Genomic DNA, 115,769 nt, shown 5'->3' on the forward strand with positions numbered 1-115,769 from the left:
ATCCATGCCTCTATTTACGACCTGGCGGCTCCTTACGAGAATGACACTTGTTTAACCTGCAGGCCCTTGTTCTTGTCCATTGTGGCAGCAGCGAGCCTCACCTCTGAGTCTTTTGGGATGCTGCTGCAAGCAGCCCCTGGGGACAGATAAAAGATCCAGACTCAGGGGGAAGTCATCATCCATGGAGCTGGGCCGTACCGCCCTGGGGCATGGCTCTTGCCTGAGGTCCTGGGTTCAAATGCCAGCGGAACCCTCCATGACGCAGCCTAAAATTACAGCCCTGGATCTGTGGGTGTGAGGGCAGGGGTATTGCAGGGGAGGAAAGGGCACACGGCTGTGGACTGCAGGGCCTACTCAGGAAGGTGTGGATGTCTGAGCCTGCTTCTCAGTTCACCTCATTAGAATTTACCAGCCTGTGCAGCCTGGCCAATATTACAAGCCAGCCCCACATCTGGTCAATGCCGTGTTTGCAGGGTACTCCAGATTTCTAAAGTGTTTCCATTATTTGTCTGGATTCCCCGAATGACTCAGAGGGAGGCACGTATTCTGCCCGGGAGATTACCCTGGCTGTTTGCTTGCATCATACACTTGCTCCTCTCCCCAGCCACACCCTAGAAGGTTACTGCAATAACCCTCTGCTGACATTAACACACCAGGAGTATTTCACTGCTCTGGCACTCAGCTAGGCTAAAGCAAATCAGAGCAGAGGAAAGAATGGGATGGCACGTCCATGGAATTTTTGCCTTGTTTTTTCATCAAATGTTAATGAATGAACATGGATGTTCAAATGTCTCTGCCCCCTCCCCTTATCCACAAGAGCCCTGGCAATGAGTTCCACAGGTTGACTGTGTGTTGAGTGAAGAAATGCTTCCTTTTAGTTTAAAACAGCTACCTATTGATTTCACTGGGTGACCCCTGGTTCATGTGTTACATGAAGAGGTAAATGACACTTCCTTATTCACTTTCTCCACACCAGTCATGATTGGATATAGCCCTCTCTCTATCCTCTCCCCCCTCAGTCCTGGTCAATGATAGCATCTGCCCCAGAGGTAGCTCCTCAAAAAAGGGCCAGTCATTTTAAGGCAGGAAAGGATCTTTGCCCAGGACTATGAAGTAGCTCTGATTGCACCTTAGTCTGTTTTCCCTTTCAGGCCACTGCCAGTGTCAGTTAAGTGTTTATAAAGCTCTGGCTAGAAATAACACCCTGCTTTAACTTCCTCTCTGACTGGTGGGTTTCCTTCACCTTGATAAGCTTTGTTTCATCCACCCACTTAAATGTAACCTGCACATTTGAAAAACGTGCACTGATGCTTTTGTAAGACTAGCTAAACCTGCAGTTCTGGGCCAAAATGGGCAGAAAGACAAGGGCCAAGACACACTCACATGGCCCAGTGGGCAGAATGAAGATTCGTGCCAAAAACAAACAAACACCAAAAAGTCAGGAAATTCTCCATTTAGTTCCCACCGGTGGCACCGTGGGACGATTTTTTTTTTGTTGGAGGATAATAGGTTCTTAATCAGGCAATAGAGTTTTTGGCACTTGGGCATTTTTCATCACAATTGCATCATGTGAAATTCCACCATTTTGCTTCTGAAGCACAGTGAAGAGTGTGCTCAAAGTGGGCAGGAGCAGCAGCCCATTTAGGGAACACCCCAATTCCTTGAGGTTGCCGTTCTCCAAACACCTGGGAGTGAGGTCCCCTTACAGCTGACCATGCAGCAGACACATTAGAACTCAGCGAAAGGGGATGGAGGAGATCCTGCTTTGTAGGGTTCCACTACCAACCACAAATGCAAGAGCTGGGGGAGGGCAATTGTTATTGTACAGTAGAACCTCAGAGTTGCCAACACCTTGGGAACAGAGGTTGTTCATAACACTGAACAAAACAGTCTGGTTGTTCTTTCAAAAGTTTACAACTGACCATTGAGTTAATACAGCTTGAAACTTTATGACAGAAGAAAAAAAGTCTCAATTTAAATGAAATAATTAAAAATAATTAACTGTCTTAATTTAAATGAAACAAGCACAAACATTATTTTTAGTAGTTTATTTCAGTACTGTATTGCATTTGCTTGCTCTTTTTTTTGGTCTCTGCTTCTGCCTGGTTGCATACTTCTAGTTCCAAATGAGGTGTGTGTGGTTGACCGTTACCTTGAGGTTCTACTGTAATTGAACCCTGGAAAGTTTCTAGTGCGTTACAGAAATAGTCTTGCCACGTGAGATGTTGCAGTTATGACCAGACAGCCGTCCTGGTTTGTTTTGCATTGTACTGTACTCAACCACGCCTTTTAGCTGTACATTCTGCAGGCTAAGGACTTATCTGTTTAACCCACTTAAGCTACTCAGCATTGTGCACACATATAAATAGTGCTGCAAACACCGATTTTGCTGCTAAGCTCAAGCCACAAGGTGGCAGCCCTGGAACAATCTCTATCTGCAGCCAGGCTCTGCAAGCACTTCACTGGACACCTTCCCCTCCAAGGCCTATTTCCTCCACTACAAGCCTCTAAGTGGCGTCTCACTGCTCACAGAGTACAGACTCCACGTTCTCACCACCACATCCACAATATTGTGGGTTATTACACGGCACTAGTTCAGCTTTTCTAGTAAAGTCATTACACCACTGAGGCGGGCACTGGAGTCAGAGTAAAGTTTCTGTAACAGATCATCTTATACAGAGGCTGCTCTCTGGTGTTATGACAGCCCAAACCATTATCCTATTATAATCCGGGACAGGGGTGGAGCATACTGATCATAGCTCAACTACTCTGTTCAGCTCTCACCTTCATTTTAATCTTATTCTCCCAGGCAGGAACCGTTGACTTCGATTCCAAATAGTCACCTCCGCCAGGGATAGAACCCAGGATCTTCAGCCAAAAGACTTGTCTTGCCAGGAGCTAGAGAAGCAACTCTGCTCGCTGGTAGCAGGAGGCGGCTGTATGCTATGAGAACAAGCCACATAAGAAGGGACACAGCACTTGTCAGTGAATCAGTCCTCTAAGTTTACCCACTATTGCCTTCGCTATTAGGCATCACTGTCCTGCAGCTATCGCCTTCCTCTTGCTTACTGTAGTTTTCCTCCTTTAGAGTCTAAATGCCATTGTTCATCAACAAGCACAAGACAGGCCCATCTCATGCACATCTGGGAATGGAAACAAGTCACCCACTCCCTTAGAAATCTGCCTTCCGTACCTGCCTACAACACAAGGCATACCTTACCTGCCTCCGGCAACCGCTTCTCCTTAAGGAGGCCCTCATGCATTTGTTTGCCCCTGCCCTTCTTCCCAGCCTCTGGTCTGCACCTGCCCACCAAATGCTGTTACAGCATCATGGGTGTATCTGATGTATGGAGTAGACCTTTCCTCCATGCTTCCTCCCCCTTGTTCCTTTTTCAGGCTCCTCTTTTCCACGGCCAGTGGCTCCTCACTTACCTGCATGTTCCACTATAGGTCAGGCACACACACCTTAGTGATTTGCTAGGTCAAGTCCTGGAATTCACCCAAGCAGTCTCCCCCCTACTCCCATCACATCTTTACCAGAGGGGAGGGAACTCTGTGACAGCCTGCTCCAAGCTCACCCCACACCAACCCAGGAGCAGTCCCGTGGTCATCTGTTAACCCCTACACCTCTGCCATTTGAGAGAGGCTCTGATGAAGCAACCCCCATGTTTACCGGCCTGGGCCACTTGGGATTGTTTTGGAATGTGCATGGTCTTGTGAAATGGTGATGGACTGCAAAGCAGCTGGTTTATTTTCACAGAGAGTTTAGGGGCTGCTGCCCTCTAATCAGGTCAGTAAACACTGAGATAAGACAGTCCCTCAGGCTTGCTCTGACCCTACCCTGGGAATCCTTTCCAGCAACAGCCCTAGCTGGTCTCATGGGCACCTCCTCCCACCCACCCCCAGCCCTGAGCAGCAGGGATTAGAGCATTTTAATAATCCAGAGACATTAACCCTCAGAGGGTCCAGCCAATCCCTCTCTTCTCCCTCCCCTCGCTAGGTTCCAGAAGGCCACTTGGCCCAGAATGCATCACTACATTGCAAAGTGCCATCATCCAAATGCACCGGAAACCTTTAAACTGCCAATTTCAGCAGGCTTGGAATTTCCCATGCTCTGATGGAGGGAGGGGCTTAAACAGACCCACACCAGTGGCAATTATTCTTACTCTGAAAATAAGGGGCAGGGTATGGCTGCTGGCCTTTATCCTGACCCCAAGCAGGACCACTGCACAGGCAGCACTTTAGCTATGAAAACCACACTAGCAGACATTTCCTGAAGTGCAATTCCCCATGCCCCAGGGTCCTGTCTACACCACAGCATTGTTATGAGCTTGTACACAGCTGACTGCTGCTCCCACTTAACAGGTGTGGGGACACATTCAGGTGCCGGGCTGTGGCCGAGTTTTAATACTGTCCCTTCTGTTGTGAGAGAAGGCCTGCCCACATGTGCCTGCCAAGCCAGGTAAGCCAGTCCCACCTCCGGGCAGGAGGCTATCCCAAAATGCACTGCACCACTAGCTGAGCCAGCACAGCAGCACTGCCCAGATTTTTCCCACAATGCACTAGCGCAGTGGGGCAGCATGTTAGGGCAGTTCATAGAGGGTTGTTCCCGGACAATGGTTGCTAGGTGGAGGTGCTGAAACACGTTCACTCTCAGCAGCCATTGGCAGCTACATGATCACGTCTCTCTCCACAGAGCAGCCGAGGTGCTCAATCAGGGGATTGCTCAGAACCCCCAGGCGGACAGCTTTAGAAGGATTTAGCCATCCAATGAACACACAAAGTCAGGAGGGATTTTTTTTCCCCCAGTAAAGAGCATTTCTCTTGAGCTTGACAGTACAATACCACCTCGATCGCAAACACGGAAATAAAACATCCACAGGGAAAAATCACCACAGAATAAATCTTTTTCCTCTCCCCCTCCTTAAAAAAAAAATCAGTGTGATTGGAAACATCTCATTTCAGAAAATGGAGAGAGTCTATTTAAAAACCTTTACATTATACATTTCAGTATTCAAAACCCTGATCAGTTCGGTCTCCAGGAGTAACCAGCCATCGGAGGAGATTCCTGCTTGCAGTTATCGGTCATTGTGCTTGGTCCAAACAGCCCTCCCCTGCAGGAACAACCCCCCTGGGTATAACATGGCAAGGGAAGCCCTTCTGGTCTCAGGCCTCAGCTACCCTAGGGAGCTAGATCCTTTGAAAGTTTGCTTCCAGTTGGCCTGGGACAAATGGTTCAGTGAGCCATGTTCAGGACACTGGTTTCACGGGATTCACACAAGTGCTTGGTTAAAGTGATTCAACTACAGTGCCCTCTGGGTACCTTCAGACCAGGGGATTTGATGGGGGTGGATCATTGTAGATGGAAGCCCCAGGTCAGAGGTAAAACACAAAAAAAACCCCACCCTAAACAAATAGTAACTCTTGGAAAGAATGTTGTTTGGTTCTTGGCCAAACTGAAGCCTAAGGCTGAGCTATTCAGATATGTCTAGTGATTTTGGGTGCTCAGCTGGAGACATCAGAAAATATATCCAAGCTCCTTTAAGAGCCAAGCATTCAATTAGGCCTCTTTAAGGGGTCTCAAATTAGGCACTCAAAATCCCACGTCACTGCTGAACGTCTTCCCTGCATTGACATGGATTTAAGCTTTCAGTAAAAAGCCAGTGAGAATGAGAGGTGTTCCACAGTGCCCACTCCAAACACATAGGGGCTTGATTTGGGCCGTGGAATGGTCCAACCCCTTACCATGCATGAACCCTAAGCTATTGAGACACACAAAAACATCTTGTCGTTCTCTGAATGTTAACACTGCTCTGGAAACTCGCAAAAGGAGCCATTGTGCTTTTTTCCTTTAGATTACAGTAGAGACAACCAAATTGTGCAATCCAAGTGTGGGGGGAAAAAGGACTCCGCTCCCTAGTGAAACTGGAGACTGGGAAGAAAGTGAGATGCTGGTGGAGATTTGGGCCAGATGCTGGAGAGTTTGCTACCTCTCCTCTCCTCTGCTGGGGGGCTTTTCAGAGATTGCTGAACAGTTCATTTTTCTTGCTCCAGTCCATCTGCGGCGCCCTCTTGCTGGTGCGTTTCTGGTGCGCACGCTCCTTGGCCACAGCCAGGGGAACGTTGAGGTCCAGGAGCGGATCGGGCGTGGAGTTTCGCTTCTCCTCCTTCTCTTGCAAGTCAGACTGCAAAGGTGAACGACAGGCACAGTGAGCGTTCGAGCATTTCACCCTGATCTCACCCACTCGAGCAGATGGTCTGCCTCTATCCCTCACTATCCTAGGCATTCTCCCCTTGCCTCAAGCCCAAGCTATTTCATCAAGCCACCGTTTGCCTACAGTTACCTTCTGAACAGCCCCCGGTATCTAGGAAGGAGCCACATGATCTAGAGAGGTGCTGGGTACGTGCCGCTCTCCTGGTTTCAAGGGGAGTGGCCTGCACTCAGCCCCTTTGGAAATCAGCCCACTTTTATTCAAGAGTCTACAAAGAGACACAGCCTTTTGTGCAAGACTGTTCTTGCATAGGTGATGCTTTGCCAGGCCTGGCCAGAGAAAGGGATGAGCCCACTGCTACACACCAGGGTTCTGCTGTTCCATCAAGGAGAAGTGATGAGTTTCCAAGGCAAAGGTCTCTTCCCATGCACCAGGAAGGGGCTGGCTCCCCAACATCCTCCCACCCTACCAGCCCAGGAGGTAAATCCTAGCCCCCTCCTCACTTCTGTGTCAATCAGCCAGTTGTCCCCAAGGTGCAACCCAAAGCCCTGCGGAGCAGGCAGCTGCCATACCTCGTTGTAGGTCTCTTTGAAAGAGGGGGACACAGCCATTGGCTCGGGGCTCGATGGACTTTCAGACATGGACTCTGGCCGCTGCTCTCTGCTGTCCTCCTGAAAGAAATGAAACCAAGTGAGACCTTGAGCTGCCACCTCCCCCAGCCAGAGGGGCAGGTCATGCAGCCAGCAGACTCCCACTTTTTCTCCAGCCATTCCTACCACCTCTTCCCTCTGTGCAGTGGATCCCCTGTAGCCCACAAAAGCTCATGCCCAAATACATTTGTTAGTCTCTAAGGTGAAACAAGTACTCCTGTTCTTTTTGCTGATATAGACTAACACAGCTTCTACTCTGAAAGCTATAGGAGAGGGAAACTCACACTGAAGTCACATTGAGAAGAAGGTTTCATAATGCCTGCCAGCAGATGGCAGGGCCAGTTCCAAACACTACCCTCTTGAAACAGCCTGTGCCCAAAAAACATCTAGAGATCTACCTTATCTGGGGAGAGGACAACTGCTGTGTACCAGTCAATGGCCAGTAGATTCAGAGGAACCCTGTGCTGGGGGTGCCTTACACAGGCAGGGCCATGGGTGGATCTGAGAGGGCGGGGGCACCCAAGGTCGGGGCAGTGGGCAGTGCAGAGCAGATGAGTCTGTAATTTTTAATGCAGCGCCCCAAATCTCACCTGCAGACTCTGCCAGCTCTCTTGCTTCTCTAAGAAGTTGAGGCACTTGCCCTGCATGACAGGTCAGGGCCCTAGAGTACTCCATCCCTCCTCCTGGCTTTGCATTCCTCAGGGGATCAGAGGGGCTGACAGCTGCTCAGCTCCATTTAGCAGGAGCCAGAGGGAAAGCAGATTGAAACACCAAGGCAGGATTAGCCCAAAACACCAGAACTCCCCTTAACACTGCCCGCCTGCCAGCACAGACTGGAATCTCACTAAAAGCGAGATCCTCTCCAGGAAGGCTCAGGGCCCCACCCTGGATTGCAGGGAACGAAGCGCCTTCCTCGGGAGGGGAGGGAGATGCAAACGACATCTCTCATACGTCCAGAAGGTCTGTGTGACTCCCTGCAGAGCGGAGTGATACTGATGCCAATTAGCTCCTCCCTCAGTGGGACCAGTAAGTGAGGGGTCTGGGAAATCCTTCTTCTGAGCACATAAGCTGCTGACAGGCTGCAGATTAATAAGCATCTTCTGGACAGTCTTCAGTGCTTCCTGTTCAGAGCTGGGCAGGATTAAACACAGCAGCTGTGCTGCTTTAAGCTCTGGCCTTAGTGCTGTATAGGCCAGGGGGGAGAGAGAGGGCACGCGGAGACCCCTTCCCTTCTCCCGCCATCCAGAGCGACTGGCCACATCACAGCTCCAGGGCTAGGGTCTAAGCATTGTTACTCAGTGCCTCAAGGGTACAATAACCATTCTCTGCCCTGGAGAGCTACTCCTACACATTCTTCTTGAAAGCTGTATCATTCAAGCTGCACAGCCCCGCAGTGTGGACATGGTTCTACTGGGCTTCCATAGTTCTAGCTTGTTCCTGTCTGTTCTGCACTTTTATCCTAGTAGAACTGTGTCCACACTAAGAGTCATGCTGCTAGAACCATGTCAGTAGGAAGCCCCTGCCCTAACTGAAACGAATGGGTCCAAACACGGTGCGTAGGCCAGGCCCCAGGCAAACAAGGCCCAGGTGAGCGTGGGTGCAGAGAACACCTGGAGGTTCTTTAGGGCAGGGAGTGCACCAGAGGAGAGCCCACTAAGGTTGTCAAGCCACAGATGCAGCCATCGGCTGGGTGATGGGAGGGAGAAAAGCTACGGTCCTCCTACTGCCCAGACCCAACTTGGCAACAATGCTGATGTTCCCAGCATAACAGCCGTGGGACTTGTATGTTCAGTCCTTCCTGCCCCAGCTTCTACATCTACATGAAACAGCTCATCTAGACTTGGATAAGGATCCAGGTGGAGGAATCCGTCCTTGATCCCTGGCCCCTCTCCAATATCCAGGCTGTCTCCACCCACTGGCACCGCCAGTTAGTCAGTCAGGAAGCCCAATGGAGCAATCCCATTGGCAAGATTTGCCTAGTCCTCACCCATGGCATTGTGCCCTAGTCTGAAACAGCAGCCTGTCTCGTCTCCCCGCCCTCCTTTCCTTGATGTATATTAAGATTTCCCGGCAGGCCCTAACGAGCATACGCCTTCCTTTCTGCACCATGGTTAATGAGGTTTTGTTTTTCCAAACCAGACTGGAAGTAACAAGGCCCTTTGGAGTCCAGCCCCTTCCTAAAGAAAGGGCCATTCTTTTCCCTGGGAAGGGGTGGAGCCAGGCAGAGATGGGCCCATCTTAATGCATTTGGTGACCGACACTGAAGTTCTCCCTTCCTTTGCAAAGGTCAACGCTGCCCTGGAACACAAGCTGGGAATGTGACAGGCTCCAAGAGCCACTCAGTTTTGGGGTGAGGCAGAGTGACGGGGAGGAAGGGGTGCGCGTGCTGCAGTGACAACACAGCAGGCAGCAAACGTGGCATTTAGATGCCATCTATAAAAGTTGAAACTTGGCAGGATCTTTACCTTCTCTACTTCACCGTTGGCAACTGGCTCTGGCAAGGGACCTGGGGGACAAGACACAGACATGCAGTTACAAAGAGCCTGCAAAACCCTCTCTTAACCAGCACCCACTGCCTTTATTCGTCCTTACATCCAGGCACCGGGATCCGGGCATCATTGTAGGGGCTGCTTATCCAGCGGCCTCCCAGCTCTGCCCATGCACTGCACCCCAATGGCACAGAGCTAGGGGTAAGGCAGGCTGTGCCATCCTGCAGACAATGCTTTCGCTTGGCTGGCACTGAGACTGCCTTTGTACTGGCCGAGTCAAGTCAGACCCACATTGCTCCCCATAAAACTACCCCTTTGGAGTGGAGAGGGGATCCGAAAGGCAGAGAAAAGGAATGCCACTGCAGCCTCCCTGTGCCAGATCAGCAGCTGCCCAGCGTGCCACTCCCAGTTACCCAGAAAGATCCAATGGCCATTCACTTCCTTACTGCTGGCATGAGAGAGCAGATCCTGTTGTGATCAGAGGTTAGTCCTGGGGGGCAGGGCGTGTGAAGGAAAACCAGCTCGTATTTACTCCTGATGGCAGCCGAAGATTCCCAGCTCTCAAACTGAGCGACACTTCCCACTACGGGATGGGAGCAAATTCACCCCCTCAAGTGAAGCTGGAAACGGTTCTATAGAACAGCCACAGACCAGGAGGAAGCTAGACATTTAAGCACCTCTGAAGACACCCCAGAATCTTCAAGCACCAGCCACTGCTTAAAGCAGAACCCCATATTATTGTATTCACCCCCCGTGGGCACAGGGCAGACCTTTCATTGCTCCCCCTGGGCACTCAGATCTTTCTGCCTGGAGTAAATCGGCTGGCTCATGCCTCCTGCGGTGTCTCCTCTCCCCTTTACTGTGGGAAGTTCAGTTTCCCAGAGAGAAAAGCAGCGAGAAAGCCCCCAAAGCCAGATTGCTAGGCAACCAAGGAGCCAACATCCACAGGACTGCTGGCTCCCCCCTTCCCCCCATCTCCAGCCATGGACAAAGCTGCCATTTGCCATTGAGAAGATCCAGCCCCTCTATCCACCACTGCACCTCGGACCTGCTGCATCTTCCCTGTCGAAAAAGGAGCATTTTTACAGCAGGATAACGAACGCCAGGAAACCCTAGTGGAGACAAGGCTCTGTAGTTCTCACTGCGATGCAGCGAGGGGACGTGAACCACAAGCAGGGGGCAGAGCACTGACCTCACCTAATGACCTCATGGCAAGGACTTGTCTGCACTAGGATTTTGCAGCAGGATAACCACCACGTGTCAGTTACCTTGTTGTGACCTCCCCACCCAAATGCCCTTTGTGCAGCAAAGACAAGGACACGTCTCCTAGTCCAGGTGCATGAGCAGAAGGTTAAAACCGACCTTCTCAAATAAACACTAAACCATGGCTGAGCCCAATGCTTAGCTGCAGGCTGTAGAAACACTGAGAACAGGGGCTGTGGTGGGGAAACCACATCCCCGCAGTCCCATACAGCCAGAGCCTCCACTGCAGGGTTATGTCCCAAGTTTATGTTACTGGGAACAAGTGACTAGTGCAATGAACCCAAGGAGGTGGCTGCTGAAGCAGACCCAGATGTGTGCCCCTAGAGGCATCTTCCATCTCAGCACTTCCCAACACCCCCCTATGAGACCCACTTCACTGGTGGATACACTACTGGTGCTGAGGCAAAGTGACTTTCCCAAGGCCATGCAACAAGATAGTGGCAGACCCAGGAACAGAATCTATCAGCCCTGGCCCCTGCTCTAGCCATTGGACAGCAGGCTCTGTCAAAGTGTTATTGCATGAAGAACTCAGGTGGCAGGAAAGCTCATGGGAAACGCCCGGAGCAAAAGAAGATAAGACATAACCACCTGCAGCCAGACACCAGGACGGAGGCAAGGAGAGTGGAGGAGGGGATTTTCTTCAAGCCAGCCTAGCCCAGCCTACCCCTCGCTTTAAAGAGATCCTATGCCACAGAAAGCATCACCTTCCTAACCTCCCTCAGATCAGCCCCAGCAAGAATCTCAAGGCTCCCTGGGCAAGGCAGGGAACCCAAGCTGAGCATCCGTCCCGGGTGATGCTATTCTGAGGGGCCACTTAGAACATCTCAGTACAGACTCACCTGCAGGGCCAGGCTATTTTGGTGGGGAAGAAGGAGGTTAACAGGATTAATTAAGAGATTCCAGAGAGTTCCCTGCTCCCCCTGCCAGGAAGCACATAAAGAGTCACAGCATGTGTGACCTAGGAGGTGCCATTCACTTCCTCCCCTCCAACAAAACAAGGACTTGACGGGAGACCAGCCCACTCCACAGGTGGTGGTGAAGGATCAGGAGGTATAAATGGCAGACACCTGTATCTAGCTCCTGAGGTTTCCGGCCGGCTCATTAGACTCATGTTAACGTCTGCTCGGAAAACTGATCTTTTCCCTCAGAGCCAAGCACTGGATTCCACTGCTGTGAACCCCTTAGCTCCGCTGACCCAGGTGGCCATGCAATTCTTCTCCGCTACTAAGCAAGATTTATCTTTCCTCACAGGCTGGGTTTGGATTTGGAGAGTAAATATACCAGGGAGCATGTTTCAAGCTAAACAACCCCGCCCCCCCAGAATTGCTTGTTTTCTTAGGGGGTTTTGAGCCACATTGGACCCAGATCTTCAGAGTCTGGTGGTGGTGGATTTTCTGCTGCAGACCCTACCCGCATACATACACACACAACCAAATCCTGGGTCAGGAGTGGAAAAGAACCTAGTTCTCCAGAACGTGAGCTCAGATCCTCACCAAGTGTTTCCTGCCCTTAACCAAGCAGCTAGCACCCAGCAAAACCCAGCTCTCCTCTGCTAGTTGCTGGCAGACCGAGGGGGACACAGAATTGCCTAATCTGGGCCTAGCCCCTCCTGCCTCTCATACAGCCTGGCCAACTTCCATTCTTGTTTGGCATCCGAGGGTTCCAAGCTGCTAGAGGAAATCCAGCTATTGGAACAAGGAGTCTTTAGGCCCAAGAGAAAGCTCTTGAGGCCAGTCACCAGGGCCCAATTAAAACTGGGCTGCTATTTTGTTTGGTGATTATTAGTTTTGCCAGACGCTGAGGTCCTCCTTGCAGACTCCCCAGTTCTTATGCAGTCAGGGGGTTCAAGCCAAGACCCTCGCATGTTCTAGAAGAGGTGGCTTGTGGCAGGGACAGCTGGGCCCTTAAGCCTCCCCAGTGGTAGAATTACATTTTTTTGGATACAGTTACTGAAGCATCAGTCCAATGTAAATCTTCGCAGGAGGGGAGTGTGTTCTGCTGGTCTCCGGGATAATGGGTGGGCATGGACCATGAGCTAGAGCCGCCAGCCATGCTCTTGACATGGCCTGCACTCTGATCCGAGAGAGACAGAGAGAGAAACTGGGCCCCTCCTCTCATAAACCCCATCAAAGTTTAAACATTTCAGCTATAAAATTCACACAATCCTGGACAGACGCCCGCACAGTTAGGGAGCAGGATGACTGAGTGCAGGGGAACCAGGCAGACAGTGCCAGATCGTTCCCCGCTGGCACATAAAAGATGCCAAGGAAGCCAGCAAGTCCCTTGGCTTGCGAGGTAGTTTCCAGCTTTGCAGGCAGAAAGGCTTTAATCTGGCGACTTTTCTTCCCAGCTTCCCACGGAGCTGGCAAGCAAGAGGAGCTGGTGAACCAGAGTGCACCTTGGAAACTAATTAGGTGCTGTGGATTAGGAAGAGAGGACACAAGCAGTCAGCACCAAGGGCTGCGTAGAGATGCTACAGAGGTCACGTCTCACCAGGACAGATGTCTACCCTCTCTCATTTTGGACAGGAAATGAAACCACCCATAAGCAGGAAGCCTTCTGTTCCAGCCTCCATCTCCCGCATTAAGCCATCTGTTTGCAGAGAACCTTGCAGCCTTGTCTAGGTAAAACCCACCCCTCCCCAGCACCACACGCAAGCCCAGCACCACGGTTGCTACCCTGTCACCTGTCAAGTGCTCCTCCGAGGGAACGACTTTGCACTTCTTGAAGAACTCATCTGTTAAGCTATCCACCACCAGCAGCTTGGTCTCATCTCCCCCAGCTTTGATAGCCGTCACCACGTCAGAGTGCTGCTTCCCTTCCATGCACTGTCCGTTCACCTGCCGGAAGGGAAATGGGCAGAGTTAGAGGAAAGACCATGAAAGAAGGAGATTTGTACTGAATTACAAGGCTGGCTGTGGGTTAGACAGAAATGCTGATACCAGTCAATGCTGACTATTATTCCATCCAGTTGCTACCGGGCTGGTACGGGAACAGGCAGGCTACTGCAGGGCTGTACATCATGAGGCATCCCCCGCCCCCAAGCAATAGACACATTCACTCTTGCCTATGTCAGACTCCTTGTTGTCCAGCAGCTCAGAACAACTGCACCCCGAGCCTGGACAGGTGACAGTCCCCACGTGACAAGGGGAACGGATACTTCACCTATGTTGTGACATTCATCTCTCAGCTCCCGTTGGCCTGTTCCACCCAAATTCTACACTTCAGAAAGACTCTGACCAATTCTCTTATCTGACAGCCACACTTGGGATCCAGGCTGCCCTCAGACAAGTCACCACAAAAATATTCTGGCTGGCCCTATGGGAGGTGGGGAAGCCCTGAGCATTCAGCCCAATTTACAAGTGCATGTAGCAATGATGGAGGAAGAATGGGTTCCAATGACACCTTTGCCAAAACCTGCCCAGGAGGAAGAGCAGGTCTGGAAGAAGAGCTGGCCGTGCCACAGAGATCAGATCTGGGGTCTGACACAAAGATTGGGGCTCGGTAGTCTTGCAAGTTAGTTGCATTTCAGACTCTCTTATGAACATTTCCTGTTTTGCACATGTCTGAGCCTGTCCTAAGCAACCAGTGGACAGCTCCTGAGCATTACCAGCTCTGAGCTGCACTCCTCATTTCTGAATAGGACATTGACTACATTAACTCAGCTGACCCGTGCTCCTTCGTACACAGCTGTGCTGAGGCTGCAGCTGATCAGATCTGCAGCTGATGGCAGGAGCGAGAGTCCAGGCTCTCTAAGTACAGAGGCTTTTCATAAGTCCCATTCCTCTGTATAACAACTTAGGGACACGAAAGAAAGCAACCAAGGCTACGTCCATGCTAGAAAAGGTTTGCCAACATAACTATTCCATCAAACCTACCTTGTCTAGACATAGCGGATACCAGCCAGAGAGTGCTTTTTTGCAACTGTAGCTTGTATCAGTTTGGTGAGCAAAATAACCTATCCAAGCAAAAGCACTCTGATACCAGTATAGCTGCGTCTACACTAGGGCTTTTGCTGGTACAGAAACATCATACATACATAAATCAAATCTCTAACCAACACTGTTGTACCAGCAAAAGTTTCCAGTGTAGACCAGGCTCTAGTCATGAATCATAGAAGATAAGCGTTGGAAGAGACCTCAGGAGGTCATCTAGTCCAACCCCCTGCTCAAAGCAGGACCAACTCCAGCTAAATCACTATGAGACACTGCAGTGCTTTTAGACTGCAATGGAAACCCCAGGAAGGAAAGAAGAGTCGTACGCCGTCGTACGCCAAAAACCTGATCTAGTCCCTTCCTATTGGCCTTACACGGCATTCGGTAATTTCAGACTTGCGGCTCGGTCCACATGCTGTTTCCCAAGCCCAGATGCTCACATGAAATCCACACTTCTCTCCTCCCCCCAGCACCCCACTACTCTACAGCAATGCACACTTGACTGTGGGGAGCAAGGCTAACCCGTAACTTGCCATCTCACAGCCCCTCCCTATACAGGGAGCACGAGGTACTGGGGTTGCTAAAATAGGACAAAAGGATTTGACCAGCTGGAGACAATGGCTTTTTAACAGAACGAACTGACAGCCTCACAGCTGACCCAAGGACAGCAGGTCCCACCATGAACATTTAACCTGTTCTCCAAACGAGCGGCTGGCAGGTTAGGTCATGATGGGGGAGGCGGAAAGGCTGGAGTGACTTGCTAGTGACTGTCCCATCAATGCACTGATGGGATTCCAGCAGGCTGAGTCAGAACAGTGCTGCAGAGACTTTCACCTGGGAACAGCCTGAAGACAGGGGAAGTGGTTTAGAGACCAGGGCCAGGAAGTCTTTGGAGAGCTCTGTACCATTGGGAATGCCCTCCACATCTGGCACTAGGAAGGTGGGGTAGCCTGGAAAAGGGCTTGCTACTGGTTATCCTAGCACGGATGGCAGCCAGAGCTCTGTCACCCTCAAGCCCCTGCAGGTCCCCAGAGCGAGCCTTTCGGGGATTAGCAGAGCAGCCAGCAAAACCTCATTAAAATCAGATTTTCTCTAAGTGTTTAGCGCAAGACTACACAGCAAAGCTGCCAGGAGTGCAGGGCAGCATATGCACACAGGTTGGGCCATAGACCTGTAGCAAGAGCATGAGGCATTGTGTACAAACAGGCTGGGGGACAGCTGCCACCCGGGCTCCTACACACTAACTAAAGAGGCCAGGAAATCGCCTCTGCCATTTCCTGGCATACGTATCAGGGCCTGAACACGCTCAGTGTACTATGCCCTAGAAAACAAAGCTGCCACACAGGATCCACTGCAGATTCATCCTCCTACAGACAGCAGTGAAAGGATTCCTGTTAATGTCCTGGTCCCGGACAGCAACATGTGAGGGAGAGGTGGGTGGGTGTGACCTCCTAGAGACTTTAGTTGTGACTATAGGACGACTGGGCCAGCGTCAGGACTCAAGTCATAGACAGAGCCACACTGCAGAGGCTGATTCTTATCTACTCATTCCTTGATGGATAAAAACAGGCCCCAAGCGAATAGACTGCAAGACTTGAGTTTTCCTTACTTTGCACAGGAAGAGGACGCGCTTCCCATGTTACTAACTCCAGAGGAGAGTCTGGGCCCAGTTCAGATGACTACGCTCATGGGTGCAAGACATGGAATGCAGTATCTCCATCCCCCGGCATCCAACAGAGGCCTCTCCCACGCACTGCCCTCTGCGATCTCGTCAGAGGTTCCCATGCTTCACCACTCATTCTTTCCTCCTCCCCTAGCTGCACTGCCCCCACCTCCTGAACGTACCTCAATGATGCGGTCTTGCGGACGCAGCCCTGAGGATTCAGCCGGCGAGTCTGGATCCACGGCCCGAATGTACTGCCCCGGCTTGGTTTTGTCACTGTGGAGGTTGAATCCGTAGCCGTTAGGGCCCTTCTTCATCAGGCAGAGACGAGGCCGCAGCTCTTTCTGCCAGGAAGGAACGCACATAAAAGCAGTGGTCAGTAGTCACTTACCCTGCCTCCTGCCAACAGCCCACGATCAGAGACTCAGCCCAGGCCTGATTCAGCACCCGTCCGGAAGCAACGTGGTCTCACAGGACTGGGAGCCAACAGCTCTGCATTTCAGTCTTAGCCCTGCCTGTCATGTAGATACACAGCACTGGAAAGTCAGCCTTTGTGTCTCCATCTCCTACAGTCTGTCTATACTGCGATGTAAGCTCAGGGTTTGAACTCGGGCTCAAGCCTAATTCCCCTGCCAGCAACACACAAATTGCCCTAGCTCAGGATTTGGACCCAAGGTCATAGGACCCCACAGGGTTGGAGGGTCCGAGCCTGAATCAAAGCAGGACTCAGGGTTCAAGCCCTATTGCTTTGCAACGTAGACACAGCCCCACTGACTCGTGCTCTGGGAGTCCACCAAAAGCGTTCCATAATCCCACAGGCTGACTTTGTGTCCCCCAGACAGTCAAGTTTTCCCACACTGCACCATCAACTAGGGGCTAAAGCGGCCACATTTTAGGAGGGTGCAAGGAAGTCTGGGATACGGGTGGTTGGACTCGGGCCCATACAGTGCAGATGCTGGAGCCCCAGGCTAGGACCCAGGGTTCAACAACAGGTGTTACAAATGCACGTAGATGATTAAGTCCTAGGTTAAAAAACCCAGGGTCTGCTAACTTGAGCTCTACTACACCTGGGCTTCCCTTGCAGTGTAAACATATCCCTCGTCTGTAAAACAGACCCAGGAGTTTGCTGCGTCACAGAGGAGTTGAGTACTAATTTCTATTAAGTGTCCATAAAGTGCTTTGAAGAAGACATGAAGTGCAGAGTGTATTATATGAACACTCTTTCCTCTCCCAGGGAGGGCACTCTCCCTGCCCTGGCCTGTCCCACAGATGGATGGCAGGACTCATATTTCATTTCCCAGCTGTTTACCTCCAGCTGCAGGACTTAGTGTTGCAATTGCCACATGAGGGTGGAGGAACCCACACACTCACCTGCCTTGAAAGGCAGGCGGCTGCAGTTACTGAAGCCAAGCAGATTATAGAGCATGGAGATTTCTTCAGAGAGGGATTCAAGCACTCCCAGTGCTGCCCAGACGTACTCAGGCCCCAGCTCGGCACTGCTGTTCAAATGGCCAGGCAGGTGAGCATACAGTAAGGTCAGGCCAGAGACTACATCAAAGTGTTCTGTACCCAGGAGCCCCTTCCGATGCCCGGGCTTAGAGGACAGATCCCTCCCTGTTCACACATGCACCCTCTCTTTCATATAAGCACAATCCCCCTTTAGCTGATTTCTTTTCGGGAATCAAGAGGTGTTGAGAGTATCAGAATGAGCCTTAAAGGGGAACAGACTGTGCTGCTGGACTATACACAGATACAAGTTACAGACTCATCTCCCTGGATAGCCTCGCCCCCAGAGAGGCACATCAGCGACTCTCAGGAGCCATTTCTACTGATTCCCACCTTAAACGCCCCGTTGTCCTGCACCTTTCCTCTACCATCAAACCAGATAACAAGGGAGCAGTGTCAGTGGGGCAACTTCCCACCACCCCAGCAACTCGACCCCCCTGGATCAGTTCTTGGCCCTTCCCTCAATGCTAGATGCTTACGTTGAGAAGCAGAGCCTGCCTTTCACCCTGCTCCTCACACCAGGATCTCTCTGAAGGGCTGAAACCCCACAGTGCACCATGACACTAAGAGGCGTTACTCAAACTTTCCCTTCACCGAGAGGCACACAGCAGCTTCTGCACCTGCACCAGCAGCGAGCACAGAGCAGTTGGCCTCACAAGCTTGCCCTGATTCCTGCATGAGCGCTGGAGCCCATTTCCGTCCTCGTGGGGCCTCCGAGTCAGCCAGGTGCAACTTCACCAGGAAACATTCAGTTTCCTGGGAGAATCGGGTTTTAGCATCTAAAACAACAAGGGCTTCTGGCTCAATGCCTGACAGGGCAGACGGATTCTCTGGCTCTACTCTAGCTGCAGGGACATTCTCAGCTTGTCTCTAACGTCGTCCTATCTACGGGCAGATGCTCTGGATAATTCAGCCCACAGTGTGGACTCAATGCTATTTGATGATACCTAAGTAGCCAGGACAGCAAGACACTCACTTCATCTCATCTAGCCAGGAGCTTGCATCCCATCCCATCAAGCAGACCTGGCTAGAAAGAGCCACCTGTGGAACAACCAGATTTAATTACTAACTCACGTCTAGAAACCACACCCTGAAAAACTCCTAGGACACACCGCAGCAGCCCATCTGCTCAGCGCACAGGTGACCATGAACACATCACCACAGGGCCAGAGTCCAGTTCCAGGTCTTTAGCCTCATCTCCAAAGCCCTCCAGGGAATCAGCCCTTGCTCCCCGAGAGTGAGTGCATCACCCCCTCTGTGGCCATGATCTCCTGCAATAGCTACCTTCCACCAGAACTGTGGAACCATCCCTTTCAGAATGAATTTCAAAACGCATTCCCCTGACTTGGGTTTCTTTCAGCAAGCTCTTTCTACACAAACAACAAGGTACTCTACGGCCTAGTCAAGCTATTTCTCCATCTGCTGGAAAGCAAGAGTTTAAAATTGTTTCTCTTTTCAATACATGGGAGGTGCTCAGACACAGTGATGGTGCTACACAAATACCTCAGGATACTTCCAGCTCCTGGCTTGCACTCCCTCTCCCTCGCCTTGCCTCCTTCCCCTGAGAGTTGTTAAAACCAGGCAAAAGTCTGAATAGCCCCACAACATTCAGTGGCCCAGAAGAGATCCGTCTGCCAGACATCTCTGAATAGCTGAAGCAAGCCCATCCCTGGAATTCGATTCCTCGTGTGCAGTCAGCTAAAGGAGAAACATCAGTTTCCAGTGTCACTTCAAGCTCAACCTCCCCCCGTGTCCTCCACTCCCTTTCCATTGCATGCCAATAGCCACGCTGCTGGATACAACCGAATTCAGTGGCCCAGCTTGGTGGGTATGCGGGTCACAGTCAAGCCTGTGTTTATTGAAACCAGCGTTATATTTACAGTAAAGCTCTGAGAGGGACAAGAGTGGGGAGGAGGGAGAGGATGAAGTGAATATCAAGCTTCACTGGCTCTCAAACCAGACAGACCAATTACCTGTCCTGAAACTACCCACCAGCAGTTCAGCAAGAACAGAACAATCTATCAGTGACAGAACAGCTTTCCCTGAAGGATCTCAGAGCACATTAATCGCACTTAACACCTGGGTAATGTAGGTACCACATTACAGATGGTAAAAAAAGGCAGACACGTTGGGGCTTGCCTAGAGCAGTGGTTCCCAAACGGGGGTTTGCAAAATGTTACAAGGGGTTCTCAGGAAAAAATTCCCTAATGGCAGACAGAGCTGTCCCTAGGCACCTCGGGGCCAGCAGCCTGGAGCCCCTGGACTTCCAAGAGCTAAGCAGATCAAAGCAAGCATATCTACCACACAGAGGAGATTTAAAACTTCAAGACTCCTTATAAGAAATATAAAGGGAGGGGGATATTTTTTGCTGTTTTTTTAAATTAAATAGGCAGTTAGTATTATTTTAAAATTATTATGAAGAACAAGTTTAAGCTTTGTTGTAACGTGTGTGTTTGTCTGGACTGCTCAAGACCTGAATGCTTGTGTAGGAGGAACTCTGAGTTGGCTTCTTAAATACCTTCCTGCTGTTTCACATCTGATACTCCTTGAGGAAACATAGGAGCCTTGTCTTATAGCAGGCTTATTCAAAGTAATACAAGCTATGTAAGTGAGATCTTGGAAAACTGTTGCCATTTTCATATTGCAATAAAAATATTGTAACAAAATAATAATTAATAATAAATAGTGTGTAATACACCGGTCATAAAAACAAATTTTACTTATCCAAGATTGCTGCTTTTGTAATTTATACTCAGGTAAAGGAGAAAATCCCTGGAAATATTCATTTTTAGGAGGGGGTTCGTGAAACTTGACGTTTTAGTGAAAGGGGTTCACAGGTTGTTAAGTTTGGAAACCACTGGCTTAGAACAACTCAGCAAGTCTTCAACTGAATGCTGGTGTTCCAACAACACCAAGTCCCTGCTCTAACTACTAGGGAAAACTCTTGGTGACTGCAAAATTCGAAAAGAGGCCAAACTATGGTGCAGTCAACACAGGTGGTAAAACATAACATTTCTCAGGAGACACAAAGAATATCCAGCTCCCCGGAGATTTAGAGTGTCCCCCACCCCACAGCCTTCCTCCACTGCCTTTATGTGGAGATCAAAACTGCTTCTGAAGCAGACTCTTAGTGAGGAACAAACTCTAGAAATGCCTGTTGACACTTGCCCCGAAATGCTGCACAGCGGATGGGTGGATTTGGAGCTGCTTGTAATAATCCATGAATACTATTAACCTGGCCATTGTCTGCTTCATGCATATAGTGAGTTAATTCACCAGCAGCACTGTCACGAAATGCACCCAGGAAGCCTGGTGTGGAGAGGTGGAACAGAATATACACTTCTCAGAAAGAGCCTTTGTGATTCAGGAACCTCTTGTGCTAACTGGCAGAGAGCATGGGAGGCACAGAGCTTTTCATGGATCCCAAATATATGTACAATAAATCACCAAAGGGTGGCATGTAAGGTCTATGCCAAGAGCTCACCAATCATCATAATCATTGCTAAATGCATGGATGGATAATTACAAGGTTCAGAGTGGCAGCCGTGTTAGTCTGTATCTGCAAAAAAGAACAGGAGAACTTGTGGCACCTTAGAGACTAACACGCCTTAGTCTCTCAAGGTGCCACAAGTACTCCTGTTCTTATTGTATGGATAATATTTATGAAGCTACATGTCTATACTGGAAACTAAAGCATTGAATTGAAGGCAGGTCACCAGGAGGTGAGGTGCCTGGGACAGGTTCTGGTCGGCAGGGGGTAGTAGATGCGTATCTCTCACTCTGGCCATTGTCTCTCTCACAATGGAAGTCTATTAGCACGTGTTGTCACCACCAGCTAATCAAGATTGCAAAATCAACAAGAGATGGCAGAATCTACAGAAAGGAACACAGAGTGGGAGGGTGTCCAGCTTATGAATAGGGCTCAAAGGACTGTTTTGATATATCTGGGGTTGCAGGGAGAGACACCGAATCCTCCACTGAGGAGGCAAGCTGGCAGTGTGGCTAGCTTCAGGAAAAGGGATCACAGCCTGCCTGGCTGAAAAACCACTGAAAAGACTCTGGAGTGAGCCTAGCTCTAAAAGACACGAAGGTATCTAGTGAAATAAGTCTAGGTTCTAGAACGGGTGTTATGGTTTTATTTTATAGGGAGGTTGTGGAATTTCCATCATTGGAGGTTTTTAAGAGCAGATAAACACCTGTCAGGGATGGTCTAGATCAACAGTTCTCCCAGCCAAAGGGAGGCATGGGAGTGTGTCAAGGGAGGCGCAAGCTGTGTGCTTGTGCAGAAGGGCCATGCACACCCAGGAGGCAGGGATAAAGTGGACAGCCAGCGCCCCACTGTCCTGGGGCTGACAGCTGGATCCCCACCATGCGGGCTTGGGCTCTCCTTCCCCCACCGAGAGGCAGCCTGGGCTCGGGCTCTTCTTCTGGAGGAGGTGGGGCTTCAGCTGTCAGCCCCAGGGTGGCAGCAGCCACACAGAAGTAAGGGTGATAATGGGGCACTAGGTCTTGACAAATATCAGTCTTCACATTGCCACCCTTACTTCTGTGCTGCTTTGGGGAGTGTGTGTGTAAATGACAGACACAAAGAAGGGGGACCCGATCAAATAAGTTCGAGAACCATTGCTCTAGATAATACTTAGTGCTGCTGTGAGTGCAGGGGACTGGACTAGAAGATCTACTGAGGTCCCTTCCAGTCCTACACTTCAATGGTTACACAGAATCAGACTTTCCAATATTTCTACTTGCTGTCATTTGAATCTTTGGTAAACAGACATTTACTGGTTTTTACTACGAACTTACTGAAGTGCTGTATGTTAAGAGGAGGGGTGATCTGAGATGGAACCGGTAAACTGGGGAGAACAGCTTCTCTGGGAGCAGTGAATCTGTGACTGTGCAGTGCAACAGGGGCTGGACGCACCAGGGGGCTGCGGAGATTGAGGCTGAGGCGTGCCCATCGCTAACCTGCCAAGGGACAGCGGAGCCTGTGTAGGCCGAGAAGGGAGGGCTTGTATTGTCTGTGGCCAGCAAAGTCAGGGCGCTGGCCTACAACTGGTAGACACATGGCTTCCACGCACTGAGGGTAGATGGTAACAAGGTGCCTCAGTGCCAGGTACCCTGGGAAGCGCCCTGCTGCTCACTCTGATACTCTGATTTCACACCCAGTGTTGCTCAGACTGGGTTTGGACCACAAGCCCATGAAACTGAAAGCAAACAACTTTGGCTGGATTGGAAGAGTCCCTCCAGCTCAGGGGGACAGAGAGCTAAGGCGAACCCAGACTCCAGAGGTCAGGGGCCTGAGCTAAGACAGGCCTGTCTAAGACTCTAGGTAAGACAGACCTGCATGTAGCAACCCTGCTTTGAAATCCTCTCTCAGTAAAGTTACTCTTCTCTCCTGGGGTTAAGAGAACAATACTTTTGCTTTAAGAAGGCTGGGTGGGTCACTGCATTTATTGCCAGTCACAAACTCCTGAAGGGAAGATTTCCAGATGCCGGGAAGCATGGTCGATGCCTGGGGCTGGTAGGCCAGGACTTGGCATTAGGCTCCCTCTGCACTACAAGACTGGGCTATGATTCCCAGTGCACGTAGACAGACTCGTGTGAATTCACCTGAGCTAGCATGCTAACATAGCTGCAGTAGCATGGGCAGCGATGGCATCCTGCCAGCCACCCTGAGCAGAAACCTTGCCTGAATCCCACGGGTACGTCCTTGGGGCTGCTAGCACAGTACTGCCACCACTGCTCACATTCCCATGGCTACACTACTTTAGCATGCTAGCTCACAGGAGAGCGGGCGTGAGTACGTCTGTAGAACCCGGGAATCAGATCGCCAGTTCACAGCACAGGCTTAGCCCAAGAGTGGGAGAATCGTGTGGTCCCACCCCAGTAAAAACACGGGGTCTTATCTGTGGGGATGCCCCCAAAGACCAGAAAAGGGTCAGAGATTCAGCTAGCCCTGTAACCATAACAGCGACTATCTGATTTGAACAGTGATCTAGACAGTGTCAAGCAAACCCTGCACAACACCCTAAGCTCTAGCTTAGACGCTAGGAGACTTAGTGTCTGCAAAAGCATGCAGTCAAATGACAACAGTACTTGGCACAAGACCCCCTCTCCCACCCGTAAGGGCTGATATATTCAAACACTGTGGGCTGGTGCCATGCTGGCTTGGGGATTGCAGCACCATTTCCCAGCAAGTGCAGCTGTCACTCTCTGGACCTGGGGATGATGGTAAATCCCTGACCTACCTACCCATCATACTTCTCACGTTTCCTCACTGCGATACCTAGCCACCAACACCAGCAATTAAGATTTGCATTCAAGTTTATTATTGCAAGCTGCAGGACCGCATTCTGGACTCTGCCCTTTCCCTCCTCGTAATTAGACTGCTCGTTTGTTCCTTTTTTTAACATTGACTCATGAGCTTCTGCTGTTGGGAGACTTGTTTCCACTGGCTGAACAAGTTGTGCCCCTGCTTCCAAAATGCAGCTTCTTGCTCATCAGAGGCCAGTTCCCCTGGTATCCTGAAGTTCCAAAATCAAATAAGCCTCAGGAGGAGTCTAACCAAAGGGACCTCTTGCTGCCAATGCATCCAGCCTGGGATTCATGCAAGATTGCTGGAAAGAAGCCGCTCTCCCTGCCTCTGCTGCACCAGCTGGCACAGAGCTCATAAGGCCAGCAGGGCAATGCACAGTAGTTCCTTCATGGTAGTGGTACAGAACAGGGGCCCTGGTCTAAGGGGGGTGGAAAAATGCCATGAGCAGTGCTCAGTCTGCCTCTTACCGAGGGACAAATCACAGCAGAGTCTTGAGCAAGACGTCACGTTTACCGGATCTCCTGCCCCAGCTTGTTGCCAGCGTGAGAGAGATGGCTAAACTCTGTGTGCGCGTGCACACCCCCCTCTGCTCTGCTGGCACAGGGAGCAAGTTACTTCCCACCGATAACTCCGAACAAAGCTGGGAGGCCGGGTTATTCCCACCACAGGGAGCGCCCGGAGCCAGGACTCAGCCAGGAGCTGGGAGGTGTGGGGAGAGGACTTTGCACAGGCATGGCTGGTGCGGCCGAGTCCCGTGGGCGGTTTATAAATAAGTCATTAATATATTCATTACATTTCCTCTGAAAGGCAGGATCCCTCATTAACTCAGGCCTCATAACAAGCCTGCCCAGCAGGGGGTCAGGGCCTTTGAAGGGGATGAATGTAAAGACCAGAGTTTTTCCTGGGAGGTGGGGGGCTTTATGAGCTGCTGAAAAATTCATTCCATCTCCTCCCCACAACCCCGGGCTATGGAATGTATTCCCCAGTGCCAAGTTCACACCGGTCATTTCCCTGCGCTGCACTGCCCCCGCCATGGCAGGGGCTGCCTTTCTAACGGGCCTCTCAACTGGTTTCAGTCAGCTTCAGAATTGAAGGGCCTCAGGCCTTTTCAAAGACAGGAAGGTAAGACAACACCCGCCACAAAGGACACACAACCAAACCCTCTCCTCTGAAGGCTGAGCCCATGCCGTTGTTCTCAAGCAGCTCGGTAGCCAAGAAACCATTTCCACTGCTCGGAGTTTTGCTCATGCCATTCTACTCCCATGAGAACACAGCATTTCCGCTGCAGCCTCTGAAGACAAAATGTATCTCCTGCTACCATGTCCGTGGGACTCCCCACTTCCTGTGGGCACACTCAGCCGGGATCCCCAGAGATGGGTATGGAGGGATAGGTTAAAGCAAGATCCAGAGATCCTAGATAGGGAGGGGACTCACAAATCCAAGATACCCCAAGGCAGGGCTACCATCAGACAGTGGTAAGCTCTGCCCTGGGGACTGGGGAACAAGAGGCAGCATTGGCAGAGCAGGGAGCCTGGAGTGCTACTTTTAGAAAGGGAGGGGCCTTTGCTGGAGCTGGATCTGGGCCTCATTTAGCCCCGATCCACCTTTATGGGCAGGCTGTATCTAGAGGAAGAGTGGGCAAAGTTTTTGGCCCGAGGGCCACATCGGGGTTGTGCAACTGTATGGTGGGCCGGGTAGGGAAGGCTGTGCCTCCCCAAACAGCCTGGCCCCTGCCCCCAATCCGCCCTCTCCCACTTCCCACCACCTGACTTCCCTGCTCTCAGAACCCCCGATCCATCCAACCCCCCTGCTCCTTGTCTCCTGACCACCCCCTTGCAGGACCCCTGCCCGCTATCCAACTCCCCTGCTCCCTGTCCTGACTCCTATCCACATCCCCAACCTCTGACAGCCCCCTTGGAACTCACCCCCTCCAACTGCCCTCTGCTCCTTATCCCCTGACCATTCCCTCCTGGGACCCCCAGCCCCTAACTGCTGCCCAGGATCCCACCCCCATATCCAACGCCACCCCTGCCCTGACCCCTATCCCCACCCCTGACAGGCTCCCTGGGACTCCCACTCCCAACCTTCCCTGTTCCCCATTCCCTGATCACCTCCCCAGAACCTCCGCCCCATTCAACCACCCTCTCCTCCCTGACTGCCCCCCTAAGACCCCTTGTTCCCTTACTCAACCCCCCCACTCCCCACCCCCTTACCAGCAGCAGGAGCTTGCAGCTGTGACACCCAGCCAGAGCCAGCTGCGCTCTCTATGCTGCTCAGCGGGAGCGGCGGGCCAGAGCGCAGCCCGTGCAGCTGCAGGAGAAGGGGGACAGCGGGGGAGAGGATGGGGACTAGATGCCCCGGCCAGGAGCTCATGGGCTGGGCAGGACGGTCCCGCGGGCCATAGTTTGCCCACATCTGATCTAGAGCCAAGCCAGAGGCTGATTGTACACCAGCCCTTGACTGATGCTCCAAAATCACTCAGCACTCTTTTAGCCAAAGGTTTTAAACTGTCCAGCTCTCTTGGTTTAAGTGTGGGGGAGGGTGGGTGTCTGCCCACTATGGATCAGATATCAACGTAAAAACTTTTCTAGACTTAGGGTAAGATCTTCAGAAGCTCCAAGGTTCCACTAAAAGTCAGTGGGACTTAAATCCCAAAGCTACTTCAGCACAGACAGGGTGAGACTGTTTGTACTCATAATACGAAGCTAGACAGGCCTCTTGGTGAAGGATGCGCCGATCGCCGTTTGCAACAGTGTTTCTGAACTTTTTGTCCTGCATTTGTCCAGTTCTTTGCACACTGGGTCCCTGGGCCATGACTACGGCTCATGAACTCTGTTGCAATACAAGTAATAAATAGCAGCACCTAGATATGAAGGTGTCCTTCACCATAGTATCTGGTAACGCTTCACCTGACCAGTTCCAGCAGTCACAAACAAGCTTCTAATCTCAAGAGGGGGGCTGGTTCCCCAGAATGTAGGACAATGGCCTGGAATGACACAGTCCAAGAGAGAGTAATATGGAAAGCTACAAATGATGGGGTATCTTCTCTTACAGAACTTTTTCTCTACCTATAGTCCCATGCTTCAACATTCCCAGCAAAAAGTCTACTTCCCAGATCTTGCTAATCACCATCCCCACTGTAGCCATGCTCTCATCTTAGCCTATAGCCTTAGAGCCTTCATGGAGTGACACCATCCACACAACTTGTTAACCTGGGGAACTTACTGCCATAGGTTAGTAGAATTGAAAGGGGGAGGGATTTGTTATATGGATAATGAAGATATCCAGTTGACATACCATTTTTTTTAAATTAACACTATAAGCCCTCATGCCCTTGTGCACAAGCCAATCACTCAGTGACAGGGGGGTGAGGGACTCCCTACTATGGGCAGCTCATTCTACCACCATTCATTGTGAAATTTTTAACACCTTCCTCAGAGAGGAAGGATGGAGCAGTTAGAACACCAGCTTGGGACTTGGGAGACCCAGGGTTAGTTCCCTGCTCCACCCCAGGCTTCCTGTGTGACCTTGGGCAACTCACTTGGGATCAGACTCTTACGAGAATTTAGGCACCCAACTCCCATAGTTATGAGCTAGGTACCCACACACCTTTAAAAGTCTCCCCCTTAGGCTCTCTGTGCCTCCGTTCCCATTTGTAAATGGGAGATGATCCTTCCTTACCTCACCATGCCCTGGAGGTGCTCAGATGCTACCAGAAGGGGAGCCATACAAGGACCTAAGACTAGACTAGACATCCTCTGAAGCATGTGGCACAGGCAGCTGTCAAAGATGGGAGGCTGAACCAGTGGTCTGACTCAGTATGACAATGCCTACGTTCCTAGAATAATCCTCCTCTGAGGACAATTCTAGGTGACTTTTTTTTTTTTTTAGCTGTTACAATCAAAGACTAATTTCCTTTCCCCTCAATTCCTGGTACATGTTGACTTGCCATTAAAATACTTGATAAAGAAACTGTTGCCCATTTTGCACAAGGAACAATCCACTATCTAAAGGTCACCTTCAAACAGGATCTTTGATGCACCTTTGTGACCACTAGGACTGTTGCCTGTGTTATTAAAATCAGTCTCAGCTCCCCCAGACTCTAAATTCCCTTTAACCATCAAACACAAAGCAAGCCTTAGCGTACAAGTTCTCTCTCTTCATACCAGCCAACCAGCTAAACTGGATGCCGTGCATGCTTTTCAGTTCCCTGTTGTAAGCCAAGGAGTGTATTGCAGTTGTTCCTGTGATACAGCCATCTCAAAGTATAGGAGGTGTAAGGTGACCATTGTCAGACTCTGTGAAACATGCATGTTTGTATTGTGTTGCATTTGACAAACAGAATGACACCATGCTAGAATGGGCAGGACCATTCATCCTGATTTGGGGAACTTCCTCACTTGAGAGCCACAGCTACTATCTACACTGCAGTGCGTCCTAGAGGCCTCATTGAGATTCTCCCCCACCCCGCTATAAGGGACAGTCCCTACCCCCACAAGAGCATAGAGTCTAACAAGGTTGATTTTCTCAACCTTTGTGTTGCATTGGTGCTCAGTTTTGTGCCTGGAACCTACTGTACCAAAATGCGAATTAGAGCCAAAGTCTCCTAGATTGACCACACCTGGCTCTTCGCCCACATATTGTATCAAGAAGCACCCTGACAGAGCGAGAAAGAGGGTGGGAAAATGTCTTTTATTGAACCAACTTCTGCTGGTGAGAGAGCTCTTCCTCTGTGCAGCTCCAAAGCTTCTCTGTCTCACCAGCAGAAGCTGGTCCAGTAAAAGATGTTACCTCACCTACCTTGTCTCTTGAATATCCTGGGCCCAACATGGCTACCATAACACTGCAGGAAAACACCTTTGACAGAAACTCACTATGCCCACAGTGCCCCTTCAAGAACCTTTAAAGTTCAAGATGCTCTGGCTTCTTGCCCTGCATACTAATCTCACTACAATGCTGTGCTCTGAGCAGAACGTACCATGACAGAACAAACAAGCAGAACAAGTCCCTTCAGGAATACGGCTTGCTTTTGAAACAAGAGTTGGGCTCTTCCTCCCATCTCAGATTCCTCCTCCACGGTAGAGACTCAGGGTTTGACACTGGTTAAGCAATAAATCCCAGCAAAAAGAAAAAAAAAAAAAAGGGTCAGCAAGTACCCTAGCATGACTCCAGCACTCATCCTCTGGGCCCATGTCCATACCCTCATGAGTTCTAGGGCACGAGCAAGAAGAGACTCAACCCTCAGAAAGACTTTCCCATTGCTAAGACTGAAATTCCTGCTGATATGATGGTGCAAAGGAAGACCTGCTGAACCCTCCCCCACCCTCTCAGAAACCAACACAGACTCTTCCTTCCTGAGCACATCAAACTGTCAGCAAGAGACACATGCAAGAACAAGTTCCCCACTTCCTTTCTCCCTGCAGAACAGGGCATCCCTGTGAACCCAGCATCATGGAATCCAGGTGCCGGTTTAAATAGGATCAGCAACACACAATACACTCTTACTTTAGGTCCCCACTGTAACAGTCACCCCACTGTAACAAGCTGTCTTACCCTTGGAAAGCTGGATGCCTGGGGCCCAGCCAACCCTGATTACTAAGGAGCCACACCTGGGTGTGCATCAGGTGACTTCCCTATCAAGAGGGGCAGGAGGCTGCTGTAAAGTGCGGGGGCGGGAGCTGTGGCAAAGACTGAGGAAAGGCTCCTGCGGGGAGGACCCAGAGACCAGTAGAGTTGCCCTAGCGAGGAGGCTAGGAGTAGCCTGCTAAAGCAGGAAGGCCCTGAGACACCAGGTGAGTTTGAGGCTTATAAGATGGAGGGAAGATTTTTTGGATTTCAATTTAAACGTGAAGTTAATAAACTAGACCTTACAGGAGGGCTGCTGTTATTGGTATTTGTAAAAGCCTCGTTTGGAATTTATTGTGGCACCAAGAAGGAAAACTGAGGCAAGGGGCCACTCGCAGAGCTGCCCTGGGGCCACTCGCAGAGCTGCCCTGGGGCCACTCGCAGAGCTGCCCTGGGGCCACTCATTTCCAGCCAGCATGTACCTCTCTCTAACATTGACACTGGATGTCTGGGCCCACATTTAAACCATTTCCCAACATTTAAGACCAGAGAATTTGCAGCCACTTGGTAAGAATCAAGCTCACGTTCCAAACCCAAGCTACAGACTGGCTTGGGCTAGTACCCAGCACGCTTTCGGATATTATTTTGAAGAGGCCTTTCCTGCATTGAAACTGTGCTAGCTGGAGCTCTGCCGGAGAGCTAGCCCATCATACTACTTCCATCTTTGCTTGACAGCAGTTTTGTAACCCAAGTGTAATTCATGAGGTTCAGCCTCCACTTTGCATAGGGTCTTATTAACAGTGGAGTGCAGATGGCTGCATGAATTATCCACCTGGAGCCTGACTCTGTACAACACAGAGATGCAAATGGCATCTTTGCAATATGCAGTTGTACTGCGCAGTTACGAACAGTCAGACTGACTTGAGATGCATTTTATGCTCCTCCATATCTGCTCTGTGACTCAGGAGAGAGTTTCTTAGCATTGTAGGTAGAGATTTTAGCTTCGCTGTTTCTTCCTGCTTCTAGGTTTCAAAAGCCAGCTGGGAAGTCAGCAGCAATCCCCCCTCATTCCTAGCCATGCCTCGCATTACATCCTCATGAGAAACTCATGATTCCATTCCCTAGGGGATCACACGTGGTACAAAGAGAGCTGCAGTTTGACACTAGCTTGAGAGATGAAGGAAGCTGGATGGCTGCTTGAATTGGCGGGTGTTACTGAAAGCTTTGCTACTGTTAAAATCTGCACCCTGACCGCTGCCAAGATGGGGCGGCTACAGTCTGTAACAGGTCAGGATGCAGCATTAGCAGCTGCCGCCTGGCTCAGAAAGCAACATGTGGTTTTCAGACACCCACATGTTGCTTCAGCACTTGGCAGGAAGCACAAATGCTCTGAGCAGAACGAGCAGGGCCCACTACTTACAGTTGCACCTCAAGTCGTTACGCAAGTAGTTGCTCCTAAGGCTGCAGCAGAGGCTGGACCAGAGAGGATACATTCTCTCTCGACCTCACTCATAAATAGCAGGGCCCAATTTTAGTCATTCTGCAAAGAGAACCAACCCCTTCTCCCAACAGTTTTATGGTTCACTTGGCTGAGTCAGCTCCCATTACAACCTTATCATTATGCAAATAATCTTCTGTCCCGTTGAGAACCTCGGTGGGGAAAGCAGAAGTGCTGGTCCTGCTTAGGAACTGGCTGCTGTCTCAGCTCTGCAAGGCCAGGGACGCTGGACCATTTAACAGCTTTCACAGCCAGGCTTCTCTAGTGCTTGAGTTTCAGAGGTGCTAAGGGCCTGCAGCTTTCCTTGGCTTCAGAAAGAGTTGGGGGAGGAGGAGAGATCAGGCCCCAAGCACCAGGAATAGGACGTGAGAGTTTCTAGTTCTACAGTTTATAGTCCACATTGGTATTTTTATTGTGTTTATCATATTGATTATGAATCACTCCACTGCCCTTGAGAACTCTGATGGGGGAAACTTTTATCAAGTTGTTACAGCTGCAGGAAATGGAGGGTCAAGTTCAAGGCCATTTGTGCTTATTTAAAGAGCCAGTTCATGTAGTTTTTAAAGATTCCAAAAGGGGACTGGTGACATTTCTGGCCCTCGTGCACTAACAAAGTGTGTGAACCTAAGTTTATAAGCAACCTTGCACCTATGTGCCAAGTTACATACTGGAATAAGCTAACCCTCTTGGGCTGTGATCACACCAGCGTGACAGCTGGGGCTTCTCCCCTCCCCAACATAAGGCCAGGGGACAAGCAAAGAATGTGTTCAGCTCTTCGGGGAGTCTTGCATATCACCTTAGAGTGTCCCAGTTTGGAAAATTCAGAGCAGAGGTTTGAGGTAAAATTTTCAAAAGCACTTCAGTGACTTAGGAATCTAAGTTCCATTGACTTTCAGTGAGAATTAGGCTCCTAAGTAACTTTTGAAAATAGGAATTCCCTCCAAGTGATGGAGGAGCCTTTTTTAAAACTATGTTTGTTATCTTAACCAGCGTGGACTCCCTTTTGAGTTCCCATAGGCCAGGGGTCCCCAACGTGGTGCCCGTGGGTGCTATGGCGCCTGCAGGGGCATCTAAATGCGCCCGTGTCCTGGCCGGCAGTGGACCATCCGCTGAAATGCCACCGAATTTCTGTTGGCATTTCGGTGGCGGCGCCTCTTGATGATGTCACTTTTCAGCAGCAAGTGGCATCATCGAGAGGCGTCGCTGTCAAAACGCTGCAGAAATTCGGCAGCATTTCAGCAGATGCTCCACCACCGCCACGGTCCTTTGTCTGGTGCCCGCCAGATGAAAACGTTGGGGACCACTGCCATAGGCTGTGAGGTCTGAACTCTGCTTCAGGTTCAATATTCATCAGTTTACAAGATCAGATCTAAGAGCAAGGTCCTGATCACTTGTCCTTAGAAGTCTCATAGCCTGGTCTACACTTGGGGGTGGGGGATCGACCTAAAATACGGAACTTCAGCTACGAGAATAGTATAGCTGAAGTCAACATATTTAGGTTGACTTACCACAGCGTCTTCATGGTGCTGAATCGACTGCTGCTGCTCCCTCATCAACTCCGTTTGCACCTCTCGCGGCGGTGGAGTACTGGAATGTGCTTGGGGATCCATTTATCATGTCTAGACTAGATGCGATAAATTGACCCGAGAGATCAATCATTACCCGCCAATCCTGCCCATAGCACTTCTCTCAGGACTACTTTAGCACCTGTGTATCATTCAGACAGTGGCTAACTTTCCGTGGTCAGCAAAGAGGTCCATCAAGAGGGCTGAGTGAACACCTGATTTTTTTCAGTTCACTGGCAGTGCCAAGAAATAAAAGTTGGGTTCAGGTCAGACCAAATTTGAAAGAGTCCAAGAAATTTCAGCCAGTCAAAAGAGTTCATCTACTATTTGCTGAACAAAATACAGCCAGTTCTATCCACCAAGCCATCTAGCCCCACTCCTAGGCTGATTTTCTAGGCCTTTGTCCAGTCACATTGGGCATGTCCCAAGCAATGGGAGCTTCTCCCATTTATCTGTAGAATAATCCACCAGTTCTCCTCATTAGCAATGTTTCCCGCCATATTCATCCTAAATGTTCCTTTTCTAACTGGAACCCCCTTACTCCTGAACATGCCCCCTTCGTATCACTCCCTCCTGGATGTTTACACCCTACCACCTGGAGAGACTTTTACATTCAGACGCTATAGATAAGGCGGTCTCAAACTTGGTTTGCGGTTTCTTCAGGGTAAGTCCCTGTCAGGCCGCAAAACTCTTTGACTACCTGAGCGTCCACAGGTCCAGCTGCTCGCAGCTCCCAGTGGCTGCGGTTTGCCATTCCTGGAGCTCCCATTGGCAGGGAACAGTGAACTGCAGCCACTGGGAGCTGCGAGTGGCTGTACCCGCGGATGCTCAGGTAAACAAAGCATCTCGCGGCCTGCCAGGGACTTACTCTGAACAAGCCATGAATTAAGTTTGGGGACCCCTGCTACAGACCATCTGTTGTTGCTTGTTTTACAATGTAAGTATAAGCTCCTTGAGGCAGGGATCATCTTTTTGTTCCATGTTTGTAGAACGCCTACATTAATGGGGTCCTGGCCCAGCCCTGAGACTAAATAATACAGTGAGGCGCACCATAGAAATGCCTATTCATATATAGGCAAAGGTTTTTCAAAGTGCTTTCAGATCCAGCTGGAGGGGAGGAACAACCATTAGAAATGTGCTGTAAGAGTCAAGGTAACAGAGCCCTCCCCCTGCTCCACTCCTGCGATCTTAGGGCTCCCTAGACCTTACACTGCGAACAGCCCCAGTCTGTCTCAGCTCCGAGTTAACACAGAGAGGAATGTTTACTCCATTCCAAGGAGTTATGGCATCGCAGGGGAGGGGAGCCAGACAAAAGCACAAGTGTGTTTGTGGAGGGGGCTCTCAGAAGCAGAGCTCCCCATCTCTGGACTCTGCTGGCTGAATACAGCAGGTTTCCCCTCCCGCTCCCTAGAACAAAGTGAGCCGAGTACCAGCCAGTCAGTGTATGCCAGCCTGCCCTCCTGCCAGAACGGGCCGTGAGCTCATTAAGCAAATAAAGTCAAGTCCAGCCCAATAAAGCAAATAGGACTCTGACACATGCAAATCTGGTGAGCACCACCTGGAGACTCATTATTAACCCTGATAGGACCTAGAGAACTCCCCACCCCCTCGTGCCCCAGAACACTAGCTGACAAGAGACTCTAATCAGCTGAGAAGTTAGGACAGTTAGCGGATTCTTCTTGATCCAGTGCCTGAACCTTGAGTTACTTCCCCCAGCGCCCCCTCCCCCAGCAAGGGAGATGAGAAATTCTTGAATCTCAGCAAATGAGGGAGGCAAGTGCCACCCAGAAATTATAGGAAGAACTTTCTGTGTCCCACCCAACGCCATGTGTATCACATCATCGGGATGCCGGGGGACAGGTCTCCAAGAGATCTCAGCTTCCATTTAGGCACCTGACAGAAGTGCAGAAAATGTCAACAGGACTCAGCACCCGGCAGTTTTCATTGTTCTCACTGGGGGGGCGTTGGCCTCTCTTGAAAGTCTGGTCATAGACACTGTTTAATCTTTCCTGCTGAAGCAGTGGGGGAAAGATGAGGTTCCTGGCCTTTGAATGGAGGAGATCATTGCGGAGACCCCCCAGACACACCTGCAGCCAGTCAGTAATCAGCACTGAACAAATATTGCAAGACTAATACCTTACAGGCCAGATTTTAGCAGAGACCCTCTAAGCCTCACCAGAGGGAGCTTCCTCCCACCAGCACTGAAAGAAAAAAAAATCTCAGCTCACTTCCTCTCATGCAGCTCTCTGAGGAAGAGCTCCTTCGGCAACCTGAAGGGGAATATCCACAAACGGATCTTCACTTTGCTGTCACGTGTCTAGGGTCCCAGAGGCCAGCCAGGTATCAGTCCCATCCCAGGTAGAGGTAGGAGTTCCTGCTACCTGTTGAGAAACACTGACCTTCCACTATGCTGGATGGGCCATGGCGTCTGTCCCATTTTGCAAGCATGTACTTCCCGTTTTTGGGAAGGAAGAGAAACTGCCCAAGTGTGAACTCCCTGCTCTGGGCTTGCATCACATGCAGGAGCCTCCTTTGTCAGCCACTCTGGCAACAGGAGCAGACTCATTTCCACAAGACACAGCTAGTTCCGAGTGACTGGGCAGAGGAGGAAGAGATACTGGGAGCCCCATGCCCTGAGCTAGTGCCTGATAAAAGAGGGTACTTTGAGGAAGATAGGGAAATAAGAGACAAACACTTTCTGTAAATGACTGTGCGAAACCAGAGGCAGTGAGAGAATGGCCCTTAAGCATAAAAGAGAAGAGGATTTAAATACTGCTAGAGAGGCAACTACTCCCCACAGGGACCCTCGTTTAAGCACAGCAGCAACTGAACACTTCTCCCCCTGCATATGGGACATTGAGGCATCACAGTTGAGTAATTACTATCAGAACCTGGCCCTGTACCTGCTCCTCCACCCAAACATTCAAGGGTGTGGTACAGAACAAGGACAATATATCCACACATCACAAAGAGTCTCGGCTCCACCCTGATAAGAAGTTCCTATCTTAAACTTCAGGTGGCATAATTTGTCTTAATACTCCATAAAATAACCCACCCATACAGCAGGCCGGAATACATGTCCGTGGAACCTTAAAGACACACATAGGGTAGGTGGCAAAACAGCTTGACAGACACCTGCTGATGGAATCTGGCAGTGCAGGCAGTTTTTCATTCCTATCATCATAATTCATTCTGACATGTGGCTTTAACTGTCTTGGATCTAAAGCCTGAGCTGTGCCTGCATTAAGGAGAGTACAATGTGTTTGTCCCAAAGCAAACAGGACTCAGGTGTCTAAGGCCCTGGGCACCTTGCCACCATGTAAACATCTTGTTGTCAGGATACTCAACTGATATGGTTGCAACACATTAAAGATTAGTGGTAGAGAATGCCAGATTTCTTCCCCCTACAGAAAAGAAAGGCAAACTACATCAGTTTCTTCTTTCTTCCTCTCCCAAGCGACCTCTTCCTCTCATTTTAATGATGTAAGATGAACAAAAACTTTTACTCCCAGCCCAGTCTGAGGGGAAAGTGATTCTTGCTCCCCTCAGAGGGACTGGCAAAAGCCATTTGAGCCATGTAGGAATCCCATTTGTGAGATAACCAATAGTACAGAACCTTGCTATCAACAGGTCTGAGCAAGAGCTGCCTGCGCCAAAAGGCCTGAAATTTTACATCCATTTGTGCAAAAGGGCATGTGACACAGTGGGGCAGATGGCCAAAGGGGGATGTGGTCTGGCTCCAGGCTAAAGTCCATTATGGGGAACAATTAGCAGAATTGTCATTCCTCAGCAGTTAACAGTAAGAATGTTAGCTCAGAAAAGGCACCAAAGTCCATCCACTCCCTCCTATCACTGTGTCCAATTATCATCTCCTTATGAATGCCCTGTTCCTCCTCTCACACCAGCTGTTGTATCCTGTAATCAGGACATCCTTGCACAGAGTGCAAGTCTAAAGCTCCCAGAACCTCTCTCTAGGCCCCCACTGCTTGTCTTCTAGTATTAACACAACCTCTGACAGGTGACCCCCCCCTCACCCCCATAGGCCATACTTTGAACCTGTAAATGTTCCAGAGCTCTCAAAATAATGTTCAGGCCTGACCTTTACTTCAGCTCACAGAAGTTGAGTGAAGCTTAGCTGAGACCACATCTGACCAATATGGTTATACAGTGATAGTTCAACCTTTCACTTTGAAGAGCCATTTTGTCCTATATCCTCAATTGTTCGATAATTAATCCCTCTCAGCTCTCTTCTTCAGCCTGTGAGAGAGGTGGAGCCAGCAGTCTCCCAAGTGTCAATGAACCAGATGTCTTCCCTCATACCCTTAAACACCAGTGACAATGCACCTGCTGTGTCAGCTATACGATTTTATACAAGGTAAATATTTCCTGATTGGAAAGAGGGACACTGCTTCTTCCAAGATTTATTTCTCCATCCCCAGGGAAGATAACCCAGCTTTATTATTTACTAGGATCTATTGAGGAGGTCCAACACAGACTGGTGAAAACAAAGTGAGTGAGTGATCGATCTATCTACAGCCTTAGCTAACAGCCAGTTGGCTTTTAGCTCATAGACTTCAAGGTCATGCTGTAGAGGTCCCCAGTCCGATCCTGCCTGCCGATGACTGGGGTCTGTTGGTGTTACATTTGCAACAATGTGCATATTTTCCATTACGTAAATAAATATTCATTATGTCATGAAGCCAGGGCATCCATTAGAACTACTCCAAGTAGGTAATGGGCAATTATTCACAGTTCCAGAGTCTCTTCCCCTCCACATCTTCTCTCTACTGTGTTTCCATCTGTATTTCTACTAAAATATTGTAGAAGACTGATAGACATTTCTGAATTGATAAGCTTCCATATTTCAAGACTTGCAGTCAGCATGGATCAAAATTCCCCTCCCCTTTTATTCAGTTTTTATTGTTTCTATGATGGAAGCACCTAGAGGCCTGGCTCCCATTCTTCTAGGCACTGGAAAAACAGAGACAGTCCCTGCCCCAAAGAGTTTACAGCCGAAGCCTTTAGTCAGACAGAGAAGCATAAAGAAACACTGAGAAGATACTGGTCAGCATGAAAAACTGATCACAGCACACCAGCAGCCTGACCATTGTCGAGGTTTTTTGGGAGTTGTGGTGTTTGGTTTTGTTTCTTTAAAAATGTGCATCACAACAGAGAAGAACTGGGAGGACAACACAGTTCTACTAGTTTTCCACCACCTCCTAACTAGCCGCCAGCCACTGGTTCTTTCTGAGGAGTGCAGCAGGCAGGCATGAAGTCCACAGAGTTTTAAGAACCAGATCCTCAGCTACACATGTGCCCCAAAGTTAAAAGGCCCTAGATACTTACTCTGTGACCCATCTCAACTTGACACAGGCTCTCATCTCTCTTCCCTCCTCACCAGCTAGGAGCTACACAATATGAATGAGAGGAAGAAGCATTCAATCTTATATTGAGACATGCATTGGTGGAACTTTAGTCCCATAAGCACTGAGAAGGCAATATCCCTCCCCTATGTGGTTCAACCATGACCCACATCTGTATCTTTAGGAGTAACTATACCACCCTCACTGCAACACTTGCAAAGAAGGTGGAGTCTTTTGAGAAGTAACATTATTTCAAACATCCCAACTACATCAACATGGCAAGATGGAGGCCTAGGAGTTACTAATGAGCAGGAGATGCTTAAATGAGACAAACAAAAGACAATCTTCTGTGAAAAGTAATCATCACAGGTAAAACAAGTAACACATTTAAGGGTATTAATTGTGGGTAGAGAAAGTTTCTACATTTTTCCAGTTTGTTTACTTTGTGCATTTGTACACAATGGGGTCCTGGTCCTTGACTGGGGCTCGTAGGTGCTTCAGAATATTTCCATCAACCACTTTGAATAGTCATTATCACTGGTTCCCTCAAATAATCAGTTTCTTCTGTTTCTGTCGCTCTTCCATATGGCTATAGGACACTTCCTAAAACTTTTGGATCTAGGGAGGGGTTCAAACCTAAAGAAACTAGAGGAAGGTATCTGGCCTGGATTCCTCTGCCTCCCTCACTTCTTTCTCTCTCTCATTTTCCCTTTATTTACATGTCTACCTCTGCTTTCCCCACAGAAGGAGGTGCATTTAACAAAAAATTGGAAAACGTGATTGTAAAAACTACACAAAGGCAGCTTTATGGGCAGATGGTGTACCTGAGATTATGAGTGTTATTTAACAGGCTAGAGTCTGAGTTGATGGCAGCTCTCTAAAAGGGGCACTCGAGTTAAAACATGGGCTAAAATTAAAGTTTGAGAGGCTTTTTTAAACCAACCAACCAACCACAGAACTAATTTTCATGGTAACACGAATGTTAGTATTATCTCACCCCCACACACCACAGTCATTTCCTTGCAGCATTTGCAACCCAACTACAGCTGCATTTTGTTAGTGCAAGAGAACCAGAAAGTGACATTGACTAGCAAGGAGAAGCTAAAATGAGATTGACCAGTTTATCGAAGCTGAAAGAAATGAATCAGTCTAGAGTGGTTCCTGCATTAAAATCAAACTCCATAGAAGTCTCTCACTACCAGTAAGACAGGTCAGGGAACTTTAAAAAAAACAGAAGACATTTGCCGTTAAGCTACACACTGCTCTTCACACTACAGTACAGAATGATACCTGGATCTCCTTCCAGCAGAGGACAGCAGAGACTAGGCCTGGCAGACAGGGGGATATAGAGATGCTAGAATCTAATATGGAAATTCCCAGAGCATGCACAGATGGCACCACCTAGCCACCCAGAGTCATCCCCTCCACCCAAAGTTCTCTCCCCCAGCAGAGAGCAGCCAGACTCTCCTGCCATGGCAGATAGGTGCCAACCCTACATTCAGCTGGTACACAGCAGAAGAGAAAGGACTTCCTCACATTTCATAATCAAAGGTGAGGATGGAGTTATCCCCAGCTACAAGAACAATCAGCAGAGGGCCTGAATGTGCCAGCGCATTGAGCCAGCCTCTGCACAGAAACGCTGTAGGGTATTTCGGGGACCACCAGAGTCAGTTACATTCACCCAGATATTCACTACCCCCCTTGGTCCAAAACTTGTCGGAGCTTTTCCCCCTTCTGCCTAAGCCCTGCTCCCCGCTCCCCCCCTAGGTCTCCCTCACTCCCCTCTCGCCAGTACCTGCAGCTTGCTGCTCTCTCCCTGCCCGCAGTTCGCCATGATCCCCGAGGGTTCGCCCTCCCCTCCCCGGGAATGACCTAGATTTACCCGCTCCGCAGGGTGACTCTTCTCCTCCCCGCCTGGCCTCTCCACCTGCTCCCTCGGTGCCTCCTGCGGCTCCTCGTTACTTTTCTCCTCCAGTTTCTCCGGTCTCGCGGCGGGCAGCCCGTGGATCATCTCCTCCCGGCACTGGACGCCCAGCTTCTGCAGCTGCTCGTCCGTCTCCGGGTCCACCACCAGCAGGCGCACGGCACCCAGGGCGGCTCGGATGCGGCTCACCACCTGCTGGTGACTCTCCTTCTCCACGTTCTCGCCGTTCACCTCCACCAGCCGGTCCCCGGCCCGCAGCCCCGACGTCTCCGCCGGGGAGTCGTGCTCCACCAGCCGGATGAACTGGCCCACCTTGCCCTTCTCCCCGTGCAGGTGGAAGCCGTAGCCGTTCGGCCCCTTCTCCAGGCGGCAGAGCCGGGGCAGCAACTGCCGCTCGCTCCCCGCCCCGTCACTCATGTTCCCGGAGGAGGGTGGAAAGAGATCGGCGGCTCCGAGAGGCAGCGACCCTGGGAGCGCGAACCCGCTGCACCCCCGCGAGGAGCCGGACAGATCGCTCCAGCGCCGGCTCTCCGCAGCAGGTGTCCCCGGGGCGGAGTCTCGCACGAGGGGTCCCGCGGGGAGACCGCGCACCAGGAGACAGACCGCCGCTGCCCACTACGTAACAAACCGGCCGCACCAATCGCCGCCCTGCTCTGTCCGCGCGTTTCAGAGCCAGTCACCGCCCTTTATAGCAGGGGGCGGGCTCGGGGGGCGGTGGCGAGACCCCGGACCAATCGGAGTTAGGCGGGGGAGGCGCTTAGGAGAGATGACGCTACCTATGAAGCCCGGGGGTGAATCCAAGCCTCGAGTAGGCGGGATTATGCAAATAGGAGGAAATAGCCTCGCTCCACCCATAACGTCTTGGCTGGCTGCTGAGCCTCCCGCCTGCAAGGAAAGTTCTCCGGAAGCAGAAGTGTCACAAAGTAGCAAGAGTGAAGATTCTGCAGGGCAGGGAACTTCCTTTCCTCAGAGACAGCGAGTCTAAGAGGAGCAGGCGGGGGGCAACTTGAGTCACCCTCCCTTCAGCCTCACTATGAGACAGGCTCGGCTGACTCATCCTCCTTTTTCAATGACACACCCCAGGCTGCGCACTGACAGCTCACAAGTGACTTTCTCTGAACAGCTTCTGCAGCATCGGAATCTGTTCAGTACAAGGAGTTCTGGATCTGACTGTGGTGGTGACCTCTTTGCTTGGGAGTTATGGGCTTCACATTAGGAACTGGTTGAATTACTCCTTGCTAATCATATTAATTGCAAGTGTAGCCCCCGTTTCGGTTTCAGAATGCTCTTGAACAGCTCCTGGTCCCTAGTAAAATATTCGTTACTCCAGTTCGCAGAATCGTTTCTCTGGGTACGTCTACACTACAGGATAAATTCGAATGAGCTTAAACCGATTTTATAAAACAGATATTATAAAGTCGATTGTGCACATCCACACTAGGCACGTTAATTCGGTGGTGTGCGTCCGTGGTCCGAGGCCAGCGTCGATTTCTGGAGCGGTGTACTGTGGGTAGCTACTGTAAAAGAATGAGGCCAATAACGTCGATTTGCATCCACACTAACCCTAAATCGATATAGCAATATCGATTTTAGCGTTACTCCTCTCATTTTGTAGGAGTACAGAAATTGATTTAAAGAGCCCTTTAAATCGATATAAAGAGCAGTGTAGTGTGGACGGGTGCAGCGTTAAATCGATTTAACGCTGTTAAAATCGGTTTAACAGCATAGTGTGGACCAGGCCTCTGAGCAACTTTCAGTCCCGTGGGTTGTTCCTGAACTACCTGCTTTCGTTCTGTCTTTGACTAATTACTGTCTGGGGGTGGGGGTAGGCTGTTTCAGTCACATGGCATTGTTTCTGCTCTCTGATTGCATAACTGCGTTTTTTTGAATAGGAGAACAATGAGTAACAAGCATCAGGCATGAATTCCTGGAGAAAGCATCAGCCATGCTTAAATTAATGACATTCGTGGGATCTGTGAACATTTTCATGAACAAAATGACTCACCCAGGAAGCAGTCCTGATTTGTCCCAGTGCTGACCCCCAACACATCTCCTTGTCCAGCTAAAACACACACAGCTCGTCCATTGCATCTCAAACCTACGCTATAACACTCTTGTTATTCCTGTCCTCTCAATGGTGTCTTCATTTTGACATGGCCTAATATCCCTCATTGATGACTGATGGCACCAAAGTCATTGAAATTGCTGCCTTTGGCAGATTTGAATCTAGGCCTCCAGAAGCAATTGAACTTGTGTTTTATTATAGCAACAGGAATCACATAAGCTGAAACAATATCAGATGCTAGATTCCTTAGTCAAATTAGATGGAGAGGAAGGGAGAGAAGATGAACTTACACCATGGACTTTGAGGGCACTAGTCTGTTTCTGCACATGGACTGGCAGCTTTACAGACATGGTGCTGGACTTTTTCCCCCTTTGGTAAAAGTTGTATAGGTGCAAGGACACAGGCTGGGGTGGTGAGGGAGAGGTTCTTTTCTTTGGAGCACCCAGATGAGGCTGGGATCGTTAGCCTTGTGCTGTTTTCTTCTTGAAAAAAACTTCTCTCCTTCTCTCCAAATTCCAGATCCGTTTCCCCTGAGTTTCCCTTTGCAATTCTGCTAATTGGACTTTGTTCATCTATTACATGGCTTTATGGAAATAGCAAAACTTTGTGGGCTGCCTAAGGTTAGTGCTGTAAGTCAAACCTACTCCAAATAGCATCGTGAGAGGCCCTTTAGGAACCCAACATCATCTTTTTGGTCAACACTAAGGATATCACTGAGTCTGGGAGCTGGATGAAGCAGCAGCTTTATTTTGTAGGTGAAAGGGGAGCAGCAGCTTTCCGTTACTCAAGAGACTACATTACTCGGGACATACATTTAGGAATCTAATATGGAGTGTCCTTGCTCACGACGTCCCATTAGACTTCAATTCCTCTCTCATTGACTGAGAAGGTAATGGAATGCAGAAATCTTGATGTAGTGGACCACAGCAGTTCTCAGCATCCTCCCTCCTGGTGTCTTTGCCTGCCCATTATTTCATATTTATTTGAGTCTAACATTTTAAAAGAGGACATTTGAAGGGACACAATCAACTTGAAAAATCCCATTCAGATCTGAAAATGCTGCAATTATTGTTATAACTTGTAACCCCTATGATCACTGTACCCAACAGTCAAATTAGACATTTCTCCCCCTTATGTTTACTTTGTGCATTTGACACCAGTTGTGTGTAGTGCGGCGTACTGTTCTGGTGATGGTGCATGCCCCATCCCCTCCCCCAGGTCCTATCAGAAGATGCTACATGTACAGCAGCAGCAGAGCTAAAACTGAAAGTGAACAGGCAGCAAGTAATAGTTTGAGCATCTTGGGTGGTTTTGCTTTTACTCTGAGACCTGGCCAGAAATCCCCCTGAGCCTAAATAGAGAGGCAGAAAAACCTTAACAGTTTTTTTAAAAAGGAGTTTAAAATGCAAAGTAAATCTAGGGTTTTGTTTGTTCTGGGTCTCCCCCTTTCTTTTTCATCATACGTGAACATCATCATCTGCTGGGCAGAGCCAAGGACTGCTGCAACTTCAGCTGTGTGGACACAATTAAAAATGCAAGGACAGAAGCTCCTGTGGAATAGATGGGAGCTTTAATGAACCCTTCTGCAGTTTGTTTATACAATTACTAGTATGCTTAATAGAATCACAGCAACACAGAGCTGACAATGTCACCTGGGAACTCCAGCAAAGTGGACTTCGTGCCCTACCACTTCTAGTTAAAATTGAAGCAGGATGAATGTCCGTAAGGAAGTGGGTCACCTTTCATATCATTTCACTATACAAGGCAGGTAGGCAACTGAAGAACCAATTTTGTTCTAAGGCGAGCCCTTCATGAAGCACTGAGTAACTTGCAGAGTGGAAATAAAGGCCTTAGGAGGAGGCTTGGGAAGCACATCTGTAATTACCTCCTTAAGGTTATCAGCAGGGTTTAAACCTAGGACTGTCAATGCTGTAGAATGGACCTCCACAGCTAGATGAGTAACCATTAACTGGCGGCAGCAGCAGTGGGCTATCAAAGAAGAGACCCAACCACAAGAGGGAAATATAACACATGCTTTGCAAGCATGATACATGTCCTCTCCCTGAAAAGTAGTGCAAGCTGATGTACTCTTCAAGCAAAAAATGTGCTTTTCAGGAATATTTTTATAAGCCAGGAAATACAAGTCAGTGGTGGCAGGGATGGCTTTAGCACTGTGCAGAGAGAGGGAGATGAAAATCACCAGAGCGAAGGAAAGAAACCTACCATATACCCTGCAATTCAGGAACTGAATGATAAAGCAGAATGTGGCAGCTTTCTGAACTAATGTTTATTTTGCTGATTGGTGTCTTCACTTCCCTGGTCTCTTCCCAGTCAGGGTTTGTTTGTTTTTTTCCCTTCTTTCCAGCAGCTGCTTATTAGGTTAAGAAAGATAAAAATTTAGATTGCAAAACAGAAAAGAATTAAAAAGAAAAAAAGTCAACCAACTCTCTCTTCTTTCTTTTTTTCTTTTTCTTTTTTTCTGCAAGCATCAGCCTAGCTACAGAAGCAATTCCATTGGTGGGAAGACAAAGGTATTTGGAGAATGCTAGACTCGGCAGCATGAGACCAGCAGGGGGAGGAGGTTGGTTTTAATTTAACAGACCATGTTTACTCTTCCCAGTCGCCTTTGGACTCTGAAATGTGCAGTGAAATCATGGGGGCCAGGCAAACGCTCACTAGAGATTCCGGGGCTTGCATTGTACACCCTACTTTTCTAATGCCCAGCAAATATTGCAATGCAGATTCCATCCAGCAACACTTTCTCTCTTCTCTAATGATCTGAGCTGGAAATTGTTCACGCCAAGAACTAAGGCGGACACATTTACTCTCCAAAATACTGAGCTTTAATTCTGTAAACTTGCAAACAACAATCCGTGAACAACAGCTGAGGCAAAAGGCATCACCCTGATAACAGAGAGAAGCTCAAGAACATGTGCCAGGGAATGGACTTGCTGGGTGTGATCCTGCCACAGCAAAGATTCCCATGTGGAATGGTTCAGCGCAGTGTCATTCCATAGCATTCATGACTTGGCAGATATACATGAACTATGTAAACAAGAAGAGAGTCAACAAAAGTATTTGGGTTTTCTTCCTATCGTTGCTTTCTAGGATCCTGGCTAATGTGATAACATGGGATGCTAGGGTGACTTTGATTTTGTTGACAAAGGACTTGATCCTGTTCCATCAAATTGAATGGGAGTTTTGACACTGATGCCAGTAGAAACAAGTCTAAAGAAAGGGCAAAATGAAGCATAGGGGCAGCAGTGTTGATTTTAAAACTTACACATAGGGCCTGCTCTTGCTCTCTTTAAACTCAGCGGCAAAACCCCCATTGATTTTGGAGGAGTCAAGATCAAGGCCACAAAATTCATAGGCAAGCACGATATAAAGTGTTTGCTGATTGAGGTGTCTGAGGCATCAGTTCTTTACAGAGTGGGTTTAATGTGATACCTGACAATGGCAGGAAGAAAGATTTGCATTATATACATAGACAAAAAGGAAAGGCAAACAACATTCATAGGTGGGAGTTTATAAATCTCCTGTGTTATCGCCTCAGCTCTGATTCAAAGCCTTAATCTGGACCAGGAATTAGCCTCCCAGATACTACACTCTCTCTTCAGACAGCTCAACAGCATGTTACACAGACTAACATGAGGACTTGGTGCAAGTTTAAATCCCATGATCCTTCCTTCTTGTGCTGAGTGCGGGGCACAGGTGTAGAGCTGAGGGTGAAATTGGTAATGCCCATCTCTGGCAAAGCACAGGGGGAGGTAATGGCCTTGCACCCTGTGAAGAAAACGTTCCTGAGATTTCAAGTCAAGGGGAAACAAATAGCAGGGCCCTGTGTCCAGAGAACTGCTCAGGCTAGTGCAAAGCTCTGACTGACTGGATGAGGAGAACTGTGCATAAGATGCACCAAATTCAACCACAGGAATCAAAAATCCAACATGCAAGTAATGGACAAATCAGAAAGTGACACAATCATGAAAGATCTCCCTGATACCTCTATCATGCTGTTCTACAGGCTAACTCCCGCACTGGTTTGGCAAACGATGTTTGTGCTTCCTCTCTGGAGCATTTATTTATCAGTTAAAGCATTTCAGTGTGAAGTCAATCCTCCCATCCATGGGCTTATTAAGCATCGTCAGGGCACTGCCCTAGATGATACTAATAATTACAGGGCACTGCTGTGATGAGGCGCATGCTGCTGAAATAATCCTGCAAAAGTCTGTTCTCATCTGACAGAGCATAACAGCCAGTGTGACCAACTAGAGCCAATTCCTGCTAGCCTCTGACACTCCAGTGGTCCTACTGGCCTCAGTGTGAGTTAGGCCTTGTCTACACTAGGAGTGCGGTACCGGTGTAGGAATACTGGTATGTTATACCAGCAAAGCGCTCCTTATGGTCACAGCTCTACCAGCAAGGCTGGGCTTTGTACCAGTATAGCGAAACCACACCGCTCAAGTGAAACAAGCTACATGGGTAAAAGCACAGTTTTGCTGGTATAATTGTGTATACACTATAGAACTTGACCAGCACAGCTATGCTGGTCAGGGATCACATCTCTTCCCAATATTTCTAAGCTGGCAGAAGTCTGTAGTGTAGACATAGCTTTTGCTGTTAGGGGGTCAAATAAATTGACTTTCCTTATAAGTTCCAGTTCCTGGAGGGATGGCCTTTGTGGTTTTTTTAAGCATATGGACAAAAGAAATATTGGCCCAGTAACTCTAATGGGTAATTATTCCGTACCCTTATATACAACAGGCATGTGACAGGTGCTGCACAGACAGACGAGACAGGGACTTGAAGAGAGTCATGCACAGTCACTCTCAGGGCCCCAATTCAGCAAAGTCAATGGGACTCACGTAAAGCATGTGCTTCAGTGCCTTGCTGAATGGGGCCACAGGAATTACCAGGGGTTTGCAACTTGCACTAGAGAAAGGAAAATGAAAACCAGACAAATGGTAAAATCATGGTAAAGGTGACAGACCCGGGCCACAGTCAGGAAATCTAAACTCTAAAAAAGAATAGCTGTAGAAGTGCTGGCTCGAGAGCTTGGCAGACGGACGGTCTCTAACTATCGACAAAAGAGCTACTGTGTGGCAGTGGGGAGAAGCCTTCTCCCACTATCTCCCATCAACATGTCTGGGAGTAGAAGGGGAGCCTGCTCTCCATGCCCATGTGGAGCTTGGCCGCTCTGCTGGCAACTCAGTGCCAAATGCAAGGGTTATTTCTGTACTGTGCACACCCGTCTCATAGGAACCGGGCAGAGACTCATTTCACACAGGCCACTCCCCAGAGCAGCAGCCGCTGGTAACCATCAGCGCAGCTGCCTTTCGACTGGATCTGCCTCTCACTCAAGTCAGTGGGAATCTCTCCCTGGGCTTCACTAAGAATTCTGATTGAAGCTAAGCTGGTGGCGTAGAGGTCAAAGGCCCTGTGCCCTGTTATCAATTCCCTGAGCACTCCTGAGGAAAACCAAACCGAAGGCAGGACCCATATCGCTCCTTTGCCCTGTGTTTCCCTGGTGAGCTCCAGGGCCTTCAGAATGCTGCGTAATCAAAGGCACCACATGTGCTGCAATACCCAGGCTTACGGGGGTGCAATGGGGAGAGAGGCGCAAAGCCTCCTGTTCTGCAGTTGGGACCAATTCGTGTCACAGCTTCAAGGTTATTTGAACACGGCCGGAGAGAGGCACCAGGGGGTTGCCTTTGAGAGCACAAAACACCAGGTCGTTCAGCAATTAGGGCTTGATCCAGAGCCCAGTGAAGTCAACGGGGAGACTCTCAAAGGCATCAGCGGGCTTTGGATCAGGCCCTTAATTGTCAGCAGTTTTATTTCAACAGGAAGAGGCGCAGCTCCTAGCTCCATCTGTAGGAGCGCGACCAGGGGAGTGCAATGGCCTGAGCTGGCAGAATAAGACCTCCCCTGTTCTGGTGGCTGCCAGGAGGTGGATTCTGCAGCAAGTGGCACAGCCTTTTTCCAAACAGGCTGGCAATGCTGGCTCCATGCTCACCCCCACCTTAGCAGCGCGAGTGCCAATGCTTTAGAAGAGGAGCAGGGCAGGGTCCAGAGCGCATCCGTGCCATGCTGGACTTGGTCTCTCATATAGGATTAAACAGCAATCTAGCCTGAGATAAATATAAATAAGAGCAGATTTGAAACATTTCTTTTTAAAGTCAGAAAAATAGATAGCGATCTCCTTTCTCTCCACTATCCACGATCGGCAGCTTTCTTCCAACATAACAGGCACTGTAATAACACTGCGCACCCCAAGTCCTTTGCTTGGGACATGCTCAGTGGCAGGAGGAGGTGGGCACATGAGACAGCCCAGCTGCAGGGGTCTGGGGGAGGTGAGGGGAATGGGGAGGGACAAGATGTCGAAGGGAAAGGTCTCCCATTCCTCTTCCTTTAGCAAACACTTCTGCTGATTTCATTCGCTGCAAGAAAACTTCACCTGCTAATGCAAGAGAGTGAGAAATGGTTCTTCCTGCTCCGTTCGCTGCCCTGGCTCCCTCATCCTGGTGAGACTCCAGAGCAGAGACATACCATGGAAACTGGTCAGAAAGGTGGGGACTCTGGACTGGAAAGGTGCGGGATCCCGGCTGTGCAGCAGTGCTGACCTGGCCCAATCCAGATAGATACAGGGTTGTGGCTATGCTGCTGAGGATGACTCGGTCCCATCCTGAAAACGGGGCACTGGATATGCTGCCAACATTGTCTTGGTCCAGTCCAGATAGACACTGGGCCCTGGCTTGTTTGGAGGCCGAACCAGCCGAGTCCTGATCACCGGGGTCCTGGGTTCTGCAGGGGAGGCTGACGCAAGCCACTCCTGAGAGGCAGGGCTTTGGCTGTGCTGCCAGGAGTGACTCCTCGAAGGCTGGACTCCCACATCGTAAGATTTTCTAGTCAGGCAAAACCCAGAACTGGCCTTTATTTGGCTTCTGTTGTAACTTCCCCACAGCCACCCACACTCATGCACGTCCACACACACCCACACGTACACCCTGCCCCCTCTCAGGGTAGGTTTGCCCTCTTTCCTATTTGTAATTTATGGCTAGAAATATTTTAAGAGCATCTTCTGAGGACAGGAATCTGACCAGTTTCCTCTCCAGCCCCGCCTTGCTCTCGCATTATACCAGGCCCCTGTGTCCCAAGTCCTCCTTCCTGCCCTGCCATCCTCCTCTCTCACATGAAGGAACAGCAGCTGGACTTTTTCTTCTGTGACTCTATGTATTCCTGAATCTGGAACCTGGGCTCGTCCGGCTGCTGCACAGCTCGCTGCTTGAGTTCTCTGAAAGAAGCACAGCGGTGACACATTGCACCAGCCACTCCTTGCACAGCAGAAGCAGCTGTGCATCTCTGAAGAACAGCGGACGTGATGCTCTTCACCTCCCTTTCTTCCAGGGGGTGGTGATGAGATGGTGGAGCACATGGCTCAGCTCCTGGAGCAGATCTGGGCCTGTGCTCCTTCCCCCAGCAGGAAATGGATGTGCCATGGAGGCGACAACCTCAGCCCACTCCAGCCCTCTCTGTCAGCCGACACATCTGGCCAAGTCTTAGCTAGTGCGCAGGAGGCCAAGAGCCACGTGGACGGGGAGATACTGCTCCAGCCAGGGAAGCAGCATGAACTCAGGGGAAGGTGAAACAAAACCCTACGAAGAATTGTATCTTGGAGGGCTAGAGTCTGCGGATGGGACAGATGTGTTAGCACAGGGTTAATCCCACTTGCTGGCAATGGACCTGCATGATGTAGCACTGGGATAACATTCAAGGAGCCTTTGATCTTTCTATTTTGTGGTGGAGCTCGAATGTACCTCTGTGAATCAGTCACCACCAACAGCATAGCCCCCTTGCATCCCCTTTGCCCTGGCCCCTGCTGCAGCTGGCATGTTGGCGGTGGAAAGCAGTGAGGTTTTTGAAGTGCTGCTGGGAACTGGACCCACATGCCAGGAACATTAGGTGGCAATTCACAGGCCTGTGACCTGACTGTCAAAAATTAGCTCTGGGCTAGAACTTGGCTCCCCAGCCTGAGAGCAGATCTGGGGATAAAAGAGACAAGGAACCAGATCCTCAGCCAAAGTCAACAGAACTCTGCCCCTTTATACCAGCTGAGGCTCTGGTCCAAGAGCTCTCAGGGATTCTGACGCTTTTTTATCTCACTCTAGAGGAAAGCGTCTGAGCGTTATAGACTTTGCCCACAGGAAGTGCTGGACTGGAGCAGACCAGCAGCCAATGCAGACCTGCAGCCTGTCCCTGCCCTGGGCGAATGCCATCTGCTTTAAAGGAAAGCATCAGACCCCCTCATTGGACAGCCCAGGTGTGCATGCTTTACAAACATCGATGAGTTAAGCTTAATAATACTCTGATATAGGGCAATTTTATAGCCATAGGAAGTTAAGCAGCTTGCCCACACAGTGAGTGTGTAGAACCCAGGAGCCCCGGTGCCTAGTCCCCTGCTCTAACCACTAGATGACACTTCTCCTTTGAAGGCAAAGATATCTCCCTCCCCTAGGGGCACATGTTCCCAACACTGTGCGCACACGTGCACATGTGAAATCAATGCCCCTCGGTATGGGAAGGCAGCCCTGGCCTGGGAAGCTGCCCTTTCAGTCCCTCAGTTACTCACTTGGCAATGGCCAGAAATGCCAGCTCCACGTTCATGCCTGTCTTGGCGCTGGTCTCCATGAAAGGCACTCCGTATTCCTGCAGAGGGGGCATAGCACCATCAGCCACTGCACTGCCAGTTACTACCTCTTCCTCTAGCTCCTGGCCTCTTCTGAAATGCCTCCCGTCAATCTACCAGCAAAGCCAATCTCAGGGGATTAAAGCCAGTTCCTTGGATCTGGGCCCTTGGCCAGAAGAGGCACCAGACAGAACAGCAACCTGAGGCAGAGCAATCGGGGCAGCACTAGAGACTTGCACAGCTGGTTACTCTTGGGCGGTCTGGTTTGAAGGAAGACCAAAGATTCCAGAAGGGAGAGAGCAGATCAGAGGCCCTCCAAGGGGGAGGGGAACAGGGGTCTCTCTGGGGATCTGGAGAGGAGGCGGCTAATGTTTTGGTGGAGCCTCATTTGACCGTATCATAGAAGAATCATAGAAGATTAGGGTTGGAAGAGACCTCAGGAGGTCATCTAGTCCAACCCCCTGCTCCAAGCAGGACCAACGCCAACTAAATCATCCCAGCCAGGGTTCTGTCAAGCTGGGCCTTAAAAACCTCCAAGGATGGAGATTCCACCACCTCCGTAGGTAACCCATTCCAGTGCTTCACCACCCTCCAAGTGAAACAGTGTTTCCTAATATCCAACTTAGACCTCCCCCACTGCAACTTGAGACCATTGCTCCTTGTTCTGTCCATCCCACTGAGCAGATGGATTAATGGTCTCTCACAAACCTTGGCAGGCTGAGGGGTGCATCCTTGTACTGCACGCTGCTCCAATTCTTATCACCACTCCCACCAATGCAGCCCTCCCAGGACCCTCCCTCACACTGCAGTTCAATTGCTCCCCCACATGCTATCTTCAGCCCTCAACCTCCTGCATCTCATAACCCTCCTTACCCTCCCACCCCATCTAGCTTTCCCCTACCTCTGACCTCTCTCACTTTCATCCCTTCAGTCCAGACACAGTCCCAAAATCAGTGCTTAATTTGTAATGAAAGAGGGGCCAGGGCTCAAGCAATTTTTTTACATTCATAACTGATGCAGCAAAACCAGAGGCTCTGGGGCTCCGACCTGCCAGGCCCAGAAGGGCCGGGGCTCCGACCTGCCAGGCCCAGAGGGGCTGGGGCTCTGACCTGCCAGGCCCCGGGCTCAGCCCTGGCAAGCCCTGGCACAAATTAAGCACAGCCCAGAGTACATGTAAATCTGAAAGTGGTGTAAGAGCTGGATGAATAGAGGTGATAGATGGATGATTGGCTCAGAGAAACAGCTCTGTGATCCCAGGGAGTAGCCTAGTTAAGGTCTGTCCCACACAGCAAAGGAGATCATAGTCTACATGGGGCTGAGGATGATGAAGGGAGGGACCAGATACCTTCAGGGATGACAGACACCCTGCAAAACCCTGGGGTGGCTTACCCTGGCTAGCGACTCTCCATCCTCCATCTTGATGACTCTCCCGCTGCTCACATCAGCCTGTAAACAAAGGGAAATCATTACTGGAGTGGCACAGACTCACAGATCAGCCTTGCGCTAGCAGGCCATCACGGAGCCACCAAGACCTAGGCTTCACTTGCTGAAGACTCAGACTTGGGCTTCCCTCTGCTGGCAGAAGTGGGCATGGACGCACCTAAGAGTCATTTTGCAGCATTTAAACCGCTCACCATGTTCTCTTAGGAAAGTTCCAAACCCAGATAAATGTCACAGGGAGGGACATGGGCACAGCAGTGGGACCTCAGAGCTCATGGATTCTGTTCCTAGCACTGACATGGGCTCCCTCTGGGACCTCGGAGGATAATTAAGGTTGGAAGAAGAGTGCTCTGTATAGGCGAAGTGTTATCACAGAACCAATTTAAGGAATTACAGAATTTAAAATGTAGCCTGGTTCTGGGTTTGGGGCAGCGAGTCACATCCACTGTAGGTCCCTGAAACAGTGGAACCCAGGGTTTGAGCCCTGGTGGTGACGCTGTCTGTGGGATATCAGAGCTTCTTGAACTTCCCTCCATGCCTACTGGACAAATCAAGGAGTGGCTGAGTTTTTTGTCTGGTACCTTGGTAGATAGGGTTTGAGGAAAAACAGACAAGGCCACAAAGGGTGATGAAGTTGGAAAATGGAGAAGCTTGAATGCTGCCCTGCATGGTCAGAGCTGATATGGATCAGCAGTGGTTGGAGATCATGTTCTTCCATAATGGGGCAGGCAAAGCACCCCATGAGATGGTGTCACTGAATGAAGAGGGGGAGCCTCAGAGCCACGTCTGTACCAATTTGTGGTGTCCTCAGTCTGAGGTGGGGGGAGACAGCACAAAACAGAGAAGGAGAGTAGCTGTCCGTGAGCACATCTCTCAGTCACCCACCAGGAAGTGACACTCACCTTATTGCCTAACAACATAATGACCACATCCTTTTGGGCATATTCGTGTATCTCTGTGAGCCAGGCCTGCAAGAGAGGAAGAGGGTCACGTGGTATTAAAGATGAACCGCAGAGACAAGCAGGTTTATATGCAACTGTAAGTGTGTGAGGAGAGCCAGGAAGGCCCCTGCATAACAACAGCCAGTCCAGATTAAAGGGGTGGAATATGGTCTGCTATTTCCATGTAGTTTTGGAGCACTTATGCCCAACGGTCTCTGGGACACACAAACAATGGCTAGTGAAAAAATTCAAGGATTCAAAATCTGCTTTTGTTCTGATGTGGAAAGAAACGGAGCCCTTTCAACATTTTTCATGGAACAAAACAGAGAAAGAAAGAGATCCCTGCTTGACCTGATTTGGGGCAGAGACTAAAACCTGGGTTGGCCACATTCCTGGGGTTATCTGAATCATGGGGCTATTTCTAGTCTGGGATGGTGCATTGTCTTTCTCTCCCTCTCCACCAGCAATTCCATCCAGGACCAGAGAAACCTTCTCAACAACAGTGTTGTCAAACTGATCTCTCTCCACAAAACGTTTCGGTTTTGACTAGTCTCCATTTTCTGATGGAAAATACGTTTCATAAAAAATTCCCATCTGGCTCTCCTCTCTGGGCACCCGAGTCAATACTTTGTCCCTGCACCTCAGTGTCCAGTAGAGTCTGCCAGCCTGCACCATCATGCGCCCAGTTCTGTGCCTCAGGATGCTGTCTGCCAAGCGGTGAGATTCAGAGGCAGCCTCCCTTTGGGTCCCTGATTTAGTATGGTGCCAGCTACCTTCGGTGCCCATTGATTGTACATGGCTTTCAATACGGTGTAGCACCAAACAATTCTTCTATACCCATCTGACTTAACAACTCATGTTACCAGCATTCAATGCCACTGCATCACCGATGTGATAGCTTGGAGAGGATAATAGTCTACTACAGTTGCCAGCTAACAGAGTTTCTCCTTCAGTTCAATTAGCAGAGGCTCTGCTTTCAGTGCTGATGACCCACGATAAGAATGCCCCACTGGTTTCAAGGAGAGCCTAAGGTGTTCAACTTTCTGCAGTACTGGGTTCTGTATTCCAGGTTCTGGACCCAGAGTACAACTATTCTCCTATGCCTGCTGTGACTAAGGCAAAGGTCACCCATTGCATCGTAACACAGAGAAAACTGAACAGGCAGGGAAGTGGCCGTTCTGCATTGCTAGCTGCCAAGAATCAGGACAGGTCCTCCCATTACATCAGTCTGCCAGAGCTTTGACAATGCTTCAGTTCTTTCCCCTGGGACTCAGGTCATCTCATCCCACAGGAAAGCCAGCTACATGGAGGAATGGGTGAAGACACAGGGACGTGTGCCTATGGTGCTAGGGGTGCACTGCACTGGGGATAGAGTTGCTGCATTAGATGGTTCTGGAAGGAGAGTTCCATGCTTGTGAGTTGAGGTGTAATGTGTTTAAAGCCAAACATAGCCTCCTGCACTGGGTTTAGGAGGCTTTCTCTCAAGCACTTAGAAAGCTATCTGGGTGTGCAGAGTCCAGACATTGAGGAATAAGGGGCTGAGGAGACTCTGCTGCCCCTCTCTGATGGTTTAGGAGTTAACAATTGTGCCAGTGAGGTCCAAGGGGATAGATACTGACCCGAATATTGTCAAAGGATATTTTGCTGGTGATGTCATAAAAGAGGAGCAAAGCTGGAAGAAAAGAAGAGAGACAAAGCAGGGGTTTAATGAGGATGCTATTCCTGGGTATTAGTGGCAAGAACAGCTCCACTACGTCTTTGGATTCCGGTTCTCATCTGACCCCGAATCGGGAAAACCACAAACCCGTCTGAGAACCTACCCTGGGCATCTCTGTAGTAGGCGTGGGTCACACTACGAAATCGCTCCTGCCCTGCTGTGTCCCAGATCTGCAAAGGAACAGCCCCGATGAAAACCAAGGGAGAAACCCCACTGCCACTCATCTCATTCCCAGCTCTCCAATCCCAGGGGAGCGTTGGCATCTGGACGTAACAGAAAGTAATGAACCAAGACCCCAGAGTCAGTGCAAGTATTCAGGAACCCACTGCTTGTCTATGCTGCTCCTTGTGTAGGAGAGGATTTCCAGGTTATAAAAACAAGTCTGAAAGAGATTCGGAGCTCTGGATTGACATGATATATGAGGTCCCAAGCCAGAGTTCAGGCTGCGAGTTGCCAAAGTTATACAGGGCAAATGCATGAAAGGTCGGTAAAAACTAAGCCTTTGTCCCTGATCTTTATGAAGAGGTGGTTTTACAGGTGTTGTATAGTGTGTACATATAGCATATCACGTACCACATCACACCTAGAAAAGTCTTTGCCCCCAAGGGCTCACCTCTCCCTGAGAAATGTCAATATTAATAGCTATCAAACGCTGGCTGGCTGTGCACGGTCGCTGCAAGAGTTGAGCTGGGAGATAACAGATCGGCTTCCCTTTCCCTCCCCCTAACCTTTATTAGGGAGTGTGTACACATGGCAAAGAATAGATAAAAGCCATCGAGCCGCCACCTATCTGTACAGACACCCTCAAGTATTAACTGCACATGCTGCATCTGGATCAATTACCGGACTCACCTGCAATTTTACTTTCACACCGTCCACTGTCACAACTTTATTCTGTAAGAGAAAACAAAACCACACTGGTTTAATATGGTGGGAATGCTGGGTGTGGTCTTTTGTGGGCTGCAGCTTCCCCATACTGCATTCCGCAGTACCATTGGCATCTTGAGCCTTATGGCATGGTTCAGTATAGACCAGCGCCATTGATGCAGGCGCATGCAATGCTGGATTCAGAGCCTGGAGACAAAAAGAGAAGGAGGTAACAGGTAACTCTCTTCTAGGTCTGTCTCCTTTCTCTGCAGCAGCTTCTTCTGTCAGCTAAATAGCAAGGCAGGATATTAACAAAGATAGATGTTAATCGACTCAATGTTCATACTCATGGTGTGAGCCCACTGAATACATTCAAACTGACAGCTGGGGAGAAAGCTTCCAGCTTGGGCATCCCTCAAGGATGCATTTTCCTATAATTTAAACATCCATCTGAAGAGACCGGGAGCTGGTGAACATAAGAATAGCCATACTGGGTCAGACCAAAGGTTCATCTAGCCCAGTATCCTGTCTGCCAACAGTGGCCAATGCCAGGTGCCCCAGAGGGAATTAACAGCACAGGTAATCATCAAGTGATCCATTCCCTGTCGCCCATTCCCAGTTTCTGGCAAACAGGCTAGCCAGGACACCATCCCTGCTCACACATCACGGTCATGGGCACCCTAGAAATATCATAGCTTAGACAGATTGCATTAGAAGCAGAAAAACAGAGACATCCAGAAATAATAATGTATGGAATGAAGGCATCTAACAGAACATCTCTCCTGAACCCCTCTTCAGAGCTTGGACCAAAAAACCAACAGGAGGTGTTTGTTACCAGCCTGCCCTGCAGGGCACTTTACACCAAGCTGCAACATCCTCTCTCCTCCACTGATCTGAAATTCAGCCTCTCACAGAATTTGAAACACCCAGTGCCACAATCTGGCTGGTTTTCTTTTATCTCAGAGCCTCTGGGCGTGAGCAGAAGTGCTAACAGATGGGCTGAAACCTGCGAGGTGCTGACTGCCCGCAGTTCCTGCCGACATCTGTGGGAGTTGAAGGAAGTGCTTTGCACTTTGCAGGATTGGACCTAACACGTGAGTGACACAGCTCTGGTCTGGGTTATTTCCGGGATTGCCCCAGATTAACAGACTAAGGCCATGGCTACACTGAAGATTTGCAGCGCTGGTGATGGGGTTACAGTGCTGCAACTCACTCTGTGTCCACACTTGCAAAGCACGGCCAGTGCTGCAACTCCCTGGCTGCAACGCTGGCTGTACACCTGGTCTGCCTGGGGTGTAGCGATTCCAGCGCTGGTGATGCAGCGCTGGTCATCAAGTGTGGACACCAACAGCGCTTTTATTGGCCTCCAGGGTATTAGGAGGTATCCCAGCATACCTTTTCAGCCACTGCTCATCGTTTCACACTCCACTGCCCTGGGCTCAGGTGACCCGCCCTTTAAATGCACCGGGAATTTTAAAAATCCCCTTCCTGTTTGCTCAGCCAGGTGTGGAGTGCAATCAATCAATCAATCAATCAGTGACCATGCCTCCACGCCCCAAACGAACCCCAGCATGGAACAATTCCGAGCTGCAGGACCTCATCAGTGTTTGGGGTGAGGAAGCTGTGCAATCACAGATGCGCTCCAGCCGTAGAAATTATGATACCTATGGGCAGATATCAAAGTCCTTGCTGCTAAGGGGCCATGAACGGGACGTGTTGCAGTGCAGGGTAAAAGTAAAAGAGCTGTGCAGTGCCTATTGCAAAACCCGTGAGGGAAACCGTCGCTCGGGAGCTGCCCCCACGACCTGCCGTTTTTACAAGGAGCTGGATGCCATACTTGGGTGTGACCCCACTGCCAATCCGAGGAGCACGATGGAGAGTTCAGAGCAGGGAGAAGTGGGGGAGGGTGTAGAGGAAGCCGAGAGTGAGGCTACTGGGGTGGAGGGAGACACCCTGGAGTCCCAGGAGGCATGCAGCCAGGAGCTCTTCTCAAGCCAGGAGGAGGTTAGCCAGTCGCAGCAGCTGGAACTTGTTGGTGAAGAGGAAGCAGAGGAGCGTGTTCCCTGTAAGCAGATTTTATTTTTAGGTTGGAAATGTTTTGTGAGAGGAGGGTGGGGGTTATGGCTCCTTGAATGCATGCCTAAATGTGGAATAGCCATTGATTTGGTCTATCACGTCTCTGTAATCAGCCTCGGTAATCTCTTTAAAAGTTGCAGCCAGAGCGTGGGCAATGTGCTTGCGCAAGTTTATAGGGAGAGCCACCGTGGTCCTTGTCCCAGTCAGGCTAACTCATCCACGCCACTGTGCCGCGAGGGGTGAGGGGACCATTGCTGCACACAGGCAAGCTGCATAGGGTCCAGGGCGGAATCCACATTGCTGTAGAAGACTCTCTCTCTCTTGCCACGTAACACGCAGCAGTGATATATCTGGCAGTAGAAAATCCTGTTGAAAATGTAGTGATGATTGTTCAGCGCAGGTCCCCAACTATCTGCAATCTGCTTTCCCCACTGCTGCTCCCCAACTGTTTGCCCTCTGCTTTCCCCACTGCTGCTCCCCAACTGTCTGCCTCTGCTTTCCCCAATGTACAGAAATCCCAGCCCTCTGGCAGTTCCCCTTCCCAGGTGAAGTCGCGGCAGAAACACTCACCCCATTGCTAGACATGCCTATGCCTTCGCTGCCGTGGCCTCTCTGTGCTATGTTAGGTATGTGGGAATGATGCTACAAAAAGTCTACAAACTCCTTCACTGTGATAATAAACAATGTAGCCTTTGTATTAAATGTTTCTATTTATGTTTTTTTACGTGACCTTGAATAATCCAGCCCTATCACCGCCTGCCCGAAGGTTACAGAAATTGAGGAAAAATCCTAGAAAATCAAAAGAAGATTTGATCAAAGCAGTTATGAATCAGTAGGCCAGAGACAGTAAGAGGCTACAGGACTGGAGAGAGAAAATGCATGAGTGGAGACAAACACAGAGCAGGAGAAAGGAATTGGCTACCAAGAAAAGCACAAAGCAGCTGATAAGCCTCCTGGCTCGCCAAACTGACTGTATGCAGTCTCTCGTAGCCATGCAGGCAGATCAGTACCATGGTAACCCCCACCCCTCCCAAAGCTCTCTCCCTTGTTCCCCAGTATTTGCACAAAACACCTTTCTCCAGCAGCCTGGTTCTTACCACCACCAGCTGCCCCCAACACCTGTACGATCACCTACCAGCCCTGATAACTACAACCCTTACCCTATGCACTCAACCCCCATCACGATGCAGCATATTAATCCTGAAGTACAGCAGGCATTGAACAGCAATCCAAGCAGGACATATTCATACCTCTGAATGTACAGTCCACCACCCTACGCCCCTGCCCTTTTATGTACTGTATTTTGAATAAATGATTTCTTGGCTTATAAAACATTTTTTATTATTGAAGAAAGTGATAAATACTGTACCCCAAGGGAAAAACAGGCACAGCAAAGGCACCAAACATTACTGTTGGCTTTCAGCCTCAAATTGCTCCCTTAAGGCATCCCTAATCATTGAAGCCCTTTGCTGGGCCTCTCTAGTAGCCCTGCTCTCTGGCTGTGCAAATTCAGCCTCTAGGCGTCGAACCTCGGAGGCCCATTCCTCACTGAATCTTTCACCCTTCCCTTCACAAATATTATGGAGGGTACAGCACGCGGATATAACAGCAGAGATGCTGCTTTCCCCCAAATCTAGCTTCCCGTAGAGACACCTCCAGCGCGCCTTTAAACAGCCAAAAGCACACTCCACAGTCATTCTGCACCGGCTCAGCCTGTAGTTTAACCGGTCCTTGCTCCTGTCAAGCTTCCCTGTATATGGTTTCATGAGCCATGGCATTAAGGGGTAAGCGGGGTCTCCAAGGATCACAATGGGCATTTTGACATCCCCTACTGTGATCTTGCGGTCTGGGAAAAAACTCCCGGCCATCAGCTTCCTGAACAGGGCACTGTTCCGAAAGATGTGTGCATCATGCACCTTTCCAAGCCATCCTGAGTAAATGTCAGTGAAACGCCCACGGTGATCCACAAGCGCTTGGAGAACCACAGAGAAATACCCCTTGCGATTAATGTACTCGGATGCCAGGTGGGGTGGTGCCAGAATAGGAATGTGCATCCCATCTATTGCCCCTCCACAGTTAGGGAAACCCATTTGTGCAAAGCCATCCACAATGTCCTGCACGTTCCCCAGAATCACGGTTCTTCTTAGCATGGTGCGATTAATGGCCGTGCAAACTTGCATCAACACTATTCCAACGGTCGACTTTCCCACTCCAAACTGGTTCACCACCGATCGGTAGCTGTCTGGAGTTGCCAGCTTCCAGATTGCAATAGCCACCCGCTTCTCCACTGGCAGGGAAGCTCTCAATCTCGTGTCCCTGCGCCGCAGGGTAGGGGCGAGCTCAGCACACAGTCCCATGAAAGTGGCTTTTCTCATCTGAAAGTTCTGCAGCCACTGCTCGTCATCCCAGGCTTGCAGGACGATGTGATCCCACCACTCAGTGCTCGTTTCCCGAGCCCAAAGGCGCCGTTCCATGGTGCTGAGCACATCTGTTACTGCCACAAGCAATTGAGTGTCTTGCGCGCCAGGCGAATCAATATCATCGCCTGACTCCTCACTGTCACTTTGGAGCTGAAGGAATAGCTCCACTGCCATGCGTGATGTGCTGGCAACATTCATCAGCAAGGTCCTCAGCAGCTCAGGCTCCATTTGTAACAGAAATCACGCTGCAGACTCACAATGGTGCCAAACTGCTCGGAATGTGCAGCAAAGCACCACGGGGCGCTGGAACAGGAAGTGGAAAGACCCGTACCCTTCCGTCTCCTTCCCACAAGCCACAGCGCCAAAATGGGACGAGGTGCTCTGTGGGATAGCTGCCCACAATGCACCACTCCCAACAGCGCTGCAAGTGCTGCAAATGTGGCCACACTGCAGCGCTGGTAGCTGTCAGTGTGGCCACACTGCAGTGCTGGCCCTACACAGCTGTACGAACACAGCTGTAACTCCCAGCGCTGCACAAATGTAAGTGTAGCCATACCCAAAGGCAGTCACTTGAGAAACAGAAGCAGAGATCAGTGGGAAAATTCAGTGCAGCCTCAGCCTGGGTGAGAATTTACATGGCCCTCTCCAGCTAAGGGGTTCATTTGGTGGCAGTAAAGGAGAGAAGTAGAATTTACATGGCCCAGTCATTTGGTGGCAGTAAAGGAGAGAAGTAGAATTTACATGGCCCTGTCCAGCTGATGGCAGTAAAGGAGAGAAGTAGAATTTACATGGCCCTCTCCAGCTAAGGGGTTCATTTGGTGGCAGTAAAGGAGAGAAGTAGAAATCCTGTAAACATCAACCAGCTCACGTATTAAAGAAGCAGCAAGTGCCACTAAACCGAGACCCATGCTCCACCTGCTCAGACTCCTACCTGTGTGTGCAAACAGGCTTGCTGGGGGTGTTTTCATACTGCGGATAGTTGGAGGCGCCAGGCCACTGATACCTTGTTTTGATTGGCTGAGTGGGTGTTTTTTATCAGTGAATACTCTTTTTACTCGGGTTATGACTGGCAGGGTGGGGGTCACTTGCCAGTGCATTCTCTGATTGGCTGGCTGCCTTCCTAATGAATGCCCTGGATACTCTGGTTGCTTTGACTGGGCACCTCTTGAGAGCAGATATTGACATGGTGGTGCCAGACCCTGAATGGGTAAGGAGAGGGTGCACCAAGGTGGGATGCTGCTGCCAAACCCTTGTCACGGAGTCACCGGGTGATGCTCTGGAACTGCTCCCCACCAAGCCAGTCAGGACTTTGGGCTTCACCTCCTGGGTCTCTCCTTGGAGCATTCAGCATCCTCTGCCCCTCCGTGCGCTTCCCACAGCGAGTCCACCCCAGCAGGGTCCTGGGGAAGCCACCGGGTTCTGCACCCCCACTTTGCAGTCAGACGTGACTCTCAGCCAGCCAGTAAAACAGAGGTTTATTCGATGACAGGAACAGGGTCTAAAACAGAGCTTGTAGATACAGCGAACCGGACCCCTCGGCTGGGTCCATTCTGGGGGCAGTGTGCCAGACCCCCAGGTCTGCCCTCCACCCTTGACCCCAGCCAGCTCCTGACTAACAACCCCTCCCAGCCCCTCCTCTCTCCTCAGCCCCTTTCCCAGGCCAGGAGGTCACCTGATCCCTTTGTCTCCAACACCTTCAGCTGGCACCTTTGCAGGGGAGGGGCCCAGGCCATCAGTTGCTAGGAGACACAGTGTCAGGCATTTAGGTGCACTGGCCCTTTGCTCTGCCAGATACTTAAGAACTGGCATGGGGACACTGAGGCACCAATACAGTATTCAGAGAAAACGTTAGGAACTTTCCCAGTTCGTTCCAACCCTCCCCTGGCTGCAGACGAAAAATCTAGTGGAACTCAGAAGTGGGGGCATTAAAAAGGCATCAAATGCGCAGGTTAAATGCAACAGGTCATCTGTAATTAATACGAGCACACTAGCCTTGAACACTTGTCACCAGAGTAATGACACGATGCAAAACAGAGAGGCCCAGGTAGAGCTCTCCATTCAGTCGCAGGGAGCTTGCATCTGGCTGATGCCTCAGGGCAGTGCATGGAGCACTACCACAACAGTGCAAGAAAACACAACACCGCATGCATGCTCTCGCCCAGCCCAGCCACGCACAGTGACAGGAACAGGGTCTCTTCCTCTTGTTCTTGTCTTAACGTTGTTTTTAGCTTTGGAGCAGAGACTGTGCTGCATGCCTAGGAAAAGCACCACAGAAAGCAACGGTTCAGCTGTTGGTGTGCAGAAACCACTGCCCACCACGCTAACCAATCTAGAGTTTCATGGTTTACTTGTACAGCCCCATCTGTCTGTAGCCATCGGTTGTCTCCTGTCTTACATTTAGACTGGACACTCCTTGGGTCAGGGATCGTCTTTTTGTTCTGTGTTTGCACAGCACCTAGCACCATGGGCTCCTGGGCCATGTGGGGCTCCTAGATACGGTAATAACACAAATGATAAATAATAATAATAAAATAAGGCCCAATCCACAGGAATGGAGTAAAAGGCGGCTTCAGTTTCTGGGCTGCTCTGGGGGCCAAAACAAAGCAGCACATAGGGGCTGACGCAGGAGACAGAATCTGCCTCTCCATCTTTGTATGTATAGTAAAGCACCATGTATCCTTATGGTGCTGTATCAACAATTCAGCACAGAGCTACCAAGGGCAATATAGAAAGCCCTGAGGTTAAAATGTCAAGTCACTGACATCAAGAATGTACCTTCATTCCACACACACCTGCACTTTCCCCAACACAACCACCCCCTGCAGCATCACAAGGTCACATGTCTGCATCCCAGGACACAGAGATCCCAGATCCCACAGACCCACAATGTCATGGGCACAACCCTGCATTAATAATCAGTTGCACACACCTGCATTACAGACAGGGCTTGGTGAACTAGTCTGGGTAAAACAAGAACCAGGTGGAACATTTCATCACACTGAAGCTGAAGGTGATTTGAGGGCTGGAAGAGTAAAGGTAACGCTCTGAAACCCTGGCTTCAGTTTTGCACCTCTCTGCCTTGCACAGCTACAGCAAGAGATGCTGGTTCCAGGAGAACAGATGGTTTTTGGCCCAGATGATCAGTAAGCATCCTGGGGCATGGACCATCTTTTTGTTCCATGTTCGTACGCTGCCTAGCACAATAGGGTGCTGGGCCAGGCCTGGGCCTCAGAGGAGCTGGGGTCATACAAATCAATAATGGCAATCCTCCTCCTTCTCCCCAGGAAGCCTTTCATGCTACAGTCCAGCTCAGTTGTGCAGGCTTCAAATGTTCACAGAACGGTGGAATAAGAGCCCAGACGTTTGGGCGTTTATCTGGCTCAAACCTCTGAGGTTCACCCTTCACTACTGATAAACCTCTGGCATCCATGCAGGCACACTGCACACCCATGCACACCAATGTCATATACAATACATCCTTTGGGAGAACATATCCTCCATTCATAGAGCCAGACTCCAATCTCTGTGTGGCTTAATTCAGTGGACAAACTCCCAATTTGCCCCAGTGTAAGTGAGAGCAGAGTCAGGCCCTAAGTGTGAACGGAGGGCTAGAAATATAAGACAATAAGAAAAGATCCCATGTCAGGACAGCAAAACCTGGGTCTGAGTCTTCTGCTTCCCTGACTCTAATGTACTTTCAGGGCCTACACACTACAGGGATTGGTGCCCTCTGAATACACTAAACTGTACGCTAGAGATACTCTCCATAGCTGCAGCAGCACTACTGGCTCCAGCCCCACCTGCATGTGGATCACATCAGCCAATCACATAATCCTCTCTGCGCTTGCCCCTTTTCTTCGGGCAATAGCTCCTGCAATCGAAGACACAAGGGCAGTTTAATTGAAGCCTCTTCCATTCAATGATTATCTGAATGTGGGCAGAGGGGGTGCTTCATGCTCATCCCCTCAGCTGTAACAAGGGGCTCTCCCTAGCGCAGAAAGCTGCAGCGTCTCACCCGGAAGTCTATGCCGACAGTGGCTATGAAGGTCCCAGAGAGGAAGGCCCCGTCTTTGAACTGGAGCAGGAAGCAGGTTTTCCCCACGCCTGAATCGCCGAGCAGCATCACCTACAACATGGGTGCAAAAACTCATTAATAGTGCGGGGGGAGAGTGCGATTCGGGGTGAGGGCAGAACCGGGGTGAGGGTGGTACAGCCCTCTTGAGGAGGAGCACCGATTGGGGCAGTGGGTGACACAGTCATGGGCAGCCTGGGGTGTTTCTTTTTGATCCCAGAGCTTGTCAGAGCGATCAGTTTCCTTTCCTCTCCCAACTCTCTTCCTCTTCCAAACACAGATTTGAGCCCCACACAAAGCGACACGGCCCTATAGCGTATGGCTCACATACAGCTTCCCTTAAAGCAGCGTCTCCCCAGCCGGAGGCAATGTTCCCCTGCAGTGTCGGCTGCTTCCTAGACTGGGAATTGCTTCTGTAGTTGAAGGTGAGTCCTAGAAATTAACTTCCTTCCCTCCCTGCTCCTGTGGTGGCCTCTAATACAGTCAGAGCCAGGAACAGCTCAGATGTTCAGAGCCGAGGTATGGGCAGCATCTCACTGGCTCAGGTTTCCTTCTCTTCTCTTTGCTCCCACAGTACTCAGCCATGACAGCAATGACCTGACTCCATGGAGCTTCCAATGAGCAAAATATAAGAAAGAAAGAAAGAAAGAAAGAAAGAAAGAAAGAAAAGCACTAGAAGCAATGGAAGTCATTGCAGGAGGGATGTCACTGCTAAAGAGTCTGACCATGACCCCATTATCAAGCAGGGAATGGCTAAATGAGTTTCCCCTCTAAATGAACATATCATTTAATTACTGCTTCTACCAATGCTTCGCAATGGCGTTAGGCCAGGGGCACTATGCTGCTGGCGCTCTTTGTAATTAGACACGTTCCATCTACCAATACCCCATCCATCTCTTAATGGAGAATGGGACACACTATGGCACTATCCCCCTCCAGTCAGTTCTCCAGATACCAGCATCAGGTTATCACAGGTAGAATGATGAAGATTTCAGGCCTAGCTCAAGAAATAGCTCATTCTTTCTGTCCCATTTGTCCAGGCCCAAGGAGAAAGTCCAGGATATACACCTTAACACATTCAATCTGCCTTCACCAAACATGGACATTGCACCACAGAAATAGATCACATCATGGAACGGTCCACCCAATTACCCTTAAAGAACCTGCTTCAATACAGAAATAAAACCCCCTCAAACCACACACCCCTACTTGTCACCAAACCTACTATCTCATACCGGAACTCAAACAGGATAACATCAAACAACTACAACAATACTTGATAGGGACTCTGTCCTGAAAGAAATCTCTCCTGAACCCCGACTTCTGGCCTACAAACAACTCCCCAACCTCTCCAAGCTCATCATCAGAAGCAAGCTCCCCATAGACTAGGACTCATCAACTCAAAGTGGTGCCAGACCCTGCCAGAATAACAGATGCAAAACCTGCAGCCACATCTCCGCTGCTCCAATGATCAACACATCTCACAACTCACCTTTCAAGACCCCTGGATCCTACACGTGCACATCACAACCTCATTCAGTGCATTAAATGCACAGTAACTACTATGTGGATGAAACCAGACAATCACTCTGCTCTCGAATGAACTCACACAGGAAAACGATACAAGACAAACACCCTGTCACCTGTGGGTGAACCCTTTCCACAAAGCCGTCACTCTGTATCTGACCTCTCAGTCCTCATCCTCGAGGGAAACCTGCACAACACTTTCAAAAGACAAGCCTGTGAGCTTAAATTCATAACTTTGTAAGGCACTAAAACTCATGGACTGACCAGAGGCACTGGATTTATGACTTACTACAACAATCCATAACCCACTAACAACACCCTCCCCAGCTGCCTTCTTCCCACTTCCTTCACCCCCCATGACTGGATGGGTGTTAATGGGCCACTTCCCTTTGAATGGTCCCTTGCAATATGTGATAATTACTTACACTGAACAATCGGTTCCACCTTGTACGTAGCTGTGACTCTCCGAGTACCTTTCCCAGAGCTCTGGGTAAACTCGAAATTGCCTCTCTCACCAATGGAAGCTGGTCCAATAAAAGATCTTACCACGCCAGCCTTGTTTCCTTGAGCAAACTCTGCCAGCCCCAGGCCTCTCCGCCTTGCTCCAATCACCTCACCCACACCAGATACCAAAACAAACACACAGCTCAGCATCCACTCCTCCTGAGCAAACAGCACTCAGCTTGGATTCCCCGGCTTCATTGGCACCTCCACATTCATTTTTACACCAGGGAGGGCGAGGCGGCACCCTCGTCAGGAGAAAGGCTGTGCATTATTAACAAGTACTCAGCTGCCCAGAAAGTGTGATCCCTTCCGGCCTGCTTTGTGATGACAGCAATTTCCTGGCTGTCACTGGGTGATAATTCATCAGGCACGCGGGCAGCCCCTGTTAAAAACAGACCCGAAGCAGGGACTACCGCAAGTGACCTGCAGAGAATGAAATAGTCTACGGTCCTGCCTGTCAGCGGAGATGAGCTCCCGCATCCTCTGTGGAAGTCAGTGGGAGCTGCAGGTGGTCTGCGCTTCTGAAAGTCAGGCCCTGACATTCTAGTTGTCCCTGTCCGGACACGCAAACAAGGCGTCTGTCCTGGAGGAAAGATGGGGGATGGGATCATTCTTGTTGGGCCAGCAAATAAGCTGTACCTCAAAAGATCCTGAGCCCCCAAATGACCCTTCTGCAGGTGAATTCACCTTGACTGATGTCGCCAAATTCTTTGCTGCAGACACACCTGAACAGAGGCAAGCTTTGGGAACAGCACTCTATTCTGGCCCTAGCATTCTCCAGGTAAAGTTCCTAGGTTGCTTTCGAGAAAAAACTCTCCCCGCATCAGCCCACCAAAAGAATCAGAAAGAAAGAAGCAGGAGGAAGGTGAGAGCATTAAAAAAGAAAACAAAAGAAAGAAGTGTCCAAGAAAAAAAATGGACTCAAATGCAATTTTTCGTAATAACCAAAGCAAAGCAGGATGAACCCTCACAGCAATCGCAGACAGGGGCAAAACAAGCTGAAAGGCAGAGTGGAAGAATGGTCAGGGTGCTAGCTGAGACTCAGAAGTATTCCTGCCCCTCCCTCGATTCAATTCCCTGCTCTGGCACAGACTTCCTGTGTGACCTTGGTCAATTCACTTTTCCTCTCTGTGCCTCAGTATCCCTAGCCATACAGTGGGGTTGTAACAGCCCTGCCCTGCCTCCTAGGGGTGTTGTGAGGCTAAATACCTTAAAGATTGTGGTTAACTCTGGGAGTGGGAGCTATATAAGATAGGTATTGCAGCTGGGAGCAAGCAAAGCAAGCCCCATGAGGAAATGTTTCTCCCTGTGTTCACAGCTCAGGGTGCAAATGCAGAGCTCTGTGAGCATAGCGAGACCCAGCAAGAGAAGGGAAGGGCCGCACACATCTCACGGTAAAAAGATTTATAAGGATCCTTCTCAGATGCAGGCTGCAGTCTCTAAGGAACACAGCGAGCACCTACTCTGCTGGGTCTGGATCAAGTCCAGCTCACACATTCCCACTTGCCATGGCCTGGCCTCTCCTCTGGGCAGGGGTGCAGGGACAATTTGAGAGGTGGCTCCACTATCACCAGAACTCCCTACCGATGAGCACATCCAGTGTTGGGGGGAGCACTTCTAGGGCTGGTAGCAGATACCTCTGCTGGGAGCCATTGCCATGAGGCTGACTTGGTCAGGTGCCCATCAAGTGAAGGTGCCTGATGGCAACTTGCAGCTGACTGTGGGGACAGAGAATGAGGAAGCTGGTAAAGGGACAGAATTGACAGCTGCCAACCGCCCCTGCACTCTGGGTGCCCGCCCTCCACGGCAGTCCTGCTTCCACTGCCATGGGAAGTCACATGGGACCCGGGCCCTTGTCAGACACGAAGCCAGGACCCTCGGGGTTGGTTCCCAGCCTCCTCAGGCTGTGGGACCAGGTCACAAAAACGGCTCTTTCTGTGACCCGGCCCACAGGTGCTTTAGGTGAGCTTCCCTCTCCACGGCCAAAGCAACATACCCGCCTCTGTCGCATGCAGGGACAGCAGCCCCCGAGCCAGGCCAGCCCCACACTGGAAGGGGAGGGCACCCCCCGCCCCAGCTTCAGAGCGGATCCCTGAGACCCAGGGCGCGTCTGACAGGCACTAGGGGGCGGGGGGCATGAGCCTGGACCCGAACCCTTCCCTCCCCCACTGGCCCCTTCGCTGACTGCCCCCGCTGCAGAGATGCTGTCAACACGCTGCCCGCAAAACCGCTCGCTTCCTCCGGAGCCGGGGGCACGTGAGCGGCACCAGGGCTGCAGGGGGAGCCGCGTGCACCAGCGAGCGGGGCAGAAAACCAGCCCCACAGGAGCGTGGCCACGGGGAAGAGGCTCCCCCGCCGGTCCAGGCTCCGGGACAGCTGGGAGCGGGTCGGTGGGGCCGGCCAGCCCCCGCCAGCACTGGCCCAGCGCAACGCCAGGGGGCCCCGGTGAGCGACCCGCCCCGCTGCCCAGCTGCGCTGCCCGGCGGCTCCGACCCCTCCCGGCCCCCGGGGCGCAGGCAGCGCTGGGCGGCTCGCGGTGCCCATCTCCCCCCCGCCGGCGCGGGCTCCCACCTTGCAGGCGAGATCGTAGCCCTGCGTGAGCGACGGGGACCGCTCCGGGGCCGCAGCAGGGCCGCCGTTCTGGGCAGGAGCCGCGGACCCTGCCCGGCCACTCATGGTCCCAGGAGCCCGGGGCCCGCAGCGAGCAGGAACTAGGAGAGGCTGGGCAGCGCCCGCCCCGCTGCTCCTCCTCCCCGCGGCCCGCCCCCTGCCTGGCCCCGCTGCTCTCCGTGCCGGGGACCGGACCGAACCCGGGACCGGAGCCAGCCTGGCAGCCTCCCCCAGCCAGCGACAGCCGGCCCCGGCCGTTGCTCTGCGGGCTGCGCAGAACCGAACCTCGCTGCGCGTTCCTAGGGCCGAACCGAACCGAACCGAGCCTCAGCGCTCCCTGCCCCGGACCGAGCCGCTTTCCTCTCTCAGCCCGGGCATGGACCAGACCCGGCCGTGCCACCCCCGCCAGAACAGAACCCGGTACCCCGCCCGGACCGGACCCGGCGGTGCCACCCCCGCCAGAACAGAACCCAGTTCCTTGCCCGGACCAGACCCGGTGGTGCCACCCCCGCCAGAACAGAACCCGGTACCCCGCCCGGACCGGACCCGGCGGTGCCACCCCCGCCAGAACAGAACCCAGTTCCTTGCCCGGACCAGACCCGGTGGTGCCACCCCCGCCAGAACAGAACCCGGTACCCCGCCCGGACCGGACCCGGCGGTGCCACCCCCGCCAGAACAGAACCCGGTACCCCGCCCGGACCGGACCCAGCGGTGCCACCCCCGCCAGAACAGAACCCGGTACCCCGCCCGGACCGGACCCGGCGGTGCCACCCCCCGCCAGAACAGAACCCGGTACCCCGCCCGGACCGGACCCGGCGGTGCCACCCCCGCCAGAACAGAACCCGGTACCCCGCCCGGACCGGACCCGGCCGTGCCACCCCCGCCAGAACAGAACCCGGTACCCCACCCGGACCGGACCCGGCGGTGCCACCCCCGCCAGAACAGAACCCAGTTCCTTGCCCGGACCAAACCCGGTGGTGCCACTCCTGCCAGAACACAAGCCGGTCCCCTGCCCGGACCGAGCTGCTTCCCTCTCCCAGCTCGGGCACGGACCGGACCCAGCGGTGCCACCTCCGCCAGAACAGAACCCCGTCCCCTGCCTGGACTGGATCAAACGCTGCTCCCAAGCCACCCAAGTCCAGCAGAACCCAGCCCTCCCTTCCTCTGGGCTCAGTGAACTTATTGAGTCTCCCCTTGGTCCTGGAACCGGGCCCAACCGAGCCCCTGTCCAGGCAGTCCAGTTCGGTCCCCTTCACACCCCCATTTAGGTGCCCTATCCCTCTTCTCCTCCAGCTCAGCCCCCTGCCCACACTCCATCTTCCCCAGCCTCTCTGGAGCCAGGTGAAGGGGGGGTTGGTTTGACTCCCATGGGAGATTTAGCAGAGCCAGGTGAGGAGGGCTTTACAGCTGGGCACAGTGGACCCAGCTGGATCAACTCATCAGCCTGCATCCAGCCAGCCAAAGCCCAGGGCCACAGTTGGTTGTAGGCTGCTGCCCAGGGAGATGTGGGCCTGTCCCATGGAGAGGGCCCTAGGCACTGGGAGGTGGGTGGCCTCAGACAGTGATGGTCATTGTGTGAGTGGCTGCAGGCTGGTAAGGGAGACCGCTGCTGGCTCATCTGGAGCGGAGGGACCCAGAGCGCAGGCTGCATTGCCCTGTGCATGTCTATATGGACATGCCGTGGCTGTGTGCATGTCCAGCTACCTGGGTGGAGGAGAACATATGGGAAGCCTTCAGATCACACTCCAGCCGCTACCTTCATGGACACAAATCTGACATCAGGAATCATAACATTCAAAAACCAGTAGGAGAACACTTCAACTTTCCTGGTCAGTCAGTAACACACTTAAAGGTGGTAATTTTGCAACAGAAAAGCTTCAAAAACAGACTCCAATGAGAAACTGCTGAACTTGAATTAGTATGCAAACTAGATACCATCAATTTATGGTTGAATGGAGACTGGGAATGGCTGAGCCATTACACACACTGAATCTATTTCCCCATGTTAAGTATCCTCACGCCTTCTTGTCAAACTGTCTGAAATGGGCCATCTTGATTATCACTACAAAAGTTTTTTTTCTCCTGCTAATAGCTCATCTTAATTAATTAGCCTCTTAGAGTTGGTAAGGCAACTCCCATCTTTTCATGTTCTCTGTGTATATATATATATATCTTCTTACTATATGTTCCATTCTATGCATCCAGTGAAGTGGGCTGTAGCCCACGAAAGCTCATGCTCAAATAAATTTGTTAGTCTCTAAGGTGCCACAAGTACGCCTGTTCTTTTTGCAGATACAGACTAACACAGCTGCTATTCTGAAACCCTTCATGAGAAGGGCTCATACTTTTCGGTTTGTCCTCAAAGCTAAGACATCAACCAGTACACACTAGAGACAGGGCTTAATTTGTAATGAAAGAGGTGCCGGAGTTCAAGTAATTTTTTTACATTCATAACTGATGCAGTAAACCCAGAGGTGCCGGGCTCTGAACTGCCAGGCCCAGAGGTGCAGGGGCTCAGCTTTGGCCAGCCCTGACACAAATTAAGCACCGATGAGAGAGGGACATGAACTAAAACCACAGAGCTGGATTCTGATCCAGATTCAAACCCCATCTCCCCGGAATGGACTGAAACCACACACTGGTTTGGAAACCCCAACAGTTGTGAGGGAGAGGGAGATTGTGTGTGTCAGTCTGTTCGTGATTTTTCCCAAGCTTGGAGTGCTCCAACTCAGCTCAGGGGGAGCTGCCGAGAGGCATGTGTGACTTGTGAGCCCACAGTCTCCCTTGAGTTATGATGAATCTGTCCGGCCTTGTGCTCTGCCTCACTCCTCGCTCCGTAGCACTGTATCTTTACTCCCAACCCTTAACTTCAGGTCTTAGTTCATTCTGCCCCTATGACTACATAACCTCTCTCTGCCAGTCCACCACAACACTTCCCTCTTCCTTCAAGTCCCTCATTGAAACCCACCACTGCTGTCAGATTTTACTCTTGGGGAGTGCTCAGATACTATGGGGATGGGCACCTATCTAGGAAAGAGAGTATTTCATTGATCAGTTACGACTCTGTCTGCTCCCATCCTCATGTCCTGTTCTTTGATTGCATCTCTCCCACTTGGATGGTAATCTGCTTCTGGCGGAGACCTGCCTGAACTCTCTTTCTAAAGTGTCATGCATGGCTGCAGCACTGAACATATTAACCCCACCCACCGTTCTCAGCAATCGTTAAATTGCCCAACTGGGGAACGAAATTAGGTCAACCTCACCCTAGCTTCACACAACAAACCCCAAAATTTAGAGAGACTGCTTGAAGATAGCTTTCTGATCATTCCTGGATAATCTGCTGTCTTCCCTCCAGTGGTACCCGACACGTACAGCTAGCAGAGAGCAAGGAAGCATGCATCACCATGGATAGCAGACATCCCTTTCCAAACCAGCAGAGCAGAATGGAATCCAAATAGCCATTGATTTAGGCCAGCCCGCAGGTCCCCTCCACCCCTTGGCCTCCGCCTGTCTGAGGACCGCCTGGAATAACAGGTGAGAGATGGAACAACCTGGAATTCTCCCTTACCAGTCTTTTTAAAACCCTATTGTTTCCAGTCAACCTCAAACTCATTTACAAGGATATTTAAGAAAGATGATGAAATTAACTTCATCTTATAGAAGAGGTTGAATGGGAGGGAAACCTCCCAGCCATATAGTGGCTGGGCACTGAAGGGAAGGGAAGAAGTGGGGAGGGTCATATAATCATTAGTTGATGCATTAACCTTGCATCTTTCTGGTCCCTCTGGTTGTATAAACATAGCAATGAAAAGTGCTTTCATTCCCTTCATAAGTCAGCAATGGAGCACTTAGCCAGGGAATGGGGCAGTAACACATCCCACTGGACTCATCACTAGGGGAAGAAAACAAACCACTAACAAAGGAGCAATTTCTCACATCATGTAAACCAAGGATTCTAGCTAGCTGCTGGCTCTGGGCAAAACCCTGGGACCTGAGATGAGTGTGCCCATCTGTGAGTTCTACATGGGTCTGGTCATTCATCACCTGTACTAGGTAGATTCCAGGGCAAGGCTTTTCTCACCTGGTGGAAATCCAGTTTGAGAGTAACCTGAAATCTGGCACTTTTCAAGCCTCAGGAGAAAAAACAAACAAAAAACCCCCAGAAAAATCTCTGGGACTGAAGGGAAAAGCTGTCAAACGCGACTTTGAACATTACGTGACATTTGCCAACAGTGCTCCGCTCACTCTGCACCTGGCTTGCATCCCTCCCTCTCAGCCTTGATCCGTCTAGCCTGATTATACTGCAAGCACTTTGCAGGCATGGACTGTGTATTCCTAACCATTTGTACAGCACCTAGAACCACCCTGATTGGGGATCATGGGTGTATCTGCAATACAAATATTAACTACCAGCTATTCATAATTTTACATCTGGGGAAACAGTCATAGAGAAGTTAGTGACTTGTCCGAGGGTACACACAGTCTTTGACAGAGTCTAGAACAGACACCAGGTCTCCTGATTTCCCGTTTTGTATTCTGACCATGCTACCTATGTTAAACTAAATATCAGGTGTTACCAAGTTCAATGGCCTCTTTCCTCCCCACCCAGCAGACACTGATTTCCTTCAGTCTGAGCCCTGGCCACTGCAGATTAAGAAACAGATTGGAACATCTGGCAAAACATTCAAACTCAAACTGAAAAGGGTAAATATGATCCTTTAACACCTCTCAGGTCTAATTCAGATCCCATCTAATGCAAGGGGGTGGGGGAGGGATTTGCAGAGCATAGGAACAACAAAAGGGATAACACAGGAGCAGTGGTGTGTGAGAGCCAGGACTGCTTTCCTCTTTGTGTGACAGCAGTGTTATGTTACCCACACACTCCACTTTGCTAATGCATTTCAGGTGATGCACTTAGTAGGGAATCACCTCCATGGTAATTATTAAGCACCGGTCCTCACTATAACAATACCACAGGCATCGTGACAGACAGGACCAGGTCTTCAGTTGGTGTAAATTGATGTCCATATAAGTCAATTTACACAATGTGAGGACAATCTTGGGACAGATTCTACCCTCAGCAGCACTGGGATAATTCACTGACTGCAGTGGGCCTGATTCTGCCCCAGTGCACATCTGGAGCAATTCCACTGAAGTCAATGGATTTCCATGTGTGTACAACTAGTAGGAGTGAGACCAAAAACCAGGACTTGCCTCCAGCATGCAGAAGTTCTGCTTTCACTGGTCTACAAACTAAATGAGGCATACAAATGCAGGGGGTGGTGGCAGAGATATGCCCCATGCAGGTGTTTCAGTTACTGGTCTCTCTCTCCCGCTGGTCACCGCGTTTTGTTTTAGCTAAGACTTTCCTCTACCCCTCAGGAGAGAATAGTTTAGGAACCTTTTCCAGTCTTTCTAACTGCACTGAAGAATATGCCCATGGAATATATACTCATAGACCAGGAAACAGAACACAGCTGAGGTCCTTTGGGCGGATGTATTTAAAATGATCTCAAGTGATTAAAAGCTCCTACTGGGGGCTGTAATAAACGAGGATTTAATAATACCAGGAAAGATTATGATTGCCCACAACTCTGGGTGACAATTATGTTCTGCAGACCTGAAATTCCTCCTGCAGTTTCAAGTGAATAGGTTCTTAACATTTTTGTCCTGAACTGACAGTTGCTCTTTACCAGTTGCCATGTTCCACCCCAGAGAGGGTTGCATTTCAGTGGTGGGTGAAGCACTTCTTATACCAATTCTATGTATGGCATAATCTTGTCCTTGTGAGTAGGCTCCATGCTGCAGTGGGGCTGGTAGAGGGAAATGAGAACAGAGCGGTGCATTTTGCACGTCAGTCAGAGGAGTTATTCTGTTGGTGCTGGAAAGGGAGGGTCGGGGTGGCCAACTGCACTGAAAAGGAAAAATGTCCCTCCAAACTCTGGATCTAGAGCCACATCTGAATGACTTGGCCCAGCTCTATAATTAATGTATCCTAATCCCAACACCCGTGGATTTAGGGGTCATGTGGATTCACACAGCTTTCTAAATCCCAGTTTCCTGAGTCAGGAGGATCTCTAGGCTTATGCCATGTAAATACCACCTCTACCCCTTTGTGGTGACATAGCCAGGCAAGCGACAGCAGGTGATGAAAGGAACACACAGAGCCTCTTGCTGTGAAAGAGGGATCTTTGCCTTTGTTCCATTGCAATAAAGGAACACAGGGAGGAGAATTTACATATCTACTGTGTTCCCTGGCTGGGGACAAAGGGGAACACGTTATCAGCCAAACCTATCTGCTCTTCTGATCTGCATTTTGGAAATGTGACTGACCGCTGAACTCTCTTCACCCCAGGAAACAAAATGGCCTAGCACATGAGTCACCCGCTCTGCAAGGCCCCTGTAAACCACTTCCCCTTAGTTCTCACCAACACAACACTAGTAAGAGAGAGACAGGGTGGATGGGGTAATCTCTCTCATTGCACCAACGGGTTTACAAGCTGGAAATATCTTGTTGGTGCAATAACAGAGATCACCCCACCCACCATGTGTTTGTAACAGAGGGCAGCAACCTTTCAGAAGTGCTGTGCCAAGTCTTCATTTATTCACTCGAATTTAAGGTTTCGCGTGCCAGTAATACATTTTAACTTTTTTAGAAGGTCTCTTTCTATAAGTTTATAACGTATAACTAAACTAGTGTTGTATGTAAAGTAAATAAGGCTTTTAAAATGTTTAAGAAGCTTCATTTAAAATTAAATTAAATTATAATACAGAGCCTCCCAGACCGGTGGCCAGGACCCGGGCAGTGTGAGTGCCACTGAAAATCAGGTCGTGTGCCACCTTTGGCAGGCGTGCCATAGGTTGCCGACCACTGGTCTGCAATAATATCCTAGGACCGACACAGGTACAACAACACTGCATACTACCACAAGAGGGCAGCCTTGCTCCATCCAGCCTTTAGGCATTTCCTGCACTCCTAGATCATTCTTCATCTCTGAGACCCAGCTGACCGTGAGGTTGTTAGTAGCCAATTATGATTATTCCCTCGGTTCCTCAGCCCAATTTGGAAAAGGAAATCCCTGTTATTAATTGCTACCTGACACCCAGACAGCTTCATCCTCTCCTCGCTGAAGGGGAATAAGGGATTAGACTAAGCATGTTTATCCAGACGAGAACACAACCATCAGGGGAGACACCAGCCCAGCTCAGTCTTTAAAGGTAATGGACGCAGTTCAGGCTTCCAGGGCCTTGACAGAAAGTGGCTCACCAGCGCAAGGGATTAAGCAGCACGTACAAAGCTACAGTCTCCCAGTTGTAGGTGCACCAGAGAAGCAGATGAGGAATGAGCTTTCCATCAACACACTGTGTTTCTAATTCAGAGGGAAGGGGTATGGGCTGCCTCTAGGCCTCTGCCCCATAGAGGAAACAGGTGCAGGCCAGGATGGCTGAAATGTGAACGGCCATGTCGGCATGCAGGCAGTGCTCAGGTGTGCAAAGAGAAAGCAGGTGCATGGTCTCCAGAGGTGCCAGCAGAATATCCTTCAAAATCATTCTCAGCTCATGGGTATTTCCAGGAATCTCGTAGCATTCCAGCAAGGTTCCAGAAAGCCTGATCCTGCACCCTGGGTGGTACAAGGAACGTTGAGTCGGGCCTAGGTGTCAAAGAGATTTTACATTGCAATGGCATATTGAGGTCGTAAAGATGGACACAGAAAGGACAGTGGAGCCAGGACTTGCAATGTCTCCACATATCCGACTGCCCCTGAGATGAGCAAGAGTCTGTGTGCACTGTGTTTGCAGGACTGGGTCCAGGAAATGCAAAAGCTGGGTTAATGGTTGCTTTATTTTACCAGAGCAGTGCAGAGCTACTGGACCATATGAGTGAATCTGGATCAATTTGTTCAATGGGAGCACCTTACTGATAGATGGAAAATGCAGATATGAACTATATAGCACAATGAATGTGTCCGTATTACCATAGTACCCAGGAGCCCAAGTCATAGACCAGGGCCCCATAGTGTGAGGTGTTGTACAAAGCAGAAGAAAAGTGGCTGTATAAAGTCACCGGCACAGTGGATTTACAAGTGTCTAACTCTGTGCAAGTGTCTAGCTGAGAGCCGAACTTGTCCCACTGTGTCTATATCCCCCTTTAAATGGATGTATATTAGAAAGTTCTTGGAAGCCAACACTATAATGGAACACACAGCTAGACTTCCACTATAAATCCTGTGTTTTCACCAGTTTATAACTTTCCTGCACATTTACCTTTTGGGCTGAAACTCTGACTGGTGTGACTCTGGTGAATTTCATTGAATTGAGTCTGATTGGTCAGCTCTGAATAGCATGTGTCGGTGATACAATACTCTTTCCCCAGTTTCTGTAAATTGATTGTATTTGGACAAATCACAACACATCTAACCCCAACACAGTAAACCTTCGCTGGCAGCAAGTTCTCAGTGAGACAGAGTCACTGACAAAGTTGGAGGAAAAAGTTAATATGCAATTTGAAAAGTTCCACCTTCACGTATTCACATCAACAAGTATTTTTGCTTTTTCGGGACAGTATGAGGCAACTCCATCATGTAGCGCAGCTTAATTGTGTGTTGCCACACATTGGACAGTTATATAGAACACATCCAGGTTTTCCCCTACATAGAGAGTGCTGCTCTTTAAACATACAGAGAAGCGAACATCCGCCTAGTTAATAAATATGACGCCCATGTCTATAGAATGTCACTGGTGTGCCACTGGCACCCACTTTTCTATATTTTCACGGACTCCAGCCCCAAGTGGCAAAATCCTATTTTGATCCATCCTCATGTTTCCCTTAGCCCTGTTTTAGATGGCCGGCTAGATCCTTGGTGCAAGTCACATCTCAGATTTGGGTATAACTTTCTGCAAACAGCACATCACTGCTGTTAGAGGAAGCAAATGTAACCCCCACCCCCAAACCAGGCTTTACTTGGAGAATGTAATGCCTCTGCGATTTTGATACGGTGTAGTACTGGAGTTATCTTTGTATTCCACGTTTTCAGGCGGCTCTTCTGATTACTTACTGTCCTCAGACTTGTATGCTGCCATGTTAAGTCCTATCTTCCTTTTTTTAAAAATAGTCAATATCGCTTCCACTAATGAATGCTCGGCTGCAGAAGAGCAGAGTAGCCAAAGATTCAGCCCTTACCGTAAATCCAATGCCCACGGTGGCAGAAAAAGAGCCGGGAATGAACTTGCCCTGGTCAAACTGAACCAGCAGTGATGTCTTCCCCACTCCACTGTCTCCGACCAGGATAGTCTGTAAGAATCAAAGAGAGAGCCATTAGCATCCTCTGGTAAGTGACTCAGGAAGCTGAGAACTGCCTTTGCCTCTGCAGGCTTCTCCGATATATATCCTCTGCATGCTGCATGGGGAAGATCATGGCAGTTCCGTGCCCCCTTTCCCCACGTACCTACAGCTGGGTTATTTGTTGCTTGTGAAGCCCCTGGATCCCGCTGAACACATTCTGAGCTGGTGTAAATTGCTGCAGCTCTGTTGAAGTCAATGGAGTGATGCCAATTTCCACAAGCTAAGGATCTAGCTCCTAGGGTCTGATTCTGCCCTCACACCGGCTTTACGCTAGCTTGACTCTAATGACTCCTTTAGAGTTACTCCTGATTTACACCAATGTACGTGAGAATCAGCCTCACAGCTTCTCTGAGGGATCCAAGTAGCAGCAAACACCCAAGTGCTGAGGGTGGGGGGGGATCTGACCCAGCCAACTGTCATTAACCCTCAAGCAGCAGGGAAATGGAAAGCTCTGTTCGGAGTCCTTAGCCAGCACTTTGGGGCCAGAGACCACTTGGGATCACAGGGTTCAGGAGACTCACTGCAAGTCATTAGGAGCTGGGCTCCTGAATCTCTAAATCCCTCTTGGGACTTTGCCATCTAAACCACCTAGGGCTGGCAGTGCTGAGCAGCACAATGCCTCAGCACCTGTAGAAACCGAGGCCCCAGCACCCTCAGCTCCCACGGACTTCAGCTCAGCCTTGTCAGTCATCGCACTGCCCGGGACCAATACTGCGAGTGCGTTAGCCACGAGTATGGGCCTGGGCCTGGGCCAGTGAAGCACAGGGAAGGACTCCCATTGAGTTCCATGGGTGCTGGATCAGACCCCCGGGGCTGCAGCCCATTGGAGTCAATGGGAGTTTTAAGGGGAGCTGGATCATATCATATGTGAGAAAAGATGCGAGTGGCATAGGACTTAGGGCGTATGTGGGTGTGTAAAGAGTCTCTCAGGATCACGCTAGCTCCTCACATCCTAATATTCTCCAGGGAGCCTCCCTCCCGCCCTTTGAAATACGTCCCTAACACCTCTGTTCTGCTGCAATCCTGCCACTGTACAGAGCTCTCCTTTGTTCCTGAGGGAAGGGAAGAGCTGAGCAGGGCTCTTACACCAGTAGTCCCTGAAGCCAGGAGACCGCTACCCTCTTACACCCAACCTTCCTGTTCCTCTTTCCCTCGGCTTTCGGGGCACAGAACATTGTGAAAATCCAACCGCATCTAGCTATGTGATCACCACATCTGGTCAACAGCTTTCATGTGCAAATAACAGCTCCTGCTACACAGAGCCCCCTCGGAGGAGCTGGTGAGCCCGATTTCCTCTTTCTCTGCCTCCGTGGTGGGGCCTATGCCACACGGCTCTCCAGGTGAATTATCAGTGATCTCAGAAATAACTAAGTTCCGACATGGAAACCATCCAGTCCCGCGTATTAACCGCACAGAGCAGTGCTACCCAGAAGCCAGCCCTAGAGATGGAGAATTATGATGGCTCCCTGAGCTTCTCTCCTTTCAGATTCAGTGAGATGCCACCGTCCCACAATAAACTCCTACCTCATGGCCTGACAACTGTTATGAACAGAGCCCCTCATTTAAACTGATCCACTCTCCCTGGGCCCTTCCTTTTCTCTAACTCTCGCCAATGTACTTCCTGAAAGCACGGTTCCACTCTGGAAAGTGACCCCATAAAAATGCAGGGTGCTCTGTTTGCATCCATGTTTATTCCAATATTTTTTTCCCCAGCTGCAGTCCCTGCAAACTCAACCTAGGATTCAAAAGTCAGGCTAGAGTCTCTCCTTCTTGCATATCATCACCAGAAATAAAAGCGCTGTCAGCCCTAATTTACCTCCATGCAATGCCATCATCTTCAGATTATATCCTCAGGGATGCTTGACGTAGTGTATATAATAGCGTAGTGTACCTTTAAGTAGTTTGTGAGCCCTTTAATGATGCTCACCATGTTCTGTTTTAGAAGACACCAGAGCCCAATTGGATCAGCAGTGCGTTTATCTATAGCTAGGCCTCTAATCTTATGTACATTCAGCAAACACAATTATTTGGTCTCCACTGTGCCCATGTGGTTCCTTTATTTTATGTTTGTTGCCTGAAGGGCTAAACCACCCAACATCCAGGTAACCTCATATACAAATAGGTTTGCATAGGTGTAACCGATTGGCTCTGTAATGGGAATTTAGCATTCATTTCTGGTGATGATGCAGGAGGAGGAATAGAATCCAGACCCCCAGCACCCCTGCCCCTTAGCCGTGCTGGCTTGGCAGGGCTAACAGGAGTAAACAAAGCCTTATTTCTGTCGTAAAGTCAGCACCTATAACTCTGACACTGGAAGGAAGAAGGTGTCAGTTTACATGCTCTCTTTTTAGAGCAAAACTGGATGTTAGTGACACCACCTAGCTCTTATCTAGTGCTTTTCATCCATCAATCTCAAAGCCCCTTACAAAAGAGGTCAGTGGCATTATACCTGTTTTACTGATGGGGGAACTGAGGCATGGGAAAGTGAAGTGACTTGCCAAAGGTCACCCAGCAGCCCAGTGGCAGTGCCAAGAATAGAACCCAGTTTTCCTGAGTCCCCATCCAGCGTTCTGTCCAATAGGCAACTCTGAATCAGGGAGAGCAGGAACTGGAAGCTAGTGTCTCCCATGCCCCAAGTGAGTGCCCTAATGCCCCTCCCCCAACACTCCAGCCCAGCTGTATTGCAAATACACTTTATAACCTCTCCAGTTCATTCTGTTGCAGAATAAAAACAAACGTCAAAACCTCGACATTTTTTGCAAACTGGAATTTTTGTTTTGCAGCCAGCCCTAGTGCTGCCAGCTGTTAACTCCCTCCAAAGGCACCGTCCGGATGGGACCTGCAGGCAGGACATGTTTACTCTGAAAAGGTGCATCACATTTTTCAATTATTTTTCAGCTCTAATAGTGAGTGTAAGGTGGGGAAAAGACAGAAGAAAACCTCAGGATCGAAATGCTCCGGTTACATTTATTTTTCTCTTTCTGGCCTCTGTTTAAAGCAAAGATGGATCCCATGCTATAAAATCCAGATCTGAATCCAAACCTAGATTTTGCATTCTTTCAAATGTTGAGGATGGTTGGATCCAGATGTGTGGTTCACTCCATTACAGAGGGAGGGGCAAGGCCCCCAATTTGGAATTAGATTCCCTTCCAAAAAGTCAGAGTGGGAGCTGGAACTGAGGTTTTGCTTCCAACCTGTCACTAATCGAAAGGGAAGCTGCATTGTGAACTTTGCTTATATTGCAAAGAGAAAGTCACAATTAAAAAAAACCAAACCCTTTCGTGTAATAAAAGTAGTTAACAAGAAAGCTGCCATTTCAACACAGCTCAAGAAATAGGAAGAGCAACTCAACATGTTGTGATAATATTTGGCAACTATACAGCGCATTCCATCTTCATAGCACGCACAATCGTCTGCTGGCTTAGCCACACAATCCCCCTCCCTCCCTGTTCCCCAGGGGTAGGACAGTAACTGTTCTCAGCCCCCGTTTTACTGCTAGGGAAACTGAAACATTGAGAAGAAGTGACTTGACCAAGGTCACAAAAGGAGTCAGCCAGCTCAGTTCTCCCCTGTATCCATGCTCCACTTGCCACGGAAGAGCCAAAGTGACTTCACACAGCAAGTCGGGGTGGAGCCAGAACTCAGGTCCCAGCCCAGCACTGTAGCCACTAGACCACACTGCCTCTCTGCTGAATGTTGCCAGATGAAGCACAAAAATGACTCACCTGCTCTAACGAAGGGCAGGTGAGGATGGCAAAGCTAATGATACATTAATAACCCATTAAAGAGAGGTGAACCACCATAGCTGAATGGGCAATTAGCATTTGGCATGGCTGGTGTTTTAGGTACACACAGTGTTAAGTAACAGTCCTCCAAAGTGGTGCCCTGCAAGACTGTCCAACTGAAGCCAGATTGCAGCTGATTGCTTCCCCTCCTTTCTTCCTCTCCACTGTGGTTCTTTCCCCTGTATTTCATCTAGCGTTTCTGCCCCTGTGATTGTAACTTGGCCAGGTTGTGATCAGAAGCAGAGCCCCAGGAAGTGACTGTCTGAAAGAACAAAGGAGAAGTGCCAGGGTATCACTTACCACAGACACAGGATTTGCAAACCTGAGAGAGAGAAATTGCTCAGGCTGGAAGGAACCAGGGCTCTCTTTTTAGAGCATTTTAAAGAAAAGGTGTCACAGAGCTTTAGGGAGAAAGGAGCAACTGGAAGGATAATGCAGCTGTCCTTTGCTGGGGTGATTCTCTTCCTTGCAGGTAAGAGGTTTCGACTGATCCGGTCACACCAAGGAGACCGCCTGAAAGGCTAATCTACCTACAAACCCACTGAGAGCCAGTCTCCTTCACTTGCCTTTCAAAAGGAGAGAGGTTGAGGGGGGTTATTGTCAGCTCTCTACTGGGGATTTATGCTGGGTAACTTTAGCATTAACACTAATGGGAATCACCCAAGTACAACCCCTGGGGAGCTGTTAGGTAATAAAGCAAGTCCTTACTCACCTCTCCAGCACCCGAGTTCGTGCGGGAGGCTATGGGCACACAATTCTGTCAGAGACCAGACACAAATGCGTTGATCAACGGGCTCACACTAACCCAAAAGCTTTAGAATAAGTGTGGCCCCTTTATTAGGGGTGAGCATCAATATTTATACACAGAAGTAAACAAAGTGATTAATAAAAGATAATGGTCATGCATAATCAATCAAGATTTTACAGGAAAAGCAAGTTTAACAAGTAAATGCATAGAGATAAAGGCTAATGGCTACTTGATAAAGGGGGTGTCATGAGTAGTTTGCAGGTCAGTGCTTTGTTCGATAAAGGGTTCAGAAAGGATTATGCAGAGACGGCCAGTCTGGGTGTGTTTTGGCTCCAAAGTTCACCAAAAGTTTAGACCCAACAGAGCCAAATGAGACCCACCCCTCTAGTGGGTAGCACACGGTCTGATAGGGACCGGCTGGGGAATGGGCCCCATGGGGTGTTGAGTTCAAGTTGCAATTCTGCCTTCTCAACCACTCAGTGAAGAGGAAATGACACGTTTTGCTTTCTGATTTGTTTTTCAGGCTACTCCTCTGGGCTGACTGGCCCTGGGGAGGTGAGCAGCCCCCTGGGTGAGTCGGTGTCTGTGCTGTGTCAGTACCATGAACGGCATCAAGGAAATAGGAAATATTGGTGCCGAGGAGCAGTTTGGAGATCCTGTCACATAGCTGTTGAGACCACAGGGTCGGAGGCCGAGGCAAAGGAGGGCAGAGTCTCCATCAGAGACAACCACAGGCTGCGCACATTCACAGTGACCATGGAGAACCTGAGGCTGGGAGACGCTGGGATTTACTGGTGTGGGATAAGCAAATTTGGATTCGATCCAGGAGTTCCCGTTAAGGTGACTGTTCTCCCAGGTGAGTGTCTGCTCAGATCTCTGCACAGCTCCTTCATTGCTAGTGAGGTTGACTGGGGGATGGGTAAGTGTCACGGAGTGTGGGGGAGCGGCGGGAGATACTGCACCCCGTGGACGGCGCTTCCTGTAGTAAGTGACTGGGGAGCAGTAAAATGAAGGGGTGATTAACCCCTGGGAGTGTGTGCCCAGTGAGAAGGACTTTGCAGTAACAGGGTCGACTGAAAGGGGCGGAGGCAGGGGACTATGAACTGTTCAAACAGGCCCTGCTCTGCGAGTTTGGGCTGACTCCTGAGATGTACCGGAAAAAGTTCCGGAGCCAGCGTAAAACCCGTGAGGTCACATACCTACATGTGGTCAACTGGGCGCAGGGCTATGCCCGCAAGTGGACAGCTGGGGCCCAAACTAAAGAGGACCTGCTTGACCTATTCATACTGGAGCACCTGTACGAGCAGTGCCCGTCTGACTTGAGGCTGTGGTTGATGGACCAGAAGCCGGAGAACCCACAGCACACAGGCCAGCTGGCCGACCAATTTGTGGACAGTCGGGCAGGGGATGGCTGGGAGGAGTCTCGAAGGAGCAGGCCTGCCTCAACGCAGAGAAAGAGTCATCATGGGACCTCCCAAAGGGGGCCTATGGAGAACCCCCCCAAAAGGGGAACATCCAGCGTCAGGTCCCTCCGACCCACTCAAGGGGACCCACAAGACATGGGCTGCTATCGCTGTGGTCAACGAGGCCACATATGGGCCCAGTGCCCCAAGCTCAGGGACAGACCAAGCAGACCCAACCCACAGAGGGTGGACTGGGTAAAAACCTAATTGGAGGAGGGGCTACATTCCCAGGAAAGGGGGGCTGGCAACATACCACCTGTGGATGCTCCAGGCTCCGGGGTTTTGGTTTACCAGGTGGGCGCGGGGCTGCCCCTCTGGAAAGAGTGCATTGTTTCCCTGGAGGTAGATGGGAGGAAGGTCACTGGGTACTGGGACACGGGCGCAGAGGTGACGCTGGTCTGGCCCGAGGTGGTGGCCTCAGATCGGATGGTGCCCGACACCTACCTGACCCTGATGGGCGTGGGCGGGACCCCATTCAAGGTGCCCGTGGCAAGGGTACACCTGAAGTGGGGGGCCAAGGAGGGCCCCAAGGATGTGGGGGACACCGATATTTGCCCATGGATGTGTTAATGGGAGGGGACCTCGAGGACTGGCCTAGTAACACCCAGAGTGTCCTGGTCATGACTCGTAGTCAGAGTCGGCAAAGGGCACTGCACCCCAACAACGGGGAAGGTATTCGACCCGAGGTGCAGGACCCTAACCCAGGGAGCGGGGAACGCCCAGGGGCACGGTGCAGAGAGGCTGCGGCCTCAGACCCAGCCAGCAAGAGAGAGCCGGTCCCCATCCCTCTCCCAGCTGCTGAGTTCCAGGCCGAGTTGCAGAAAGATCCATCCTTGCAGAAGCCCAGGGACTGGGCTGACCTCAGTGCAGTACAGATCATGAGGAGAGGTTGCAAGGAGAGGTTCCTGTGGGAGAAGGGGTTCCTGTACCGAGAATGGACTCCCCCAGGGGAAGTAGAATCATGGAGGATCAGGAGGCAGCTGGTGGTTCCCCAGAAGTTTAGTCACAAGCTGCTGTACCTGGCCCATGACATCCCTGTCGCAGGGCACCAGGGAATCCAGCGCACCAGGCAGAGGCTGCTATGGAACTTTTACTGGCCTGGGGTCTTTACCCAGGTCTGACAGTACTGCCAATCCTGTGACCCCTGCCAGAGGGTGGGAAAGGCCTGGGACAAGGGGAAAGCGGCTTTGAGGCCTTTACCCATCATAGAAGAACCTTTCCAGAAGATGGTCATGGACATAGTGGGACCCCTCAGCAAGACGACCTGGTCAGGGAAGAAATACATCCTGGTGGTGGTGGATTTTGCCACTTGCTACCCCGAGGCGGTGGCCTTGTCCTCTATCGAAGCAGACACAGTGGCAGATGCACTGCTGACAATTTTCAGCCGGGTGGGGTTCCCCAAGGAGGCCTTAACGGATCAGGGGTCCAACTTCATGTCGGCCCTGCTCCGGTCCTTATGGCAGAAATGTGGGGTCCAGCACAACTGGCCTCAGCGTATCACCCCCAGTCCAACGGGCTGGTGGAAAGGTTCAACGGGACGCTGAAGATGATGCTAAAAACATTTATGAACCAGCACCCGCAGGATTGGGACAAGTACTTACCTCACTTGCTGTTCGCGTACAGGGAGGTACCCCAGGAATCTATTGGGTTTTCACCTTTCGAACTGTTGTATAGAAGGCAGGTAAGGGGGCCCCTAGACCTGATGAGGGACGAATGGGAGGGGAAGGCCGCTCCCGATGGAGAGTCAGTGGTGTAGTATGTCCTGACCTTCCAGGAAAGACTGGCCGAGCTCATGGCCTGGCCAGGGAGAATCTGGCCCGAGCCCAGAGGAGGCAGAAGGTCTGGTATGACCGCATGGCACGGGCCCGTGCCTTCGCCACCGGGGATCAGGTGATGGTTCTCATCCCCGTGAGGAGAAAAACTCCAGGCCACCTGGGAAGGGCCCTTCAAGGTTATCAAGCAACTGAATGAGGTAAACTATGTGGTGGAGCTGTCAAACCGGGCACATCACCATCGGGTGTACCATGTAAACATGATGAAACCATACTATGACAGGGGGAATGTGGTGTTGACCTTTCCCCTCCCTTACCTAGCTCAGATTACAGGCTCTGGTATCGTCCATCCCCTAAAGTCCTCCCCTGCTCTCCCATTCCCCACACAGACAGCCCCTACTCCATCACAGTAAGAAAGAGAGACGGGCATTTGAGGGCAGGTTGTTCATACATCCTTACTTGTTCTCAGAGGTGATTTCCTGATCTGACTCATCCCTACTGGTGTTGCAGTGGGCCAGGAGCAGGACATGTGTGGGTCTGGAAGAGGCAGCCTCTGTGGGCATGCCTGAGTCAGAGTTTATTGTCTGGGTGAGTTTTACACCTCCCAGGCAGCCACACCGCTCACTCCCCCAGACCAGCTCAGAAGAACCAGGGGCACAACTGCAGCTCCATGTTGACTAAGGGATCCAGCAGGACTGGGAGCTTCCCAGGGTTGCAGGGAAGGAGCCAAGAGGCTCTAACCAGCACAGGAGCAGAGCAGTAGCAGAGAGCAGTGAATGTTGCCTGGAGCTCCTGATCCCCATCAAAATGTGGCTCTGCTCTGAAAAACAGCTGGAAAAAACCCAGCACCTTGATGGTCTCTCAGGGATTCCAGGTCAAATGCTCTCCCTTTACGAGCACCAAGATGTCAGTTTTCTAGCTGTGGCCCTCCTGCAAATCTGGGATCTGAGCGCCAAGCTGGACTTTTTCCTTCCCGTTCATCATCACCAGGACTAAAATTCTAGGGGGCAGATAAAACCCACTACAGATGTTCCAGGTATATTCAGTCGTCTTTTTCAATGAACTCACACCAGCCCCGGTTGTGCTCCTTAGCTGGGGACTTTCCATGGGCATTCATACTTCCCAGTTTTTCTGGGAAAGCATTTTCATAAACCAAATTTTATATTTACATGCACAGGAACTCACCCAGCTAGCCATTTGGGGAGTAGAGACAAACACTTGTTGGGGTTCAACTGGCCAATCACAACTCACCACTGCTACAGTCACAAATATTAACTTTTCACATGTGTGACATTCCCCAGTGTGCAGAGGGACATTACTCACTCAGGCCATTAGGCTCCCTCCGTAGCAGCTACTTAGAGAACACAACATATGGATCTAGATTTTGCACCCACAAGGTTTGGGGTGTGTGTGTCCAGATCGAGGGTTTTGACTCAGCCCTTTACAGGCATAGGGGCCAATTACAGAATTCAGATCCAGATTTCTCTCCCTCCCCCCACCCACACTCCAATGTTTGGAAAGGGGAAGGCACTGGATCTTGGGTTTAGTTTGAACCCACACCTAATTTGAAAGAAAACTGCACAGAAATGATTTTCCAATCACTACTGCTACATTTCAAAGAGCCAATGGCTATTTTTAAAGTCCCTTACACGGAATAAATATCAACCGTTAACAGCAAAGCTCCAATCTCAAGTGTCTGATGACCTGGTGTGAGACACAGGAAAGGCAGCTCAATATATAACACTTAGCACCTAGATGGTGATTCCTGTCTTCACAGCAGCACTGTACAAACGTTAACGGGTTTATCTTCTTAGCACCACAGAGACAGGTAAGTACATTGTACCCCCATCCTACAGCTGAAGTGACTTGTTCCAGGCCACAGAGTCAAGTTAGTGTCAGGATTTCCTGACTCCCATTCCTGTGCTCAGATCACTAGGGCCACAGAGTTGCTGGAAGGTAAGTTCCGTTATTGATGCAGAAAACTTCCTTGTTGCGTGTGTTAAACCGCTGTAACAGAGGAGCAATCAAAGCCAGTGTCCGACAGGAGCTTCCATCACAAATCCAGTTGTAACCAGTTGCTTGCCACTGACACCCCTTCCTTCCTCTCTGCCTTCTTGCTTGTAAATGGTTGTGCGTGGGTGTGTGGGGGGAAGAGGAACAGAGCAAAAGGAAATGAGGCATCAGATAAGGAAAAGGAAGCAGAAGTGTTTGGGTGTCATCAACAGGGCAGGTTTGCAGCCTTCAGAGGGCAGGTTGCGGTCCCAGGGGAAAGCAGAGTTTGCTTTTTTGGTGCCAGTTAGAGAAAAGATGTGAAACAGATTAAGAGCAAAAGGGGCAGTTATGGGGATGTTGCTGGTGCCCTTCACCAGGGTGATTCTTCTCCTTCCAGGTAAGAGGTTTTTATTCCTCCATTCACACCAGAAGCACTTTGCCCGAAAGGTCAGTCACCTCACACTGGAGTTTCTCTCCCTCTCCTGCTCTCTCTCAACTTCAGAGTGGAGAGAACCTAAGGAGGCATCTCCCGCTCTCCAGCTGGCGATTTACGCTGTGTGACTCAGCTGTAATGCTGCTAAGTGTCTTGTGGATAACCCCACGGAGCCAAATGAAACCCAAGAAATGCTTGGGGAGTACTTGCTTGGCATCCTGCCATCCAGTGTGTTGCATGGAATGGCATGTATTCAGCATGACACAGGGAATGAGACCCTGGGGACCATACTGCTGATTTGGGGCTGCTGTCCCATATCCCTTACTTTGGGGGTGTGGAGCAGGGTGTTGAGATTTGCCTTGTTTTTCCAGGCTATTTTTCTGCACTGGCTGACCCTGCACTGACTGCCCCTAGGGAGGTGAGCGGTCCCCTGGGGGGCACCGTGTCTGTACCATGTCAGTATGGTAAAAGAAATCAGGGATCTCAGAAATACTGGTGCAGAGGTGCACAGTGGAAGAGCTGCTCCAAAGTTGTTGAGACTGAAAAGTCAGAGGTCAAGGTGAAACGGGGCAGAGTCTCCATCACAGACAATCACACCATGAGCACATTCACTGTGACCACGGAGAACCTGACTCTGGGAGACGCTGGGATCTACTGGTGTGGAATAAATATAAAAGGTGGAAGTGATCCTCATTCCCTTGTTAATGTGACTGTTCTCCCAGGTGAGTCTCTGCTCTGATCTACTTACTGATGGCAACCTGGAGCCAGGGCCGGATTAACTCTCCTGTGGGCCTCTGGCTATGAAATTTTGTGTGGCTCCTGTATATAAGTCTATTTCCTAATTTAAAACAAAATTATCACAATTATAGCATCGAGGGCTATTAACGCTATACTAAACTTGCCTTTTAGTTAACATAAAGCTGTTCTGTGGTTACATTTCAGTCTTAAAACATGTAGAATATAGTTAAATTTAATTCAAAATAGCTTATTTCTTACCATAGAACAGCTGTTTTATTAGTTTCTTTCTGGGAGGGAGTTTGGGTGCAGGAGGGGACTCCAGGCTGGGGCAGAGTGTTGGGGTTCAGGAAGGGTGCAGGCTCTGGAAGGGAGTTTGGGTGCAGGAAGGGATTCTGACCTGGGGCAGGGAGTTGGGGTGCAGGAAGGGTGCAGGCTCTGGGAGGGAGTTTGGATGCAGGAGGGGGCTCCAGGCCAGGGCAGAGTCTTGGGGTGCAGGAGAGGGTGAAGGGCACAGGCTCTAGGAGGGAGTTTGGGTGCAGGAGGGGGTTATGGCCTGGGGCAAGGGGTTGGGGGGCAAAGGCGCCAACTTTCCCCAGCGCTGGTGAGTGCTCGCGCTCCCCTACCCTGACTCCACCCTTTCCCTGCCCCGCCCCCAATGTAACCCCTTCCCCAAATGCCTACCACGGCCCTGCCTCTCCCCCGAGCACTCTGCATTCCCCTCCTCCCTCGCAGCCACACGAAACAGCTGTTTTGTGGCACAAGCACTGGGAACTGGGGAGGGGGGAGTGAACACGCAGTGTGCTATGGGGAGGAGATACAGCGGAGGCAGAGGTTAGCTGGGCAGGAAGCTGCCAGTGGGTGCAGAGCACCCACCAATTTTTCCCCGTGGTTGCTCCAGCCCTGGAGCACCCACAGAGTTTGCACCTATGTTGAGGTGCAGGAGAGGGTGAGAGGTGTAGGCTCCGGCTGGAAGACGCTCACCCCAGGCAACTCCTGGCCAGCGATGCAGCAGGGCTCAGGCAGGCTGCCTGCCTGCATGCCATGGCTCCACACCACTCTTGGAAGCAGCCTGCTGCTGACATGGGGAGGGGAGCAGCATGTCGACGTGCGCTGCCCACAAGCGCTCAGTTCCCGGCCAACGGGAGCTGTGAGGACTGTACTGGTGGCAGGGGCAGCGCACGGAGCCACACCCCTGCCAGGGGCTGCAGAGACATGCCAGCAGCTGGCCACTTCCAGGAGCAGTGTGGGGCCATGGCATGTAGGAAGCCTGCCTGAGACCTGCTGCCCCATGTCCCCCCTTAGCCTAGGGCCCTGGGCTGCAGCCCCTAAACCCCTGCATTTATCTGGCCCTGTCTGGAGCCCAAGTGTGTTTGATTGGGGAGTGCTGGTGAGAGACTCAGACAGCTATTTATAGCCCCTAGCTTATCCCCAGGATAGCATCCTGGTCACTCAACCCCAGTGTACAGCAATAGCCTGTGTGTTTGGGTCTGTGGGGCTGGAGAAGTGAGCTGATGTGGGTGCCCAGGGGTTAGTGTACGTATGTGTGTGCAGGCTACACCTCCTACTCCCAGGCAGCCTCATGCACCTACTCCTGCAGCAACAATTAGTGCTTGGAGGGCCAGCAAGGTGCTGCTGGAGGCTTCCAAGCACCAAAGGAGGGGAGTAGCGGCAGTGGGCTGCAAGACCCTCCCCGTCACACTGAAGGCAATCCTGTCACCGCTGACCTGAGGCTGGGGGCAGAAGAACCGGGAGGAGGAGGCAGGGACTCCTGGCAATGCAGCCAACTATAAGGGAGACTCCCCTACTGAATGTGGGACTGGGATGGGGAGAAGCAGCGACTGGAGAGGGGGATGGAGAGGGGCAGCAGGAAGGAGCATGGAGTGGGATGCACTCTACCTTGGGTACCTTGCTCTGCATACCTAGCTCCATTGCAGCATGTCTCTTGGATCCGGCTGTATCCCCAGGCAATAGGGACTAGTCCCTGAGGGCTCCCCACTCTGGGCTGGCTCGGGAAGCCAAGGTGCACTGGGAGGTAAATATTTGACCAATAACTATTATAGGAAATTGAATAGTCCCCGCAGGGTGAGTGCGTTAAATCTGGAGACTGCAGGCAGTGCTTAGAGTACAGAATAGAGGGAGGTTAGTGCTGCTCTGAGGCCCTGATCCAAAGCCCATTGATGTCTATGGATACACTCCCACCAACTTCAATGTGCATAATGCCCTCAGTCACCCTTAACTCTGGAGCTCCATGATACGTACCCCACGCAAAATCCCCTCCCTATGCAGTCCCCACCCTGAGATCAGCTCACTCCCAGGCAGCGCATCCCAGCTCCTTGCTTTTGCTCCATTACAGAGCCCTGCTTTCCACTGCTGGGCAGTGGCTCCCATTGCCGGGTTGTGTGGTCGTTTGTGTGCGGTGCGTTTGCTAGTGACAGTCTAGAGCCCAGCGGTCACCTCCCTGGGTGCCAGCTAACACTCATGCTCTGCGCTAATCCTCCCCCTCGGTGGCAGGCTCAGGTGAGAGGCCAAGAACTGCACTGGCCCTAGAGCCTGCTGGCTCCATTCATGCCTAGGAGTGCAGTGGGGAAGCTTGCTCTGGCCGCGCTGGGTGAAGAAGCGCTCCGGGGTCCAGGCTCCAGCAGGGGCAGGCTGGCATCTTTCACTTGAAATATCGAGACTAAGAACACAGCAGCCTGTGGAGAAGTGACATTTTGAAGACCTCAGAGCACTGTGTTTTCTGGCTTATCTTTTCAGCTCTTTCCACTACAGTGATGGTAACCGCTGGATCTCTCTCCCCAGCAATAGGCACAGCACACACGGTTGAGCACCCCAAAAGGTAAGGGCAGTTATGTACATGCTGGGGTGTTCAGGGCTGAATTTCCAGGCCCAGCTTTGCATGCGTGTTGTGGTCTGCAGCGGCAGAGCCGGGCACATCCATGCAGACTGAGGGGCCGGGCACCTTGCTGCCTGATTTGTGCCTGCACGTGGGGATTTTGCACATCCAAAATCAGAGCCGTTCCCATCCGCCTACTGGTGCTCGTGACCCTGCGCTGCCAGGCTGATGCACTGTTTCCCTGCACTGTCTCTCATCATCATTTACACAGGCACTGAGGGAGTGCAAGTCCACTGCAAAAGCCAGTGGGAGAACTGCACAAGTTCTGCTGGCTCAGGCCTGCTGTCAAAGCTACAAAGCACAGAGAGGTAGACACACTGCTGCAGGGTCACACAGCGTGTACTGTTGTGACAGAGCTAGGACGAGATCTCGTCTGTTCCTGGATACCGGTTCTGTGGTCAGGCCACTAGCCCAGACTGTCTCAAGACCTTTTCTCTGCCTCACTGCACTTTCTCCATTGGTTTCCCTAATAACGCTTTACAATTCAGTACACAAGAAGCCGCCATCTTATTTCTCACCCTTCCCGAGAGAGATCGAGACCTTCCCTCAAAGAGCAGCCCCGTTTTCACCACTCCAAACAGACAAGGCTGCAGCAGCCCAATCCTCTCTTTTCTCTTGGCCTGCTGTTCCCTCTCATTCATATTGCCAGCCTGGGGGCTCTGCTTTCCCTCCCCGCCAACTGTAGTTACAGCTGGTCAATTAAATCGTCCCCTTGATCTGGTGATTTAGCCAAGTTGCTTCCCTAATTAGATCAAATCTCCCTTGGCACACGTGCGAATAAATAAAATTGTCTTGGTTGCTGAGCTTCTAGCGTTTTGTACAGAACCCATTTAGCATTTCCCTGCTCTGGCCCTGCCTCTCTTTTCACCCAAAACACCAGCTGGTCCAAGAGCTCCCTTTAGTTGTCCTGTGTCTAGAAACTGAGGGCTGGTCCACAGACAAAGCCGGGTTTAAACCAAAGCTTAGGTCAGCCTAGTAATGTTGCTCTGGGGTGTGAAAAATTCACACTGCTGAGAGATGTCGTTAAGCCGACCAAAGCCCCAGTATAGACAGCACTAGGCCAATGAAGAATTGGTCTGTCTACCTAGCTCCTGCCTCTTGCGGGGGTGGATTTACTACAACAATGGACAAACTCTTCTATCACTGTAGCAAGTGTCTAAATGACAGCACAGCAGCAGCTGCCATAGTGTAGACAAGCCCCTAAAGGGGTCATTTTTGTACCAATTCAGTTAAACTGGTGCAACTTTGTGTGTGGACACTTACATGGATTTAAAGCTGGATTAGAACAGTTCAGCAGGGTCAGTAAATTATCAGCTGCATGCTAAACCCCATATAACCAGTTTGAACAACTGATAGAGGAGCCTTCACGCAAGGCCATGCAATGGTTTTAACAGCATCAGTTTTTTAATTAATTTAAATTAACTAGTGCAACTTCTGCATGCAGATAACCCCTGACTGGGTAATTCTGGGCATTGTTCCCAGGGGGTCACAGCACTGCTTTAGCCGTGTTTTGTGGAGGTCTCTTTCTACAGAAGGTAGTGGAAGGGCTTCTGTATTTATGAAAGGAGACAATCACTTGTTTCAGCTCTGACAAAATGCTCAGTAGGCTGAATTTGGACAGTATCAAGTCTGGCTCTGGGCGGTTCTCTGGCGCTGGGTGGGTTGGAATGGCAATGGGTATTCTCTGGGTCAGGGAGTGGCTGTAGGTCCCTGGGGATGGGGGTGAACAATCCCTATAGCAGGGAGGGTCATGGCACAGGGGAGGGGCTGAGAAGCAGCATGGCCTGTAAATGGCTGCTGGCAGTCCACTATACAGAGGTGTATTTGCACGAATACCTAGGGCAGGGCTGGCTTTGTTCCTGACTGAATTTCCACCATCCCCTTCCCAGACAGGTAGGCAGTGGCTCAGATGTTTCTCCTTTGTCTTCCAGTTCTCCTTTCACCAGTGCTGTGTTCCTGCTGCCAGTGCTCCTGGTGGTTTTACTTATATTGCTGAGCGGAGCCATGCTTCTGGCCAGAAGAATGATGCTGAAGAGGAAAAAGGGTGAGAGGCTGAAGGTGTGGGCTTCCCCAGTGTCATCTGGCTCTGCCCTCCTTTCATTTCTCTTCCTCTCATTTCTCTCCCCCACCCCCAGCCCACCATCACTTACTCCCTTAGCCAATAAAGCTTTGTGAAGCCCCGATCCTAACCGCTTAGTCTGCCACGAAGCCCCTGCAAATCAGGAGTTTTGCCTCAGTAACCAGTTCTTCCATTTCTATGTTCAGTGCAAAGGAAGTGGTGTAACAGAACTGCACTTATTTATACCACAGCCAGACTGCGCTAAGCACAATAGGGACACCTAGCGAGACACGATTCCTAGAGGGAAGGGCAACACCCACGCCCAGCATCGGGGATGGGAGTCAGAGTCCCATTACGCGGTTTCTCTTATCTGAGTTTGGTCTAAATCTCTCTCCCGTGGCTGAACTTGGCATGAAGGAAGGGGGGTTGGCTAAGGGACTAGAGACATCTGGGTTCTGGCCTTGTGTGCAACCTGGGAATAATAATTCTTCTCCAGGCTCAGTCTATTAACATATGGGAGGCACTTGGTTACTACAGTGATAAGCACAATAGAAAATCCTATGCAGAACCCCCTTCCTCCTCTTTGATTGCACAAACCCCCTCTCACCTCAGTCTCTGCCCCCCACTCCAGGGTCAGTCCTACAAGGTGGTGAGCAGCCAGCCACATTTTCCAGTATGTGAATAGTTCCAGCCCAGTCAAGGAGCCTACTCACATGCTTGCAGTACATAAGCATGGGCTAAATGCCTTGTCCTACGGTGCAAAAGTGCTCAGCCCCTGCAAGATCAAGCCCTATTTTCTGATTTTACACGCACGCTCTCTTTTCTCCTGTTCAGGGCTGCATCACCCCGTGTCAGTGATTAGTCAGAGCTGAGGTTTATTGCAGTTTCAAAAATAGCAACAGCCAAGTTACCCCAGGCACCTGCTCAGCCACAAGTGGAGCAATTAGATGGAGACTGAGGAAGCTGGGTGGCTAGGTGTGTGTGTGGTACTAAAACTATTGGACAGACAACGTAATGCACCCCAGAAAGAGACAAGGAACAGCTTCCCCATTGTCATGGCTAGGGAGCTAAGCCACCACTCCCAAGGGGATATATGCAGCTGACTACACCCCACACACCTGACTTTGCCCTCCTGGTACAGAGATTTCCAGTGAGCAAACAGCAGCAGGCCACCTGCTTCTCCCAGGGATGTTCCACTTGTCCAGGGTTGCACCCGTATGCCAGAGGAGGAGATCTGGCCCAGTAGCTTTGCCTGCAGTTCATTTGTGTTTATGGGTCAAGGCTAGTCAATGCCCAATGCCACAGAGGGCCTCAGCCTGCCTTCCTATTCACTGTCTCCATCTGCTCTTTGCCCACTGGACATGGTGCAAAGGCAACTGCAGAGAATCATAGTAGGAGCAGCAACTGCTGTCCACTGGTGGGTGAGGTATCTAGGTGTAAAACTGGTGCTTATTACACTGGTGAGGGCTGTGGAAGTGAAATAGACTCAGAAGCTCCAGGGATGCAGGTGGTGGTTCTGACCTGTAGGGTGCACCTCAACCACAGGAATGGTGGAACCAGAGAAGATCCATTTCTCCTCTCTTGAAAGGCAGGAGGGTCTAAGCTGCATCTATGAGTTCCTCACCAATTCCAGGTACATGCCCTGTGCCTCATCGCAGCTATCCCAAGTCTGCACCGAGGCCTGCCTGCATCTGCCTAGTCTAAGCGCTAACAGCTGAGAACTAAGGGTATGGCTACACTTCACACTTCAAAGCATGGCAGTGCTTTGAAGTGTGAATGTGGTTGCCACGCCAGCGGTGAGAGAGAGCTCTCCCAGCGCTGCACGTACTCCACATCCTCATGGGGTTCAGCTTTAGCTGTTTAGAGCGCTGTAAAGTGCCAGTGTATCTTGCAGCGCTCAGGGGTGTGTTTTTTTCACACCCCTGAGCGAGAAAGTTGCAGCGCTGTAAAGCACCAGTGTGGCCTAAGCCCTGGAGAAAGAGACCAACATTGTGATGCTCGTGGCAAAGGGCTGAATGCGTCAGCATTTTATCCCTCTGTAAGAGGGTGGACTCACCCTGTGGCATCTCCTGCTGGTTGTCCTCAGGAATTAGCTCACCAGTCCTCTGGAGAACCCTCTGCCGGCTGGTGATTCACTACTGCTGGGCTGCCATGTCCCTCCCAGAACCCCACTGCCCCTTTAACTGCATGGTGCCCCCTGGCAGTACCCCCACAGTTCTGTGTCTCCCCCCTTCCAGGGGAACCCCCACCCACTATCCTCACTTCACCTCAGTCTTGGCTACTGCCCCGTCTCCATCTAGCCCCTGTCTACTGGGGCAGGCTGCAGTATAAACCACTCATCACAGGCAAAGGGGTTTGGATCTGCTGCCTCTGGCTACCCACGGGCTGCCCCTGCAACCCAGTACTTAATAGGCCTTACCAGGCCTGCAGCCTGGGGCTTTCCTAGGCCAGAGCATCCCAGCTCTCTTGGCCTTTCCCTAGTCCTGCTCCACGCCAGATACCTGGTTACCCTCCCTGCACCCAGGTCCTTCTCTCTCTCTGTGTTCAGAGAGAGACTGTTGAGTGCCTGGCTGCCAGCCTCTTATATAGGGCCAGCTGAGGCCTGATTGGGGCATGGCCCAGCTGCTTCCCCAAGCAACTGTAGTAGCTGCTTTCCCTGCCACAGCCTTCTCCCAGGACTGTTTTAAGCACTTCAGGGCAGGAGTGGGGGTGGGGGGTGTAACCACCCTGCTACACCCTCCTTATGTAGGATCTAGAGGAGCCCACCTCCATTGTCACTCCTCTGTAGATCTTCTCTTTCAACACTGTTATGTCCATGTAATAAGTATCTGTTACCTTTCAGCTGCTGGAGCCATTGGGCCTAGCGCAGCAGTGAATGAGGTAAGAGAGGGGGAATGGGTGCTGCACTCTGATAAATGGGTTGATTCTCCAGGCCCCAGAGTGACTTTAGCAGCTTAGTTCAAGTCCGAGTAAATGGGCACGGAGCTCAGTTATTCAACTCCTTGGAGCTAAAATAAGAGGAGAATCCAGAGTGAGGGACAGGCTGAATCCCTGGGAAAGATACTGGTCATTGTAGGTGGGCCCCCAGCCAGGACTTGCCCATGTTATAAGAGAGGTGATCTAGTGCATAAAGCATTGGCTGGACTCAGGATTCCTGGATCTGCCAATAGCTCATTGTGGGACATTGGGTAGGTCACCATCTCTCTGTTTCTAGTCTGTAAAATGGGAAGAACACTAGTTCCATTTGCAAAGGGCTTGAAGATCTCTGGCTGAAAAGCACTAGGAGCGTCAGCACTAGGAGCACGGCTGGAGAAAGCAGTGAGACTGTTGCTAGGTGTTCAGGGAGGGAGGCATTAGAGGGGAGGGAAAACCAGGGGACAGATAACAGAGGTAGGCTGGGCCCTTGGATCACCCCAGAAGTAGTAGTGGCCTGGAGAGTGCCTGGTGCTGCTGCAGAGAGCTCCAACTCAGAAACCCCAACACAGATTGGGTTTATTTTTTTTCAGGCTGTTGCCAGCACCGGAAGTGATGTTTCCTATGCAACTGTGAAACCAAAATCTAGAAAATCCAACATCACAGCCCCATCACCCCACTCCGCTCAGGCCAAGCCCAGTCCAGAAAGGGTGGAATATTCTGCTGTAGTAAGGATTCTGGAATTCAGTTCTAAAATGCTAAGATTCTTCTGATCCTTTTAAATCTTGCTTTTGGGTTTTACAGCGCAAGCTGAGGCTTGCACAAGAGCACTTGCATGCAATGTTCACGTCTCCTCGAGCACATTTCAAAAGCGGTTGTTTTGAAAATGAACCCGGTTGCTTTCATTAGCAGCGAGAGGTGTTCTGGAAAGGCTCTAGAAAAGTTCTAACAGATTCTCGAGGCTTTAGAAGAGCTCAGTCTCCATCCGGTCTAGGAAAGTTTGGACCACCTCCCATTCAGCATGGCAACTGAAGTCAAAGCATAGAGGACCGATTTTGCTTTGCTCTGCTTTACACATGTAACGCAGACAGACCTGGTCACCAGTGGGTGGAATCAAACCTGGGGCCTCTGGAGCTTAGTCCAGCTAAAAGCTGCTAGCTAGGGCTGTAGAGCAGATTCATTTTATCTCCTCTCTCTAAATGGTGTCGGTGCCTCTAGATGGAACAGAGCACCACACCCAGAAGGGGTGTGGGTTACTCACTGCCGTGCAGTGCCAGTTTTTAGAAAGAAACTATGCAAGGTGCAGAAAGATTTGCACACACAAGACAGGGATGGGCATGAGTATTAGGAAGAGTGTGCTCTGCATCACCACTCATCAGAGCAATTGAGTTACTTAGACAAAGCAGCCAGGGTATGAGGGCTTCTGTTCCTCAGCATCTGTTCTAGTTACGGACTCTCTCTCCATTTCTTTTCTCTGATCAAGGCTGTTTTAAAATTTCAGGCTCCAGGACTGACAGATATTTCTTACGCCACAGTGAAATATCCAATCCTGGATGAGCAGGTAATCTACATCAACGTGGACAGGCCATCCAGTCAGCCTCCCTTGAGCAGCCCTCGGGAACAAACTGAGTACTGCGAAGTGAAAAAGAAATAGGCTCCCTCTGGAACATTGCACTTCCACACAACAACAGGGAAGGAGGGAAAGGAAAAATTTGCAACCTCCTGGAGCAGTGTTTCAAGGAATGAAATTGCCCGAGATGAGCTGGTGCTGATGGAGTCCCAACCAGATTAAGCAAAATGCCAGAGGGAACTATATTGAACTGGGAGACTCACCAGAATGGTTTGATGCAGCTGAACACGATGTGGTGTAATGGGGGGAATGCTGTGGAAAGGCAGAAAAATCAGTTCCTCAGTCTTGTTTATTTATGTGTACGTCAGTTCTCACTTGTACTCTCTCATGAAGTTAAAGCTGGAGGGGTGGGGGGAAAATGTGATTCTGCAGAGATGGGTCCAAGTCATGTAGTTCTGCTCCAGTTTCCTAGATTTGAGGGAAGAGAGGTTGGGTTTGGGATTCATCCTGACCCAGGGAGCATGGTGGTGGTAACATCTTTGTCCCCCAGCTCTGCTGAGACAGTGAAGAGGCTGCATGCATCATAGCTTCTCAGAGATAAGGGAGCACCATGGGAGCAGGACCACAGAAAGACAAGGGGTGGAATGTGGGGCATTTGGGGACAATGCTTAGACAGGAGCATTCCCCAAAAAGGCAGCCAGGACTTTGATTAGAATGGGCCCCCAATGGAAGAAAGGAGAAAGACCTCAGACACCAAGCAGCATGGAATGGCACCAGTTCGGTGGAGATGATGCAACATTGTTAGGATATTAGGAAAAACTGTGTCACTAGGAGGGTGGTGAAGCACTGGAATGGATTACCTAGGAAGGTGATGGAATCTCCTTCCTTAGAGGTTTTTAAGGCCTGGCTTGACAAAGCCCTGGCTAGGATGATTTAGTTGGGTATTGGTCCTGCTTTGAGCAGGGGGTTGGACTAGCTACCTCCTGAGGTCCTGTCCAACCCTGATATTCTATGATTGCTAGGGGATAGGCCTTGGAGAGAGAAGACAACAGCCCTAGGAGGGGAGGGTTGGCAAGACCAGATGAGAGACAGGAAATGGGAGGGAGTTTTGCATTATTTCATTGCACGCATTATGTTGCTAAATGGGCAGTGACATTTTAATGGGGAGCTCCTGATAACACAGCACCAGGGGACAGGGAAAGACCAACATTTGCCTGTGCAGAACACATTCCTTTTCAATAGGGTTGGCTGGCAGCACTAATGCATGTTCTAGTTCATGGCCATGATATCACTAAGAGCTGGTAAATAATTCATAGCTAGGGAGCTGGATGGCTTATTGATCCGTCTCTATCCTTTGCCTGTAGTTCCCACAGCCAAGCTCCCAGGTCAAGGAGGCTTCCAACTTGCACTTGCAGAACAGGAGTCAGTAGCATCTCTAGTGCATCTCTTGAGTAGGATGACCCAAGTCGAGGCTCTATTGTGTGATGTCTTCAGGGAGCCAGTCTGGTTCCACCTGCTTTAACCACACAAAAGTTATCAGGCTCAATACAGGGGTAACTGGATGACATCTGATGGCCTGTGATGCAGACAAGATCAGACCTGATGATCTAATGATCCATTGGGACTTTAAACTCTGTGGCTTTCAGCCCTTGGAGATGGCACAGGACCTGCCGCTATGCCCACTGAAGTGAAGGGGAGTTTTTCCCATTGACTCCAGAGGGCTTTGGATGAGGCTCATGCAAAATAGCCTGGCAGACTAGAAACAAATCATGTTATTTTAACTCTTTGAAGGCCAGGATGAAAACACTGCAGCCATGGGCAAATTGCATTGAACAGGAGGTGGGACTGCAGCCTCGGGATAGTGGCAAAGCCTCGTGTTTTAAGACCTATCCTGTCCTATAAGGCCATAACCTCAGCCTCAGTTGTGTCAGCCACTGAGAGGAAGCTGAAGAAACCAGTGATGTCAGATTTTTAGTGTCACCTACAGTCAGGTGCCTGGTGTTCCAGGAGGCAGCCCAGACTCTGCTGGCTGGGGACAGTGGGTGGGTTATGGCCGCCAAATAGGGTGTGGAATTCACTCACTGAAGATACTCCCAAACTTGGAAGTTTCTGTAAGTTTAATGCTCATGAAAGGAAGGTGTGGGGGGAGAGTCAGGAAGCAGCTGCATGGTCCAAGGACAGGAAACCAAACTGGGAGTCAGGAACCGTGAGTGCTGTTCCCAGCTCTGCAGCTGACCCCCTGTCTGATCTTGGACAAGCTCCTTCACCTCTTTGTGCCTTAGTTTCCCCCCTTGTGAAGCCTGGGGGACGGATATGCACTGAGAGCTCTATGGAGGAAGAGTGGTATATACCAAAATGTTCAGTAGGGTTATTTACAGGGGTGGGTTGCGCCAGGCACAGAGCGCATGTGCTGTGCTATAGCTCTGCCAACAAAGCACCCCAATACTGACCCACAGCCACATCCTGAGCTCTCCCCCAGTTCTGTCAATGGTCTCACCCTTCTTCCGTGCCTGCCTTACTAATCCTGGGCTTCTCTACAGCAAAGGCTGCCAGCTGATGAATTACACCAAGCCTAGTGTGGTTCTGCTGTGAGGTGCACATAGAGGGACTGGCACAAGCCCAGACCCTTCATTCAGGAGCCCGAGGGGGGGGGGTCTTTAATGCAGACCCTGTAATGAACCAATGCACAACACCTCAGCTCTGAGCGCTCACTCCTGCCTCATTGGTTTTGTCATCTAGACAGACATTGGGAGACGCAGGGGGACTGACAGGAGTCAGATCTGAGTTGGAATAGTTCAGAGCCAAGGTACTCTGTCTCCACCCCTAAGCTAAAAGTTCATTAACAGGAGACTGTGCGCATGTGTTTACAGGGTGGTGGGGAAGGATATTTAAAGAAACAAGAAACTAGAGCAATGCCCTGCTGACGGAAACTCAGACCACTTCCTCATGCCAGTCTCAAACCAAGAGATGCATGTGACATATTACAGGAGGTTGCCCTCTTGGGGGGACCACATTGTACTAAATGTACGAATGGTTTATGTATCTGCGTGGGCCAGGTACAGCATGTACTTTAGGGTGAGGGTGAGGGTTAACACAGCTCCTCCACAAAATGAAGGCAGCAGGCGAGGAGTAAGGCAGATCAGGCAGGGTATAAAACACTTCAAGAAGGCTGGGAAGTGGTAGTCTGGTTCAGACTGGATTCTTCAGAGACCAGCCAAAGAAAAGATTTTGGGGATAGTTAACCCACTTTTAAACTGACTCAGGACCTACCTTCCTTCTACTTTGTGATCTAAAAAGACCGATATGAACTTGTAACCACAGGGGGAAAAAAAATCCAGTTGCAGGGTTTGGAAGGACTGGCATTTTCCAGAGCCCAGTGTTGGGGTTGGAGGGGGTGTGACCGCTGGTCAGTTTATCATCACGCATCTTTCGCTGTTTTAGAGCCTCGCTCTGTAATGCTTTTATCTTAAGAATAAAGGTGCTTGCTTAGCAGAAGCGATGTAGTGACTTGTAATTATTGTCACTACACTGGTCATGGCTCTTGGAGAAAGCAAACCACAGGCATTTGTCTTTGAGGCAGCCCCAGCAGGCCAGTCTATTAGAATAGAGATCAGGGAGCTGTGCAGACTTAGAAACCCTGGTCAGAAGGGAGCAAGATGCAGGTCTCCACCCAGGAGAGGTGATGGCTGGGAGCTGGAAATCTTTCATGGGTGCCTTCCAGGGATCCCAGAGGAGGGAAAAGAAATACAGTTACCCTGAAACTGAGACAGTGTATTTGCAAATATGCAAGAAGCACAGCAGCCTTTATAACAGAAGCATCTGATGCAACCAGGTTTGCTAAGTGAGTCTGGTGCTGCTCTGGAACCTGCTCTTGTCTATCAGGGATAACAATGAATATGTCAGAGCTGCAGGAGATGGGGCTGGGACCTTCATTATTAATATGACAGTAGCACTCCGAGGGCCCCAAACAAGATTGGGTCCCCACTGTGCAGGGCTGTATAAACACATAGGACAACCTGGTCATTGCACCACACATCTTCTAGTCTAAGGAGAGGAAAGGGATACAACATATTGGGGGGGGGGTGGAGAAGAGGAGTGAAGTGTACCCCTGTACGGAGAGCTCACCTAGAATTAGGCACCACTTGTGTCTAGATGAAGCCCTGAAAATATAGCTGAAGTGGAACATAGGTGATGCTAGGCCATACAGGCAGGCTGTGGGCGCGGGGCTGCATTTCACACACGGGGATTGGGGAGCTAGAAGTAAGTACCTTGTTAGCTCCAGCTATTTTCTCCCTCCCAGCCCGATCCTGCTGACAGACACCTGAGTAACCCCAGATGAACTCACTGATGGTGGGGCAACACAGCTGTGCAGAGTTACTTTCATGCAGGAGCAGGGCTAATATTTGTTGTTGCATGGGGGCGGGGGTCGAGGGGTTAGTTGAGAGTTCCCTCAGCAGCTCTCATGTCACTTTCTTTTACTTTACCCTGTTTTCTAGTCACAAAACTAAGCCTCCAGCCCCTCCCGCCCCCAGCAAGCAGCAGCCACCACTACCTCTCTGGGCTACCACCTCTCACTGCACCCTGAAGGGTGGAGTTTCCCTTCAAGAGGCAGAGATGTGTGGCTCGCTAGATGGAGATCATGTAAAGCAAGTGCAGACCATATTCTAACTGCACCTACAGGTTTTCCAGACAGGCAGGCCTCAGGAGGGAAGCATCACTTCAATATTGTCATCCCCATATTAATGTGTGTGTCGGGGGGGAAGAGATGGTGTTTGAGCATCACAGCTACAGCGTGGGGGGGGAGGGGGAGTAATTTGCACCTCACTGACTCCATAGACATTCTTCCTTTTGTGTCCTTCCCACTTGGCTCAGCAGGCCAGTCCCTTTTATTTGGGGAAATAGATTGGGAAATGAAAATGCAGTTATTAGGCAGTGTCCTTTGTGCATCCATAGCATCCTACAGCCAACAGGCCTAAGCATGTCGCAGATGTTAATGAAGGCCGTTACCTCCCTCGGAGATTACTACCTTTCCCATTATACGGAGCAGCAGGTTGAGGCAAAGCAAGGTTCAGGGACTTGTAAATTGAGTGGCAGAGTCAGGCATAAATGAGTCCCAATGTAACTGTCTCTACCCTGTAGGAGACTGAACAGGGTTTTCAAGCAGCAGAAGGATGGCTAGATGAATCATCACAAAACATAAGACACACTGAAAGCCTCCCAGGTGCTATTTCAACACACAAGCTTTTATGTCAAGGGGTCTCTCCAGACTTAGTACCAAACAACAGGGTGAAGTTCAGATTCATAAATCCAGATCTGATTCTTACAGAGAAAGAGTCAAGTTCTCACACCAATGGTCAAATGTACGACAGACCCCCATGGTGCATTGGTTAAAGCAGCCAGGGAATACATAACCGTTGCTCCTGAAATAGAATGAAGAGAGTTTCAAGGAATGAATCCTACTTGGCAACAGCTCTTGGAGAAAAGGAATTGGAGAAACTCTCAGCATCTCCCAGACAGAGCTCTGCTTTAGGTCTTTAAGGGGAGAAATTACTTGTAAAGCTAAAGATAAAATTGCTCCCCATTACAGAGAGTACTGTAGTTGGAAAAGACTAATCACAGACATCTCAGCTGCAGGCAGTTACATTCCAACATCCTGCTGCTGTCCTCTGGCAGGATTCTCAATGCAGTCAATGGGAGTTTTGCCTGGGTTAGAACTACATGATCAGGCTTTTAGTCAAATCCAAAGTCCACACGAGACTTCCCATGGATGGGGCCCTAAATGATGTAAATATATGGTCTCTCTCTCCCAGCATCGAGAAGGCTGATGCATGTGTGCAATGCCATAGGCATAAAGTGGTTATAAATTAACTGGACCAACCTTCCCAGTCCAATGTGTCATCTTCACAATGCATTAAATTCAGTGTATTCACAGTTCCTTCATCCTGTGAAGGGTTCTATATTTGCAAGTACCCAGGAAAGAACAGTCATACAGCCCTTTGTTTTCCCTCTTCCTAGCCCTTGACAAACATTAATTAACCCTTGCAGCACACAGGGGAGGCAAGCAAGTAAATTGGGGTTTCCCTAAGGCCAGAGAGGTTAAGTGATTTGCCCAAGGCAGAGGGGAAGTCAATGTCAGAGCTGGGCTTAGACTTCAGGATTCCTATCTTAACCCTCTATGAAGAGAGAGAGGTGTTGTCTAAGACAGCAATTCAGTCCAAGATCTGGAGCCCCCTGATAGGAGCATGAGCAGGTTTCTGGGAGCCCACCAAAATAAACCAGAGAGCAGGACCAGTGTTGATTCATTGGGGGGCCACGGCAGGAAGCAGAATCCCGAGCCCCACTGCTTGGGGCTGCAGCCGAAGCTTGACCTCTTCCTCCCTGGGCCAAAGCCAAAGCCCAAGCAAATTAGCTTTGTGGGCCCCCCTGTGGGGTGAGGCCCTGGGCAACTGCTCTGCTTGCTAATGCAGCCCTGGCTTTTAATCCACTGAAAAAAAACAGTTGTGGCACAGGTGGGCCCTGGAACTTTTATAGCATGTGGTATGGGCCTCAGAAGGAAAAAACGTTGAGAACCCCTGCTCTAAGAGATGTTCAGGCTCCAGGCTTCCTAAACAAACACGCCCCCCATTACTCAAGCCCAGCCCACAAGCAACTGGTCCAAGTCCCCTGAACAGTAGAATCCCGGTCATTGACCACACAGCAATTCAGCTCATGGCCCAGGCGGTGCTCCTGGAAGGCTATAAGAGGCCAAGCACTATGCAACGTAATGCTAAGCTGTGCGCAGTGCAGTTCCTCCAAGCCCTTTACTCCAGAGGACAGGCAACAGGGCGATGGATTCATGCATCTTCTGTTTGGATGCAGCAAAGTCTCTTCCCGTGGAAGAAACTTTCAGCGCTAATAAGCAATGTTCCCTCTTCTGCATTTACTTTTAAAATGAAATCAGAAACAATCCAAGAGTCCTGGTAGGCACTGGTGCATGAAGAGGTACAAATCTTCTCCTGCAGCTGTGCTGTGTCCAAGAGGAAACACTCCCCCAGGATCGTTAAACAACATCTTTTCTCTGTACCATGGGCCAGATGGTCCCATTCAAGTAAAAGGTACTTTTGCTATAAGCTGAATGGGGCCAGGGTTCATCAGCCTTCTTCAGGTTGGGTCTATGCAGAGAGTGCCCTGGTTTAAGTAATAGGTTATTTTATACAGATTTAGGCACATTGGTATCAGTTTGTGAGTGGATGCTCTTAAATCAATTTAAAACTAGAGCTGGTCAAGAAAAAACAAAATTATCCAGTGAAACAAGTTTCCCACCACAAAAACCCCAGTTTGACATGCTTCATTTCAGAGCTGGGGAAAGCACTTCATTTTCCCTTTATAACCAAATCAAAACAAAGAACCTCAGGAAGGTCATTTCCATATTTCCAAAACTACATTTTTTCCAGACGTTTCATTCCATGGGAAAGTTCCACTTGGTGTCTCAATTGGGACAAGGGAATATTCCCAAATGCCTGACTTGCCCACAGAATGGCATTCCCCAGTTTCAGCCAGCTCTAGTTTAACACCAGCTTATATTAGTTTGGCTCCTGTTGAAGAATTTACAGGGATAAGCTAAACAAATAGAACCAGTTTTAAACAGATTGACCAGGTGTTCACTCAGGTTTAAAATCAGTTTAACAATTGTTTTGGTTTAAGTTAAACTGGCCGCAGGCTGCCAGAGAGGACAGACGCTGGTGCCCGAGCTCCCGCCGGGGGAAAATTAGCAAGGGGGAAAATAGGGTCATTACACAAAGTAAAAACTATTTCCCCCTTCCCAACTGTTACTCACATCACCTTATCAACTGTTTGAAATGGGCCATCCTGATTATCACTACAAAAAGTTTTTTTCCTCCTCCTGCTAATAGTCCACTTTAATTGCTTAGTCTCGTTAGAGTTGGTATGGCAACATTCATTCATTCATGCTCTCTCTGTGTGTGTAATATACGTTTTTATACATATCTTCCTATTGTATTTTCCATTGCATGCATCCAATGAAGTGGGTTTTAGCCCATGAAATCTTATGCCCAAATAAATTTGTTAGTCTCTAAAGTGCCACAAGTACTCCCGTTCTTTTTGCTGATACAAACTAACATCGCTACCCCTCTGAAACCCGTAACAGCAGTAACTCATTCAGTGAGCTGCTGGTGAAAGACGATGGGATGGGGTGGGGAGGGGTGATGAGTGAGAGCAAACAATAAGATCTCCTGTAACCTGGTTGGCATGTGGCTGACAAACTTTAAAAAGCAAATCCCATCAAGATACGTGGTGGGTTAATGTGGCCAGAGAGAGAATGAAAGCTTTGCAAGACTGTCTAGACAGCATACAAAAGCAATTTGATTTTTAAAAGCCAGCCAAGTGCTGGAAGAGCTGGAACTGCACAAAGTGGTGGCAAATACAGAAGCCAGCACTTACATTGTGTTCTTTGCTGGCGTAGGAATGTAGGTCTTGCTTTACTACATCAAAACCAAAGTCCATTTTGTGTTGGACACTGGCCTGCACTAGCTGCTTCAGTTGAAGGTTTAAGAACTCCACAGCAGACAGAGATGGGAGATCATTTGCCCCCTCATTATAGGTCTCATCCTGATCTCCAAAAGTTAAAGATCAGCTTAAACCCTGAGGCATAAGGCTCCAAAGATTTCACTATAATTATGGTAACCATATAAACATCCAGAACCTTTTTTGGATCATGCTAAGTTCTCAGCCTCTGTGACTTCCAGGGGCAATTAGACTGTGGAACTCATTACACATTGTGTGTGGGAGAAATATCCCTTTATTAGCTTCAAATTTTCCACTTGTTTATTTTATTACATTTGTCCCTTGTTCTTATGTTACGAGGCAGGAAGAATAGATGCTCCTGATCTACCATTCATTATTTGATATACTTCTAACAGATACTCATTGATATTCTCTCTTATTAGTCTACTCATATGGGAGCTTCCCTATCAAAGCCCTTGGCCTCCGCCCCCCCACACCTGATACTGCTGCCTGATAGGCTCTCACAGAAAGGGAATTTTTAGGATAGTTTTAAACAGTGGACAAAGCTACTTTGATGCATGTCTCCAAAATGAGAAATACATTGAATGATACACAGTGGAGTGGGGCTATCAAATAGCAAATTAATGATGATGGGAGCCATTATTTGTATCTCAATATACATAATGGTGCAGGAGATATACATGATTAATGCAAGGAAGTAAAAGAGTCAGGAGGATGCGATGAGTGTTTTCCATCAGGTAAATCTTCACTGCTGACAGTTTACTAGTGGAGTGATGGTAGTACCCGGGAGACCACCCTTAGACCAGGACCCCATTGTACTAGGCACTCACACAAACAGAACAAAACCTGACTGTGCAGGGGGGGCATACAGAGCTCATTTTAAATCATGATTAGTTTTGAGGACATGGTCAGCCAGCAAGATCTGCATTCTTGTAACTCCACCTCTTTCCCTCCCCCTCCCACCCCCAATCCTGCTCAGTTGCTCTTTTGTGATTTTTACCAGGACAAAACCTTTTTTCACTCCTTCAAGTGATCAGAAGTTCTTTTAAAAATACCAACTAAAATAAGCATTGTAAAGTTTTATGTACATAGCTGGGTAGCTTCCCTCCTTTGAGGATCTTCCTGGGGTTTATTCAGGACAGCTTGTATGCTGTCAGATGTTGCTGCCTGAGTTCTTTCAAATGCATAAAGCAAGGAAGCACTCAGTCACATAGAACCTTCTTAACTATTCAGAAGGCACTATTATCATAGCTGTCTCAGAAACCCAGAGAGCATGTAAACCCCAGTCTGAGCAAGGCACTCAAGCACATGCTTCAGCACTAAGCATTCAGCTTGCCCCATTGAGTTCTAGGAGACTTTGCATGCTAAATTACACACTGAACTATTTAGGATGGGGACCTTAAAGACATATAATAGAATTGGAAGGGACCTCAGGAGGTCATCTAGTCCAACCTCCTGCTCAGAGCAGGGCCAATCCCCAACAATTATTTTTGCACCCCAGATCCCTAAATGGCCCCCTTAAAGGCTGAACTCACAATCCTGGGTTTAAGGGGCCAATGCTCAAACCACTGAGCTATCCCTCCCTCCTAAAGGACTAAATACAAACTGGGTCATCCAGTCAGATCACTGGATGGCAACTCTGAGCCTATCAGAACAGCTTATTCATGATAACACATGATATTTTACAGAAGCCTTACTTCTGTGAGGTTGTACTTATAGTCAGACAAGTATAATTACTGAACCTTTCTCCTTCAGATTCTTCCATAAGACTCACTTACCCCAGTTGCATACAGAACACTTGCAATTGATAAAAGGTCTTAACACTTTAACTATGCCAGGACAGTTAAAGCAGCAAACAGTGTGTCACAGGGTTTCTCTTAGCTTCCAAGCACACAGTGCTACACCAAATCCCCTTTAAGAGAATTTACTTTCTTAAAACAGGCAAGTAAGCCAACAGAAAACAGTCATCTGACTCACTTCATCTCAAGTTTCCAGGCCATTCCTTCAAGGGGTCTCTGGTATTCCTGCTCCTGCTTCTAGCAGCTTCCCAATTGAAAGTCAGCTCTGCTCCTTTCCTGGAGCAGCAGCCCCAGGGGTGCTTCCCTGAGCACCTGACCCCATGGCTCCACAGGCCTCCTACCACCACACTATGCTGTGCTCCACTGTGGCTTCCCTTCCCCAGGCACTGCCTGTCTCAAACACCCTCCTTTCACCTTGCCTTTCCTGCCCTTTAAAGGCCTAGGTGCTGCTGGCTGCCTTTAATTGGCTGGACTGGGCTCACCTGCTCTGACACAAGGGTGGTGCTGGGCCCAGCTTTACAGACCAGCTAAGCTGTGACACATGACATAGCTAAAGCAGCACAACTCCTCTAGTATAACTAGCTAGGGAGAGAGTATTTCCCTCTCTGCCCTTGCTATAGTCTCTCCAGGTTCAGTACATCTGCAGCATAGGGAGGAAGGCTGCTGCTGCTGCTAGCTGTACTGATCTACTGATACCAGCTAGGTGCTTATGCCAACAGAACTTATTCTGTGTCGGGAAAGCTGTACAAGTAGGAGAATCTTTATACTGGTGTAACTGTGTTTACACCGGGGCTTTTACTGGCATAACTACATTGGCAGGACTTTTCAATGGAGACCTGGCCTAAAGCAAGTGGCAGTTGTGCATCAAGCTAGCCTACACAACAGCACACTTTTTACCTTCTCCTTCCTCTTCTGCTTGTTTCATTCGCTTACAGTCCTGGTTAAGGATGAGGTACAGTAAGTCCCTTGCAGTAGGGACTATCTCAATGACTTGTTAGTACGGGGCTTAAAAGAGCCCAGCTCTGATCCCTGTTTGGGACTTACAGGCAGTACTGCAATACAAACAAACAGCCCTGTGTTAAGGGCATAGGGAGCCTCTGCTGCACTTGTGTAGCCTGGGTAGGAGTAAGCTAGTGGCTGAAGGAAGAATAAATAAGATATCACATTGTCAAGTGAGATAACTGAGCCAATTGCATATTCCAAGGGCTCCCCCACCCCCATTTGCCTGGGCATTTACTCTGCTGTGAAATGACATAATCAGATCATAGAATGTGTTTCTGCTGACATGGTTTGTTAGCGGGCGATTATTGCTGCAGAAAGAAGACAAAAAGACACAGCGAGGACCCAAAGGATCCTTAGTCCTTTCCTGGAGGGTTTTTCTGTGTGTCGGCATATTCTGAGTAACAGGAAAAAGAAGGAGCTGCTGGCGATTAACATTCTCATGAAAACCATGTGCCCCGTCCTACAGCCCTGGCTGCTGTGAGTAATCCCATTGCAATTAACAGGACTGTTTGCTTGAGCAGGGCACTCGAAACCAACCATGATGCCACATGTCTGCCTACAAACAGAGAAGCTACCAAGCAGCCCGACCCTAGTCTGCTCTCAGCCCTACTACCTGCTGCCAACCCACAGCAATTTCTAAGGCCCCTCCCACCTGCACAGAGGACTCAGGCATTAAACTTTCAAGGCCTTAGGAATGCTGTCCCAGATAGCAATAAAGGGAGTGATGTGAAGTAGGAGGCCTACCAGAAAGTGGCACCCACATCATTTTCCTTTTAATTTTTAGTGAATTCTTCTCTTGACCAAATGAGATCAGTACAGCTAGCAGCAGCAGCAGCCTTCCTCCCTATGCTGCAGATGTACTGAACCTGGAGAGACTATAGCAAGGGCAGAGAGGGAAATACTCTCTCCCTAGCTAGTCTGTTCTTGGCCCATCTGCTGAGGCTTCCAAGCAGGAGTGAATTTAATGCTTATTGTGGCAGCACTTTTGATAATGCCAAGCTCCTGGGAGAGATGACGCTCAGGGGCATTTGTAAGGTCTGATCCAAGGTTGCTAGCAGAGACAGGGATTTGAAGAAGAGAAGGTAGGGAGAGGGGTATTTTGGGCTATGGACACTTTCACTGAAGACAGGTCAGACAAGCCTGCTCTACTCATTTCAATTTACTTTGGGGCTTCTCTAAGAAAATGAACACTGTACGTATTCAGGAGCAAGGACTTGGGGTGAAATCCTGGCTTCACTGAGTCATAGAAATGTAGGGCTGGAAGGCACCTGAAGAGGTTATGCAGTCTATCCCCCATGCCCTGAGGCAGGATCAAATACACCCATACCAGATATTTTTGTCAATATCAAATGTCTCGGTCAAGGTATAGTCAAGGTCCAGACTCCAGAGAAAATAATAAAAATTAATAATGCTAATAAGTAAATAAAGAGATTTTGGGGTCCATTCTAACGTGTATTGTGGTCCGGATTTGGCCCATGGTCCACCTATTACTACCCCAACCCAGACCACCCTTAACATGTTTGTCTGACCTGTTTTTAAAAGCCTCCCCTGACAGGGATTTTACAGCTTCCCTTGGTACCTACTCCGGTACTTAACCACCCTTGTCATTAGAAAGTTTTGCCTAATATCTAAACTAAATCTCCCTTGCTGCAGATTAAGACCATGACATATTGTCCCCCCTTCAAGTGCTCAGGGAGAACTGATCCCAGCCCTGTTCATAACCGTCCCAAACAATATTTCAAGACCTTTCTCGGGTCCCTCCTTTCCTTTTCTCAAGACCAAACATGCAATCAAGTCAATGGCAAAACTCGCTCTGAGTTCACTGGCGCCCGGATTTCCCCATTTGTCTTTATACTTGTCATTCTTTGCCAGGCCTTTCCGCCTAACACTGAGGGAAGCTTTAAAAACTTCGCTCTGGCCAGGAGAACAGCGTCGGCGCTTCCAGAGAACAGTTTGCGCCGCGATTTTCGCTGCTAGCTGCACCAACATGGCTCGGGCTGGCAGAAATCCAGAACCACTGGGCGGGGCTGTTTTGCAAACACGCGCGGATTCTGTTGAACCTGGGTGTCTGTTTCCTTTCCTAATTACACACATTAGAGCCTGGAAACAAACACGAGTTAACAGCTGCTCTTGCTGAGCACCGCGTTTTGTTAATACATTGTCTGTTGCCAGGGAGGGGAGAGGGGAGAGATCGTTAGTTCCCAATTACTTGGCAAGCCCAGAGAAGCTTGCAGAACAGTTGTTTGCATACTATAAATAAACCGCAGCTTGCAGGAGGCAGGGGAGAAGTCACACAGCGGTGCTTAGTGGGAAGCTAAGACACAAACAGTGTCTATTCATCCCGGGGATGACTGCGCGGCTGTTATATTCCCGCCAGGAAACAGCGAACACACAGTATTAGGCTTGCAGCCAGGAAGAAACCCCACAACTGATGGCAGCTCCCCACCCCCACCCCGGCGTGTGCCCGGACTCTGGCGGCTACCAGCCGATCTTATGGTGCATGCAGTTCCATAGACGTCCCACCTGCCTCTTGCATCCGCCACCGCAGGGCGCTCGGGACCCTGTTCCCCTTTTGCAGGATGTCTTGTTTCCGGCGCTGTTTCTATTTTTAACCAGGGTTTATTCCCCTCCCTCCCCAGGAAAAGCCGCCCGAGTGGGTCCCCCACCTTGTGCAGAAGATCCTCATCGTAGTAAGGGCTGCCCGCTCCATTGGCGTTCATCCCGGAGGCTGCCGGAGCGCTGCCAGCCCCGCTCTGAGCGCCCCAGCCTCGCTGCATCCCCTGCAATTTCCGTGCGTCTGTGCAGTGCGCGGCTCCCGGCTGACTCTGATGTAGCAGGCGGAGCCGGGCTGCCTCCCCGCGGAAGCCGGCTACCTGGCCCGCAGCATGCCCCGGGGGGGCGCGGCGCAAGCCAGACGCAGCTCGCGCGAGCGCACCCCGGGAGGCGGGGGGCGGGGCGGGACGAGCGCGTCCGGTTCGGAGTCCGGAGCAGCTCCCCGGGACTGCAAAGTGCGGAGCACGCAGCAGCCCGGTGGCCTTTGCGGAGCCCTAGAGCAGCACAGGCAGGGCAGGTTTTCAGCACCCGGGACAGCTCCCGCAGCCCGCGGGGCGAGCGCCAGGGACAGCTCCAGGCGCGGGTTCCTTCTACGCACAGCTCCGAGCACCAGAGACAGCTCCCAGCCCCCGCTGCCGGGCAAGGCGCTGAAGCCCTGCAGCTGGAAGAGGAAAGCAGCGGCTGCAATTACCCAAACTTGGAAGCGCTCGTGTTTCACCTCCCCCCCCCCAGCTCCTCCCTCCCCGCTGTCTCTGCCCGCAGGTCAGCTGCGTGTTGAGAAGCAAGGGAGGGCTGCAGCAGCGAGGGGAAGGCTCAGGAAGCGGCACTGGACTCTAGGGGCTTCCTCGTTCTTTTCTGCAAGCTCCAGTCCCCCTGCAACAGCAGCTATTTCCGTCCCACTTGGAACAGAAAAAAACCCAAACCCATCATCAGCCAATAGGCGCTGTCAGCTCCTGACTTGGGCAAAGTGCATCAGCCTTAGCGGAGCGGGGCATTTGAGGCGGGGGAAACGGGCCATTTCCGGCTGCCAGGGAGCGCCCGCAGCCCAGGGTTGCTCAGCAGAAAGGTGGGGCGCAGGACTCGCAGGCCAGTTTCTTTCCGCGAACCTCAGACACGCGGCGAGGCGGAGGAGAAGAGGTGGGACCTCAGATGTAAAATCGTCACTCTCGGGGAAGGGAAGGGAAGGGTCGCGTGAAGAGCTGGAGAGACTTGGAAAGACTCAGCTGTCCTGTCCCCATTGCGCCAGGCGCCAGGCAGCTCTCCGATCCCAGCTAAGCTGCAAGACGGAGCGATCCCCTCTGACATAACTCCGGTCCCATAAGCAGCCAGGAGAGCCTACGGCCTGGCAGGCTGCCGTCACCCGGCCCTTTTCAGGGGCGCTCTGCTAAAGGGACGAGTTTAGGGTGAAAGTTCCCGGTCCACGTTCGGGTTTTCAATCCCTTCCCTTCCTGCCGGAAGGCGAGCGCTGCCAGGAGCCGCAAGAGCTCAGCGCTCTTAACCCAGAATTAGTTCACCGGAGTGACTGGATATGGAGAGGCCTTTTGACTGGAGAACTAAGTCCTCTTACTCTTATGAAGACTGGATATTATGGCAGCCAGGCTCGAGGAGAGGGTGTTGGCGCAGTAACCGAAATTGTTCAGAGCACTTGCAAAACAGGACTAAGACCATGGCTACACTTACAGTTCTGCAGCGCTGGTAGTTACAGCTGTGTTCGTACAGCTGTGTAGGGCCAGCACTGCAGTTTGGCCACACTGACAGTTAGCAGCGCTGCAGTGTGGCCACATTTGCAGTGCTGTTGGGAGTGGTGCATTGTGGGCAGCTATCCCAGCATTCAAGTGGCTGCAAAGGTGCTTTTCAAAAGAGGGGGGTGGGGTGGAATGTGACAGGGAGCGTGGGGGAGACAGAGAGAATGGATTTTTGCAGCTGACACTGTTGTCAGCTCCCTGCCTTGCAAGTTCTAAGGACTGGAAGATACACAGTGCCTACCTTCAATCATTTTAAAAGTTCTGACCCCTTCCCCCACCTCTTATTCACTAAATGTAAATTATGCACTCCTAAATAGCATCTGCTCAACACGGACTTCCCCCTCCCCCTCTGCCGTGTGAGCGTGCTGTTTCTCTCTTCAAGCAAACAGCTGGGAACATTCCAAAGTAATTCCCCTGCCTGCCTCCGCTCGCTCAGCAAACAGGAGCTGTGTTTGTTTTTTAAATAAGCAGTTTGGCAGAACTCCGAGCTCCCCCTTTCTTCCGGTTTGTTGTGGACAGGAATTCTGGGATACCTCCTTATACCCCGGAGGCCAATAAAAGCACTGGTGGTGTCCACACTTGCTGACCAGCGCTGCATCACCTGCGCTGGAATCGCTACACCCGAGGCACGACCGGGTGTACAGCCAGCGCTGCAACCAGGGAGTTGCAGCGCTGGCTGTGCTTTGCAAGTGTGGCCACATCCTGAGTTGCAGCGCTGTAACCCCCTCACCAGCACTGCAACTCTCCAGTGTAGCCAAGCCCTAAGATTTTACATTGAGACGAGTGCGTCACAGAGCGACAGGGGGCGTGGCTAGCCCAGCCTCTGCACGGGCTCTTTGGATACCCCAATTACTGGCCAAGCCCTCAGCTTAGTTTTTCACAAGGGCCAATCCTGCAGCTCGGCTTCTCCAAGACTGAGCCTTCAGGCTCCCGCATCCCTTGGATCTCATCATAGGCTGTCCAGTGAGTCCAGAGGGGTTCAGGCTCCTGTTGGAGTTTTAACCCTTCAGGGAGCAATGCAGCCACTAAGTATCTGCAGAGACACAGGGCAGCCTCTTCTAGGCAAGCCAGCGGTTGGTGGTCGACTGCAGTACAGTCCCTGAGAGCCCTTAAGTTGGCCTGGAAAAGTTAAGCCTAGGACTGAGTCTAATATTGGCAGAAGCAACTGCCCCCATTTGTCTATGGTTTTCTGGAGTCCATCCTAGTTTCTTTCTAATTCTCGGAGTCTGGAGCCCAGTCCTTAACCCAGCCACTGGACACCTCCTGCGTCTTCATCTCCCTTGCAGCCCTGCTGTGTTCCACATCTTCTTGGCTGCCCACCGTTGAGTCAATGTTCCATCATCAGGTCTTCCACTATCTCACCAGGTGCTTCATTCATGTGTGTCCATGCCATTCAGTTCATGATAGTGCATTTGGGTCAAGCCACACGGGCATGTGACATCCAGCCATCTCTTACTACCCAGGGAAGGAAATTAACTCCTTCACAGCCAATGGTTAACAATACAAAGTGTGGGTAAACTGAGTCATGCATATTGTTGATAACAAGTAAAAGATTTTTCACATT

At 50.3% G+C, this 115,769-nt stretch overlaps 3 protein-coding genes across 8 annotated transcripts; 1 reads left to right on the forward strand and 2 right to left on the reverse strand.

The window, feature by feature from the left end:
- Positions 1 to 4,792: 4,792 nt before the first annotated feature.
- Positions 4,793 to 40,594, reverse strand: SLC9A3R1 (SLC9A3 regulator 1). The gene is made up of 6 exons (XM_030534562.1): positions 39,908 to 40,594; positions 16,395 to 16,556; positions 13,301 to 13,454; positions 9,328 to 9,368; positions 6,785 to 6,883; positions 4,793 to 6,185 (listed from the first exon to the last, which is right to left on the reverse strand). Exons 1-6 carry the CDS (start codon positions 40,364 to 40,366, stop codon positions 6,018 to 6,020), a joined length of 1,083 nt encoding a protein of 360 aa, XP_030390422.1. The 5' UTR covers positions 40,367 to 40,594; the 3' UTR covers positions 4,793 to 6,017.
- A 2,192-nt stretch (positions 40,595 to 42,786) lies between these two features.
- RAB37 (RAB37, member RAS oncogene family) lies at positions 42,787 to 112,738 on the reverse strand. 6 transcript variants are annotated; one of them, XM_030534493.1, is made up of 9 exons: positions 112,574 to 112,738; positions 78,056 to 78,166; positions 55,651 to 55,692; positions 54,902 to 54,968; positions 54,701 to 54,753; positions 53,043 to 53,108; positions 52,090 to 52,146; positions 50,644 to 50,720; positions 42,787 to 43,003 (listed from the first exon to the last, which is right to left on the reverse strand). In XM_030534493.1, the coding sequence occupies exons 1-9, from the start codon at positions 112,682 to 112,684 to the stop codon at positions 42,994 to 42,996; spliced, it is 594 nt and encodes a 197-aa protein (XP_030390353.1). In that variant the 5' UTR covers positions 112,685 to 112,738; the 3' UTR covers positions 42,787 to 42,993. The 6 variants fall into 6 exon arrangements, with proteins under 6 accessions (XP_030390353.1, XP_030390347.1, XP_030390348.1 ...); XM_030534487.1 differs by lacking the exon at positions 42,787 to 43,003 and adding an exon at positions 43,604 to 48,919 and having other exon boundaries at positions 112,574 to 112,737; XM_030534488.1 differs by lacking the exons at positions 42,787 to 43,003; positions 78,056 to 78,166; positions 112,574 to 112,738 and adding exons at positions 43,604 to 48,919; positions 64,177 to 64,287; positions 68,836 to 68,942.
- LOC115635557 (CMRF35-like molecule 1) lies at positions 82,429 to 98,902 on the forward strand. Its single transcript, XM_030534486.1, has 8 exons — positions 82,429 to 82,474; positions 83,274 to 83,606; positions 88,782 to 89,132; positions 91,903 to 91,984; positions 93,973 to 94,085; positions 96,943 to 96,980; positions 97,607 to 97,741; positions 98,515 to 98,902. The coding sequence occupies exons 1-8, from the start codon at positions 82,435 to 82,437 to the stop codon at positions 98,665 to 98,667; spliced, it is 1,245 nt and encodes a 414-aa protein (XP_030390346.1). The 5' UTR covers positions 82,429 to 82,434; the 3' UTR covers positions 98,668 to 98,902.
- Positions 112,739 to 115,769: the final 3,031 nt, after the last annotated feature.

The sequence above is a fragment of the Gopherus evgoodei genome, chromosome 15, assembly GCF_007399415.2.
Source record: "Gopherus evgoodei ecotype Sinaloan lineage chromosome 15, rGopEvg1_v1.p, whole genome shotgun sequence".
NCBI lineage: Eukaryota > Metazoa > Chordata > Testudines > Testudinidae > Gopherus > Gopherus evgoodei.

Coding starts and splice junctions, on each gene's coding strand:
- SLC9A3R1 (XM_030534562.1), bottom strand. CDS start 40,366: ATGAGTGACGGGGCGGGGAGCGAGCGGCAGTTGCTGCCCCGGCTCTGC. Junction 6,884..9,327: donor CCAACGGTGAAGTAGAGAAG/GTAAAGATCCTG, acceptor CATTTCTTTCAG/GAGGACAGCAGAGAGCAGCG. Junction 6,186..6,784: donor TCAAAGAGACCTACAACGAG/GTATGGCAGCTG, acceptor TCACCTTTGCAG/TCTGACTTGCAAGAGAAGGA.
- LOC115635557 (XM_030534486.1), top strand. CDS start 82,435: ATGCAGCTGTCCTTTGCTGGGGTGATTCTCTTCCTTGCAG. Junction 91,985..93,972: donor ACGGTTGAGCACCCCAAAAG/GTAAGGGCAGTT, acceptor TTTGTCTTCCAG/TTCTCCTTTCACCAGTGCTG. Junction 94,086..96,942: donor GATGCTGAAGAGGAAAAAGG/GTGAGAGGCTGA, acceptor GTTACCTTTCAG/CTGCTGGAGCCATTGGGCCT.
- RAB37 (XM_030534487.1), bottom strand. CDS start 112,684: ATGCAGCGAGGCTGGGGCGCTCAGAGCGGGGCTGGCAGCGCTCCGGCA. Junction 54,969..55,650: donor GTGTGAAAGTAAAATTGCAG/GTGAGTCCGGTA, acceptor GTTCCTTTGCAG/ATCTGGGACACAGCAGGGCA. Junction 50,721..52,089: donor ATGGAGAGTCGCTAGCCAGG/GTAAGCCACCCC, acceptor CCCCCTCTGCAG/GAATACGGAGTGCCTTTCAT.